This window comes from Phocoena phocoena, chromosome 15 (genome assembly GCF_963924675.1).
Source record: "Phocoena phocoena chromosome 15, mPhoPho1.1, whole genome shotgun sequence".
In the NCBI taxonomy this organism is placed as follows: Eukaryota; Metazoa; Chordata; class Mammalia; order Artiodactyla; family Phocoenidae; genus Phocoena; species Phocoena phocoena.
The window spans coordinates 66,324,254-66,467,918 of record NC_089233.1 but is presented as its reverse complement, the minus strand read 5'-3'; the positions used below and the strand labels follow the sequence as shown (position 1 = coordinate 66,467,918).

Below are 143,665 nucleotides of genomic sequence, written 5' to 3'. Positions count from 1 at the left end.
AGGAACTCAGCTTTCAAAACCCTGCTCCAGGGAGACCTGCTCTGTGAAGCCTTCCTGGACTGCAGCCAACTGCTTCAAGCTCTGTTCCCCTTGGGCATATGGTAGAGAGCCCTTTACAACACTCAGGTTAGCCTGGCTTAGGACCAGCTGCTGATGTGCCTGGCCCATGCTCTGGAGCACCCCAAGAGCAGAGTCAGGGCACACCTCACACAAGGGGGTCACCAAGTGGACGCGGTACTGCTGACTCTAGCTCCCAGGCCTGACTGCCTCGCCTCCTAAAGAGAGACAGGGCTGCCCCGGCCAGGTCTGCCAATGCTGGACAGATTGGGAGGCCCCTCCTGACCACCCCCTAGGCCTGCCCCACCCCTGAGAGCTCACTAGCCAGGAACCCAGGAAGGAGGAAGGTTTTGCTGGTCACGTGGGCCCATTAGAGACAGGGGAAAAGAGCCTGAGCTCCTTCTCCACAAACCAGAGGCAAGGGTTGAGTCTGGGGCCCTACACAACAGTGCTGGGCACAGCTCCGCGGCAGCTCAGAGCTACTGGGCCCATACCGAAAGCTCGGCTCATAGCCCGGGTGGCAGGGGCCTGGATTCTGGAGCCAAGCAGACCTGGGATCAAATCCTGGCTCTGCCACGGGTTCACAGTGTGGCTTAAGGCAGGTTCTCAACCTCTCTGTGCCTCTGCTTCCTCATCTGTCGAATGGGGATGATTTGGTGTCTACTTTCATGACTGGTTCTCAACCTCTCTGTGCCTCTGCTTCCTCGTCTGTCGAATGGGGATGATTTGGTGTCTACTTTCATGACTGGTATGTAAGTTCAATATAACAGTGTCCATAAAATATTCAGCTGGCTCCTGGCACATTCTAACCATAACAGCCCACTTTCCTCCAGGTCAGCAACATTTATATGCACTGAGTTCTTCACTTCTGAAACAATCCTATCCAGTTTTTCCCCCCATTTTACAGCTGGTAAGGTGCAGAGTGGGGAGACTTGAACCCAGGCAGCCTGCCTTCCCCAGGGCACGGCCTAGCCTAGAGGAGGCCCGATTTCTACTGGAACCCTCCCTTCCCACCAAGTGCTAGGATACACGGGGCACAGGCCTCCAAAAAAGCCCCTGTGGAATGGAGGTCTGATCAGGTCTATCTTTCCACCCCCAAGAGTCCCTCTCCTTTCCAGCTGCTCTTGTTTACCTGGGATGCCTGCCAGCTCCGCCCCTTGGCCTCAAGTCAAACCCAGAATAACAGAACTTTGACAGAGTCCAAGAGGAGAGGCTTAAGTGGGAGGGCCAGGTAGGGGCCTCCTAGAGGCACATGTGCCTTGGGGCCAGGACTAGGTCATCACATACACTTTCCCAGCCTCCCCACTTCCCTCCCTGACAGGCCTGAGAACACACACAGAGACGCACGCCCACGAGACCGTGAAGCCCTGTGTCTTGTTTCAAGATGCCAAGTCCAAAGTGTTCCATTAAAAGCAGAAGGAATGACAAAAAAGGTGGTGCATACAGCCTTGAGAATGCAGGAACTCTGACAACCTGAAGTTGAGCAAGAGAGGCAGACATGAAAGACCATGATCCACATAATTCCACTCGGACAAAGTTCATGAACTCATCTGTGGTGTTAGAAGTTGGGGTCGTGTTTTCCATGGCAGGGGAAAGACTGGACAGAAGCACGAGGGGACTTTTGGGGCACTGGGATGGCTTTGATTTTTTCCATCTGGGTGCTCGGTAAACAAGTACATTCAGCCTGTGAAAATGTCTCAAGTTCAGAAAACATAGTACTTGAAGTTTCTAAAATTAAGTCCAAAGTGGGGTGGAGACTTGATCCACAGACCCTGGCCACTGGGAGTGACAAGTCTCCCATCAGCAGCCCCCAAGGTCTGAGAAAGCCAGAGCTAAAAGGCTGGGCTCATAAACATATGACCCAGCACTTCCATTCCTAAGTATAAACCCAAGAGAACTGAGAACATATAACCACACAAAAAGTTGTATGTAAATGTTCATAGCAGCATTATTCATAATAGCCAAAAAGTGGAAACAAACCAAATGTCCATCAGTCAACCAATGGATAAATAAAATGTGGCATATCCATACAATGGAATATTATTTGGCAAGAAAAAGGAACGATGTACTGACACATGCTCCACCATAGATGGACCTTGAAAACATTATAATCAGTGAAAAGAAGCCCATCACAAAAGGCCACATTTGTATGAGTTCATTTATATGAAATGTCCGGAAGAGGCAAATGTATGGAGATTGAAAGTAGATTAGTGACTGTCTGGGGCTGGGGGGCTGGAGGGACTGGGAGGGGGTGACAGCTAAAAAGCATGGGGTTACTTTCTGGGTTAATGAAAATGTTCTAAAATTAATTGTAATGATAGATGCACAATTTTATACTAAAAGCCGTTGAATCGTACACTTTAAAAGGGTAAGTTGCAAGGTATATGTACTGTATCTCAATAAAGCTGTTTAAAAATAAATAATGAACAGGGGGAAAAAGGAGAAGGCTGAGCCCCAGAATCTGACTTGATTCAGATTCAGGAGGTCTGCCTGGGTGTGCTGGTGACCTTGGGTAAAGCTCTTCCCTTCTCTGGGCCTTAGTTGGCCCTGCAGCCACAGGGGAGAGGAGAGAGTAGCAGCAGAGGAGTGCTGAAACACCACTGATGTGGGCATCATATCCATGACCACATAGGCTCCTGGCCCAGCCTGTGGAGTCTGGGGGTCCCCCAGGGCTAGTAAACCCCTAATCGTTCATGAGATCTTTGCACTCTGGCCATAAGCGCAACGTTTCCTCAACAGCCTTTAAAAATGGGAGAAGAGATGCTTTTCCAAACATTGCTTTCAGCCGCTGCTCCATGTCAAGGATACCAGAGGCACAGTGGAAATCCCAGTTTCTCTCTAGGCCCTTAGTCAGTTCCCAACTCCACGTCAGTTCATTCCAAAGTCATCTGGAGTAAACATACAGAGAGACCAAGGAGAAATGCCAGCCAGACCTGGTGAGACGGGGATCCGCCTTCACTTGGTAAGTGAAGCCCATTTACAGATGGGGAAACAGGCACAGATGGGGCAGGGGCGGGTTCATGGTCCCAGATCCAAGGCTGAACCCAAGGACTTTCTCTTTCCACTTGTCTTGAACAAGCCTAAGAGCCTACTACGTGTTCAGCCTGAGGGGCTTTCCAGAAGGGTTGAGAGAGGGCCTCCGACCAAGTGTGGGCAGCCCCTCCCCAGGAGTCCTGGGCCTGTGTCCCATCTCCTCTCTCTCTCTTGCTGTGTGACTTTGAGGAAGCCACTTTCCCTCTCCAGGCCTTTGTCACACTGGAGCTCCCAATTACTGCCCTGTCACCCAACCCAGGGATGTGATTATGATGAGAACAGGCCTTATAAACTGTAAAGGCTGTAGAGATGGAAGCCAACAGGAACTCCAGCCATGAATGAGAAAGGCAAGATCAAGGCGAGCGACTGAGGCTCATTTATTTAACCAGTGGTAGCTATGGGGTCAGCAGAGGTGGCTGCTGCCTGAAGGGAAAGGATGAGGTGGCCTGGACTGGGGTGTGGCTGTCTTGGAGTCATCAGAATGGATTTGAGGTACACAGAGGAGACTCATTCATTCAACAACAACTTTTTTTGCCCCAGCTGTGGACCAGGTGCTGCATTAGGCCCTGGGGATACAGTGGTCACCATGGCAGGCCTGTCCTACAGAGTATTCAAGCAGATCACCAGTGTGAAGTGAGATGTGTCAGAAAAAGAGACTAAGGCTCAGGATAATGGGGCCGTCAGCACAATCGTAAGAGCAAGGGTGCCAAGCACCCTTTTAAATGCATCACATGCATGAACTTGCTGGGTCCTCATAACACCCTACGAGGCGGGAGCTAGTATTACCTTCTCCACTCTGTGGGCGAGGAAACTGAGGCCCAGAGAGGTTACGTGACATGTCCAAGGTCACACAGCTAGAAACAAGGAAGCTAGGATGCCAACCAGGCAGGCTGGGTTCACAGCAACTGCTCCTAACCTCCTGCTCTGCTGTCATCTGTCTTGTGATGTGGACTTACAAAACAAGAGGGTCTTCTTCAACAAGGAGGTCAGGGAAAGCCTTCTGAGAAGGTGATGTGGAAGCTGAAACCCTAGGGAGGAGGAACCAGCCCAGGGAAGGGTTGGGGGCAGGTTAGGGGTGGGAGACGTGGGGGCAGAGGCCATTTCCCAGAAAGCTGATGGTCTAGGTTCTGGGGCCCTCATTTGTGTGGGGCCTTGTTCACACAAAGATCACAGGCAGCTGTGGAGTACTGCAGGCAGGGAGGGGAGCCAGATTGCTATCAGGAAGAATTTCAATGTAAGCATTTCTGGGAAATAGCTTGAAAAACGCCCAGAAGAAGGGAATCTGAAACTAGCAAGTCTCCAGTAATTTATTATGATTTCTTTTCACATTCGTCATAAATAATCACTTTTGTACTCAATTTTATATTTGTAATTTAATCTTATATTCTTTTTATTAAAGATGGTCCCCCCGCCCCAAATTAAAACTAAATCCATGATGTGATAACACAGCCTTCTCACCAGAATGGTTAAAATGCAAAGCAAAAGAAAAAAAAATTCAAATTGTTGGTGAAAATATGGAACAATAAGAACTTTCCTATATGACTGTGAGGGGAATGTAAATAGCTATGACCACTTTGGAAAACTATTTGCCATATCTTCTAAATGTACAACCATTTATCTTTATGAGGCAGCAATTCCACTCATGGATGTTTACCCAACAGAAATGAGTCCATATATTCTCTGAAAGACATGTGCAAGAATGTTCCCAGCAGTCTTTTTTTTTTCTTCATAATACCCCAAAGCTGAAAACAGCCTAAAAGTCCTACACTAGCAGAATGGATATATAAATTGGTATAGTCATTCAAAGTGACACTACAAGAAAGAATGAGAAAAAAATAAATGACACCTACATGCAACAACTTAGTTGAACCTCACAAGCATGTTAAGGAAAGATGCCAGATGCACGGTACACTGAATGATTTTATTCACATGAAGTTCAACCCCAGGCAAACTCATCTATGATGTGAGAAGTCAGACAGTGGTTGCCTTTAGGGAATGGTTAGTAACTGGAAAGGGGCATCAGGGAGGCATCTGGGGTGTTGATGCTGGGCTGATTGTTGAGCTGGGGGCTGGTTTACATGGGTGTGTTCAATTTGGGGGAATTCATCCAGCCATATGCTTATGACGTATGTTTTTCTATATGCAGGTTGTACTTTAATGAATGCTTCCCTCTCCAATGGTATAAGCTTCAAGCCCCTTGAAACCTTGACTTGACCTTGAGACCAGAGAAGGGTTTGGAATTTATTACCATGCAGTGGTTCCCACTGGACGGTTGTGAGCAGGAGGTGATATGATCTCCTTGATGCTTTAGGAAGCTCCCTCCAGCCACCCCAGGGAGGGAGTGATAATGCCAGGGTAGCAGAGGGGAGGCTTGGGAGGGGCTGCAGAGATGCCCAGTGAGGGGGGAAGGGCAGAGAATTCTTCCTGGGCGGGACCTCAAAGGCAAGACAGGGGCGGAGGAGGTGGAGGTGGCTGGGGAGGATATTTTGGGCAAAGACAGGGAGACTGAAATAGAACAGGGGTAGCCAGTGTGGGGGGCTGAGGAGGAGAGGGAGGGCTGGTCTCTGATCATTCCAGAATGAGCTTCCTTGCCCCCTGCCCGGCCAGGCTCAAGCTCCAGCCCTGCCCAAGCCTGGTACACCCAGCTCCACATGGAAGCCAACTCTCTGTCAGCCAACTCCCCCTTCATTCCTTCCCAGGCCTGGTCAGCTCTGCTCATGGAAACTCTGAGCGGCCCACAGCCAGCTCTTGGCAGTCACCCAGACGCTCACAGCGCTGACAATTTGTCTCTCCTCAGTCATGACTGTTTTTTTTTCCCCTCTTCCCTGTTTTATTGACTCAAACCTTCGTGATGGTGTCCTTGGGGCAGATTTGAAGCTCGATGATGTTGTATCTTGTATCATTGAGGCACCTGGTGGTCCTGGTGAAGTGGGTAGTACTAACCCATTTCACAGATGAGGAAAGTGAGGTCTGACGCGGTGAAGTGACTTGGGGCCAAGATCACCCACTCAATCAGGGGCAGAGCTAGATTTTAACAACAAAAGAACAATAACAGTTGCTGTGTATTAGCACTGAGGGGAGCCAGATGCTGTGCCGAGCACTGTGCAGGCATTTGCCCATTCGGTCCCCACAATGACCCAGGGGATGAAGCTGCAATTATTTTATCACCCCTTAACAAAAAGCCTTAAGTACATGTGCAGAAAAGTCCACAAATCATAAACTGAACCCAGCCATGAAACCAGCATCCAGGTTAAAAAATAGAACAATTGACACACCACTAAAAGCACAAGTGATAAAAGAGAAGATTGATAAATTGGACTTTATAAACATTTAAAACTTTTGTTTCAAAGGATACCATCCAGAAGTGAAAAGGCAACACACAGGATGGGGAATATATTTGAAATCATCTATCTGATAAGAGTCTAGTACCCAGAATATATAGAGAACTCTTACAACTCATTAATAAAAAGTCAAATAACCACATTTTAAAATAGGCAAAGGACTTGGAGACATTTCTCCGAAAAAGATATACAGATGCTAATAAACAAATGAAAAGATTTTCAACATTATTAGACATTAAGAAATGAAGGTTAAAACCATAAAGAGATGCCACTTCAGAGCAACCGGATGGCTATAATCAGTAAACAGATAATAAGTGTGGGCGAGGATGTGGAGAAGTTGGCACACTCATACACGCTGCTGGAAACATAAGATGGTGCAGCTGCTTTGGAAAGCTGTTTGATGATTCCTCCAAAGGTTAAACACAGAGTTACCATTTCATTCATCAATTCCATTTCTAGTGGAATTAGAGAAAAAAACCATATGTCCACCCAAAAAGTTGAACATGAATACTCATAGCAGCATTATTCATAGTAGCTTAAAAGTAGAAGCAACCCCCACCCCCACACACACAAAGTAGAAACAACCTAAATGTCCACCAACTCATGAGTGGGTAAATAAAATGTGGTATATCCATACAATGGAATATTATCCAGCAATAAAAAGGAATAGAGTACTGATACATGCTACAACATGATGAAACCTGAAAACACTATCTTAAATGAAAAGACCATATATTCTATGATTCCATTCTATATGACACGTCCAGAATAGACAAATAGACAGAAAATAGATGAGTGGTTGCCTAGAGTCAGGGGATGGGGAAGGGTGGGGTCAAGAGGATAGGGAGTGACTGCTAATGAGTATTTTCTTCTGGGGATGATGAAAATTGTTATAAAATTATATTATGTTGGTTGCACAACTCAAATATACTTAAAACTACTGAATTGTACACTTTAAATAGATGAACTTTATGGTACGTAAATTATATCTCAATAAATTATATCTCAATAATTATATCTTTTTAAAAATAAAAAGATACTCCATGCCTTTTTTCATGCAATACCTGGATTGCCCCTACCTTCTCCTTGCTATCTGAATGCCCCCAAAATAGCTGATTGCTAAGGCCCAACTCAAATGTCATTACAAAGATTTCCTTGATCCATTCCCATCAGAAGTAATTTCTTTCTCCTCTGAATTGCCACATTAACTCACATCATTCACTCAGAGATAATTTACAAGGCATCCATCATGTGTCTGGCACTTATTACATTTCACATGATTATTTAAGTCCTCATTTCATCTCTGCTACTACACTGTAACCTTTTGGAGGGAGGAGATTGTATCTTGTTCCCTTCTGTGTACTCAGAACCTGCCAAGTGACTGGCACACAAAAGGCATTCAAGGAAGGTATACAGATTTCATTCTACATTTCCTTTTTCTCATATCAGCTTCCTCCCAGGACACAGCTTCTCAATGGCAGGTTCCAGGCCTGATGCATCATTGTATCCCCCATAGAAACTGCCTAGCACTTAGTAGGTTTTTTTTGTTGAGTAAACACAAAATGATTAAATGATGAATGTGGCTTTAATTTCCATCGTAACTGTCGGCCAAAGTTTTTGAAAGGAGGTGAGACTTCCATCCAGGTGTGGAGGATGGGTAGGGTTAAGTGAGGATTTGCAATCCAGATAGGGAACAGCAAGAAGGAAGGAGTACGATCTTGCAAATATCTGCATGGTACAGGAAAGCATAAATGGTGCCTAGAACAATTAAAAGAGAACCAAACAGAACTTCTAGAAATGAAAACTATTAATAACTGAAACTTAATACTCAATGATTGAGCTTGATAGCGGATTAGTCAGAACTGAAGAGAGAATTAGAGAAGCAGAAGATAAATGATCCAGAATATACCACAGAGAAATAGATAGATGTAAAACATGAAAGAGAATTGGGAAGGCATTGAAGACAGGGCGAGAAAGTCTAAAATACGTTTATTAAGAGTTTCAGAAGGATGTAAGAGAGAAGAAGAGGCAGACACGATAATTGAAGAGATAATGACTGAGAACTTTCCAAAACTGATGAGAGCTAATAATCCACAAATTCAAGAATTCCAACAAACCCCCAGCTAAATAATAAGAATAAATCCATGTCTAAATACATGATAGAAAAGCTGAAGAACATTAAAGACAAAGAGAAGAATCTAAGGAGCATCTAGAGAATACAATAAATTACCTTCAAAAGAATGACAGGTGATGCTGACTTCTAAATAGCAACAATGGAAGCCAGGTAATGGTGAAATGCTATCTTTGATGGGCCAAAAGAAAATAGCTACCCCAAAAAAATTCTATACCCACCAAAATGTACTTCAAGAACAAAGTTTAAATAAAGACATTTTCAGACAAACAAAATCAGAACTTTCTGCTCATAGAACCTCATTAAATTCTAAAGGATATACTCTGTGTAAAAGGAATATTAACCCTGATGGAAGGCTTGAGATAAAAGTAGAAATGAAGAGCAAAGAAACTGATAAATACATCTGCAGGTCTACTTGAACATTAACTATATATAAACAATAATATTAATGTCTGGTAGAATTTCTTTCTCTCTCTAGTATTTGATAGAATTATAATACATGAAAACTAGGCATATATGTCAAAGTAGCATTGCAGTGGCTGGGAAAAGATAAAAGGTACTGATTACATAAATTTAAATATTCATGTTGTAATTTCAAGGACAACATTTAAAAAATAGAAAAGATGTATAATCTCCAAGCTGGTCGAGAAGGGAAATAGAATTAAAAAATAATCAATTCAGAATAGCCAAAAAGAATAGAAAAATAACATAGAAAGGGTGAGATGAAAACACAAAATAAGCGAGTGGATTTATACCCATATACATCAATAATTATATTAAATATCAAAAGACTAAATGCTTCAGTTAAAATATAAAGATCGTTGTATAGCTTGGATTTGAAAAATACAACTATACGTGGTTTACAAGCAGCATACAGGAAACATAAGGATATATAAAGATTGAAAGTAAAAGGATGTAATAAAATATAGCTTACAAAAGAATGGTGGTGTGACTAAATTAACATAAAATAAAAAAAACTTTATCATTAAAAGTATTACTAGAGATAAGAAGGCTGCTGTATAATGGTAAATGTTTTAATTTACAAGAATATATAACTATCTTAATTTTATATACACCTAATGACATAGTTTCAAAACAAAAATTGATAGAATGATAACTCAATACATCTCTCTCAGTATTTGACAGAACATGGAGACAAGTCAGTATGGATATAAAAGATGTATTTATCAGATAGGGATAGGTTATGCCTCAGTAACAAAAAACTCCGAAGTCTCAGTGGCTTGGTTCAACGAAGGTTTATTTGTCAGTCACACAAAGTCCAGTGAAGTCAGGCAATTCTCAGGACAGTTCTCCTCCAAGGAGTGACCCAGAGATCCAGTCTGCTCTCATCACATGCCTCTGCCATCTCACTCTGTAGTTCCCACAGATGCTTCTAAAGAAGAGAAAGTGTGGAGGAAGCACACTGGCTCTTAATTGCCTTGGCTCAGAAGTTACACATATCATTTTCATTCACATCTCTTTAGCTAGAACTGATCACACATTCTCTCCCATCTCTAAGTATACTGAGAAGTGTAGTCTGCCTATGTCTCCAGAAAAGAGAGGAAAACCAGGCCGGAGTGGGAACCTATAGTCTCTACTCAGAGGATTTGAACAAAACAGTGAAAAAACTTGACCTAATAGACATACATAGATAACTCTGTGTCCAACACCTTATTTTCAGACACATAAGACAATTTACAAAACTTGACTATAACCTGGGCTATAAAGCCAGTCTCACCAAATTTCAAAGAACCAAAATCATATAGAGCATATTAGCTAACCAGCTATTTCTTATAACTAAGGTATAAATCAATAATAAGAGATAATTAGAAATTTCCATATGCTAGGAAAATTTTAAATACACTTCTAAATAATCTATGGGTTAAAGAAGAACTGATAAAGGAAGCTAAAAAATATTTTGAATGAACTGATAGCAAATTAATTCATATAAAGATTTGTGAGTGTAGGTAAATCAGTACATAGAGGGAAATTTATAGTCTTAGATACATATGTCAGAGAAGAAAAGAAGCTGAAAATTGATAAAGTAAACATCGACTCCAAGAAGTTCTAAAAAGAATGTCAAGGCATGGGACTTCCCTGGTGGTGCAATGGTTGGGAATCTGCCTGCCAATGCAGGGGACAAGGGTTCGATCCCTGGTCTGGGAAGAGCCCACGTGCCACAGAGCAACTAAGCCCATGCACCACAACTCCTAAGCCTGTGCTCTAGAGCCCACGAGGCACAACTACTAAAGCCCCCACAGCTAAAGCCCGTGCTCCACAATGGGCAAAGCCACCATAATGAGAAGCCCGCGAGCTGCAATGAAGAGTAGCCCCCCGCTTGCTCCAACTAGAGAAAAGCCTGCGCGCAGCAATTAAGACAGAACGCAGCCAAAAAACAAGGAATGTCAAGACAAATCCAATAAAAGTAGGAAGACGTAAATAATAAAGGCATGAACAGAAAACAATAAAATAAGAAAGCAAAATTAAAACAGAGCCAAAAGACAGTTCTTTGAAAAGGTAGTAAAATTGATAGACCCCTGAAGGAAATTGGTCTAGAGAGAAACAGAACTGGCACCAAGAAAACAATATTAGGAATAAAAAATGGGACATCACTACAGAGGCTGCCAGCATTAAAGAAAAACGAGGGTATTCTGAACAACTTTGAGTCAATACATTTGAAAGTTTAAATGAAACGGACAACCTGGAAAGGTGTAATATACCAATTTTGACTCAAGACAAAATAGAAAACCTAGAGAGTCCTCTAATAATTAAGAACACTGAAAATCCCTTTCATTAAGAAAACTTTAAGTCTAGATGGTTTCACTGGCCAGTTCTATCCAACATTCAAAGAAGAAACGATTTTAGTCTTCTAGAGAATAGAGAAATAGTAAATAATCTCCAATTCATTTATGAGAGTAACATAACCTGCCTACCAAAACAGCAAAAGGATACAGCAAGAAAAGAAAGTTACAGGCCAATTTTACTCAAAAATATAAATGAAAACTCCTTAATAAAGTGTTAGCCACATAAATCACTATATAAAAGGATACCACAAAAGTGGGCTAATCCCAGGAACACAAGGTTGATTTAACAATAGAAAATCTATTCATACAATTCAGCACATAAACTGATTAAAGGACAAAAACTACACGCAGAGAACCATTTGATAAAAAATTTATATTTAGTCATGATTTTAAAACTAAAATAAAATGATAATCTACAACATTATGAACAGAAGCGAATTACCATAACTTGATAAAGATTATGTCTGTGGCTACCATAATTAATGGTAAAATATTGCAAGCTTTTCCTTTTGAGATCAGGATGTCAAGGATGCCCACTGCACCCATTTTATTCAACATTTTACTGGCAGTCTTATCCAGTGCAGTGAGGCGAGAAAAAGAAATAAAAGATGTAAGAGTTGGAAAAGAAATAAAAGTCATCTTTCAAAGGTGCTATAATTAGTATATATAGAGAAACCCCAAATGATCTACAACTATGTTATCTAAATTAACAAGAAAATTTAGCATTTTTATTGGATTCAAAATAAACATATTAAAAATATGTTTCCATATAATCACCCACTGAATTATTGAAAGAAGCTACTGGGGGGAAGATCTGCACTTGGGGGACAAGAAGGTCTTCTGAACGTTCAGAGATAAACCTGTCGGAACAGGTTACCCTGTGTGTGAGTGAGCTTCCCGTCACTGGAGGGGTTCAAGCAGGGACAGGATGGGCTGCGTCCAGGGGTGCTGGAGAAAGAAACTGGGCTCAGAGTGAGAGGCTGGTTCTCCCCAGGCTGGACCTCAGCTCTTCTCACACTTGTCCCTGGGAGGCAGCCTCTCTCCTTTCTTCTGGTTCCTCTCAGAATCAACTTAATCCTTCTGGTAAAGTGGGTAAAATAAACCAGGATTTATGGCTCCAGAACATGTTGTAACAATCCCTAATCTTATCGCTGTCCACTTCCTTCTCCTAGGCTTTCCTTTCAGAGAAAACCCACAACGGCATTTCTCTTGCCCTGCCTCCTGCCCCCGCCCCCCCGCCCCACCAGACTTATCTACCAAGTTCAAGTTCTGTGGCAAACGGAACAGCTCCCCCCATGGCTGTAGGTGCCGGCCTAGGGGCTTCTCCACAAGCACAAACTTGAGTGGGTTCACCCTGTTCAAAGCCTTCAAAGTCTCCCCGCTGCCTAGAGTCATGGTTTTTTTCCAACAACAGACCCCTTTGATAAAGGCAAATCTTTCCTTGCAAATAGCACCCCACTGAGTATTTACTCGGTTCCCAGCACCATGCTAAGGCTTTATGGGCTTGATTCATGGAATCCCCCAGGAGTCCCCACGAGGTAGGACCTATTATTAGCTCCCCAGGTCACTAAGTGGGGACTTGGGACTGGGACTTTCTCAGTTCAGGCCACACACTCTGAAACACCATGCCATCTGGTTTGGTTTGGTTTTTGTAACTGTTTTTCAAGTGAAATTTAACATAGTCCCTTAAAGGCACAACACAAAGGCACAACACGGAACAGTGGAGCTGCTTTCACTGGAGCAGGGATGGAGGGCCTGGACTTCTCAGCTTTGCCACCTTATCCCCCAAAGCAGCTCCCCCATACCACCCAGCCACCATCCATAATCCTCACCAGAGGGTCCCAGGAGGTAGAGCACATAAGCATGCAGACCTGGGTCAGTCCTGTGCTCTCTAGCTACCTGACCTTGAGCCTTGGTTTTCTCACCTGCAAAATGGGGCTAATAGGCCTTCCTACTTTCGTAGGGTTATTGTGAGGATTAAACGAGATGGCGAATGTAAGGGCTCATCATCCAGAAGGTGCTGCATACATGTTGTCTGCGATTATTGGTGGTCTCTGTGGATTGGGGTAGCCCCTCGGCACCTCCCTCTGGACTCTCAACACGGCAAACCGGGGGCCATGAGCTCTGGAAGATGCCGCAACCCAGGTTCACGTCACCTGTTGAAAATTCATCCTCTGGTCATAGCACTTTGCCGGGCCCACTGTGCCTTTACCTGATTGGTCACTGTCTGTCTCCCCCCAAGACTCTAAGTGCCATGAGGACAGGGATTGTTTCTGGTTTTGCTAGCTGCATCCATAGTGCCTATCACCAGGGGGTGCTTAAGAAACACCTGTTGAATTAAAAAAAAATTAAAGTCCTTGGGAAGATGATAAAACTATAACTCTGAAACATAATTTGTTAGAATCACAGAACTCCAGGGCTCAAAGGGGGCTCAGAAACCAGCCAGACAATTTCCTCAGAGGAAACTGAAACACAGAGACAGAGAAGGACTTCCCGGGATGCAGAGTGAGTGAGAACAGGACAAGAAGCCAGGCCTCTGTGTGACCCCCTCACCTGCCATTTCCCATCTGTCATAAGCCCCACTTACCTTCACCATTGGCACTTGACGAATGCTAACTGATCACCTCCATCAGCCCTAAGATCTTGGCACAAAAACTCCAGAAGCTGCTGGCAAAGCCTCCTTTCTGGTAAATTCTTTTCTTAGCTCTGGAACTACTGGTTCCAAAGATGCACAACCGGTCCTGAAAATAGCCATTTCACCCCAAATTAAGAACAAGCCCTGTTTTTGAGGATTCTCAATTTGGGGTTCCTCTCAGGCGGAGTTCTAGACCATCTGAGTTGGCAGGGACCTGAGATATTCTGGGCCAATTCCAGAAGGGGAAACCGAGGCCAGAGAAGGACAGAGACTTTCCCAAGGTCACACAGGGAATCAGTGACAGGGCTGGGACAAGAACCCGGGCTCTCCACTCTCTGGCCAGTGCTCCTGTCTCTACAGCAGGTTGTAAGTAGTCGGACTGGATTAACTTGAAGGTACTTGCAGGCTCTGATCTGAGGCTAATAGATTCTTCTTCCAACAGGGGTGTGGTCTTCTTCAGACTGTGGTCAGCTGTGCAAACTCCTGTCACAGGTCCTCAGCACAGAGTAACTTTCTACGTGCAAAAATGACAATATGGCATTCCAAAACAAACTGGCATTCCAAGGACAAACTGATATTCCAAAAAAACAAAATTCCAAACTGGTATTCAAATTAGTTGCCAACATTAAAAAACTAAAGTATTTTTACATGCAAATCCAGGATTCCACATTCTCTTAGAAAAATCAGACAATCTGGTAATACTGATCTTCCCTTCCGGCGTGCGACACTTGGCTGAACTACACCGTGGTTGTCACACATTTGCCTGTCCACAGCTGGCCAAATTGCCTCCTTCCTATTGCCTCCCCAGGTCCTGAAGGCATTTGAGTTTGCAGCCCCTGTTCTATTGAGATTTGCGAATCCCCTCTGTAACTATTCCCCAGATAAGGGGTCACATAGGCACTGTTTGTTGCCTCCAGGGAGTTTGCTTCCAGTCTGTTCCATGGTTGGCCACGTAGATGGTGGTGGGGAGAGAGAGCTTGATTTGAACCATGGCCGATCTGAATTCATGTATAACAGGTCATGCTGTAATGTACTTCCAAAGCCTAATGAACTTTAATTACCTCAGAACCAGGACTGAACATGCTTGTTTTGGTTGAGGCAGATAAGAAGGCCCCTCTTGGAAATGACTTCATAGACTGTCAAGCCATCGAAATGAAATCCAGATGCCACTGCATTCTGGGCAAACTAGGGGTCAAGTCTGGATGGCCCTTTGGAAGTTCTGAAGGCAACCAGTGCCGATATCAAGAGGGTTTGGAGGTCTGTCTTCAGGTTCTTGAGCAATGACAGCACTCAGATAAATTGCCTTTCTATGACCTTGCCAGGAGCTGTCACCACCAACCCGTGTTTCATAATCCATGGAGGTGGGGGAGTTTTAGAGTAAAGACAGGCTGCTGAGCACCCCATCAGGAGGTGGCCCAGGAAATCTGGGCAGACACTCTTGGAGAGTTCTTGGCAAGCTTCAAATTTTGGAACTTTAAAAGCAATGGCTTCGTTCCTACCACACGTATCAGCAGTCAAATGTCAAAGCCAACAGAAATATTAGAGTCCAGGAGTATTCGATATGGGAGAGCCCTTGTATGTTTCATCTCGTCTAACTCTCTACCTTAATTGAGAAGTACCCTACAGCACCCCGGACAAGAAGGGTCAGCCAGCCTTGGTGGGGCAATGTCTTCCTGATAATGGGTCAGAAGCTGTCCCCACTGAAACGTCCAACTCCTGTCCCCACTTTTATCCTCAAAGTAAGAACCATTTTCATGCCTGCCTTTATCTATGTACATTGAGCACCACCATACTTGCCCTCTCATCTGCAGGCTAAACTGTTCCAAGTCATCCTTCCTGGGAGGCCTTGATTTTGAGGCCTAGCTACTGTCCTGCAATTGGCCAGTGCCCCTTTTCAGCATCTTTTCACAACAGCTGTGACCTTAAAAGGACACAGTTCTTGCTCTATGGCCTCCAGAGAAGAACGGCTGAGTCCAGCTGTACCACATCCCAGGCTCACATGCCCAGTTTGCACTGATTGTTCCACATCAGTAAACAGCTTTTATTTATTTAACAAATACTCATGTAGCTCAGCTTACTTTAGCAATATTCATTAAATCCCCATAACCCTCGGAGTTACGAGTCTATTATTGTCATCCCTGGTGTACAGATGATGAAACCAAGACACAGGGAAGTAAAGTCACTCGGCCAAAGTACCAGTTAAGTGGGGAGGCTGGGGGGCTTCCCTGGTGACGCAGTGGCTAAGAATCCACCTGCCAATGCAGGCGACACGGGTTCGAGCCCTGATCTAGGAAGATCCCACATGCTGAGGACCAACTAAGCCGGTGCACGCCACAACTACTGAGCCTGCGCTCTAGAGCCCGCGACCCACAACTACGGAGCCCGCACGCCTCGAGCCCGTGCTCCACAACGAGAAGCCACCGCAATGAGAAGCCCGTGCACCGCAACGAAGAGTGGCCCCCACTCGCCGCAACTAGAGAAAGCCCTCGCGCAGCAATGAAGACCCAACGCAGCCATAAATAAAATAAATTAAAATAAAATTTAAAAAGTGGGGAGATTGGGACTCAAACTCAGATCATTGGAGTCTGGAGCTGGTGCCCGTAACCTCCCTGTGCTGCCTCTCTGTGCAGTTGTTCATGTTAAGCACAGTGATGAAGATCTCTAGGGAGATCTGGAAATACTTTGTCTCCTGGGTAAGTCAGCCTCAACCTGAGATGTGAAGTGACTTGCCTTAAGTCACTCCATTCTGCAGTGATGGAGTTAGGACTTCACCTGGGTTCCAAGTTCAGGGCTCTTTGCTCTAGCCTAGAGCATGCCGAGTGGACTCATCAGATTTAATTGAAGGGGAATCCTCCAGGGGAGCAACATCACAAAGATCCTACCCAGGGAAGTGAAATGCATTCCAACCTGGCTTTGAGCCCACATGCATATCTAACAGTCCACAATTACCCAGTGGGTTCCTGGTCCAGGGAGACAAAAACTAATTAACCTAAGCGTCTGATATTTTGAAAGTGCACATGTTAGGAAATACATGGAGACCTCATTAATTCATACCCCAATAATTCAGCAGTCATCATGGTCTCTTGTTGGGCTGAAGTACATATTACATTAACCCAGAGATGGGCAGACTTTTGTAAAGGGTCAGATAGTATATATGTTGGGAAATGTGGTCATACACAGCCTGTTGACTCCTGCACAGCTGCATGAACGTGTTCCTGGGGCCTGAAACATTTCCTAACAGGAAGGTAAGGAGCCCTCACAGCTAGTGCTGGGCATATCACCTTGTTTGCAAATATCTTTCCCCTGCTAACAGGTTTGATGTATATGTCTTTGTTCTGCTTAAGTGGCATTTGGCCAACCCCACTGCTTATATCTGTTCCTGGGGAGAGGGAACAGGGTCCTCCTCCTGCAGCACAATGAGGGGCACATGCAGACCATCTTCCTGTGTCAGCTGCAGGACAGGACCCGCTGACCATGGGGAACCAGTGCTATTAAAGCAGGTCTTGCTTTCTTCTGTGAGTAAAGCATCATTCCATCCAGTGCCTATGTGAGCTGTGTCTTACTTGGTGACTCCGACACCTGAAACCACGCACCTTAAATTTCTTACTATCTCTGCCTTTTAATTGAGGTATTTAGACATTTAATGTGATTACTGATATGATCAGATTTTAGCATATCACCTTGCTATTTGTTTTCTACATGTCTCATCTATTCTTTGCTTCATTTTTTCCTTTTTCTGCCTTCTTCTGGAATATTTGAAAATAATTTTTATGATTTCATTGCATCTCCTCTGTTCACTTATTAGCTACAGCTGTTTGTTATTTTCATGGTTGTTTTAGACTTTTTAGTGTATATTTTTACCTTATCACATTCTACTCTCAAGTGACATTATAACACATAACGAATACTATAAGATCCTTATAATACTACTTCCATTTTTCCCCCTTCTGACTTTATGCTTTTGTTGTCATATATTTTGCTTTCTTGTACGTTATAAAACTCGAAGTACATTATTATTTTTGTTTAAACAATTACCTTTCTTTTAAGATTTTCTTTTTGATGTGGAACATTTTTAAAGACTTTATTGAAATTGTTACAATATTGCTTCTGTTTTATGTTTTGGTGTTTTGGCCGCAAGGCATGTGGGATCTTAGCTCCCTGACCAGGGATTGAACCCACACCCATGCATTGGAAGGCGAACTCTTAACCACTGGACCACCAGGGAAGTCCCTCGATTATCTTTTAAAGACATTTAAATTATAAGAAAAAAAATTATATACTTCCCCATGGAGTTATTTTCAGTGCTCTCCATTCCTTTGTGTAGATCCAGATTTCTATCTTGGTATCATTCTTCTTCAGATACCATTTCTTACTGTTTAGGTCTACTGGTGATGAATTATTTCAGCTTCTGTTGCTTTGAAAACATTTTTCTTTCGTTTCCATTTTTTTCTCTCTTTTTAAAAATTAAAGTAAAATTGACTTACAATATTAAATTAGTTTCAGGGATCAAAACAATATTAAATTAGTTTCAGGGGTACAATATAGTGATTCAATATTTTTATACATTACAAAATGATCACGAGAAGTCTAGTTAACATCTGTCACCATACAAAGTTATTCCAATATTATATTCCCTATGCTAAACATTACATCCCATGACTTAGTTATTTTATAATTGGAAGTTTATACCTCTTAATCTCCCTCACCTAGTTCATTCCAATATTATATTCCCTATGCTAAACATTACATCCCATGACTTAGTTATTTTATAATTCGAAGTTTATACCTCTTAATCTCCCTCACCTATTTCATTCCACACTATCCCCTCTGGCAACCACCAGTTTGACCTCTATATCAATGAGTCTGTTTCTGTTTTGTTTGTTCAGTTTGTTTTTTAGATTCCACATATAGTGAAATCGTATGGTATTTGTCTTTCTCTGACTTATTTCACTTAGCATAATACCCTCTAGGTCCACCCATGTTGTCACAAATGGCAAGATTTCATTCGTTTTTATAGCTGAGTAATATTCCATTGTGTATATATACACCACATCTTCTTTATCCATTCATCTGTTGATGGGCACTTCGGTTGCTTCCATATCTTGGCTATATTGTAAATAATGCTGCAATGAACATAGGGGCACATGTTTCTTTTAGAATTAGTGTTTTTGTTTTCTTCACAAAAATACCCAGAAGTGGAACTGCTGGATCATATGGCAGTTCTATTTTTAATTTTTTAAAGACTCTCCATACTGTTTTCCACAGCAGCTGTACCAATTTACATCCCCACCAACAGTGCACGAGGGTTCTCTTTTTCTCTACATCCTCACCAGTACTTGTTATTTCTTGTATTTTTGCTGATAGCCATTCTGACAGGTATGAGGTAATATCTCATCGTGGTTTGATTTGCATTTTCCTGATGATTAGTGATGTTGAGCATCTTTTCATGTGTCCGTTGGCCACCTGTGTGTCTTATTTGGAAAAAAAGGTCTATTCAGGTTCTCTGCTCTTTTTTTTTTCCTCTGCCCATTTAAAAAAAAAAATAGGGTTTTTTTTTGATGAGTTATATATTTTGGGTATTAACCTCTTTTTGCCAAATTGTTCACACACACCTTCTCCCACTCAGGTTTTTGAAAAATTTCCTGATTTAACAATCCATTGCTTGTTTAGTAGCATATTGTTTAGCCTCCATGTGTTTGTGTTTCATGTAGTTTTTTTTTTCCTTGTATTTTATTTCTCATCTCATACCATCATGGTCAACAAAGATGCTTGATATGATTTCAATCTTCTTAAATTTATTGAGACTTGTTTTGTGGTCCAGGATGTGATCTATCCTGAAGAATGTTCTATGTGCACTTGAAAAGAATGTGTACTTTGCTGCTTCTGGATAAAATGTTCTATAAGATATCTACTAAATTAATCTGGTCTAATGTGTTGGTCAACGCCAGTGTTTTCTTACTGATTTTCTATCTGGGTGATCTGTCCATTGATGTAAGTGGGGTGTTAAAAGTCCCCTACTATTATTGTGTTACTATACATTTCTCCCTTTATAGTCATTATTTGCCATATGTATTTAGGTGCTCCTCTGTTGGGTGAATATATATTTTAAATTGTTTTATCTTTTTGTTGGATTGATCCCTTTATCATTATGTAATGTCCTTCCTTGTCTCTTGTTACAGTCTTTGTTTTGAAGTCTATTTTATCTAATCATTGCTACCCCAGCTTTCTTTTAGTTTCCATTTGAATGGAATTCATTTTACCACCCCTTCACTTTCAGTCTGTGTGTGTCTTTAGATCTAAAGTGAGTCTTTGTAGGCAGCATATACATGGGTCTTGTTTTTTATCCATTCAGCCACTCTGTCTTTCATGGAGCATTTGGTCCATTTACATTTAAAGTAATTATTGATAGGTATGTACTTATTGCCATTTTGTTTGTTTTACGGTTGTTTTTGTAGTTCCTTTTTTCTTCTTTTGTTGTCTTCCCTTGTGATTTGATGACTATCTTTAGTGTTGTGTTTGAATTCCTTTCTCTTTTTTTGGTGTGTGTATTATAGATTTTTGGTTTGTGGTTACCATGAGACTCATATATAACTATGTAAATATGATTATTTTAAGTTGATGATCTCTTAAGTTCAACACATTCTAACAACCAAGCATTTTTATTCCTCCTATCCATATTTAATGTTTTTGACATCATATTTTACATCTTCATGTTTTCTTTATCTCTTACTTATTGTGGATATAGATGATTTTATTACTTTTGACTTTTAACCTTCCTGCTAGCTTTATAAGTGATTGATCTACTATCTTTACTATATGTTTGCCTTTACCAATAAGATTTTTCCTTTTATAATTTTCATATATCTAGTTGTAGTCTCTTCTGCCTAGAGAAGTCCCTTTAACATTTCTTGTAAAGCTAGTGCTGAACTATTTTAGCTTTTGCTTAACTGTGAAACTTTTAAAAAATATTTCTTTATTTTCTTTATTTTTTTGGCTGTGTCAGGTCTTAGTTGCAGCACGCAGGATCTTCGTTGAGGCATGCGGGATCTTTCATTTTGGCATGCAGTCTCTTCGCTGCAGCTCTCAGGCTTCTAATTGTGGCATGTGGGCTTCGCTCTAGTTGTGGCATGTGGTTTTCTCTCTCTAGTTGTGGCGTGCAGGCTCCAGGGCACATGGGCTCTGTAGTTGTAGCGCACGGGCTCCACAGAGTGTGGTCTCTGTAGTTTGCGGCACGTGGGCTCTCTCATTGAGGTGCGTGAGCTCAACAGTTGTGGTGCGCGGGCTTAGTTGCCCTGTGGCGTGTGGGATCTTAGTTCCCCAACCAGGGATCAAACCCACGTCCCCTGTATTGGAAGGCATATTCTTTACCACTGGACCACCAGGGAAGTCCCTGTGAAACTCCTGATCTCTCTTTCAAATCTAAATAATAGTCTTGCTGGGTAGAGTATTCTTGGTCATAGGTCTTTTCCTTTCATCACTTTAAATTTATCATGCTATTTATTCCCTTTAGACCTGCAAAGTTTCTGATGAAAAGTCAGCTGATAGTCTAATGGGAGTTCCCTTCTATGTAACTGGTTGCTTTTCTCTTGCTGCTTTTAAGATTCTCTATCTTTTCTTGCCAGTTTAATTATAATGTGTCTTGGTGTGGACCTTTTTGGGCTCATCTAGTTGGGACTTTCTGTGCTTCCTGGACCTAGATGTCTGTTACCTCTCCTAGGTTAAAAACATTTTCAGCTATTATCTCTTCAAATAGCAACCCCCCCTTCTCCTTCTGGGTCCCCTGTAACGGAAATGTTAATATGCTTGATGTTGACCCAGAGGTCTCTTAAACTACCTTCATTGTTTCAAATTATGTTTTTCTTTGCTCTGTTCAGCTTGGGTAATTTCACTGTGTCTTCCAGTTCACTGCTCTGTTCCTCTGTATCATCTAATCTACTGTTGCTTCCTTCTAGTGTATTTTAAAATTTCAGCTATTGTATTCTTCAGCCCTATTTAGTTCCTTGTATTTTCGCACTCTTCATTAATCTTCTCACATGTTCATTCATTCTTCTCCTGAGTTTGCTGAGTGTCGTTATGATCATCACTTTGAACTCTTTAGGGTGTAGGCTGATTATCTCCACTTCACTTAGTTCTTCTGGAGTTTTGTCTTGCTCCTTCGTCTGGAACATATTCCTATGTCTTCTCATTTTGCCTGTGTTTATTTCTGTATATTAGATAGGTTGGTTATGTTTCCTTATCTTGAAGAAGCGGCCTTATGTAGATGTCCTATGGGGCCCAGCATCACACTCCCCTCTGGCCATGAGAGCTGTATGCTCTAGGGGTGTCCCCTATGTGGGTGGCATGGGCCCTTTTGTTGTAACAGGGCCTACTACTATGGGTGTGCTAGTAAGGGGGTGCTGGGCCCTGGTCTGGTTGGCTGCCAGGCCTTGCCTTGTGCAGTGGTGGGCTGGGTTGGGTCCTGGGGCAGCTGACTGCTTGGTTTGGGGGGTCCTGGGACTGGTGCTGGTCTGCTGGCAGGTGGGTAAAACCCTGGCACTAATGGGTTAGAGAGAAGACTGCAAAGTGATGCTTACCACCACCAGTGTCCTCATGGTAGAACAAGCTCCCCCAGATGGCTGCCTCCAGTGTCTGTGTCCCCAAGGAGAAGCCCAATCGCCTCCTGCCTTTCCAGGAGGCTCTCTAAAGTTAGCATGAGGGTCTGATCCAGGATCCTTTCAAATTACTGCCTCTGCACAGGGACCTGGAATATGTCCGATTTTGTGAGGGGGGCAAACTCCCTATTTCCCACAGCTCTCCAGCTCTCCTGTATGCAAGCCTGCTGGCCTTCAAAGTCAATGTTCTAGGGCTTATCTTCTCAGTGCAGGACCCGTAGGCTGGGTGGCCTGATGTGGGGCTCAGATCTCTCACTCCTTGGGAAGAACCTCTACAATTGTGATTATGCTCTCAACTGTGTGTCACCTACCTGGGTGTGTGGGTCCTAGATTTACTGTATCTTCACCTCTCCTACGCACCTTGTTGTAGTTCTTTATGTCATTAGTTGTGGAAAATCTTTTCTGCTAGCCTCCAAGTTGTTCTCATAGATAGTTGCTCTCTAAACAGTTATAATTTTGGCATGCCTGTGGGAGGAGGTGAGTTCAAGGTCTTCCTACTCTGCCGTCTTGGCCACACCCCCACCCATTTTTTAAGGACATTTTTGCTAAATACAGAATTCTACATTTCCCCCCCCTTCAACACTTTAAAGGTGTCATGCCATTCCATTCTGGTTTGCATAGTTTATGATGAGAAGTCTGCTGCTAGTCTGATCTTTGTTCCTTGGTATATGTTTCTTCTTATTCATTATCAGTGGTTTAGCAATTTCACTATGATGTGTCTTAGGATGTAAGTTTTTTTCATGTTTGTTCTTCTTGAGGACTACTGAGTTTCTTGGACCTATGCCCCTTTAACATTTTTATATTTGGGGAATGGCCATTATTTCTTCAAATATGTTTTCTGTCTCTTTCTCTCTTTCCTCTCCTTCTGGTATGTATTTCTGACAGTTGGTATTGTTTCACAGGCTACTCTTTTCATTCCCTTTCCAGTATTTTCTCTTTGTGCTTCATTCTGAATAATATCTATTTCTGTGCCTTTAATTTCACTGATCTTTTCTTCTGCAGGGTCTAATTTCTTCTGCTGTTAATCCCATTCAGTTTATTTTAACTTCAGATAGTCTATGTATCATCTCCAAAAATTTGATTTGGATTTTTAAAAAATACATTCTATGTCTTTCCTCATTATGTTCATGTTTTCCTTTATATATCCTTGAGCATTTATAATGTTAATAATATCTGTTTAAAATCTTTGTCAGCTAATTCTATCATCTGTGTCGTTTTGGATCTGCTGAATTATTTTTCTCCTAGTTCTGATCATATTTTTCTGCTACTTTGGTGATTTTTTTTGTGTGCCAAATATAATAAACTTTACATTGTTGAGTGTTGGGTTTTGTTGTATTTCTTTAAACAGTGCTGGACTTCGTTCTGCCAAGCAGTTACTTGCAGATCAGTTTGAGGATTAATACTGAGCTTGTTTTATGGCAGGCTAAAAGCAACCTTTACTCTAGGACTACTTTAGCCCCACCACAAAGGCATGACCTTTTCAGGATTCTATCCAACACTGTGTATTACAATGTCTCTTCTCTGGCTAGCAGAAACTTCAACTATTCCCAGATCTCTGTGAGCCCTGGGAATTACTGCTTTCTGTTTTTTCTTTCTCTGGTGGCATGGAGTTTCGTCCCACATATGTCCTGATCAGGACTTACCTAAGGGTCAAGGGAGCCCTCTGCGGATCTTCTGAGCTCTGCCTCTATGAAGCTACCTTCTCTCTGTTATTTGTCCATGTAAATTTTAGCTGCCTCAGCTTTCCTGAACTCTGACCCCTGTCTCCCAGTTCAGTGATACAGTGGGTGTCTGTTTCCCCATCTCTGTGAAGACTGGAAAAATCCTAAATGAGTAAGATGGGCAATCCACCTCTTCCTGTGTGTTTTCCTTCTCTCAGGGAGTCACAGCCCTGAGATGTCCCAAATGCTTCCTGATGTCCAATGTCTGAAAACGTTTGTCTCGTATACTTTGTCTGCTTTTCTAGTTGTTTATGGCAGAAGGCAATTCCCACAGCACTTAATCCTTCATGGGTAGAACTGAAAATCTCTATCCTAGTTGTTTTCACCATTGGTTTATACTTTAAAGTATCATTTAACTAATGGATGATGACTTCATTAAAAGTTGTTAGAGACAGTTTAAGAAAATTGTGTTGGGAGTTAGTTCATGAATATTTTTGAGTTTCACAATTCTACCAGGAAGTTAGGCTCTGTCAAGATTTTATGAAAAGTTGAACTAGGAAAAGATCTTCAGGGTTAAGTCGAATTGATCAAGACACAACCCATTACTTAACCTTTAAATTCACTTTTTAAAGTGTTCAAGATTTTGACAAGGGTGCCAAGACCACTCAAGGGGAAAAAATAATCTCTTCAACAAATGGTACTGGGTGAGATAACTGAATATCCATAAGCAAGAATGAAGTTGAACTCTTACCTCACACTGTACACAAAAACTAACTAAAAAATGCACCAATGACCTAAATATAAGAGCTAAAAGTGTAAAATCCTAGAAGAAAACATAGGAGTAAACTTTCATGACCTTGGATCTGCAGTGTTTACTTAGATATAACACCAAAAGCACAAACAGCACAAGAAAAAATAGATCACAGACCTCATCAAAATTTAAAACTTATATACATCAAAGGACACTATCAAGAGTGAAAAGACACCTACAAGATAGGAGAAAATATCTGCAAACCATGTATCTGATAACAGTCTAGTATCCAAAATATATAAAGAACTCTTACAACTCAACAACAGAGACAACCCAATTCAAAAATGGGCAAAGGACCTGAACAGACATTTCTCCAAAGATATACAAAGAACATTAAGTACATGAAAAGAAGCACAATGTCATTAGTCATTAGGAAAATGCAAATCAAGCCCACAATGAGAGAGCACTTCATACCCACTAGGATAGCTATTGTTATGGGTTGAATTGTGTCCCCTCCCCTGCAAAATATGTTGAAGTACTAACCCCTGGTATCTGAGACTTTGACCTTATTGGGAAATAAGGACTTTATAGATGTAATCAAGTTAAGATGAGGTGATTAAGGTGGGCCTCAATCTAATATGACTGGTTTACTTATAAAAGGGGGAAATTCGGACAAAGGCACAGAGGGAAGATGGCCATGTGAAGATGGAGTCAGAGATTACAGTCATGCTACCACAAGCCAAGGAATGCCTGGGGCTACCAGAAACTGGAGGAGGCAAGGAAGGATCCTCCCCTAGTGACCTGGAGGGAACATGGCCCTGTGAACACCTTGATTTTGGATTTCTAGCCTACAGAACTATGAGACAATGAATTTGCTGTTTTAAGCTACCCAGTTTGTGGCACTTTCTTATGGAGCCCTAGGACACCAACACAGCTATAATTTTAGAAATGGAAAATAACAAGTGTTGGCAAATGTGACGGCTAATTTTATGTGGCTGGGCCACGGTGCCCCTATATTTGGTTGAACATTATTTTGGATGTTTCTGTGGTGTTTTTAGGATAAGATTAACATTTAAATGGATGGACTTTTGAGAAAATCAGATTACCTTCCACAATGTGAGTAACCCATCAAAGGTCTTAATAAAACAAAGACTGACATCTCCCCTTGAGCAAGAAGGAATTATGCCAGCAGACTGTCTTTGGACTAAAACTGCACCTATTTCTTGGGTCTCCAGGTGCTGGCCTACCCTGCAGATTTTGGACTTACTAAGCCTCCACAACTGTGTGAGCAAATTCCTTAAAATAAATCCCTATCTATCTACCTACCTATATCAATATCCTATTGATTCTATTTCTCTGGAAAACCCTAACACAGCAAGGATGTGGAGAAATTGGAACCCTCATCCATTGCTGATGGAAATGTAAATGGTGCAGCCATTGTGGAAAATCATTTGGTGGTTCCTCAATTAGTTAAACACAGAGTTATCAAATGATCCAGGATTTCCACTCCAAGGTATATATCTAAAAGAACTGAAAACAGGTGTTCAAACAAAAATTTGTACAAGAATATTCATAGCAACACTATTGACAACAGAAGATAAAAACAACTCAAATGTCCATCAACTGACTGATAAATATTGATGGATATCCATACAATGGAATATTGTTCAACCATTAAAAAAATAAAATTCTGATAAATGCTATAACATGAATGAATGTTGAAAACACTATGGTGAGTGGACAAAGTCAGACGCAAAGATCACACATTGTAAAATTCCATTTATATTAAATATCCAGAATAGGCAATTTCATAAAGACAAAAAGCAAATTAGTGGTTGCCAGGGGGTTGGGAGTAGGAGTGACTGCTTAATGGCTATGGGGTTGCCTTTTGAGGGGATGAAGATATTCTAAAACTAGGTTGTGATGGCTGCACAACATCGTGAATGTATTAAATACCAATGAATCATACACTTTTAAAATGGCTAAAATGGTTAATTTATATTGCGTATTTTACTACAATTTAAAAAAGTGTTCAAATACACAGAAGGATAATTCTTGAACTTACTAATTAAGAAACAAATTGAAGATGTGGAAATGGAACTTTTTAAGTTAACAAAAATAAAACAAATCAAGAATTAAAGGTCGGGCTTCCCTGGTGGTGCAGTGGTTAGGAATCCGCCTGCCAATGCAGGGGACATGGGTTCGAGCCCTGGTCCAGGAAGATCCCACATGCCACAGAGCAACTAAGCCTGTGTGCCACAACTACTGAGCCTGTGCTCTAGAGCCCACGAGCCACAACTACTGAGCCCGTGTGCCACAACTACTGAAGCCTGCGCGCCTAGAGCCCATGCACCACAAAAAGAGAAGCCATCGCAATGAGAAGCCTGAGCACCACAACGAAGAGTAGCGCCTGCTCACCGCAACTAGAGAAAGCCCGTGCGCAGCAATGAAGACCCAACGCAGCCAAAAATAAAATAAATAAAATTTAAAAATTAAAAAAAAAAAGAATTAAAGGTCATAAAATATGTGTAACCATTGCGATAAACAAGTAGTCTTGTGGAACTATAATCACAAAGCAAGTTTTGTCTCCTACCGTCTCCTGAAATCCAACTTGTGGGACTAGCGTATCCCTTAGTTCTAGAAGAAAATCAGGCCTCTACAACTTCTCTAGTCAATCTTACATCATCATCATAATATCATCCTGTAGTCACACTTAAGATGCAAAACAGTCTCAGTTCAGAAGTTTAAACGTCCAATTCCATTATAATAAAAATGGCTTATCATTTGAAGTTGAGGCCTTCTCTGGGCCTGCTGCAGACCAGAAGCCAGCATCAGGGAAGTGAGGCCTTCTTTGTGTATTAAGGCTTCTGACCCTCCTGGGGTAGGGCCGTGGGAGTGAGGAAATGAAGGCAAAGCAAGAAAACAGCCCTAGTTGACGCTTTGTGGTGACTGGGCACTGACTTGGCAAGAGTTTAACTGTCTTTCTCATGTGGGCTCCTCCAACGCTCCTCAGGGTGGCTCATCCGTCCTCTCCTCTCTCCCTGTCATGCCATCTTGATGCCCCAGGGAGCCCTCAGGGGTGACGACTTCCCCATGGCTCTGCTTTTTGGTCCTTCATAAGCACCGCGAGTTGGAAGTTCATCTCCTGGAGTAAACCCTCGGCTCTTGCTCAGGCTCTGAGATGACCGCGTGCCAGTTCTATTGCACGCAGCCCACATCTGGTCCTTGGGAGGCAGAGACACATCCATGGCCCAACAAGCTCTGGGAGTGGAGGCTGCACCCATCTCTGCCACCTCTCCTTTGCTCCATCATCAAAGCACCCAGCCAGCCACTGGTATCTCATCCTTTAGATTTTTCCAGGCCAGGGTCTGTACAGTCTATCAGATTGTCACCCTACAGGGGATGCACATATTAAGCTCCAATGAGGCCCTTTTCCCTAGCCTTGAGGTGAGCGCAACTGGCACCCATTACTCTTGCTGAGGAGACTCCAAACACACAAATGGCTCTCTTCAAAGAAATCCCCACCAAAAATTCTCCTTCAACTCTTTTTTTTTGTGGTATGCGGGCCTCTCACTGCTGTGGCCTCTCCCGTTGCGGAGCACAGGCTCCGGACGCGCAGACTCAGCGGCCATGGCTCACAGGCCTAGCCGCTCTGCGGCATGTGGGATCTTCCCAGACTGGGGCACGAACCCATGTCCCCTGCACCAGCAGGTGGACTCTCAACCACTGTGCCACCAGGGAAGCCCTCCTTCTTCAACTCTTAACTCTTCTTTTATATCCTTGATGTGGGTAAGGGAGTTTAAGATGGCTACAGGTTTTCGACCACCTCCATTATAAATACAGCATATGGTATACTTATGTGGTATCTATTGCTGCCTTGCAAAAAACATCTATTTTAACCTCTTGTTGCATGTGCATTTAAATAACTACAATCATCTGAATATAGTAACAGCTACTATTGAGCCCCTACTTTGTCCCAGACATGGTACTAGGTCCTTTTTACAAACATCTCATTTAAAGTTATTAATAGGTATGCTTATAACTACCTTATCGATTTCGCGAGTTCATACAGATAACTGGCATTTAAAAATCTACAGAGTGAGGTATTATTAAGAAGATTCTCAATAGGAAAAAATATTCTGAAAGCCTAGTCACAGAACTTTAGATCTGGAAAGGACTTCATAGGTTAGTCAACCACACTCATCTCCTTTAAGCAGCAGCTGAGGTCCTGAAAGGCTGAGGGACTTGCTGTCGAAGGTCATCACAGTGAGAGGAGATCAGAAGATGGGGGTTATCATTTGCTACAGCTGCCTCTTATCTGTAAAAAGTATTAGGTAAATTCTAATGCATACTGCTAATTTTAAGATTTATCAAACCAGGGGTAGAAGTGAATTCTTAATGTAAAATAACTGTCTCAGAGTCTTAAAAAATTGAACAAACTGGGCTTCCAACACTAGGTAAAGCTGTGCGAATCCTAATCTACTGTACAGGAGAATAAAGGATTCTTAATTGAATCTGTGCCTCAGAGTGGAAAAATGATTTTTAAATGGAAAATCCCACAGAGGTGGCGATGAGAAACGAGTTTAGCTAGATGAATGATCTTAAGAGAAAGCAAGAGAGCAAACCAGGCTGGAGGGTGGCTTTTTCTTAAAGATCTCAAATAAACTAAGCGCAGACTGTCCCCAGACAGTGAGCTACGGTGCTTACTCTCATCTTCCTAGTCTTGGCACTGACTCGTGTTTTGATCCTCACAGCCTCCAAGATTTCACGTAAACTTTAAAAAAAATAAGCGTTTACAGCACGATGATGATATTATTACTCTACCTATCAAATACTATTGAGAACCCAGAAAATGCCATCCAGCATTCTCAGACTTCAGTCCTGCATTCTTCTCCTGCAAGACAACAATCATATGCTTTAGGGCTGGCGGGTGTCCAGAAACAGTTTAGTCCAATACACTTCAAAGATAAGAAAACTGAGGCCCAGAGAGGAAAGCACCTTGCCTAGGAAGGTCACACTGTTAATGGCTCTAATCACAGAGGTTAAGCATTTTGACAGATTCATGAACTCTTGGGTAGTTAGTGCCACCCTCAGCTCTGAGGACCTCAGAGTCACATTTTGTAGCCTGAAGTGCTAATTAAACCAGAGGAATTATGGACTTACTATTTATAGGCAGGAGTGAAGACATTAACTAGGCCATGAAACCTGGGGACACAGAAGGAGATCTTGTCTCCTGAGATTCACATATTACATTCAACCTTTATATTTTAAGACAGAACTTGGTTAATGCATAGCCTCAACTTTCCAAATCTGATCTTCATCTTGGGTTGCATTTAGCCTTGAAGGACCAGGGCGACAGCAGTTTTTTTGCGTCATGAGATAAACGGGATAAACTGGTAACTGTACTACTTTTGGTAAATGCTGCCCTCACCCAGTAAGAAAGGTTAAAATCATCCTTCTAAACATATCAATTGCTTCAAAGGAAAGTATTTCAAACCATTTTTTGTTATTTTGAGTTTTAACCAGTAAAAGTCAATATGCTCTCACCGAATTTAAAAGTGAAAAGAAACCCACAAAAAATGTTTTTAAAAGACATATCACTTGGGTTTGCAATTATCTCATGTTTATTTTACTGTTCAGAGTGGTTTTCACTGTACTGCCAAAATCAAATCTCTCTTACGAGGCCTAGTGGTACGAACAGAAGTGCTGAAATCAAAGAACTTGCGAGTTTTAATCTGTCGGAGACCGTGTGGTACTAGGCAAAGAGTCATTTAACCTCTCTCCATCAATCCCACTTCCGTACAATGAAGATAAAACTATGAAGGTATCTCTCCTGTGTACTGTGTGAATTGGCTAATTAAAGCTAATTAACCCCCTGGAAAGAACCAAAAAAATACTCTAAGTGCTGAGTATTTATGGGCTACTAAACAGTCACAAAAACTCCTAAGAGACAAGACTGCAGAGACAGCACAATCTCTATTGATGATTACTAATTACCCACTGATTACAAACAAAGCTTTGGGTGCTCCCTAACAGGGGAGGGAAAAGAAACATTACACAATGTCATTCAACAACACCATCTTTATTCAAAAATATATATCTATGAGACATTTCAGAATATACTGCTACCGCCAATGGCAGCCTATACTTCTAAATAAAGTCCTAAATTAATATACAAATTTAAGCTTTAAAAATACTCTTTAAGAAAAAAAACAGAACAAAAAACAAGGGAAGATTGAAGACTTTCTGAGGATGAAGACCTGAAGGAAAGGTCCTGGAGGCCAATGGATGCCCTAAGTATAGGAGAACACAGAACAAAATCCACCCACCCCGCCCTGCCAGATCACCTCACACATACAAGGAGAAAGGTTCATTTAAATTAAACAAATGAAGTAGAGAATTAAGAGTTAAAAAACAAAACAGAACTAACTTCCTTACAGGAAGTCCACTAGTAACAGGTGTTAAGAGGCCGACACATTCATTTACATAACTGCTAAAGTTTCATTTCTTGCTCTTGCTGTAATAATTATACACCAATTTCTAGTCAAAGACTCAATCAGATAAAACAGAGCAGTGGGCAAAATCCATTATGTTATAACATTTTCATCTAGCTGATGACAGCAGATATCTACTACACCTTTGTGGCTGGTTTGTGGCTGGTAAGAGTTTGCTTCCTTGGTGAAAGCAAGCACAGAGTTTGTGCAAGATGGGTCTGTTCAGAAGCAAGCTCAATCTGCGGGACTAAAGCAGCACACCACGCGGCGGTGGGGGGGGGGGGCTTATATGCAGAAACAGCAAAGACTGGAATTATTCTGCAATTTTAGTAAAAGTCATTTACTGCCCTATGGCCTCTGGGAGAAAAGCTTTATATATAGACTCATTAATTTAATAATGACAGGACAACAGGCAGTGTCAATATGCAAACAACACAGACCGTATCCAATCTGAAAAATAGCTTAAATGCTACTAGGCTCTACACAGAGTTAAACTGCACACCTGCTATGACTTTTTAGCATCTTCACTTCACGGCAGGCAGGAAAGCTTCTTGAAGGGAAGCCTGTTACACTTTTAAAAACAGACGTTATGTTCTAACACGCTGAACATGTAAAATTACATGTAATTGGCTTTTTGGTAATCCTGAAAAGAGCAACTCAAAATAATGGAGATTCTGAAGCCCCCTCCACTGAATTCCTTTTTATATAGCTTTTGGATTTCAGCCTCTGGGCTATAATTCCTGTTACACTATTCGGGCAAATTGTTTTCTGCCCTTTCCAATGTCAAAAATAAGCCTGCCAAATTAGCATGATTTACAGTCAGCAGGCCTAACCTTTACTAAAAGCAAGGTAATAATCCTCTCTAACTACATTATATAGTCATAATGTCAGCTGGCATGATAATGGAATTAAGACTCCCAATTAATAACCCTCACTTTCCCCCTTCCCGAGATGAGCTATTCAGTAACATCTGACACAAAGTACTCCTCCTCCTAGGGGCACAAGGACACGTGCAGTGGTGTGAAGTGAAGGACAGACAAGCATGCACAGAGTGTCATATTTGCAGGGGAGATTTTCAAGTTTAGTCACCATGCTGTGGACACGTGCCCACGCAGTGAATTAAATGTTAGTGTGTGCCCGACTCCCCAAAAGAAAGGGCCAAAGCAACACCCATGCAGAGCCCGGACTCCCAGAATGCCTTTAGCTTTGGGGGCCCACAGTGCCATTTCTAAGAACCGCCTTCACAACCAACTGGGGCAAAGATCATGTTTCGAGGAACGCGCTCTCTTGACAGTGGGTGGCACCCTTGATAAGTGCAGCCTGGGAAGGTTGTTGGATAGGAACCTAAAGCAAATAACTTATGTTTAATTCATGCTTGTGATCTGTTAGTCGTTCTCTGAACTATGACTTGATGTCCCAGATCAGCTTTATTGCTAGATCCTCTAGTCTGCTCACACACGCACCTAACCTTTGACTACGCATTGTTGGAAGTCACAGTAAGGGAGGATCCGAGATTTGGCAAACTCTGTACGGCAGAGCTGCTCAACAGCCGTGCCTCCAACCTCTGGGGTGGATGATGGCCAGGAAAGCCAACTACTCCAGAGTTGAGTCCCTCAGCAGAAGTTCAAGTGAACTTGAACAAGCCCAACTCAGAAAGGAGAAGCTGCTTTCATGACGCAATGCTGTCGGGAGAGACAAGATTCTTCTACACATGATTTTCATAACTTCTTGGGTGTAAAGAGAGAGCTAAGAATGGAAAACCAACAGGGGCGTGGAAACATGAAGTGAGTTTGTATGCTTTCCAAATATAAATCTAAACTGGATTCCATTCGCCACTGTCCGCAATTGTGCTCAACAGGAGAGGCTGGAGAGGAGAATCAGACCCTGCGGTTCTTTCTTGAGGCTGGGGGGGCTGAGCAGAAAGAGGGATAGAACCAGGGGCTACTAGGTTATTTCCAACCATGACTTGCCCTCTTCTTTCTGCTGGTACAGATGGGAGTCTGGGGCATGACACCTGCCTTAGTCAGTTGAAAACAGGTCACCAGCAGAGGGCAGGGGGGCCAAGCCCCCTGTGACGTTGGGCAGCAACGAGAGGTCTGGCAAGCTCTGAATATGGGACTTGAGTTCCTTGCGGACCTGGGTTACCCGAGCAAGCTTCTGTTTATATTCCTAAGGAGACAAAGAGAACACGATGCAGTTAAGTCTGTGTGTGCTGATGGTCAGGTTTAAAGAGCAGATACAGATACTCTCACCTTCTTGCTCTGTGTGCTCCTCACCAGAGAGCCCCTCCCCCATTCAGCTAAACATTCATTCAAACTCTCAAAAGGCAAAACTTTAAATAAAAAAAGGAAAGCTCAAGAGCTCATACTGGCAACAGTGAATGAAATGGTATTCAGCTAAGCACTTGAGATTTGGAAGTAAAAAGTGATGTTCTGTATTTGCGGTGTCTTTGGTTCTTATCTATTTCAGAATACTTTATAAAATAAAATAAAGCCTAAGCTTTAAAATCATTTTGAAAACTCCACCTAGACATGGCTAGAAAAACCACTATAAAGCTATATTTTCTGTGTTAAACTTAGATTAACCCAGAGTTATTATCTTCATAGACAAGGACTACAGAAGCTTAAAATTCCCACTGCCACTGCCTGTGTCCAGGACTTCCTTGTTCCACACCTGAGAAGTGTGGCAAGGTCCAGCTGACGCCTTCTAGTAGACTCCCCTGAACAGACTTATCTTCCAGAAGCCCAGTTTTTCAAGTCACTCCTCTGAGAAAGGGAAGCACACTATCTCCATGACTGCTCCCAGCAGCAAGGTCTTCTTACAACTTCCCAACCCCCCATGCATATGCCAAAGCTTGCACAAGCCGTTTGTTCAGGATTCCCCTCAAGCCTGAAGGGATCTCTTTCTTCTCCTGGTCCTGACTCCTTCGCCTACTTGTTGAGTCCCACTCCTCTAGAAAAATCTTTCCTCCTTATCCAAGACGTTGGTCCCCATCTCCACTGGCCTTCCTGTGCACTGCGCCCCTAACAGACTGCTCTTAGGTACTCTCTCCATACATATAAGACTTCTATGTTCCCCTAAAATATGACTCCCCTGATGACAGGAACTGAATATACTATTTTCTTTCCTCAGCTCCCAGCTAAAAGGTCTTCTTGGTAAATCTGTATGGAGTAACAACTCTGGGCCATGTGAGATCTGTGGTTTACAACCCCTTTGGGGCTTGACTTTTTCCCTCTAACTGTGTCACCCTCCTTGGTGTTTCTGCAAAGATAAGGAGGTTCCTGAGGCTGGGCCCTTGGTGACTAAAGCGTCTCCTGCAGGAAGGTAACAGAAAGCACTGGGCTAAGACGCAAAGCCCTGGGTTTAGTTCTGGCTCTTTTCGTTTCTGTGTGACTGTGGATGTGTTCCCTCCTTTCCTTCATCCTTCTTTATCTGAAAACTGAAGGAACTGAACCACTCGTAAGGTATTTCTTCAAGTTCCAGATTCCTTCATGCCAGATACCTGAGAGGCAAAGGGTTTGAGGGCATAAGCTTAAGCACTCCTAGGAAGAGTGATAAGACAGGAAAAAGGTTAAATGAAGAACACTTACTTTGAGTTGTAAAGACAAATTCCAAGCAAGGAGTGGAAGAGGGGAATGGGGAAATGGGCAGGGAGGCTCCACCCCTACATGACTGGTGGCGGTCAGCCTTCCACCTGAAATGAGAGCTGCTCACACAAGCCATCAAACGAACAGACAAGTGACAGGTTAAGAAAGTAAGCTCTCCTGGCACCCCATGTTTTACCTTCGTAGACTTAATACAACTAAAATAATGACTTACGTTAATTATTGATAGTGACTCCTCCATCAAACTAGTAAGCGTCGGAAGGCTAGGACCAGACCTATATGCTTCACCCAGCATCCACCATGCCCAGCAGTGCCCTGTAAACAGTAGGTGTCTACACAGCTGCCCAATGAGTTAACAATATATAAAAGATAATATCATGCACAAGCACACCACATAAAGTAATCACCTTTCATTCTTGAAACTGAAAACTACTTTCAAATCTGAGGACCTAAAACGTGAAGGTTCTCTGTCCTTCCCTCCACAAATAGTTTTCTTCTTTGGTTTCACAGACTTCACAGGAAATTAACAGAGAAGACCAATTCTCTATTACTGGACATGGATTCATTTATTTAACTTCTCCTGAATTCTAGGTACAAAAAAGGTAAAATAGTTACTGAATAGTTACCCCTTGCTCCCTGCCCAAATCCTCTGACCAAAGCTGACAACTGAAAGCCACCTCAACTCAGAGCCATCCAGTCCTGGTAGCTACAGAGCACTTCAGTTGAAGGAATTCCTCAAGAACAGTTTGAAAATCACCGAGTCTCTAGTGAGCTGACCTGAGATCAGAATCCAAGGGTCCTCACTCTTGGGTAATCCTTAGACTAATTTAGCAAGTCCACCTGAAGTCAAAAGGAAAGGTGGCTGGGACTTCCCTGGTGGTCCAGTGGGAAGACTCTTGCACTCCCAATGCAGGAGGCCGGGGTTTGATCCCTGGTTGGGGAACTAGATCCCGTATGCATGCCGCAACTAAGAAGTCCACATGCTGCAACTAAGACCTGGTGCAGCCTAAATAAATAAATAATATATAAATAAATATTTTTTTAAAAAAGAAAGGTGATTGATCTGATAACATCCCCACACTACCTTAAGTTCAAATAACTCTCTTCAAAGGCAATCCTAAAAAAAAAATCCCATTTATTCCTGTTTAGGAGAGTGGAGAGGTATCTCATCATGCTTAGGCTGCTATTATATTCTAGATATCACCATAGAAACTTCATTTTAATAAAAGGAAATATGTTCCATATTAAAGTCCTCTCTTCAGGCCACTCTGAAAGTGGATGGATCATACCCATACCTCCTTGTGCCATGGCATTTCTTCTCATTCTCTTTCCATAGGGATTTCTATTTTAAGAGCAGTTGCATGAGCCTAGGAGGAGGGCATCACGAGAGAAAGGATGAAAGTGGGATTCACTGAAAAGGATTAAAAAACATAGAGTTGCAAAATACAAGGTTAATATATAAAAGTCAATTGCTTTCCTATATATACCAGCGATGAACTAGTGGAATTTGAAAGTAAAACCCAGTATCTTTACATTAGCCCCAAAACAATGAAATACTTAAGTATAAATCTAACAAAATATGTATAAGATCTATTGGAGGAAAATTACAAAATTCTGATGACTGAACACAGAAGTAAATAAATGGAGAGATATTCCATGTTCATGGATAGGATTCAATTCTATTAGGATGTCTGTTCTTCCCAACTTGATCTACAGATCCAAGGCAATCCCAACAAAACCACAGCAAGTTATTTTGTAGATACAGACAAACTAATTCTGAAGTTTATATGGCGAGGCAAAAGATTCTGAAGAGCCAACACAATGTTAAAAAAGAAGAACAAAGTTAGAAACTACCTGACTCTAACACTTACTTTAAGCTGTGGTAATCCAGACAACACCAATACTGGCAAAAGAATAAACAAACAGATCAGTGCAACAGAATAGAGAGCCCAGAAATAGACCCATATAATCAACTGATCTTTGACAAAGGAGCAAAGGCAATACAGTGGAGAAAAGATAGTATTTTCAACAACTGGACATCCACATGCAAAAAACCAGATCTAGACACAAATCTTACATCCTTTACAAAAATTAACTCAAAATGAATCAGAGACCTAAAGGTAAAACACAAAACCATAAAACTCTAGAAGATAACACAGAAGAAAATCTAAATGGTCTTTGGTTTGGTGATGACTTTTTACATACGACACAAATGGCATGATCCATGAAAGAACTGACAAGCTGGACTTCATTAAAATGAAAAATTTCAACTCTGCAATAGACTGTCAAGAGAATGAAAAGACAAGCCAGAGACTGGGAGAAAATGTCTGTGAAAGACATCACACGTCATCAGGGACATGCAAATTAAAACACTGTTGAGGGGCTTCCCTGGTGGTGCAGTGGTTGAGAGTCCGCTGACAATGCAGGGGACATGGGTTCGTGCCCCGGTCTGGGAGGATCCCACATGCCGCGGAGCGGCTGGGCCTGTGAGCCACGGCCACTGAGCCTGCGCGTCCGGAGCCTGTGCTCCACAACAGGAGAGGCCACAGCAGTGAGAGGCCCGTGTACCGCAAAAAACAAAAACAAAAACAAAACACTGTTGAGATACCACCCCACACCTATTAGAATAGCCAAAGCACAGAACACCGACAACACCACATGTTGGTTAGGATGTGGAGCAAGAGGAACTCTCAAATACATTGCTGGTGGGAATGCAAAATGGTACAGCCACTTTGGAAGACAATTTGGTGGCTTCTTACAAAACTAAACATACTCCTACCATATGATCCAGCAATCATGCTTGTTGGTATTTACCCAAAGGAGATGAATATCTATGCCCACACAAATACCTGCACGCGAATGTTCATAACAGCCTTATTCCTAACTTCCAAAAGCTGGAATCAACCAAGATGTCCTTAAGTAGGTGAACGGATAAATAAACTTTGGTACATCCAAACAACAGCATATTATTCAGCACTAAAAAGAAACGAGCTATCAAGCCATGAAAAGACATGGAGAAACCTTAAATGCATATCATTTAGTGAAAGAAGCCAATCTGAAAAGGCTAACTATGAATCCAACTATATGACATTCTGGAAAAGGCAAAATCATGGAGACAAAGGTTGGAGGGAAGTAGGGAGGGATGAACAGGTGGAGCAGAGATGATTTTTAGGGTAGTGAAAATACTGTAATGATAAATTATACATTTGTGCAAACCCACAGAATGTGCAACACCAATGTGAACTCTAATGTAAACTACTGACTTTAGGTGATTATAGTGTGTCAGTGTAGGTTCATCAACAGTAACAAATGTACCACACCTGGAGGATGTTGATAGTTGGGAGACTATACATATTTGGGGATAGGAAGTATGTGGGAAATCTTTGTACCTTCGTCTGAATTTTGCTGTGAACCTAAAACTGTTCTAAAAAATAGCCTTCAAAAAAAATGACCAATGGGACAAGAGGTTAAAATGTATCAGCAAGAGTGACTAGATATATATTCTAAATATCTAAATACAGGTAAAGACTGCTTTTAAAACTGTTAAAACAGGGACTTCCCCGGTGGTCCCTGTGAAGAATCTGCCAGTTAGGTCACGGCACTCCCTCGACAGCTAGCTGCCTTTCCAGTTATTCTCTTAGGTTCTGGACGGGCAAAGGAAACAGACCTCAGGAGAATCCAAGAAGCTTTTTTCTCAAACTACTAGCCTGCCTTCTGACAACTGTGGTCCACAAGCTCTGCTGCTACAAGGTTCCAAACCAGGCCCTCAGCAACTCCTGTGCTCAGCAGAAATCCAGGCTTCCTTTCATGATACCATGAAAACCAACTTCAAAGTGATGAGACCGATTCAAGTTCTTTTGACTCATTTAAGTGTGCTGCATCCCACAGCCTCTTTAGCACACCAAGTACCATTCAAACAAATGATGTGGCAAGGTGGTCACATGCTCCTTGCTTAAAATACCTTACACTTGTAACAGAGGACTTAGCCTTTAATCTAGGGCTCATGCTCCCCTGCCTGGTACAGGAATTCGCGAGATCAAGCCCTGTACCATTTACACCAGCAGATGACGCCGCTGCACCGCTCCTGCTCATCAGTCTTCTCTCCCTGCCAGCTAATTCACCTCACCCACACTTCACATGGCTCTTCTTCGTACTCTTGTCTTCAGACACTTGCCTCTTCCTCCACTACCTACCTTAAGCAGGAAAAGACAAGGCAAACCCGGGCAGCTGTTGCTTTTCCTTCCCTGCTCATGAATAATTTATACTGGGGTGGTGGCAGAGGTGATGGGTTGAGCTGAATCCTCCATTCTGCTACAGGCACCTACTGCAGCAAACCCCACGCCACCCTAGAGAGGCCATGGGGAGCCATGAAACAGGCAGGAGTTCCACCAGATTTGCTGCTACGGCTGCCCTGTTTCAGGATCCTTGAGGAGAGGAGGTGGAGGGGAAAGCAGGCCCCTGTGAGGAATTGCCTGGGTTTATTTGACTGCCAAGAAATGTTCAAAACATAGAAGGTAAAGGCCCAACATGTAGTTCTAAGATAATGCCGAGGATTTATGGTCCTGACAAAGCTCTGGAATCTTGCCTCACAGACTCTTCAAACCAGAGGGAGAAAATGTGTCCAACATCCCCCTGCTTCATATGGATGCAGCTGACTTTGTGGGAACACAGTCCAGCATGGAGTACCAAGACAACTGGCTGAAGGAAGCAAGGCTGACGCATTCCTTGCCTTTCTTGGTTACAGCGGTAAGCCAAATCTGACATGCTGCAGATGCGCTTGGGGATAAGATGGTTAGAAACGACAGGGTCCGACATCACAGTGACCTTTCGACAGGAATTTCACTTTCAAAACAAACAAAATTAGAAGCATATCCTCTAGCAACTCATGTAAGAAATAACGATCAAAATGTAAACACTGTCAAACCTACTTTTTTCTTGCTAAGAAGTATTTACGTAAGAAATATTATGTTAGAAATAACACCACAGGCAGGGGCTTGATTTGATAAGATTTCCAGTAACAAGACTCATGTGTTCCTTTATCTTGCCCTGTTGTGCTATAGGACATACGGTATATAAAAATCACCCACTGCTTGGCTACTCCCAATTAAGAATCATAAAGGGTTATTATGCATGAAGAAGTTTATGAAGGGCCCTGTTCAGAGAACGGCTTCAGAGTCAAAGAACAGCTTCATTGCATGAAGGGTAAAGAGAGCCAGGCAGAAAGGGGAAGCTGATCCTCGCCCTAAGATTACTTAATGTGCCCACTCAGCCCCCTCGTCCTGCCAGGAGGCTCACCTCTTGCCACTAAGGCTCACAGGATCTACAGGTAGAAGTCACAGCTTCTACTTAAACCCCAATTAGTTAATTAATTTCTCTTTCTTTCATTCATTTTTCTTAAGGGAAAATACAACCTATAGATCTTTGGACTGAAAATCAGAATGCTGTTTTTAATTTTTCTTCAAGGATCTACGTGGGAACGTTGAAAACCCATCACTGACTTGCACCTCTCTCTCACCCAGCTCCATGCTCCATATGACTTAGTGGCAGCGGAGACATCTCAAAATGACACATTCTGGGATGTCACAGCAGGGCTGGAGCTGCTGAGTAAGATGCAAGATACAGGGAAAAGAGGAAGTCGTGGCTCCGATCCCAGTATTCAGGGCCTTGCGGCTCCATTACTAAAATAAGTAATAAAGGTATTGTTGGGGCTCAGAGTGGGCTGCCCCAAAATATGCCACCGTGGCATATTGATTATTTTGAATTAAAGCTGCTTAAGAAGCCGCTGATATAAGGAAAAAAAAAAGACTCCGACCCTCCTCTGTCTCCCTGAAAAGCAGGAAATAAATCTCTCATGTGAAAGGTTCACTCTGCATCTGGAGGTAGAAGGAAACACTTACTGTCAGAGACAAGGAGTTCAGAGCCAAGAAGCCTGTATAAACAAACCTTGTTACTTTACTTCTTTAATTTACTACCCCAAGCTTAAACCCTGTTTAGAGTCTTTTCTAATTCAGCACCCAAAGCCTAAGTTTTTTTGTGCTGTCAATTCCTCACAAATTTATTGTTTGTCTAAAAAGTATAAAAGCTGCCTTCTCTGGCTACTTCTTAGGTCCCATTTTTATGAGATTTCCATGCACCTGATTAAAATTTGTTTCTTTTTCTCCTCTTAATCTGCCTTCTGTCAATTTTATTCTTAGTCCAGCCACAAAAGCTCAAGAGGGGCAGAGGAGGAAATCCATCACCCCCACCCACTTCCAACAGAACACACAAAGTACTTCCCAGAAGGGAAAATGACAAAATGACCACAATTAGGAGTATTCTCAGAGCAATCCAACCAGCCACTGGAGGGATCAACTGGGAACAGCCTTCTTAAACCTGAAATTGTACCACTAAGTGTTTTCAGGGTATCGCCTTCTCCCCAGAGGACCCTCTACACAAAAGGTTTAAGGGAGCTTCTACTATCACAACAAAAACCCCCTTCTGATAGGGAATTGCAAAAGCAAGGGAAGAAGAATGAAAAGTCACTGTATACACATAACTAAACTAATAAAAATGAAACTAACAAAAATAAAATCAATTTTAGGACTGGGCAAATTTTCAAACCTTAACGTAATCATAAAGCTAAAATTTACAATTTAACAGATGTCCATAAAAGTGCTTTAAAAAGAGACATTTAAAAATGACCCGGGTCCTTCAAAAATGCTTACACCATTTATGCAATGGACCCCTCATACAAAACCAGATAAAACCAAAATACTAATGTACAGGAAGAATTATTTATAATTAATTCTTTTTAAAAAAGTTAACCTTCAAAGATGCAAGTTTTATGCAAATAAAGCCCCCACAAACTGACTTCCTTAATGACTATTTTAATAAAGAACCAGGTTATTGCTGTGTAAGCATCGAAGGTGCCAACTTTTCACCTGTTTCTCCTTTTAAGCCTAATACTGGTGGAGTCAAGCATTCCTAGAAGGCAGATGAGAAGCAAAGGGTAGAAAGGAAAAGGACATTTTTCACAAAAAATAATTTTAAGCAACGTTTACTATAATTTTAAGCGCTATATGGTCTGCCTGAAGCAGGCTAGCCTGTAGGTTACTGCACAGTATTTGGATACAGCTCTCTCTATAAGCAATAAAAAAACATCAATTCCTTCCCATTAACAAAAAAAGGAAGAAAATGCATTTCCTAGCTCCTCCAAAAGACTGAAGGTGTATCACCCTCCCACTGGAGGGAGGTAGGTCTCTGTGGTAGAACAGAAAAAACTCAGAGTCAGAAAATCCAAGGTTCAGATCCTACTCTACCTCTTGTCTGTGGTATGACATGTGACTTTACCTTGCTGGGCTTAGCATCCTCCTAAGATGGGAATGGAAATAATGCCTATATCCTGGGGTGATGCTGAGCTCTGAATGAGACCAAGCACTTGTTAAACTGTTCAATGTCAATGAGCAGATCTGAGAGGGGAAAAGAACAATCACCCTTCCCATGTTTATTATTTTATAATATTTAATCTTCCTGATTTATATGTTAAAGATGTACAAAATTGAAGAAAAAGAGAATTATTAATGGGATACGAAATCCTTCCTCCCACAAACCATTTGAGTATGACATGAAAATTTAGCACACTTACTAGAAGCTGGCTTGAGAAAATGAAAAGGCCCATGACCTCCAAGACGAGGGGAAAAAAGTCACAGAATTTTTAATTAGGTGGCACCATAGTCCAACGCTATCAATCTAAAAGCTGAGCGAGAAAAAGAATTTGTCTCAGGAGTAAAGCCTAGATCTCGCAGGAACGTCCTCAACCAGAAGGAGTCCCTGTTGAAGATATCCTCTGACCGCACCTGGAGATAAACCGAACTGCAACCGTATGTGCCACCTGAGGTCAGACGCTGAGCCAAGCATCAGGATTAGGGTTGGGGATGAAAGAATGACAATATAGCCAGGATTTTATGATCTGGTCAGAGAATCACCAAATAATCCCTAAAGAAAATGACAAACTATGTGGTGCTCTCAAGGAAAATGATAGGAAGCTATGAAGTATATATGGGGGGTGGCAGCGGGGAGAGACGTGGCTTTATGGGGTGGAGATGGGGTTTCTGGGAAATACTGTTTGACTTAGGATATAAACGATGAATGGGGATCAACCAGCTAAGGGTAACCAGTGGGAAGTAAAGGAGGGAGAGAGTGTTCTACACAGAGGGAACAGCACATATGAAGCCAGAGACAAAAGAAGGCCAGCACAGACAAAATGCAATGGAACACGGCAAGAGATATGGCTGATGAGGTCAGCAGGGGCCAAGTCCCGGGGTGGGGTAGGGGGACGGCCATATGCGAGGATTTGGGCCTATATTCTAGGAGCAATGGGAAGCCATTTAAATTTTTGAGCAGAGAATGACATGCCCAGAGCTGCATGCTGAAAACATCACAGGGTGCCATGCAAAGAATGGATCACAGGGCATAAGAACAAACGCAGACGGATCAGTAACCAGGCTACTGCAGGTGACCAGGTGAGACACAGTGACAGCCTGAACTAAGGTGGTGGAGGTGGAGACAGAGATGAAGAGAAGGGGGACAAATTCAAGAAAACCTGAGGAGACAAAGATCACAATGGCTTGATGCCTACTCCAATGTGGAAGACAGGCGACGGGAGGTTGTCTGGCAGGGGTGCAGCAGAGGAGCTGAGGGGGAGACTGGGACATGAGGAGGGGAAATGCTTGCTGTGGGAGCTGGGAAAAATAGGGGGAGAAACACTGGATGAGGTCCAGTGTCTGGTTATGATGAATGGCAATGCTCTGCTCCAAGAGAGGGGAAGGGCAGGAAAGGAAAGGTTGGAAGGGAAGAGATGGTGTGTTTTGACCATATTAAGTAAGAAGTATCTGTGGAAATAAGATAAATGGGTCTTAAGTACAAGGAAGTGTCTAGGTAAAGATTTAGATTTAAGCCATCAGCACAAAGGTGGTAGCTGAAGCCACTTTATGTCACTCAAGGAAAAGGTCTGGAATAAGAAAAACGCTAAAGGAAAGCCCATATTTACAGGGCAAGGATGGAGAAAAGCTGATTAAAGGACAAAAGTCCTAGAACCAGCAGAAGGTGGGATACAGAAACCAGAGAAGGAGAACACATAAAAATTATTAAACAGTATAAAATGCTATAGAGAGGGCCAAAAAGAGAAAAGGAGATGAGAGACAGAGACTGAAAAGTATCTTTTGGCTTTTGAGATTAGACTACTGGTGGAAGATTCTAAAGACAGGAATGGAGATACGCCTGCTAAACTGCAATGGGGTAAGCAGAGGCAGCAGGAGAAACACGACGTTACAAAGGGATAGTGGCAGTGGTGCAGGGGTGTGCTTGTGTGAATGTGATTTTAAGAAATATTAGAGAGGCAAAGTATGCTACCCGTGCTGAGAAGGATGCTTTCAGCCAGCCTACTGGAGAGTTCTTCCACAGAAAGGAAAATAACTTGGCCCTAAAGATCCTGTGAGATAAAGAAAGGCAAACACTAACAACTTAGGTTAGACAAGTATTGGAACCTGTTTGCCCCAGGTGAGGGTAAAATTATTATTTTATAAATGAAAAACCACACCAAAGACAAGAGGCTGCAAAGACCACTGGCCTCAGTAGAGAAAGTCAGAAAGAGCCTGGAATGGGCACTTTAGGTCCTCATCACTAAATCCTAACTGGGGCAAACGGTGTCTTTCTGGGAATAACTCCTAGTGAGTTTATGTCCCAAGGAGCAGAAACACTATGGGCAAAATAAAAGGACTCGGAAAAGCACCAAATACATCACACCAGACATTATGAAGAAAAAGTGGGCTGTGTCTATATATAATCACTATCCAAACCCCAAGAATGCTTAGAAGGCTGCTGGCAAATTTTTGCTGAGTTGAAATTTGCAAAGTTCTCTGCTTAAAATTCTCAAAGTACCTAACGACTGGAAGAAGCAAGAGAGTGGTCCACACTTTTTCCTAAAGATGCTGAAAGAAGCTGAATAAGGAAGAGAACAAATAAGGAGGCTGGCAGAGTCATAATGACATTTGGCTGGTACCATCACTTCTTTACACGAAGCAGGCTGTATGTACCTCAGGGACTTTGTAAAGGTTTCAGGTTGACTCATTATAAGCATGCACATTTTTGCCCTGATCATGGAAAAAGACTGTTTCTGACCTTATTTCAGGCCCTACATTTTATAAGGAAAAACAAAGTCAGAGATATAACTTAGAAGATTGCAGAGTATGCCACAATCCAATTTTACTTTCTTCAAAAATCACAACTTGAAGTGGGAGTAGAAGGCCCACCTTAACAGGAGTAGGAACATTCATAAAGACTAAAATAGATCTTTGCTCAAAATAACATGTACCCATTGGGTCAAATAGACACCTAGACACAAGAGCTCAAATTTCTGTAATCTGAACTCTGCTCTCAAAGTTATGATCACTCGGGCTTCCCTGGTGGCACAGTGGTTGAGAGTCCGCCTGCCGATGCAGGGGACACGGATTCGTGCCCCGGTCCGGGAAGATCCCACATGCCGTGGAGCGGCTGGGCCCGTGAGCCATGGCCGCTGAGCCTGCGCGTCCGGAGCCTGTGCTCCGCAACGGGAGAGGCCACAACAGTGAGAGGCCCGCGTACGGCAAAAAAAAAAAAAAGCTATGCTCACTCAAGTCAATACTATAATAAGAATTGCTATTTTCCCACATCTGTTTCAAATGTAACAGATAAAACCTAGAAGAGACCCCTATTTGTCTGATTAAACTATTCAATGTTCATTCCTTCATAAAACGAAGATTAATCCTTAACTTGTGGATATATATACACATATTATACATATATATCTTCTATCTGTCTGTCTATAAAGCTCAATAAAGTTCTAGACTGCCTAAGATGCTTTGAAAAAGATCAAGAACGCTTAAGACAGATATGCCTACTGGTGGCAAAGACTTTGAAATGCATATGACCTGCAGGGTACTTAGAGACAAGCAGACATCTGCACACATACAGAATCAATTTTTAGAAATTTATAGGAAGGAATAATCCAGACTAAAAGTCCAAAGTGGGGGGTGGGGGGAGAAAAAAGAAACAGTACAATAAAAATAATCATTGAATATTCAACCACAGATATTTAAGCATCCATTTAAAACGTTTATAAAGTTTTTGTTAATAAGGGAAAATGATCACATAAAAGTTTTAAAAAGCATGACACTATGATTATTTTAATTTTAAAATAGGAGGAAAAAAATAAAAGAAATATACTAAAAGTAGTTATCCCTGGGTCGTGAGATTACGATTTTTTTCTTTATACTTAATTTTTCTATGTTTCCTATGATGTGCTTCTTTTATAATCAGAAAAAAAGAAAAGAGAAAGAACTGAATATAAGTTGAATAAGAATGAATGTTTTCACAGACAAGCAGTGACATGGGGCCCGGATGCTGTTTTGACTCAATATGTATATGCACTTTATAAATAAATATGAAAAATTAGTGCCACATACACCAGCTAAAACTCAGTGGAGCTGTTTCAGGAAGGAGGAGGATTAATCAAAAGTTGAACTATAAATACAAAAACAACACTGTGGCTAAAAGTATGGAATTCCAGGGACTTCCCTGGTGGTTCAATGGTTAAAACTTCCCCTTCCAATGCAGGGGGTGCAGGTTTGATCCCTGGTCAGGGAGCTAAGATCCCACATGCCTCGCGGCAAAAAAACCCAAAACATAAAACAGAAGCAATATTGTAACAAATTCAATAAAGACTTTAAAATTGGTCCACACCAAAAGAAATTCTTTAAAAAAACAAAAAGTATGGAATTCCAGCTGGGAGAGCTTTGAAATCACATCACTTTTTTTCAGTGTAAAGTCTCAAATGTCAGTGAACCATGCCCTTAGGTCACCAAGTAAGTAAAGTACATTATATGGGGCATCTTCCCCCCTGGAGTGACAAGAGATTAATATAGAAAGAACACACACACACACCTAAGCACACACACCGATAGATAAAAGTTCCAGCTGCAAATCTGGCCTGAGCTATAATAAGCACCTAAAATGAATGGAAGGAATCCAAGGACTAAACACTGCCTCCAAACTCCAAATTACTCACAGAACCACACAACTCAAGGAAAGTCCCCACCTACTGGAGGGAAACCTATTAAAAAAAAAAAAAAAAAGGGTCCCACATCAAAGGGATGAAAAAGCAGTAAGCAAGCCAAGGCCTGCTGTGTGGGGAAGGATACGAGTACAAACCCCCATCACTTGACCCATGTGAGCAGACTGACCTGCCTCAACGACTATTCTACAGTCCGTGGTGCTGACAGCACTGCTGGTCGAGGGAGGAAAGAATGACATGCTGAGGAAGGGCAGCGAGTACTGCTTAGCAGGGGACCAGGCAGGGCCTCTCAGTTCCCAGGGGAACACAGCAGATGATCAGTGGAGTCAGGTTTCAGGAGACTGGGCTTCTGGTCCTCACTGACTTCCTCTGTGACCTTGAACTGCTCATATAAATGCTGATCTTTGTCTTCTCATCTAAAGTGAGGATTAGGGAATTCCCTGGTGGTTCAGTGGTTAGGACTGCGAGCTTCCACTGCAGGGGGCATAGGTTCAATCCCTGGTCAGGGAACTAAGATTCTGCATGCCACACAGTGTGGCCAAAATTTTTTTAAAAACCCAAAAATCAAACAAAAACCCCCTCCGATTATAAAATGAGGATTAGATCACCTGCTCCCATCTGCCCTCACTATAATGGACGATGAGATACTGGCTTTCATCACCACGGGGAAAGGGGAGAATTTACTCCAAAGCTGACAAAAAAGGAGCTCTCTATCTCCACCTACTGCCTATCCCATTACAGGAATGAACACTTCTAACCACCTGCTCCCTGCAGGGAGGTGGGGGATGCTGCCAAAAACAACAGACGGCCAGCAGTTTGGTTTAGCGCCCCTCAGCTACAGTCAAAGACTTGCTCAAGTCTGTTATAACCAAATTACAAACAGATACATGAAGAATCACAAGACAGCGCTGATTCCGGGCTGTCTCCCCCTTCCCAGCCGTGTTGCCTGAAGTAGAAAGCTGTGCTCCCAAGTATTCATCACAGCTGAGGGGGAGGAGCCACGCTGGGGAAAGAGCAGCAGGCCCAAGTTCCATGGACTAGTTCTCCCTTCCTCGCAGAGCAAGAGCACGCAGTTATAGCAGGAGGGTACTCGGAACGTTTGTGGCAAAATGGGCTCTCTCAAATTCAGAAAGGCTTTTTCGAGGGCCATTTTAGAATGCTTTCATGCAACCATTTTAATCCCCCTACATAAGATGTCATGTCTCTGAAACAAGATTCTTGGGATTGCTGAAATGACCAACTCTGGCTACTCTTCTGTGTAGAGTGTCTTTCTGCTGTGACCTGACCTTATGAAATAAATAAACTAATTTTAAAAACCCACAATAAACAAACAAAAACACAAACTCAATAAAAATCACAAGATGTCTGCTTTGAATTGTATTCCTGGTCTGGGCTAACTCTGGGTCTGAGTTTCTTTACTAATTCAGAAGCTGGACTATACAATCTCTAAGGTTCTGTCCAGCTCAGTAATCCTGTTAACGACCTTACCTAGACATCCAGGCCTTTACTTTGCAGAGTGAAGCTGGCTGTCACTGACCATGCCCTGGTGACTTTGTTGAGCGCACACGCATACATATGCATGCCTTCTAGAGGCGTGTAAGACACTGCCTACTGAAAGGAGGTGCATGCTGTCTTCTACTGTGGTCCCTGATACCGAGGGCACCTAAACAGGGCCTTTGTAATATCAAATGCATCAGTAAGTGATATTCTAGCATCTCTTTTAAAATCCTGCAGCAGAAATTAAAGCACACCTAAATAATCGGGAAGACATCTCATGTTCATGGATTAGAAGGCTTAAGATTGTTAAAATGGCAATAGTGCCGAAAGCAATCTCCAGATTCAATACAATTCCTATTAAAACTCCAACAGCCTTTCTTGCAGAAATGGAAAAGCTGATCCTCAAATTCACACAGAATTGCAACAGGCCCCAAATAGCCAAACAATATTGAAAAACAACAACAAAGTTGAGGACTCACATTTTCTGATCTTAAAACTTACTATGAAGCTACAGTGATCAAAATAGTTGTGATACCAGCATAGGACAGACACACAGATTAGTGGAATAGAACAGACAGTCCAGAAATAAACCCATACATCTATGGCCAACCGATTTTTTACAAAAGTGCCAAGTATTCAGTGGGGGACAACAAATGGTGCTGGGGCAACTAGATATCTATATGCAGACAATGAAGTTGCACGCACGTCCCCCTGCCCCACCACACGTCATATACCAAAATTAACTCAATGACCCAAATGTAAAAGCTAAAACTACAAAACTCCTAGAAGAAAACACAGGAGTAAATCTTCATGATCCGGGATTTGCCAATGGATTCTTAAATGTGATACCAAAACACAAGTAACACAAGAAAAAACACAGTAGAACTCACCAAAATTAAAAACTTACTACATCCAAGGGCATTATGAAGAAATGAAAAGACAACTTATAAAATGGGAGAAAATATCTGCAAAGCATTTATCTGGTAAGAGTTTAATATCCAGAACATACAAAGAACTCTTACAATTCAAGAACAACCAACCAACCCAATTCAAAAATGGGCACAGGCCTTGAATAAACACTGCTCAAAAAAATGATGCACAGGGCTTCCCTGGTGGTGCAGTGGTTGAGAGTCCGCCTGCTGATGCAGGGGACGCGGGTTCGTGCCTCGGTTTGGGAAGGTCCCACATGCCGTGGAGCAGCTGGGCCCGTGAGCCATGGCCGCTAAGCCTGCGCGTCCGGAGCCCGTGCTCCGCAATGGGAGAGGCCACAACAGTGAGAGGCCCGCGTACCGCAAAAAAAAAAAAAAAAGATACACAAATGGTCAACAAGCACATGCTAAGATGCTCATCCCCGTTAGTCGTCAGGGAAATGCAAGTCAAAACCACAAGATATCGCTTCACATCCACTAGGATGGCTAGAATTTAAAAAGACAGACAGTTATCACGTGCTGACGAGGATGTGGAGAAACTGAAACCCTCATACACTGCTAATGGGAATGTAAAGTGGTACAGCTGCTATGGGAAACAGTTTTGGTGGTTCCTCAAAAAGTTAAACATAGCATTCACCTTATGACCCAGCAATTCTATTCCTAGTTATACATATACCCAAGAGAAATAAAACATATATCCCCACAAACACTTGTACACAACTGTTTACAGCACCATTATTCATAATGGCCAAAATGCAGAAACAATCCAACTGTCCATCAACAAATTAATGGGTAGACATTTTTTCATATCTAGACAATGGACAATTCAGCCATAAAAAGAAATGAAGTACTGATACATGCTACAACGTGGATGAACCTAAAAAACATGTTAAGTGAAAGAAGCCAGACACAATTATATCAACTATCCAGCCCTGGCAAATCCACGGGGATAGAAAGCAGGCTGGCAGTTGCCAGGGGCTGGGAGGAGGGGGCGCATAGGGAATGATTCGTTAACGGGTACAGGGTTTTCTTTTGGTATGACGGAATGTGAAATGTTTTGGAACTTGATATAGGTGGCGGTTGCATAATACTATGAATGTACTGAACGCCACTGAAATGCATACACTTTAAAATGGTTATTACTTTTATGTTCTATACATTTCACCTCAATTAAAAAAAAATCTGCAGATAGGAACACGTCTCCCCAGAGCTCTTCCCTGTGTGGCATATAGTCTGTGTGTGTACCAAGTGGCACGTATATCACAGAACTGTCTCCTTTCAGTTCTAGAGCACTGCTAGTCAAACACCACGATGTAAAAGAAACCAACTGATGTGTTAAGGTGGTAAAATTTTGGGTACCTTCCCCCTTTTGATTTTTTTTCTTCAATGCTTGTACAAATAGATTTCCTTCTCTCTCTCTGCTTTTCACATGCCCTGATCAGTCAGACGGAACATACCACATCATACTTTCTCCAAACAAGACGGACACTTTGTCTGTCCTACTCTATGGCTTGTAAGCTTCTAGCAGTCACTTGGGTTAATGGTCACCTCTGTCACCCAGAAACAAACCTTCCTTTTGCTCCAAGAACTGAAGTTTAGAGGCTTTTCTGGTACCTTTGGCCTTTTCCTTTTTGAATTCACCTTCTTCTGTATCCTCCACATTCCTTATCCTCACTTCGGGGCTGCTGTTTGTGCTTCCTTCTACATGCCTTCTTTCCCATTTCTGTGTTTCCTCATGTTCATGACAAATATTAAGCAACTCTCCTTCTAACCCTGCCTGGAGTTTAAGGCCAATGTCTACCATAACACCCAAAAGGAAAAGCAGAAATAAAAGAAAAGGTAAAAAAAAAATCATCTCAAAATGAATCATGATTCTACTTCAAGGAAAAAAAAGAAAAGCAACACAAAGGAGGAAACCCCCAGTTTCCATCAAATACCTTTCTTTACTGATATATTCTTTACAGCCAAGAATTAATTTTTTAATTCAACCTAGAAAATCCTCTTCTTTATGAAATAAGGTTTCATCAGGTGATGAATTTCACTCACAGAACAAATATTTACTGAGGAACAATTATGTTCCTGACACTGTAAGAGCAGCCAAAGAGCACATACTCTAATGAACTTTGGAAGACCTGCTGAAGGCAGTATGTTGTTCAAAAACTGCCCGTGCATTTTATAAATCTCTTATATTTTAAATAAACTTCGGATCAAATTAATGTTAAACATTAACATATTCATTTTTCCTTGGTCTATTTTAACTTAGACACAGTGAGTTAGGACAGTCCCCTTACTTAGAACATGTCTCACATTCTACTTTAACTCCTTTTTCGCTGTTTTTCTCACACTAGAGTGGAAGCTCACTGATGGGAGAGCGTACATCACACTCCTCTCCGATTATCTCTTGCCTGGCATGGGCTTTGTTGACTTCATGGCTGAGTAAGCAGCCCTTGAAAGAGTATGGAGCCTAATTCCCACAGGAGGGCTCCGGCACACCGCTCCCATACCTTCTGTCTTTGCCTCCTTTCATAAATCTGTCTGCTCCAGCCTGGCTGTTCTCCATTTATAAATATATTTCCCTTCTTCAACTGCTACTTCCTTTTAAGAAAAGGCTTTAGTGCCTGCGAGGAAGTTTGGACTTAACCTTAAACCACAATCACAATTGCCAACTGTCTCCTTGATCTATATTATATACAATCCCTCAGTTTGGTTTTATGTTCACCGATGCTGTTTACTCAAGAATATGATTTCCTTGAGGGCAGAAACACAATCTCTCTGTGAGCCATAACTCTGTCTTCTACATCCCAGGGTCTGAATCATCCTAGGCTCTGAATCATTATATTCCCTATCCCAAACTTTAGAAGCCACTGAGAAATCTAACATAAAATTCTCAAGTGAAAGAATAAAAAGGTATGATTATTACGTAAGGAAGATATAAACTTGAAGGAAAAAAAAAGACCTTACGTGTTTACAAATTAGAACTTTGGGAAGAAAAGACCCCAGAGCAAATAATTACATTTCTAGAGTTCTAAGAATTCCATATTCTACACCAACAGCAATGAAAAGATTAAAAAATAAAAGCAGGGCTTCTCTGGTGGTGCAGTGGTTGAGAGTCTGCCTGCCGATGCAGGGGACACGGGTTCGTGCCCCGGTCCGGGAAGATCCCACATGTTGCGGAGCGGCTGGGCCCATGAGCCATGGCTGCTGAGCCTGCGCGCCCGGAGCCTGTGCTCCGCAATGGGAGAGGCCACAACAGTGAGACGCCCGCGTACCGCAAAAACAAAACAAAACAAAAGAAAAAAATAAAAGCAGACTTCATGATGTGGCAGTTTTAAAACAAGTATTGGCAGTATTAAAAAAAAAAATGTTAAAAAGGTAGGTAACTTTATTTACTGTCCTCATCAGTAAGAGACTTTTGGAAGATTTATAAGAATTCATAGTAATAATGCATCTTTCAAGTGGCACATACTTAGCAAGTTTTATCATCACTGTGAGGATATAATGGAATTAAGACCAGTCTATTATGGGATATGAGAGAAAAATCTCAGATTCTAGGGAGCAAACCGTTCATATTTTTAGCAAACATGGATAAAGAACTAAAACCATCTTTCAATATCTTATGTTATACCTAGTAGTTTGTTTTTTTAAATGTAGCAAATTTAGCTCCACTTTTATGATGAATAGTTTTGCTCATGTGGCTGAGAGACATGGTTTGGAATAAGAACTGGCAGTTCAGAATCTGTACTTTCCAGTGGTGGGACATACCTGTTCTGATTCTTAAAGCAATGGAATTCCAGTGCCCAGATGAGTAAAGAAATTTGGGCTGGAAAGCAACAAAACACACTCAAATCTCTGATCTGTCTCTCTGCCTTAATGACCTCTTGTGGCATCTAGCAAACCACTGGTTCTACAGAAACCAGGATGATCCCCCAAGAAATATAGGGAGGAAAGTGCAACTATGAGGAAGGCAGACGTACAAAGAGTTAATTCACGCTACCAACCCAATCTCCTTCTCAAAGACTCTGTCCTCTATGGTAGCGTGCCACGTTCCACCCAACAGCAGCTGCTCATGATAATCAATGTCTGACAGATCAGAGAAAGCCCTTAATGTGTTGCCAAGGGGCAGTTCAACAGATGGCATGGTGACTTACAACCAGAATCATTAATTATACTCTCTTATTAGTCCCAGGACACAGTGCTGAAAATGCTTCCTCAGCGAAAGATGAGCATTTCAGATAAATGACCGTCTGGTACTGCCTGTCAAACTCCCTTTAGGATTTCTGGTCAGTGTTGATTTCTAAATCTAAGCCATACTATTTTTATAGCCGTTTCCCATCTTCCACTTTCAAGCTGGCTAGGAATATGAAATTTCCACCACTACTACCCATCACAGCTCCTGTAGTCATTGCAGGTAACAACATGGTAAAGAGAGTTCATCCTTCATTTCCCCCCACAAGTCAGGTGACTGTGTTGAAAGGCAAACACAACCATGTCAGCCACAGGGCCTAGCTCACTTTTCCCTCCCTCTGTGCCAGAGAATGTGTTTCTTTGAGTACAGGGCTGGGGGAGGGGGACTATCCCCTCCCTCCCCAATCTACTCTGTTTCTTGTAGTAAGTGACTGATTCTCCAACTCAAAACTTCCCTTCCCAAACCACTGGCTGCAACTCTTCTCCACGTCTCTTTGAGAAAAAGAAGGGCAGACACTTCTGAAAAGGAAGCGTAGCAGCTGGAAGCAAGCAAAAGTTCCCAAATATCCACATTGCCGGTTCAGTTATCTCAAAGGACTGAGGATAAGCCACCATGTATTTAATTAAGAAGCCAGACAAACGCAAACTAGAGAAACTAGTTCTGAAGGCCTTCTCCAAGGGCACTCAGACAATGTCAGCTCAGGGTAGAAATTAGTTCCTTCTCAACAGTACGAGAACTGGGCTCCATAAACATCACTATGTTTACGTGGAATTTTAGAACAGACTGCAGACAGAGCTTAGAGGCACACTACTTATTGGCCTTAGCAAGGATACAAGTTGGAAATAAATCTCAGTATAACCCAAAAGTAAGAAAAGTTCAAGCATTTCCCAAATATTACCAAACAAACATTCTTTGGTTTTGCTGAATGCCTATTCTTCCTGCACCTCAATATACGTTTTGAGTTTTTTTTGGCTGCGTTGGATCTTTGTTGCTGAGTACGGGCTTTCTCTAGTTGTGGCGAGCGGGGGCTACTCTTCATTGCGGTGCGTGGGCTTCTCATTGCGGTGGCTTCCCTTGTTGCGGAGCACCTGCTCTTAGGTGCGCAGGCTGCGGCAGTTGTGGCTCGCGGGCTCTAGAGTAGAGGCTCAGTAGTTTTGGAGCACAGGCTTAGTTGCTCTGCGGCATGTGGGATCTTTCCGGACCAGGGCTCGAACCCGTGTGCCCTGCACTGGCAGGCGGATTCTTAACCACTGCGCCACCGGGGAAGCCCTACAGTTGTGTTTTTTAATATGAGTTCAAACTAAAGCAACAGTAGTACCCTAAATGCTGTTATTTAAGGCTTCATTGTTTGTTTTCTGCATTTCCATTTGTTCTTTCCTGGACATATAAAAACATGACTTTGATTTTTAACTAGGTTCAGATAATTACAATATCTGATAGGGAGCAGCTAAGCCCGTGCGCCACAACTACTGAGCCTGCGCTCTAGAGCCCGCAAGCCACAACTACTGAAGCCCGCGTGCCTAAAGCCTGTGCTCCACAACAAGAGAAGCCACCGCAATGAGAAGTCCGCGCACTACAATGAAGAGTGGCCCCCGCTCACCGCCAACTAGAGAAAGCCAGCACGCAGCAACGAAGATGCAACGCAGCCAAAAATAAATAAGTTAATTAATTAAAAAAAAAAATCTGATGGATGTTCTCATCTCATGAATTTTTTTAAAAAGAAAAAAAAAACGTGTTATTTAAGGCATAATAAAAACCTCCTAATGTGGGTTGCAGGAAGGGAAACTTGGAAAGTTTGGGTCTCCCTTGCAATGTACTCACTTCTAGTTTTTTCTCCTTTTCTGACAAAACATCTTTCTGGTTCTGGGTGTACTCCACCAACATCCGAGCCAGCTGGCGTCGGTCTTCCAGTTCTGCCGCCAGGCGCCCGTTATATTCGGCTAGTAACAGACATGCTTCATCTACTGTTTTTGAAAGACGTTCAGCTGCCTCTTTGTCTAAATACAAATGAGACCAAAAAAAAAGAGAGAATGACACAGGCATAATTGCAAACATTTCTGGGGGAGGTTAGTTTCTCCCCTAACATTCAAGTCCAAGAACAGGCCAGAACTTGTAGACCAACAATGGACTGGCTGACAGAGAAATCCAAAGGTATTCACTCCTGTCAACAAGACGGGACATTTCTGAATTACCTGAAGTGAGGCAATTGTACAAAGAGGGGAATCTGGTAAATGATTTCTAAATGCTTCTACCAAAAAATGAATAAATATAAATAAATAAATATCTATAGCGACAAAAGCTCTACAAATAAACAGAAAGAGATATTTAAGGTCATTTGTGAAATAATATTTCCCTGCCTCTGAGAATTTCAAAGGTGCTTTCATTCATATTATTTCATTAAATATTCTTTGCATATCCCTCTGAAATACAAACGCAAGCACTCATTTCTTGGGTGTGGAAACTAAGACTTAACAAAAGTGACAGGTTCAGTAGCAGGTTCTTTGCTGAGGAGCTGAGACTCAAAACCACATCTATAAAATGGACCTATAGGATTCTACTTCTTAAACTATGTAAGCCTTAAACCTCTTCTTCTATTTAACAAAATATAGGGTCTGATAAAAGCTTTCAAATGCTTTTGAATGTAACCCACGCTGAGAAATACTTTATATAAATACACAAAAATACAAGAAACAGAAGTTTCATAAAACAATACTTTCCTTAGTATGTGCAGGGTGTTCTATCTTCTAATCCATAAAAAAAAAAAAAAAATGTTGGTCATTATCTACCAGACTGATTTCAGGTCCAATTAATGGGTTGCAACTCATTGTTTGGGGAAAAAACTGTGCGGAAGAATCAAAGAAAGGGTACCCTTGGAAAGAAGGGGTGAGCAAGGCTCAACATTAGGAAATAAGACAAAGGACTATTTGTATTTCAAAGAAGTGATGTAATTAATTACGTGTGGGTATGGTGAGATTAAAATTTTTAAGCAGGTATACCTCATTTTAAAAAGGCCTTAAAGGATCGAGAGAGATCGGTGCTTTGAAACAAAGCACTAGAGACTCCAGTAGTTCCATGGGACAAACTCAAAGTGAGTTACACAGTGATACAGATCCGGTGCTTCCTATGAATACAGGTCGACAAGGTGAGAGACCTCAGCACTATCATACGTTAACCGGGATTTAAGAATTCCAACACAGTTTCTCTGGCAAACAGTCTGCCTGACTTTTAGATGCCTTCTCTACGCGAATACTGGAAGATGGACTGTTGAGGGATTCCAAATTAGGCCTGATGTCAAAGATCAGGTACTTCTATGCTCCTCGGGGGCAGGGAAACAACAGGATGTTCTTGGTGGAGGAGCACTGAGCCAAAGAGAACACAAAGGAAAGAGACATCAGTCTGCCGCGGAGGGTGGAGCAGACGGGACACTTACTCTTCTAGACTGGTGGTGCGGCCTGGGACTGAGCTGCTGGGGCGGGTGGGCTGCTTTAGCTTTGTCACTGCTTAGCTATTGTTTGTAACGGTTAATTCATTAAAATGTTTATGTAAGTGCCTGTGGCAGAAAATGGCAAGGAAAACACTAATTTTTGAGATTAAAATAAATAAACAAAACCAATTCTTTTACACTCCAAGAAGTGTACAAAGGAAATAATTCATTCACACAAATAATTACAAACCAGAAAAAGAAGCTGCAATAGTTTTATGAGCTATAGAAGAATATGCAGCCAAAACGTAGCAGCGAGATGCTCACTTCGAAGAACTTACCTGTGGCTGTCCTCACATGCTCTGTCTACCCTCCCAGCCACACAGACGAGGGCTGTGTGCCTCTTTTGGCCAGCCCTTCACTTGCGCATGGGCATCCCACCCCCTCCTGCTTACTCCAAGACAAGTTTCTGGGTCTGTCCCCTGCGTTTCCCCATGCCTCATCAACTTCTCTCCCTCCGGAAGCACCCCGCCAGCACACACACACGCTGCTCTATCTTCTGTGTGTCACTCTCTAGCTATTGCTCCACATCCCTGATCCTCTTAAAGCAGAACTTCTCAAGAGAGCTGTCTATCCTCCTGGTACCCACCTCCTCCCCTACTGTTGTCACTAAACTCACTCCAATCAAATTTTACACTCCAAATCTTCCAATTAGCCTCACGAATATGTGGGCTCCTATTGTGTGTCCAACACTGTTCTAGGCTCTGAGTCAAAAGGTAACACAAAGGACAAAAACTCTCTGACTGCAAGTTTACAATCTCAGGGAGGAGGAGAAATAAGTAATACACTATATTTTAGTTATTTACCAGCTGAAGATAAGAACTCTACAGAAAAATAAGGCAAAGGAGGGAAAATGGGGCATTCAGAGGGAGGAAGGCAATTTTAAATAAGGTAGCCAGGGACTTCCCTGGTGGCGCAGTGGTTAAGAATCCACCTGCCACGTGGGTTCGTGCCCTGGTCTGGGAAGATCCCACATGCTGCGGAGCGGCTGGGCCCGTGAGCCATGGCCGCTGAGCCTGCGCGTCCAGAGCCTGTGCTCCGCGGCGGGAGAGGCCACAACGGTGAGAGGCCCATGTACCACCAAAAAAAAAAAAAAAAAAAAAAAAGAATCCGCCTGCCAATGCAGGGGACACGCGTTCAATCCCTGGTCCGGGACGATCCCACATGCCACGGAGCAACTAAGCCCGGGCATGGCAACTACTGAGCCTGAGCTCTAGAGCCTGTGAGCCACAACTACTGAGCCTGCACACCACAACTACTGAAGCCCGTGCACTGCAACTACTGAACCCACCCACTGCAACTACTGAAGCCCGTGTGCTCTAGGGCTCACATGCCACAACTACTGAGCCCACATGCTGCAACTACTGAAGCCCACACGCCTAGAGCCTGAGCTCTGCAACAAGAGAAGCCACCGCAACGGAAGCCCGCACACCACAACGAAGGGTAGCCCCCACTCGCTGCAACTAGAGAAAGCCTGTGCACAGCAACAAAGACCCAATGCAGCCAAAGGAAAAAAAAAGAAAAAAGGTAGGCCGGGTAGGCTTCACTGAGGTGATACAGAAACCAAGGGCTGGAGGTAGTGAGAGAACAAGCCACGTGACTATCTGGGGAAGATCATTCCAGGCAGAGGAAACAGCCAAGTACAAAGGCCTTTGGAGGGGAAAGTGCCTAGCAAGGAACCCATATGACTCAAGTGTTCTGAGCAGAGGGGGGACACGATCCAACTTCCATTTTAGCAGATCACTCTGGTTACTATGTTGACGACAGAAAGATGACTGGGGGACAAGCAGGCAGCAGGGAGAGCAGATAGGAGGCTACTGTGATAATTCAAGTGAAGGTGGTGACTCGCACCAGGTGGCAGCAGCGGAGGTGGTAACAAGGTGTCAGATACAAGTTGTAGCCCAGATCAACAGGAATTATGAGGGGGTCATCTACTGAGATGGAAAAGACCGTGAGAGAAATTTTGGAGGGAAGATGAGAAGTTTGGTTTCGGACAGGTCAAATCTGAAATGTCTTTCGAGCTATCCAAATAGTAACACTGAGCAGGAGGCTGGATATATGGGTCTCAAGTTCAAGGGACAGGTTAACACTAGAGATATAAATAAGGGGATGATTAGCATAAAAATTGTTATTTAAAGTCATCGAACAGAATGAGAGGAACTGTCAGTGAAACTAACTAGGAAAGAGGGCTAATTACTCAAAATTAAGAGGTGAAGGAGAAGGGAAGAAACCAGCAAAGGAGACTGAAAAGACACAATCAAAGAGAGGGGAGGAATGCTAGGAGAATATGCGGTCCCAGCTTCCTCCTGCTGCTCTAACATATCACCACAAACCTGGTGGCTTAAAACAACATAAATGGATTGTCTTAATATTCATTATCATGGCCCCTTCCTCCATCTTCAAAATGCATCTCTCTAACTTCTGCTTCCACAGTCACAGCTCCTCTGGCTCTTGCCCTCCTACCTCCCTCTTATAAGGACCGGGCCCACTTGACTAAGCCAGGATAATCTCCCCACCTCAAGATCCTTAACTCAATCACATCCACAAAGTCCCTTTTCCTATGTAAGATAATATATTCACAGGTTCTGAGGATTAGGACATGGACATTTTGGCGGATCATTATTCTGTCTACCACACCAAGTGAGAAAGTATTTTCAGGAAGAAATGATCAACTGGGCCAAATGTTACTGAGATCAAGTTAAGATTGGGCAAAAAATTCACCACTGAATTTCAGCAATATGGAAGTCACCAGCAACACTAATAAGAGCAGAGTCAGTGACGTGGAACCAAAAGAAAACGGGCAGGCGTGCGGGGTATGGGGCACGGATGGAGACAGATGAGCATTGGCGATCTATATTAGAATGTTTTGCTATAAAGAACAGAGAAATGAGATGGTAGCTGAAGGAAGATATGGGTCAAGAAAAAAATTTTTCCCAAATGGGTAAAAAAATACATGTTTTTATGCTATGGAGAATGATCCAGTAAAGGGGAAAAAAAAACTGGAGATGCAGGAGAAAAGGGGAGAATTGTTGGAGCAGTGTTCTTGAGTAGGTGAGAAGGAACAGGCCTCACAGGCAGAGGGGCTGCTTTAGAAAACAGCATGCTCATCCCCAGAAATAGGAAGAGAAGTGAGCCAGCGCTTATTTGTTTTGCCCAGCCACATGCAGCTGTGAACGGTGACCGCCAGGAGCTGGGGTGGGGGAAATGAGCTGTTATTTAATGGTACAGAGCTTCAGCTCTGCAAGGTGAAGAGAGTTCTTGAAATTGGTTGCACAGCGTGAATGTACTTAACACTTCTGAGTGGCGCACTTAAGAATGGTTAAGACGGTGAATTTTGTTAGATGTATTTCACCGTAATTAAAAATCAAAATAAATAAATAATTTTTAAAAGCCATATAAATCCTTTAGGTCAGTGAAAACAAATGAAATTATATACACCGCTAGTTTTATATTAATTTGCTTCCAATTTTGCACATCGTGATTCTGACAGTAAGAATAAACGAGGTGGTCCTTATAACAACAACAAAGTTGGATTTAACCAGGAGAAAAGTTGGGTTTTTGCCACGAGACTAGAGTGAAGGGAAAAAAGAGCAAAAGGGACTGAGGGTGTGTGTGAGAGAGTGATTATAAAGACTCTAAGTGTAACAACTCCAAGCTGAGTAATGAAGAAAACGAGGCCGTAAGGGGAGTAAAGGCTGGGAAAAGGTGGAAGGATTGACAGACTGTGGGATCAACAGGCTGTTAAATCCAGTGGGTTTAATTGTTGGGGTGAGGGATGGTGGCAGTAGAGAGAGCGAGCCCAAGAGGCCTCCGTGTTGTCTTCTCCAACTAAGCACACTCCTGCCTGAAGGTCTTGCCGGGTACCGCTCCCTCCACCTGGGGGGCACTGCCTTCCCTTAGGTCTCCTCACAGCTTGCTTCTTCATGGGGCTGGGGGGCGTGCTCTGATCAAAGCCCATCCCATCAGGAAGACCTCCCTGGGCACTTTTGGAACAGCGCCTCCACCCCCACACCTCTGGCTTTCCTTTCCTTTGGGGCACTTAACCTGTGATGGGATGTGGGTGCGGCCCCTAGAGCAGATGCCACATGGGGTGCCTCAAATGTCTGTTGAGTGAAGGAAGTATTTCATGAGTAACCTTGATTTCCTTTAAATGGATATGGAGGAAGTGAGTGAAGCAGCCAAGGTAAGGGACTGGAAGGAGAAAATGGTGGCCCTCGGACGAGTGTGGAACAAAAGGTCCGAGCTTTTGTAATGGGGAGAACACAGGCTCTGCAGCCTAGGCTGGCAGAAGCACCTGGCGCAGAGCATACTCTACATGAGTTCGCACTTCACTCCTTCCTCTCAACTGCCCGCGCATAAAGCGGGAGGAATGCCAACTGCCCCTCCCTGTTTAATTGGGGGTGATCATCAAGAGGGCAAAATGACATGACTAACCATACAAACCTGGGGTTCTTGGCACTGAAGGCACTATCACCTATGGGGTATGTCAGTGGACAATGTAGAAGTCACAGCACTGAATCACAATTTTTTTTTTTGGAAAGGGTCATGAGTTTAATGCCTTCCCCCCGTCTGCCCCTCGCACACATAATTTGCACTGTGGTTTCAAAAGACCTTACTTGTACTGAGTACCACAGGCTGTGGCATGCTAGCATTTCTGAAATAATTCCTAGAGTCACTATTCAAGCTCGGACTACTCCAGCAGCTTCTTTGTTCAGCATGTGAGTTATGTTTGCAAACCCCAAGATGACAGAGAACCAACACCATGTGGAAGGTCTGTATTTGCAGACATAAGCATGTCCTGGGGTTTGATGCATTGGAGATATGTCTCCCTCCCCTCATCTTTCACCCAAACTACCTTCTCACCTGTTATTTTTTCCAAAAGCGAAACATCTTGCACTTCCTGGGGTAAAGAAGCAATTTTCTGTCGGACAGTAGCATCCCCTGATGCAGCATTTTCCAGGTCCTGCAAAGCTTTGATTAGTTCCTCAGTCTGTACAATGAAAACACAAACAACACTATCCATTAAGACATATGGGGATATGGAGTCTAAAGAAACTTAGCTGGAGTTAAACAAGGTGGAGGCAAATTCTAAATATGATCATCCCTGACATTTAAAAAAATCATTGTTCTTATCCCAGAGTGTATACTGAAGTCAATGATACAAATTCTAAGAGAATGTACATAATTTTTCTAAGTCCATGGTAGAACACAAATGAAATTCTACATAACTGTGAAAAAGAATCTTTTTAAAGAACATGTTTTTGGCAACTTAAGAAAATGGAGTCTGGTTCATACTGTTTAGTTTCAAAGGATGCATGATCGCTGGTACAGAATGGCCTCCAGTTTAGAATAAAAGTATACATGTCAAATGCTTAGCAATTTGGTGCTGACTGATTAAATGAAATGACACCACCTACTTCAATTCTTTCTTGAATTTGCTCTACAAAATGAATATCACAGAGATGACATTTTTGATTTGGGCAGTCACTCCCAAAATTAACTGTGTCAAGCTCATTAGTTACAAACAAAGAGGGAAGAAAAGCAAGAAGAGCAAACCAAGAATGCATCTTCTATATATACCAGAAAGGGTTTTTTTTAATTGTCAGGAAACACACGGTGCTGACAGGTTAGTCCATAATGACCCTAAGGCTACCATGTAGATGGTAGTCAGGTTATCCTGAAAGTTGGTAATTCAGGCTGTTCTCTTGAAAGTTTTTAAATGCAAAGATATATGGCCTAACACTGCTTTCATGTGACCCCCGGACTAATTCAACATTTTAACGTAACACAGATCAGACATGCTTCCTATCTACACAAGCCTTAAACACTCCCATGTGTAATAAAATAAAGCTGTTTTAGGCAAAATGAGAGGCAGTGCAACTCAGTGAAAAGAGCATGGGCTCTGCAGTCAGTCAGACCCAGATTCAATTAGAACACTGGGCAAGTTACTTAATCTGTCTCCTTGAGCCTCACTTCCTTTGACTGTAAATGAATAACTACATAAACAAACAGCTAAAACCAACCACACAGAGTTCATGAACTAACTTACACAAAGGGTCAAACAATGCAGATACACGGCTAAAAACTCAATAAGTGCTAGCTCCCTGTTTCAATATTTAAATAGGTTATAGTGTAGTAAATTTGCTACTGCTACAAAGACTGTCCTTAGAAACTAATATGTTGTTTACTTATAAGAAACAGCCATGCTATTGGAGACAAGCGATGGTAGAGGACTTTTGAATGCCTTTGTAACATTACCCCTTTACAAAAGTCTATTTTTTTAAAGAATAGTTTCAATTTCTAGGAGTGAAAAAACCCAAATCCAAGCACTCTTACAAATCCATCCCAGATTGAGGGCATGCCAAGACAAAATCAAGCCTGCTGTCTGGCAAGCTTCACTAGGTGGATCTTGCACCCAGTGCCAAGAGCTGCCCTCTGGTGATTCCATACTATTGGTCACTGGCGCCACCCTGTGGCCAGAATCTTCAACTAGCGGTCACTTCAAGCCACTCTGCCCTACTCTCTGGGGGTCAAGACATACCAAGAGGGGTCCTGCAGAAGGATCTTGGGGAGAGTAGCTTCCAGGGTAGTCGTCATCCTCCTCCTCTTGTATTTGCTGAAAAGTTCGCTTTAGAGATTTCTTCTCCTCTGTTGCTAGAGGAAAGAAAAAAGTGACAAATTTGCATCGCCACAGCCTGTACAGGTAAGAGTCAAATGCTATGCACAATGGGTTGCAAGTAAGAAAGGGTAGAAGGGGTGTACATTTCCAGAGATGGCTTAACATTAACCTTTAAGCCACTTATTTTCAATTGGTGGTCATTCCCTACATTACTGAAAAGAGTCAAAATGGCCTCAGTCTGTCATCTCAGATTGACTCACTGGAAAACTACTACTGAAAAAAAGCATCTAAAAGTGAAATTTACCAAACTAACACATTTCATTAAAAACGTCATTATCTTAAAAAAAAAAAAGAAAGTTAATAGAAGTAAAAAGGTAAGAAACCTCATCAGAAAATGTAACATGTAATGAAGCAAGCTGTTGTATGCAAGGGTTTGTAGGGAATATACCGTGTACAAAATGAGATACTTTACGCTTTCCAGGGTCACTTCAGAAAATTAATAGAGAGACCCATCAATAAAATTGTGTCAAAAGCTCTAAAAACAAACATCTTTTAAACTATCACTTTAAGAACAAAACAAACCTAGTTATACCTTAAAATTTAAAATAACCATTACTGAGCATTATGACATATTACTGAGAGAAATTACGTAAGTCACCATTTTAAAATTAACCACTTCTGAGGCTAACAGGTTACATTTTTTTATTATCCGTACCACGTGCTTTTAAATTGTTACGACAGATGTGTTAACTCCAAAATCATTCCTTTTGCATTAAATTGGACAATACAAAATAAATGCCAAACAACTGAGGGACATAAATCTAAATGAGAAATTCAGGTTTGGAAAGTAAAGAAACTATTGGATGCCTAACATGTGCCAGGCACTGCAATAGCTTCTTTACATTTGATCCTTCCAACAATTCTAAGATGTACAATAGTATCTCCACTTTAGAGGTGAGAAAATGAAGACCCAGAGAGGCTAAATAACTCACGTAATGGTATGATTTCAAAATCTGCGCTCTTTCCACTGAATTCAACTTACTTAGCATCACACAATTTCCACCTCATCTGTCAAATGAGGGTCACCGTGCACCTGCCTCAGAACTCTGTGAGATATAAACAGAACCATGTACACTTCCTGCTTGATTCAACATTTTCTTCTGGAACCCAGGATGTAGTTCCTGTTCTCTACCTTACATATTAACTGACCAGGCTATCTTTGATGTGAAAGCCAAGTCAATATTGTGGATTTTATTTTTTCTTAATGTTTTTGTTTGTTCTACTAACGAAGAGAAACAGCAGCATTTGCATTACCGGCAGTCCTGTCTTTGCACTGTTCTATTATGCACAGATTTATTACCACAGTTTGGTTAAATGACACTATTCCCCCAACAACAGAGTTCAAATTTCAGTTACCATGGCATATTTACTCTGTGTAATTGCATTAACAACAAACCCTCGCTGCTAACTTTAGTCCACAAATCGTCACATAAATAATAGAAATGCATCATGATTAGTGACTGCATCATTTCTCCCAAGGTCAGTAATTGGTTACTGCACCTCCGTTATTCAGTTCACACACAGACAACAAAGTGTTTAGTTGTGCTGTTAGTCTCCCAGTGACAAAATCCACGTGACATTTTATCAAAATAAATAATCAAAACAGGGAACTGACTGACAAAGATGAAAGAGCAGCAAAGAAACTAAGACGAAAGTTAACGCTGGAAATGAAGTTCGCGTGGAACACAAATGGGGCTGTAGAAGAAACAGCTGGCTGTGGGGATGCCGGCACTGCCATGCTCTTCTAGAGACGCTGGATTCGCAGCCAGAGGAATTAGTGAAGGTCAACTCATCAACATAAATGAAGAATGTGGCTGTGATGAAAAGGATGACAATGTCCCAGAGGAAGTGATGCTGACAAAAAACTTCACTTTAAAGGAACTCTGAGATACTTCACAACACTGAGAGCACGAAGGATAGAATGTTGGAAGCTGATCCAAATTTAGGAAGGAGTATGACAAAGATGGAAAAGATGCAACAAGCTTTGTTCAAACTGCTATTAGTAAGTCTGTTACAGAGAAATAAACACTTTAACTCACAGTGTTTCTAATTAATGTTACAGTGTGCTGAATAAGTCTTAATTTTACTATTTTTTTGTTTTCCTATTCAATTGTAATCAACAGTGAGTTTTTAATTCTTTGATAAAAAATTTTAAGTCACAGAATAATTGTAATTTTTCCCATTGATTATTAAGATCACTCTGTACGGTTTCAGCTTGAATGGTCATTTTTACAGTCCTGCACTCCTATGCAAAGCAAGGATGGCTGTTATTTTTCAAACAGAAAATCTATAAGGATATAATCTGCATATGAAATATCTAACAGTACTTTGCACACAGTGGCTGCCTAATTAATGTGTAGTGTGTGGTATGACTTGTGTAAACATTTAGCCATTACAGCATCAAAGTGGCCATGTTTGATGAGTAGCTACTAGAGAATGTAAGCATAAGAGCAAAAAAAAAAATTTACAGTATTGTTCTGTTCACTTCCAAACACCTAGAAGAATGCTCAATAAATAATTGTTAAACACTAAAGAAGGTAGAAAAAAATATAAAACTTGAATCCTTCAGTTTTCCAACTCTCATACAGAAATTATTATATATAAAAACCACACATCACCGAACATCTCAGGACACTCAGAATCACTGAATTTTGGCACTGGAAGGCCTTAGGCAGACCTATGTATTTGCTTTCCCCACTGCTCCCCACCTCATTTTTCATGAGAATGTCAAGGTCCACCGGCTGTGGTGTGTCCAAAGTCAGAGAGCTCATTAGCCTAAGTCTGGGTCCTACAGCGAAAAGCTTCTGTCTCCTAATCTGGAGTTCTTTTTACCACTTCATGCTGCCACCCACTTCTAGCAATGCAAAACCGAAATCAAACTGATGACAATTTTAGGGCCATTTCTGTCCTTTGCCATCCTGATGGAAGAGGGTATAACAGGAGGTAACCGTTATCATCCTACTTTTCCAGTTCTCTCGTATCTCCACTAGAGGACCTACTGGAAATAAATTATTCATCATTTCCCCCACAAGGCTCCTTTCCTGAGCTAACTATTACCATTATGAACACTGCCACTGGCCCCATCTTCCAGGTACAATGCCTTGGAGAACAGTGGAATCTTTCCCAAAGTCCCAACTTCTGGCAGATTCCACAATTGTGAGGAATTCTTCCTTACATCCTCTTTCTGCTCCTTCCCAAAGCCTCTTATCAGCCACCTGTCCTTTCTCAAGCCTTGCCCAGACTGCTGTCCTATCTGGGCTCTCTGCCTCTTCTAGTCACTCTTGCAACTTAGACTACACCATCTTCCTAGAGCTGAGCTCTCACCCCATCAGGCCTCTACTCAAAACCCTGAAAAGGCCACCTAAGTTCAAAGTCTCCTTGGTGATGGTAATGGCAGAACCACCTTGAGCACTCCCTTCAGACTGTCATCCTCTCCCTCCAGCCCCCACAGCATCGGGGCCTCTCTTTGAAAGCGCTGGGCCCTTGCCACTTTCGTGGCAACTGGCAGGCACAGGCCTTACCTCTCCGATCGAAACAGCAAATGTCTTATGCCTTTACATCGCTATTATACCCAGGAAAGTGTCAACACACCTGAGTCTGAAACTTCTTGAAGGCAGAGGAAGCATAGCGACTGCAAGGCCCTAGTGCTGTGCCAGAAATGACTATCCCTGCTTCCCTTTACACAAACCAGACTCTCCCCTGCTCATGTGTACAGAATTAGCAGCGAGAAGGCCCAGAATTCTCAATCAAGTCGGACAACCACTAAAATGACCCGGGAAATCTGCCAGTCCTGTTCCTGTGTCTGAACTTCAGATCAGATACCTTCCACTATCAATTCGGCTCTGACCACAGGTGTTACACTCACTCCTTTTTTCACTTCCTCAACCACTCTGTTTATAGGCAGGGCAAACACTACAGGGACCGAAAACCTGTCCTTATTGCACACCTTCTGTTCTATCCTTCAACACATCCCTGTGTCTTCACTGGGCCTTGTACTAGCTAACCTTCAAGTAATCTGGTTACCTAAGGGTTTATGGTATGCCTCTTAGAGACCTGTGATAGAATTTCAGACACTATGGCAGACTGTGAAACTAATTTTAAGGCAAAAAGTTAGTCTGAAGCATCCCAAATCACATTACAAAATGCAGCCATCTACCCATAAAGCTGGATCTTCTAAATAATCCACTTGAAATTTCTAGGATTGAAAAAAGAAAATAAGGAAACTCCCCCCACAGATTTTATATTACTTTTTTAAAATAACACCTTTATTGGAGTATAATTGCTTTACAATGGTGTGTTAGTTTCTGCTTTATAACAAAATGAATCAGCCATACATATACATATATCCTCATATCCCCTCCCTCTTGTGTCTCCCTCCCACCCTCCCTATCCCACCCCTCTAGGTGGTCACAAAGCACCGAGCTGATCTCCCTGTGCTGTGCAGCTGCTTCCCACTAGCTATCTATTTTACATTTGGTAGTATATATAAGTCCATGCCACTCTCTCACTTCGTCCTAGCTTACCCTCCCCCTTCCCTGTGTCCTCAAGTCCATTCTCTATGTCTGCATCTTTATTCCTGTCCTGCCCCTAGGTTCTTCAGAAACTTTTTTTTTTTAAGATTCCATACATATGTGTTAGCATACAGTATTTGTTTTTCTCCTTCTGACTTATTTCACTCTGTATAAGTCTCTAGGTCTATCCACCTCACTACAAATAACTCAGTTTCAGGCTTCCCTGGTGGCGCAGTGGTTGAGAGTCTGCCTGCCAATGCAGGGGACACGGGTTCGAGCCCTGGTCTGGGAAGATCCCACATGCCGCGGAGAAACTAGGCCCGTGAGCCACAATTACTGAGCCTGCGCGTCTGGAGCCTGTGCTCTGCAACGAGAGGCCGAGACAGTGAGAGGCCCGCGCACCGCGATGAAGAATGGCCCCTGCTTGCTGCAGCTAGAGAAAGCCTTAGCACAGAAACGAAGACACAACACAGTCAAAAATAAATAATTTAAAAAAAAAAGAGAGAATCTTAAAAAAAAAACTCAGTTTCATTTCTTTTTGTGGCTGAGTAATATTCCATTGTATATATGTGCCACATCTTCGTTTATCCATTCATCTGTTGATGGACACTTAGGTGCTTCCATGTCCTGGCTATTGTCAACAGAGCTGCAAGGAACATTGTGGTACATGACTCTTTGAATTATGGTTTTCTCAGGGTATATGCCCAGCAGTGGGATTGCTGGGTCACATGGTAGTTCTATTTTTAGTTTTTTAAGGAACCTCCACACTGTTCTCCATAGTGGATGTATCAATTTACATTCCCACCAACAGTGCAAGAGGGTTCCCTTTTCTCCACACCCTCTCCAGTATTTATTGTTTGTAGATTTTTTTGATGATGGCCATTCTGACTGGTGTGAGGTGATACCTCATTGTAGTTTTGATCTGCATTTCTCCAATGATTAGTGATGTTGAGCATCTTTTCATGTGTTTGTTGGCAGTCTGTATATCTTCTTTGGAGAAATGTCTGTTTAGGTCTTCTGCCCATTTTTGGATTGGATTGTTTGTTTTTTTGATATTGAGCTGCTTGTAAATTTTGGAGATTAATCCTTTATCAGTTGCTTCATTTGCAAATATTTTCTCCCATTCTGAGGGTTGTCTTTTCATCTTGTTTATGGTTTCCCTTGCTGTGCAAAAGCTTTTAAGTTTCATTAGGTCCCATTTGTTTACTTTTGTTTTTATTTCCATTTCTATATTACTTTTATAATGAAAAAAGAATCAGGAAATACTGTTTCCAAGAGCTCCCTCATTCTTTGTCCCCTCCCTGCAAAATAAGGAAGTTTTCTTTAAAAAGCACATTTACCTTTACTTGTAGAGAGAAAAAGATATGCAACAAAGGGCTGACACTTGAGGCACAGTTCTGAAAGCACTCTACCCATATCATCTCACTGAACTGAACAGCCAGGTCCAGACCTGAACCTGGGAAGCTGAGCCTAGAGCTTGTGCTCTTAACCACCATGCTCGCCAGCCTTGCACAAAATCTGGGGGACTGAACATACTAACATGACTCCTCCTACTTTTGCTATTGGTTTGTATTTAGAAACTCAGAATATTAGATATTAGAACTGGGAGGGGGTACCAAATAGAAGTCATATGATCACATTAATAACATCTTACCTTCATTATCTCAAGTAATCCTCACACAACCCTATGAGGTATTATTACTAGCCATAATTATAGCCATACTGTACAGTGAGAACCTGAGGCTCAGAGAGGTCAAATGCCATGCCCAAGGTCACACAGCTTGGAAGTGACAGAGCTGGGGTTCATACTCTGGAAGTCTGATTTCAAACCCTTGCTCTGAATAGCTAAACTAACTATACTAAGGTCCAGGAAAGTTGTGTGACCTACTCATGAATTCATACCCTCATTCAAGTCTACTGAATCCATGTGCTTTCAAGGAAAAATTATGGTGTGAAGAACATAGGCTTTTAAGTTATATAGACCTGGGTTTGAATTCTCTACTTATCAATTATATCTACTTGGACAAAATTACTGTACCCTTGCGAGTCTTAGTATCTTCATCCGAAATACGAAAATAATACCTAGTACATAGAGTAGCTGTAAGGATCTAAAATAAATTAACATGAAAAGCAGCCAGCAGAGGGGCTGGTGCTGAATAGGTGCTCAATAAATGCTATTTCCTTTGTATCTACCTTTCCTTTCTAAAGCCTACAACTATAGGATACTGTGTGATTTACGTGGGACTGAAGTAAATAATGAAGTTCCACTCAGTCAAGCAACAGCATGAGTATTCCCAAGAATACAGAGACAACTTTAGAATCACTGGGTCTTGTACCTGGGATTGAAAAAACAAAGAAAAAACCCCACAGATTTTAAATTACAGGTACACAAACTCAAGAAAACTCCAGTTCTAAAACAAAATTCCTAAACTCACACATTCTCCAACATTAGAAATGTCAGCTCCACAGGAAAATTTTTATTCCAAAAGTAAACTCTGTAAAGTTGTCTGAAGACAAAGAATTAGCCTTGAATTAAGGTTGTAATATAAAAGGACTATTTAAATTTGGAAATAAGCTTCTGGAAAACTCATCAATATTTTGAAAGGATTGTGTAAAATATTCTGATAACTCAGGTCCAAAAAAGACAGTGAGAAGACAGAGTGAGTTAGTTGAGACAAACACATTGGAACCTTTTGATATGTGTTTTCATCTTTACAAATTAGAGAAAGAGAAATTATCTTTATATCAGCATTATCCTCTACATAAGAGGAATACTGCCTCTCTTGCTGTTAATGTCTAGACACTCAAAAAAAGAAAAATCAGAAACCCAATGGAGCTATTTTCAAATCTAGCACTGCCACAAATTCCCCAATTTGTCTGACTGCTCCCTGAGTGCAAACCTATTTCTCACTCCTCTCCTGCTCTTTCCTATACTGTCTAGCATAGCTGTTTACTCAAAGCATACGTTTGGCAAATGCTTGTTTAATTGAAATTCAACACTTAGCTTCAAACATCATCTTTCAGAGCTCTCCTACTTGCCCAAAGGTGTTTTTAAAAAATCAGCACTGTTTACCAATGGACTGCAAGTCAGAGGAGAGAAAAGAATGCTGGATAATTCCCCAACACTGTGTAGAATACTTCCAAAGGACACAACACAAACACTGCCAGAATCCAATCCAATCCCATCCCAAAATTGTTTTCTATCAATTCCAAGTTAAACAGCAATGACCTGCAGACTGAAAGCACTTAAGTCATTCTTAGAAAGCCTCTAACCTCTAGTTTCACAGGAAAGTTACTCCACCTTAAAACGCATAGAAACTCAGACCTGGAAGAGATCATGAAAGGTATACAATAAAAAGAGTTGCTGAATGAATGATATTATCACATATGCTAATTGTGATTAAGTTCTATTGCAGAGGCATGTACAAAGTCCCAGAGGAAGATGGAGGGAATTGGTTACATGTGCCCAGACAAGCTAGCAAAGATGTCAGAATGTGAGTAGCATTCTTAAAGAATAAGTTCACCACACAAAAGGGGCAGAAGGACATTTTAGGCAGAGGTAACAGCAGATGCAAAGGAAGGGGTACCAACAGAGCATCCAGAGGGGAAATTGCTAGGTATGGCCAAAGAATATGGTATATGTGAGAAAATGGGAGAAGAATCTGGAAAAGTAGAGTAGTTCACATTATAAAGGGTCCTAAATACTATGTTAGTATTTGGACTTGATCCTCCAGGCAATGAGCATGTGTACAGTCAGATCAGATCTGTAGCTTAGAAACATGTCATGCCAGCCAGAATTAAGCCGCAACTAACTGGAAGCCAAAGAACCAGATAACGTTTGATCTTACTCCTCTTTTAAAAGAAAAAATAACAGCTTTTAAGAAGGACTTGGTAAAATTCACACACATACATGAACACACTACCTCAGAATATTCTGGGTTCAATAAGGACCAAAACCAATTTTAGACAGCAGCTGACAACCATCAAAAGTATGTCCCCAAACCACATCAATATTTAATGAAACCAAGTTCCATAAAGGCTGAAGGACTTATCCAAGATCCTGTAACAGTTAGCGGCAAGGCTCGGACAAAATCTTAGCCCAGGGTACTTCCTAGTTCGCTATAACTCTGAACAATTTTGTTGTTCCTTTCCCTTGTGCAAGCAAAGTCTCTGAAAGGCATAAGCGTGCCAAGGAGAATACAGATCAAAAGGTAGGATATGAGATGATGAATAGCATGAATACTAGAACCAGGCTTACACACTGCAAGCACTACATAAATTCTCACCATCGTTCATGATCATCTCTCTCTGAAGAATCATATAATCGCTGGTGGTTCACAGCAACCCCCACTGCAGCTTTTCATATGTGATTCGAAAGTAGGCAAAGACCAAGAGCTGTAAACATGTGGTGATGTTTCTACCTTTGGGGGGAGGGCTCTTGGAGTCCTCCATAGACAGCTTCAGCTGCTGTATGAACTCGCCGCCATACACACTTCTTTCTTGCCAGATGTTCAGCAATCTTTCTAAAGGTTTTTTACAGCCTTCATCTGCCTCTCTGCCCAGAAAAGATGAAAAGATATATATAAGCTTAAGATTTTTTGCTTTTAATTAGGACAGATTTACTTTAAAAAAAAAAAAAAAAAAAAAAACCAACAACTGACTAAATGATTTACATATTTAAAAACAGAAGGAAGAGTAAGGTACATATTGTACTTAATGGATATTCAAAACTTGACCAGAAACTACATTCTTCCTGTGGTGTGTAGGGAAGAGAGAGGGATTATGTTACAGAATTAATCTGTGTCTTTTATCCTCTTTGAAAGATGGGGTAAATAGGGCAAAAAGCCAAAGGCTGATATTTACTGACAGAGAATTATCAAAAATCAATCATATCAATTGTGATGGCTTGCTTTTCACAAGGCGTTAACTGAAATCTAGTGCCAGATATGCTGCTGGAAATTAAAGCAGGCCAAAATGTTTAAGGACAGGAAAAAAATGATTAAAACCAAATGTTTAAAGTGGGGAAGAAATTCATAATAACTCATCAATGCTAACACACCAACACCTCTAATATGTATAAATACAATTGTACACACATACATGTCAAGACTCTCAACTTTAAACTCACTACTTCATAATTATTTTAATTCCAGGCTAGGTCTGTATTCCAGATTCACACAAAAGTGTCTAGCAGATAATCTTAGAACACACCGAGCATAGTACAGTCCTTTGTAATTTATATCTGAATGAAAGAAGCTAGTTTTTTTCCTGACATATTACTCTCTTAAAACATATCACTCTCTTATTTTTCAGTGAGATGACCATTAACTCGCACTCAGGGTGAAGCAGTTCTTTACCATAAAGCGTCAGACGGCAAGTGGAAGCATGCGGGAAGACTTTCCGAAAGGAAAACAAATTCCCTCACCATGTACTGTGTTACTATGAATTGTTCTGTTCTGTGAGGCTGTCTAGATGTCAATGACCTTACACTGAGGAACTATAAACAAGAAGGGTTACCCTGACATCTTAGTATCTAAGTCAATATCTTTAGTAGGAACCTCAAGAAGAAACCATATAAAATTCAACTCAGATGGGAATTTCACCCACCCCCAACCCTAACAGCACTTTTCTAAAACTTATGCTAACACTCAAGATGAGCTGAGTTTTCGGCCTAAGCTGGTCAGATTGTATTACTTATGAATTATTAGCGGCAAATTTCACTAAATTGGGGGTTAAAGTACTAACTAAATCAGGATACATACAAACTAATTATTAATTATTGGTAAAGCTTTTTTTTTAAGTCAGAGGTCAGGGTGAGGGGGAAAGGGGGAAAATATTTCCACTGATATTTATAAAACTTAAAGATATGACCTTGATATTTCTAATAAAACATCTCTACTCCAGCTTCAGAATATATCTAGAAACAAATTACTTCTCACCTCTTTCTCTGCTCTCAGCCTGATCCAAGCCACTATCATCTCTTGTCTGATTACTGCAACAGCCTCATTACTAGTCTCCCTGCTTCCACCCTGTCCTCCAACCATCTATTCTCAAGTTTTAAAAATCCAATCCTAACTGTTGTGTTAAGGTAGATCATGTTGCTCCTTTGTTCAAAACCTCCAATGGTTCTTCCTGGTCTCCTTCAGAATAAAAGTGAAAGTCCTAATGAAGCCTACAACAAAGCCCTTCTCAGCCCAGCCCATTATTTCTCTGACCTCACCTATCCTCACTCTCCCCTCCCTCCTCAACAGCTCCCTGGCCCTCCTGCCATTAAAGTGTAGGACCTTTGCACTTAGCTTGGAACCAAGGCTCAGGCCAGGCAAGGCTCCTTTGCTCTCCTCCTTCAGGTGTGTATATTCACACAGCACCTTTTCAGTGAATCCTCTCATCTCCCTACTTAAAATTATACTCCCTACTCCTACTTAATTTTTCTCCACACAATTTATCTTCTCATGTGCTATATATACGGTTTCCCTGTTGTTTATACTCTCTTTCCATTTGTATGGGATTTCCACAAGGGCAGGGATTTGTCTTTTCCCCCCACTGCTATATGCCCCAGAACAAGCACAGTAAATATTTAATTGCAATGTTTTTTCCAAAAAATGTTAGAAAGGTTTCAGTAGGCCATACAATTAGTTAACTTTCAACGACCATTTTACCACATCAAGGTCATTCATGTCAGACATCAATTAAGCATTCATCTGCGCATTAAGATTTCTGAAATACTGTGCTTGGAATACAAAGAACAAGGCCTAGGTCCTGACCTCTAGGTTCTTGACCCAGCAGCCCCTCACCTCTCCACACCCTACCCGAGGCTTCATGTTCTAGCAACACTCAACGGTAAGGATTTTCTACTCAGCACTTGCTGCCACTGTTACGTGTGCCTATGCTCATGCTTCCTCCTCTCGCTTGAATGGAATCCCCAAAAGAGAACAAGGTGAAGAGCAAAAGGTTCTGAGTAATTCTGGTGGCTGAAGTACTATATGGGGTGGGGTGGGGTGGGGTGGGGGGGTGGAAACAGCAGAAGAATCTGGAGGGATACAGTGGAATTAGATTACAGAGGACCTTAAATTCCATACTAAACATGTGGCCTTTATCCTGAAGGCAATGGGAAGTCCCTAATGTGATGAAATGCAGGCTTTAGAAAAATAAAGTCATTATAACTACTGTAACAAAATCACAACTAATCAGAACTTAACTGGTCGGTACTTTTAACATAAAATCTGTTCTCTGCAAATTCTCTTAGAAGAGAAACCAATCATGAAAACAAATTCTTATCAAGGATTTAGTTAAAAGGGTTGGGAGGGGCACAACACCCATCCAACCACCATCCACCATTCCTGGGGCTATTTGGGGCTTGATTAAGACTGATAGTCTTAATCAGTTGCAGTCACACTACTGTATAGTGGATAATGGATGCTCAAACCTGTTGTAACCAAAAGATTTTCAAAAGGCTTTCACCACTAAAGGCTACAGCCAAAAGGGTGCTCTACTTTAATTAGTGAACATAATTAACCATGATAGGTTAATTCTTTGAGCACTACAGTAAATCAAATTTTGCCAACTAAGGTCTAAAGATATAGAAACAACAGTCAAGAAATCTTTTTACTGATGTGGTTTTGCCCTAAGTAGCTCCAATGAAGTGGAAGTCACTTTAGCACCTGAAATTGGATACAACCAAAGCAAAAGTCATTTTATGACACAAGGAGCTATCTTTTCAAGTTGTATTAACTCCATTCTAACTTGAGAAATCTTTAAGTGAAAAAACACAAAAAATCTTTGCCACTTATCAATGAATAAACTGAAAGATGATAAATAAGTACATATGTAACTTATTTTGCAGAACACAACTTAGTATCTTAATTCTAAATATTTATAAATTCAACCACTGAAAATGTGATCTAAAAAGTGAAAAGTATGTGTTATACACACGTAGGACTACTGCTTGAAGTGTCAGCTGGATACCAAAGGGCTTGCCAAGCCAGCGTGGGGGCCTTTTCTTCCTCTGCAGCTCTAATGGCACTGCCTTGGTACACCCGCTATAATTTGTGAACTTCTCTCTTATCCCATGCACAGTAGGCCTATGGCAGGCCTACTCAGGGCATAAATTCTTTCTAAGTATCCTCAGCACTTCCAACAGCACCTCATGTAAAGGCAGAGCAGAAACAGTCCTTTGCAATTGTGTAGAAAAGAGTTAACATAGAGGCCTGAGACTGCTGCCCTTAGCAGGCCTGCTCACGAGGTTGGCCCTTGACTGGCATCTCGGAACCTGGATTTCAGAAGTGCGCCTATCATTTCCTAACTGATAAGGGTGGTTTACTGTGCTTAAACTGTTTATACAAACAGTATGGTTTATGCTGAACACCTGCTTTCCTTCAGGAGCCTAGAATTTTGGCAGAGTGCCTGTGACCAACCCTAACAAAATCCCTAGGTACTACATCTCTAATGGGCTTCTCAGGTAGAAAACTTCACATTTGTTGCCACAGTTCAAAGGGGGAGGAATTAAGTATGTCTTATGTGACTCCACTATGAAAGGACTCTTGGAAGCTTATGCCTCGTCTCCTCTGGACTTCATCCCTTGCACCTTTTCCCTTCTGCTAATTTTGCTTTATATCCTTTCACTGTAATAAATCATAGCCAGGAACACAACTATACCCAAGTCCTGTGAGTCCTCCTAGCAAGTCACCGGACCTGGAAGTGGTCTTGGGGACCCACGACTGTTATAACAGGAAATAAATATGTATATGGTGATAATTCCAAATTTATGTCTCCAGAAATCAATTTCCTACTGAGCTTCAAGACTGTTTCATCCATCCGCCTATATGGCATCACCCTTTGGAATATCTCTATTAGCCATCTCAAACTTAACATGGCCAAAACAAAACTCTTGATTCCCTCTACCATATCTTTACCTCAAACTCCACCTCGGTAAACAGCACCATCAGCCATCCACATACTCATGTCAAAAACCTAGAAATAATCTTTGATTTCTCTTTCCCCTCACTACCAAGCTCCCACTAATCCTATCAGTTTTACATGGGGGGGGGGCACAAATCTACCCATGAAGTAAACAAAGTAAACATTCAACAAGTGGAAGCTATTATTTCCTCAATGTTCCTGAATCCTAGCCAATGTCATCTCTAGCCTACACTAGAGCAACACCCTCTACCTCATGTCCCTGCCTCTCCCTTGGCCTTTATAAGCCATTCTCCACCCCAAGCTGGAAGGATTTTTGAACAAGGCATTTGGAATATATCATTCTCCTGCTTAAAACTCCTCACTGACATCCCATCGGAACAAAATCCTAACTCTCTCCCAAGGCTTACAAGGCATGTGTGACTGTTACCTGCCTGCCTCTCTGATCTCACCTGGATATGACTTCCCCTTTGTTCCTTGTGTTCTAACCACAATGGACTTCATTCTGATCCTCTTAGCATGCCAAGATTATTTGTACCTTAGGTTCTTTTTAATAGCTGTTCCTATTTTGCATGATTACCTCAAATGTCACTTCCTTAGAGAGGCCTTCCTTCACCACACTAGAAGAGATCCCACTCAAGAACGTCATTCTATTTTATTATGTCCATATTATCACTCTCAAAGAAGTATCTTATTCATTTTGTCCTTGTCTGCCTTGTTCACTGCTTGCCCCCCTAGTGTCTGGATCAGTACTTTGCACAAAGGCACTTAAATACATCTTGAAGGAAAGATTAAGTGCACAACTATCTCCAAACTGAGAAGAAAACAAGAAGGCATTTGTATGGAAAATAAGTTTAAAGTCTGGTTACTTAAACTGCCATTCAAATTAAAACTACCTCATGAGCTTGGCAGCTTTCTCTGACTTGAGAGGTTTGTTGTTTCCTTCCTAGGGGGTAGGGGGTTTGAGGGAGGAGGCAGGAAATTATCATAAAGAGATTCCTAATCTATTTTAGTCAATATTAATGGGTCCACACTATCTTTGTTCATCAATTGGCCACAGAAAAACTGTACAGAGAGCACTTTTTACTGTTGATAAGGTGCATCAGGACTGAAGTGGTGTGGCTGGACTTTCTATTCTAATAATGCGGGTGGGGTGGGGAGGGAGCTTAGAGACATGGGGACCTTGAATATAATATCTGAACGGGACCTTAAAAGAACTAGAAGAATGCAAAAAAGAAAGGTAATAGAGCTATCTATTTTTATTTAAAAGGATCAGGTCTATTTTCCCCATAAAGCCACAGAATTTGCCAAGACATTTTTACAATGTCTCCTAGATAGGTTTTAAGATGATAACCAAGTAGAAAAATTTTTAATCCTGGTATTGCTCATCCCCCCTCTCCCACCCGCTTTTCTACTTACACTTTTCTGATTTGGGAGCAGCTTATGATTACTGTTAAATTTTTAAGGAAAAATGTTATGTTTACTATCCCTATAGGGAATTACTTTAGTCAATTTCTTATACCCTAAATTTATTAACTTATTCAACAACTACTTACTGAATCCCTACTCTGTGCCAGGACAGACCACAATGTTGCTCAGCTCCTGGGACACCATTCACGTCAAGACTATCTAAATGGTGTTCCCAAAGGTACAAAACCCAGTAGCTCTGTGCCAGATACTCTACTGGGTGTCTGGAATACAGGAAAGAACAAAAAAGAAACAGTTTTTCTCTTCACATAGTTTATAATATAGTATACTCCCATGAATGGGCAAAGACTGTGGATTGAGCACTGTTGTTTTACTTTAGCCTCACAACTCTAATGAGACAGGTGGTGACATTCCCTTTTAACTAACATGGAAATGTGGGCTCAAAAAACTACGTAACACATCCAAGGCCACTCAGTGTTGGAGGCAGAGCTACAGTCAATGTCTAGGAAACTGAACTGACTCTCCTCAAAACAGGAAAATGCCTGTCTCCAATTTCAGAGGGCTACTCTAGTAGTCTGTTCTAAGCTTATTCTCTGTTATGACAACTCAATATTTTTTCAAGTCCCCAAACATTCTGCTTTTTCAGTATACATGTTCAAAAAAAAAAAAAAAAAAAAAAAAAGAAAGCCAGTTGACTAACAAAAATCTTTCATCCATCTCTACAAAGCTAGATGGAGTTCTCATTTCACTCCTTCAAACTTTCCAAATCTTTCACAGAATGCCAGACTTACTTTCACACTTAAGGTCTTTCACATACACTCTAGACCTTAGAACAATTTTCGTTTAACCCACTAGTCTCCTTCTCACCCGTCCCAGTTTCCTTTGGCAAAGATGTTTTGTTTGATTTGCTTATTAATATTCTAGTGAAAAATAGTTTTTCTTTGCTCCTCCTAGGCAACTAACATATCTACAAAAAAGTTTGTTTTTAAATAAATAAAATTGATTTGTAAAACTTTTAATTAAATGTATAGTTTCCGTGATATCAGCTATAAGTATGCTCTACCCACCCCCGTCCTCTGTCACAAAACACAATAGTGGCACACACTTAATATGACAGAGCCAGAGCAAATATCTACTTTCCACACTAATAATTACTATCTTTGCAGGTACAGTAATGACTACTATTTTTACTAAGTTAGACATGTAGACATCCAGAAGTAAGTAAAAACAAAGGCACAGCAACTAATTTCTTGCTATTAAGGCTTTGTTACTGGAAAGTTCCCTTGTACTATTTAGCTTTGTTTTTTGACCATAAGCTAATGAGACAACTCAGCCAAACCAAGGAAAGTACCACATTCAAGAAGTGAATTCAACAGTGAATACATCTAGGAGAAAAGATGTGCTTCAAGTGCTAGACTGAGTCCCTTCAATGCATCAAAATATTTACTTGTCTGAGATAGTTCTCAAGGGTTCAGGCAAAATATAAAACCACAATTTGGCCTCTGCAACTCTCTATAAAGTACCTCTCTTTAAAGTATGAAGTTGTCAAGTTACAAACGCTATCACACACAAAAAAGAAAGAACAAAAAGGAAAAGGTAATGCATTCAAAAACAAAACATAACAAAAAACCCGAAAACATACCTGGCAACGTGAGAAAAAGCATCCACAAGGACAGATTCAAATTCTCTAGTGAATTCAGGTCCTTTCCTTTTACTGTTTTGAATGACATCATTGGCTAAGTACAGAAAAGTAAGCTTTCTATTTGATTTGGCTGGAAAAAAAGAAAAGAAGATAATTTAGCTTACACCAAGGAAATTCTCAATCCACCATTCTTCTGCCCTAAGCTACTCCTAAAGAACACTAAGACAAGCATTATCTACTTGAGGTCAAGACTGCTATGTTTAAAAAAACAATTTAAGGGATTCCTGGAGGTGTCTAGTAAAACAGGATTGAGAATACAATTTTGAAAAAACTAAAAAACAAGAATACGCCATTTTAATTGATTGTGGTGATAGTTGCATAACTGCGAACATACTAAAAACCATTGAATTGTATATTCTAAAAGAGTGATTTGTGTGGAATGTGAATTATAGTTCAATAAAATTGTTTTTCAAAAAAAAAAGAATACGCCGTCTTAATTTCTGTGTTATTTTAGTCAGGGTAATTAATTGGCAGTAAAAATTAAGATAATCCAAAGAAAATTCCTAAAGGATAAGCAGTCAGTATTCTCCAGTCAATTCCTAAAGGATAAGCTGTCAATACATCTCCAGAAGACATGTTAAAACCAAGATTTTCATTTATTATATTGCAAAAATGAGCATTTCTTACTCACTGTTAATTATCAAATACCATAGAATGAAAGACTGAGTTAAGTTTCAGTTTTAAAAGATACTTGTAATTTATGCTCCTAGACCAAGAATTTCTTTCAACATTCCAATAACCATAATCAGTCAATGTTATCAACTCCACAATCCAGAGGAATCTCTAGATGCACCAATGGATATTTATCTCAAAATACAAATATACATTATTGCTACATGATCCCTGAAAGTTTACACATGTCTGAAATCTGGATATGCAAAATTATGGCTCCCACAAAAAATATAATTCTTCTTTCTTATACCTACTAAATGTAGTATTTCCTATTACTCTATATGGTAGCATGCATTAAACCATAAAAACCTCATGCAATATGTCTGAGTTACAGTTGCTTGGGGGAATATTACTGAATTTCCTGGCTTCTATGCACATAACTTTTCAACCGTAAAGTTACATCACTATCATTTTTGGTCCCAGTTTTCTTTTAAAAGAAATAAATAATAACACAATCAGATAGTTCAAAACATTAAGTTTTCTCCAATGTCAAAGTGCCCAAAAGACTCAAGCAAGCCCTATGTCAATCTTTACACCTGAATTACTAGTCCTTACTCCACTGCTCTCAGAAACCATTCCTGTTTCTTTTGAAATGCACACAGCATGTCTAAATTCTGACACAGCAAGCTCAAGATCTGACATTTTAAAATGTGGCTACAGGAGAATAACAAGTTAAAAACAAGATTTTTAAAGCATGTTATAGTTGAAACTGATGACTTAAAGTGCCCATAAAATTAAATATGGATATCCTGAAATGCATTAACCTGATAATAACCTAGTTTAGATGGCCAACTGATGAGAATATTGAAAACCTGGAGCTATCTTTAACTGTTCTAATTATTATTCGAAAACAGAACAAAAGTGTCAATAGCTTCAATATCCCACTGTTGCTACAAAGGTATGATTACAGCAAAAAGCTTTTTTTTTTTTTTTTTAAAGCAAACCCTGTTCTAGGATGTTGCAGCAAGTTAAACTACCAAGTTTATAACGCCATGAAAGTTAGATTTAAAAGTAAAAGAGGGCTTCCCTGGTGACGCAGTGGTTAAGAATCTGTCTGCCAATGCAGGGGACACAGGTTGGAAGCCTGGTCCAGGAAGATTCCACATGCCGCGGAGCAACTAAGCCCGTGCACCACGACTACTGAGCATGCGCTCTAGAGCCCGCGAGCCACAACTACTGAAGCCCCCACACCTAGAGCCTGCGCTCTGCAACAAGGGAAGCCACCACAGTAAGAAGCACGTGCACCGCAACGAAGAGTAGTCCCCACTCACCACAACTAGAGAAAAGCCCGCACCAGCAACAAAGACCCAAAGCAGCCAAAGATAAATAAATAAATATTAAAAAAAAAAAAAAAAGTAAAACAGAACTTCTACAAAGCAAATCGGACTAATATACTTTATGTTAAAAAACCCAGAATCCATATTGTAAAATGTCAATTTGGCCATTCAAGACCTGAAACGTTTTGCAGTATTACAAATGTGATAGCTAAGATAGCCAAGGTTTTCACTATCTACAATGCCAATTAATTCTCATCACCCTCAAACTTAGCAATGGGAATTCAGGATAAAACTTTTCCCCTCCACATCCAGCATCCTGAATAATCAACATGAGCACCATGTGTGTAAAGGTAACAAAACAAAACCCTAAAGGGAATTCCCTGGAGGTCCAGTGGTTAGGACTCCTCGCTCTCACTTCTGAGGGGCCGGGGTTCGATCCCTGGTCAGGGAACTAAGATCCCACAAGCCTCGCAGTGCGGCCAAAACAAACAAACAACAACAAAAACCCACAAAGCCCTAGAGCACTTGAACACACAAGGTCATAATACACACAACACACACACCCTCTACTCCAGCCCTGGGTGGTAACTCACTTGTTCAAATGTCTTTCCAATATGTCAGTATGGATTCTTTCACTCCCTACCGAGGCCCATTCCAAACTGGTTGAAATAGTTATTGAGCAAAGTTTAAATTACTGGCTGACCAAAATTTTTCACTTGTTTGGCTGGTTTTGACATCTAGAGAAAGCAATTTTTTTTTTAAAAAAAGGCCTATTTACCTGCACTACTAAAGGTAGTAGTAGTACAAACGTAAGGTACAAAAGCACTACTAAAAAATGTTCATCTTAGGGTATTTTACACCAAACTGCTGCAAAAAGAAAGGGAGAAGTTCTACCTAGAACAGAGCCCAAAGGGATAAATTAAGAATTATTCCTAGGGAATGGAAAGAAAATAACACATCATGAATAGAAGTAGTACTTAAGCAGGAAAAAGAAAACTTTTAAAGTCTCATAAATATTTGGTGGCAAAACAGAGACGGTTTGTGAAATGTCTTAAGGAAATGACTTGGCTATAGATAGAAATGTCCATTTTTAAAGATTCAGGGTGGGCTAGAACCTAAAGGGCTAGTCAATTCTAACATTAGGGCACAAAATCTTTTTCCACTTCAGTGCGGGGGCATTTTCAATTCATGAAGGAAGGCTGGGTATTAGGAAACTGTACACTGATGCTTGGAAGAGCATCCTCTAGTTCTGCACTGTTCAGTATGATAGCCACTAGCCACATGTGGCTACTGAACATCTGATTTGTAGCTAACAAAACTCAGGAACTAAATTTTCAATTGTATTTATTTGAAAGTTTACTTCCTTAGTCACACATTTCAAGTGCTCATGGCAAGAGGCTACCTTGTTGCACAGCAGATATAAAACATTTCTCTCATCACAGAAAGCTCTATTAGACAGTGCCGCTTGGATCCTTTACTCAGCCATGAAAATGATGTCAAGAGACCACAATTTAACACCTGAACTATTTTTTAACTCTGTTAACAGGCACCATGCTAAATGTTATGTACATTACGGACAACTAGAAGAGCTAGTTTCTCCCTCAAAACATAATGCAGTGAAAGAGACATAACTAGTAAGAATGAAATAAATGCAGATTAATTCTAATAAATAAAAGCACTGGGCTTCCCTGGTGGCGCAGTGGTTGAGAGTCCGCCTGCCGATGCAGGGGACACGGGTTCGTGCCCCGGTCCGGGAAAATCCCACATGCCGCGGAGCGGCTGGGCCCGTGAGCCATGGCCGCTGAGCCTGCGCATCCCGAGCCTGTGCTCTGCAATGGGAGAGGCCACAGCGGTGAAAGGCCCGCGTACCACAAAAAAAAAAAAAAAAAAAAGCACTACGGGTTTGGTTGGAGTAAGATGATCACCTTCACTTATTAAGTGCACTGATGCACCGGGTACCTGAAAACAAGTTTCGGTGTCTCGGAGCTCTGGGCTAATGTCCCAACTATACACTCATTAACAAAGCACTTCATCTCTTCATATCTGTATCTTCTCATCTATAAAATGGGGATAATAATGCTGACCTACTTACAACTTAAGGTTTCATCATATGAGATTAGGGTTAAAGGAGCTTCATAAACGAAAGTACTCTTTATTTTCTGTATCTCAAATAGGGTGAGGTGGGGAATCAAGATGGCTTCACAAAAGTGACACCTGAGGTGGATTTTGACGTGCCTCTGAGATCCTACCAGATAGGATCCTGTAGAAAGCAATTCGAATTTTTCCGCCACATCTCAGATGACAGAAATGATATCTGGATGGCACAGTGGGGTACATGAATGGGGCTCTGGGAGGCCCAGGATCTATCCCCCAACTACCCTGAGGGCTGAGGGGACCCCCATCTCAGTACAGCACACGATATTTGGGGGGCGGGGGGTCTCTGCCAGAGGACTAGAACTGGGTCTCCTGAAAGAATCCTGGATTTTGGTGTCTGCCAGTCTGATGTAGTCTGAGCCTCACTAGTTCTAAGGCCTTGAAAATACCCCTTAGCCACTTCAGTCTCCTCATCTGTAAAACAGAGTGACATCCTGACCTCACAGATAGCAGAGAACACATGTAGAGTTACTTCCTATGCTATAAAGGGCCTACCACATACAGGCTGTCCAAAACAGCGTTAAGCTTCATTTGCTCAGCTTTCTGCTATGAAGCTCACTGGGGTATCAGATAGCTGTGTAGGTGCCCATCTTTCCCCAGCAGACTGTAAGCAATTTGAGGCAAAGAACATGCCCCACACTGAGTAATCAGTATCCCACCTCACCATTATTTATCCAGTGCCTACACTCTGCCTGACACCATGCTAGATGTTCATGTGGATTATCCTGTTTACTCTTCACCCCAAGTTGTTTGAGCCTCCGTTTTTTTCTCATCTGCTGAGCTCCTACTGCACAGAACTCTGAGACCGTAAAAAATGACAATGTATGTAATGATATCAGTACTGCACTTGGCACAGAACAAAGGCACAGTATCAGTTATCATTATCTCTATTTTACAGATCAGGAAACTGAGGCAAAGAGAGGTGAAGCTGCGGGGGGCTCAGTAAATGGCAAAGTCAGGCTCCAGAGGCACTTGGCCTCTGGAGCCAACATGCTATCAAGCTCCCAAGCCAGTGCCTGGCACACAACAGGCTGAGCTCAATCAGTGGCTGCCAGATGCTGAGCAGGGTCTAGAACCAAGGAGAGCTGCATGAGAAGAGGAACCTGAGAGGCAAGGTCTAGGTGGGGTGGCCCCTTGACTTCTCTGCAAGGGCAGTGACTGTACCCACTTCCCAGGGCAGTGCTCAGGACTAAGTGCGAGGATATACATAAGGTCCTAGCACAGTGACTGCACAGAATAAAGGCTCTGGAAGCGGCAGTTACCCTTGTCCTCTTGACAGATGAGAAAACAGAGGCTTAGAGAGAAGAAACTTGCCCGATATCACTCAGCTAGCAAGTGGCTGAGCCAAGGGCTCGATCTAGGTAATCTTACTCCGAATGCCCAGCAACTGCCTGGCACACAACAGGCTAAGGCCTGCACCCTCCACCAGGCGCTCAACGCTGCCGAGAGAATAATGGTCACAAGTGTCAGGAGGAGCCGGAGAGGAAAGCGGCTGGATTAACTGGGAGTCCTGAGCCCCGGTCGGTGGAACCTCAGACAAGTACCTTAAACCTTCCCAGGCCTCGGTTTCCTTCTCCGAGAAATGGGGATAACACTGTCTCCAACCTCAGAAGCGCAATCAATCAGAGGCCCAGGCCTGGAAAGCCAGGCTCAGCTAAGAAGCTAGAGGGGCCTCGGGACGGGGTGCGGGAGAGGGCTACCCGGGAGGAGGACCCATGGGGGTAGAGAGAGTGTTTACCTTTGCGGAGCTCGCGGTGCCACACCGAGACGATGGGTCCCGCGTGCTTGCGGTGGTGGATGAGCCACAGGGAGAGGGTCTGCACGCTCTGCTGAGAGTTGCTCAGCTCTGAGAGCTTCTTCTCCAGCGCCGACTCGGAGAAGGAGGACATGGTGGCGGCGGTGAGGCCCGGCAGGGATCGGCCTGGGCCGCCCAGTGCGGCGGGGAGAGCGACGGCACGAGGCCGGAACCTCACCTGGCGGCCTGCGGGACTCTTTATGACTGACAGACGGCCGGGGAGCCAGGAGGGGGAGGGGATGGGTCTCCGCAGTAACAGCCGCCCGCGCCGCCGCCACAAGATGGCCACCGACCTCTCACCCCGCCGCGAGAGCAGGGTCAAAGGGCAAGGGCCGGAGTGGCGGGGCACCGGGGGGAGTCAGAGTGTAGTAAAACACCCCTCCCGTGGCGAATGCCTCTTTGAATCTCGCTCGGAGCACTCCGAAAGCGACAGACAGGGAAAAGGTCGCACTTCGGCGGCCTCCGGAAGGCGCTTTGACCGCTCGCGCCTGCACGCCGGCGCAGTGAGTGTCACCGGAACCCTTTCTCCCGCTCCCGCAGAACCTTTCTGGCGTGGTGCGGCGCGCGAGTTATGCGTCATTTCCGGCGCGGCAGAGGAGGTGCGAGAGTGAGGGAAAGGCTGGAAGACGAGGTAAGGGAGAGTGGCGCGAACGAGAGGGAGATAGCAACCGCGAGCCCTTAGAGGGGGATCCTGAGGGTATGCTGAGGCAGAGAGATCATGACCTGGGAATGGAACGGGACCTTTCTCCCTCACCTGCCAGGCCCCAGCAGCACTCTTCCTCTGTACGTGTCCTGCTCTCTGGCCGCCCCCCACAAAAAGCCTTTTTTGGTTCTGCCAAGCCACCCACGTGCCCTTTTCACGCCTCCACGCCTTGGCTCTTGCTGTTCTTTTTCCAAAGGTGACTTCTCACGCGGTGGGCTCCCACTAGGCCTCCAGGACCACCTTTAGTGGCCAGTTCCGATGTTTAGTCTGTGACAGGACCGCCGTCAAACACACCCTTGTGCTCCCGGCTCTCAGTTGGTTGTTGTATTCAGGGAGTTACAGGCTGCCTTCTGGGGGTTCATTTGACTATTGCTCAAACTTAAGTAATACATGTTAACTTTGTGAGGGAGTGGGGTAAGGAAGTCAGTGGGTTCGTTGACCTCCTTGAAGAAACACTATTTGAGACTCTATCCTTTAACTGTTTTTAAAAAGTTTTAAATTCCAGTTATCACATCAGCAGAGAAATTTGTTCTAACTGCTGTGGGGTGGTGGTAGGGAGTTAGGTTATTGTAGACATAGTAGAATTTTTTTTTTTTTTTTTGACATAGTAGAATTTTTAAATGTCCTGATCATAGTGGAACTGACCGGTTGTGGGCAGATTCCAGTTAGGAGGCGCTGTACTAGTTGATGCCTGTTTTTGCTCATACTGCACTGTTCTTCGCTTAGGTGCTTTTACTCCTCCTTCAGAATGGAATCATCATAATCATAGCCAACATAACGAGCTGCTGCTATGGGCTAGACACTGTGTTTTCACATAGTGACTCATTTAATACAACAAAGCTATGCAATAGGTATTATGCTATTCCCATTTGGCAAATGAGGCTGAGGGAGCTTGGGTGACCTACCCAAGATCACATAACTAAGGTTAGAGGGAAGGGACTCTACTTTATCTATCTTTTTTACCCCAGCACCTTATTCGTAGCTGACTGAGTGAATTAATATAAAATAAGTGAATAGCTTAAAATCACTCTCAATATCTAGTCATAATTATAACCTAGGGCCTTTGAGTCCAAATCTAGGCCATCTTTCTGTATTAAGTAACAGTGTCATATACTGAGCACTTTTATACCAAGTCACTGTGTATTAAGCACATTATGAACATTCTTTTATTTAATCCTTACAACAGTCCTGTGGGGTATGGGTTATTATCAGTATTTGACAAATGAGAAAACATTAAACATGGGTGAGTAATCAGTGTCACTTGGACACAAGAAATGACAGAACCAGGAATCAAATCAAGGTTATCTTATCCCCAATTCTTCACTCCCAAGCCAGTGGTTGATTTATTCATTCAGCCGATAATTTTTGAGAACCTATGTCTGAATCACTATTCTAGGCAAACAGACAGAATCCATGTCCTGGGAAGCTTACCTTCTGCAGGGGAAGATAAACGTGTGTAAAATGAGCCTGAAAGTTATAAATGCCTTGAATAAAAATAAAGGAAGGTAAGAGGTATGAGGAATGCACATATGGGCGGATAGGCGTGTATTATATATACTGGTCAGAGAAGGCCTCACTGATATGGTGACATTTGATCACAGCCTTCAAAGTAATGAGAGAACAAGCCCTATGCTATGTGGTGAATGTTCCAGGCAGAGGGAAAACCAAGTGCAGAGTCCTGAGGTCAGACCATTATTGGCATTTTCAAGGACCAGCAAGGAGGACAGCTCAAGTGATGTGAACCAGAAGGCTAGAAATGAGCTTAGAAAAGTTGCCAGGGACCATATCATGTGGGGGACTATAGGCAATAGTAAGGACTTTGGATATTACTCGGAATGAAACAAGAGTCCATTGGACCATTTTGAGCAAAAGAGGAGCATGTGGCTATTAAGTAGAAAATAGACAGTAAGGGTGCAAAGGTAGGAGCAGGAGGACCAGTTCTGCTGTTGTGATAACTCAGGTGAAAGGAAGACTCAGACCAGGGTGGAGGTTGTGAGAAAGGGTCAGATTCTGGGGCTATTTTAGAGGAAGAGATCACAGGATTAACTGACAGCATAGGTATGAGGTATAAAAGAAGCAAGAGCTTATATGGCCCTAAGGGTTTTAGCCTAAGCAACCATAAGAATGGAGTTTGCATGTATGTACTGAACTGTGGGAAGAGCTGGTTTGGGTAGTAAGAGCAGGAGTTTAGATTTGTATGTGTCTAATTGGAAATGCCTGTCCAAGTAGAGGTATCTCATAGGCAATTGGGTTTATGGGTCTGGAGTTCAAGGGAGAGATCTTAGGTAGAGCTATAAATGTGGGAGTCATAAGGGGGAATAGGTATAGAAAGAAAAGAGGCCCAGTGACTAAGTCCTAGGACACTTCAACATTTAGAGGTCAGAAAGATGAGGATGATATAATTATGTGATTTATCTTCTTTAGCCTGTTAATATTGATAACAGTGATTGATTTTCAAATATTGAGCCAACCTTACATCCCTGGAATTTAGTCCTACTTTGTCATGGTGTGTAATTCTTTTTACATACTGCTGAATTATATTTCCTCATATTTTGTTTGGGATTTTGGCATCTATATTCATGAGGGAAATTGGTCTGCCGTTTAAAAATTTTTTTATATTATCTTTATTGAGTTTTGGTATCAGGGTAATACTAGCTTCAAAAAATGGATTGAAAAGTGTTTCTTCTTCTTCCATTTCTAGAAGATTGTGTAGAACTGGTGTTAATTTTCTTTAAATGCTTGGTAGAAATCTGCAGTGAAACCATCTTGGCCTGAAGGTTTCTTCTTTCTTTTTTCTTTGATTTTGGGAGTCTTTAAACAATAAATTCAGTTTCCTTATAAGGCTGTTCAGTAATCTATTTCAGCTTGTGTGAATTGTGGTAGTTTGTATTTTTTGAGAAATTTGCCATTTCATCTGTCAAATTTATGTGTATAAAATTATTTGTGGTATTCCTGTATTATCCTTTGATATCTGCAGTCTGTAGGACTGGTATTGGAAATTCCTCTCTCTCTCCCTCCTTCCCTCCCTCCCTCCCTCCTTCCCTCCCTCCCTCCCTCCTTCCCTCTCTCCCTCTCTCTCCCTCTCCCTCCCCCCACCCCCATCAGTCTAGTTAGAAGTCAATTTTATTGATCTCTCTAAACCATTTCTTTGGTTCATTGATTTTCTCTATTTTTTGTTTTAAACTTCAATTCCTGCTCTGATTTTTATTATTTCTTCCTTCTGCTTGCTTTGGATTTATTTTGCTTTATTTTATTTTATTTTCTTTGTCTTTTTCTAGGTTCTTGCTGTGGGAGTTTAGATTATTGATATTCATTTAAGAGCTTTCCTCTTTTCTAATATATATATTTAGTACTATAAATTTCCCTTTCAGCACGGCTGTACCTACATCTTACAAATTTTGATTTGTTGAACTTTTATTTTCACTCATTTCCATGTATTTTGTAAAATTTTCCCATGACATTTCCTCCTTGATCCATGAATTATTTAGAAATGTGTTGCTTAATTTCCAGGTGTGTGAAGATTTTCCTGTTCTCTCTCTATTAGTAATTTCTAGTTTGATTCCATCGTGGTTAGGGAACACACTGTATGATTTTAGTTCTTTTAAATTTGTTGAGGTTTATTCTGTGGTCCAGGATATGGTCTATCTTGGTGTGTGTTCTGTGGACACTTGAAAAGAATGTATATCCTACTGTCAATAGTATTCTGTAAATGTCAATTATGTAAATGTTGGTTGGTGTAGTTGAGCTCTTGTGTTATAATTGCTATTCTATCAGTTGTTGAGAGAGGAATGTTGAAGTCACCACCTATACTTGTGGTGACCACCTATACTTTTCCTTTCAGTTTTATCCATTTTTGCTTCACACATTTTGCATCTCTGTTTTGTGCATACACACTTAAGATTACTATGTCTTCTTCATAGATTTACCCTTTAATCATTGTATAATGTCCTTCTTTGTCTCTGGTAATTTTTTTGCTCTGAAGTCCACTTTATCTGGTATTAATATAGCTAGTCTTGCTTTCCTTTGATTAATGTTTATATGATAATATCTTTTTCCATCTTTTTACTTTCAACCTGACTGTATCATTATGTTTGAAGTGAGTTTCTTGTAAACAGCATGTAGTTAAGTTATATTTTTTAACCAACTCTGACAGTCATTTTTTATTGGTGTATTTAGACATTTTATATTTAATATAATTATTGATATGTTAGAGGTTAAGTCTGAAATTTAATTCTTTTGTTTTCTGTTTGTTCTGTTTTTTTGTTTCTCCATTTTCTTTTTTTCTCCAGCCTTCCTTTACTTGAACATTTTTTAGAATTCCATTCAATTTATCTATAGTGTTTCTGAGTGTATCTCTTTGTATAACCATTTTAGTGGTTCTTCTAGGTATCATATTATGTGTATATAACTTATTTTTGACAGGTCTAGTGAAGTATATGTACCTTACTTCCTTTTTTTTTTTTTTCGTATGTGGGCCTCTCACTGTTGTGGCCTCTCCCGTTGCGGAGCACAGGCTCCGGACGCACAGGCTCAGCGGCCATGGCTCACGGGGCCAGCCGCTCCACGGCATGTGGGATCCTCCCGGATCAGGGCACAAACCCGCATCCCCTGCATCAGCAGGCGGACTCTCAACCACTGCGCCACCAGGGAAACCCTGTACCTTACTTCCTTTATGTCTCTTTACCCTTTCCTGTTTATATTTGTCTGAAATATTTCCTCTAGATACATTTAGAACCACATCAGTCAGTGTTATAATTTTTGCTTTAACTATCAGACACAATTTAGAAAATTTAAAAGAATAAAAAAAACCTATTGTATTTATACATATTTTTATTTACCATGTTCTTTCTTCCTCTTTGATGTTCCAAGATTCTTTTTTTTTTTTTTTTTTTTTTTTTTGCGGTACGCGGGCCTCTTACTGCTGTGGTCTCTCCAGACGCACAGGCTCAGCAGCCATGGCTCACGGGCCCAGCCGCTCCGCAGCATGTGGGATCTTCCCGGACCGGGGCACGAACCCATGTCCCCTGCATTAGCAGGCAGACTCTCAATCACTGCGCCACCAGGGAAGCCCCAAGATTCTTTTTTTTAACGTTTCCTTTCTGTTTAGAGAATTTCCTTTAGCCATTCTTGTAGAGTAGGCCTGCTGGTGACAAATTCTCTTAGTTTTCCTTCATCTGAGGATATCTTTCCAGTTCATTCCAATTTTTTTTTTTTTTTTCCTGATGGACATTTTTGCTGGGTATAGGATTCTGTGTTGACAGTTCTTTTTTTTTCTTTTGAGCACCTGAAAATTATTGTGTTGCTTCCTTCTGGCCTACATGGCTTCTGAGGAAAAATCCAGTGTCATTCAAATAGTTTTTCCCGTATAGGCAAGGTATCATTTTTCTCTGGCTGCTTTCAAGATTTTTTGTCATTTGTTTTCACAACTTTTAATTTTAATTATAATTGGTGCAAATTTCTTTGGGGTAATCCTGTTTAGAGTTCACTCAGCTTCTTGAGTATATAGATTTATGTCTCTTGCCAAATTTGGGGAGCTTTCAGTGTTTTGAGTACTTTTTCAACCCTGCCCTTTTTCTTTTCTCATGCTGGGATGCTTAAATCATTTGTTATAGTCCCATAGGTCCCTGAGCCTCTTTTCAGTCTGTTTTCTCTTTGTTGTTCAGATTGAGTAATTTCTCTTATTCTGTCTTCCATGTTACAGATTCTTTCCTTTGTCCCCTCCATTCTCCTGTTGAGCCCATCCGCTGAGCTTTTTGTTATTGAATTTTTCAGTTCTAAAATTTCTGTTTGTTTCTTCTTTGTATCTTCTATTTCTTTCCTGAGGTTTTCTGTTCTTTTGTTTTAAACAAGTTCATAATCGCTTATTGAAGCATTTTCATCACAGCTGCTTTAATAACTTTGTCAGATAATTCTAATGTCTCTGTCATCTTAGTGTTAACGTATATTGATTGATTTTTCTTTTTTTATTCATTTGGAGATCTTCCTGGTTCTTGGGTATGGTGAATGATTTTTGACTGGACATTTTTGTATTATGTTCTAAGATTCTGGACCTTATAGAAGTTTTCTTTTTAGTTGGCTTCCTCTGAAACCACTCTGGCAGGATAAGGCAGGGGTGGGGGGACCAACCTTGTTACTTCCAAGTGTAGGTAGAAGTCCAGATTCCTCACTCAGCCTCCTTTGACACCCATGAGGGAGGGCTCCTAATTACTGTTAGGTAGAAGTGGGAGTCCTGTCTCCCCACTCCTACTTAGCCTTCTTTTTCTTTGTTCCCCCATCTTTATTGAGATACAACATTGTAAAATTTAAGATGTACAATGTAATGATTTGATACACATATCAGTGTATATATATATTGAGAATGATTACCACAATAAGGTTAGTTAACACCTCCATCACCTCACAAAATTACCCTTTTGTGTGTGTGGTAAGAACATTTAAGATCTACTCTACTCTCTTAGCAACTTCATGGATCATCAGACTGACCTTGCAAGCTTTTATATAATAGATTCCCAAAACATACCTGTTCCACCCCACCCCCAACATAGATTCTGATTCAGTAGATCTGGTGTGAGGCCCAGGAATCTGTACTTACATTGTTTCCCCTTGGTTCTGATAAACAGTTGGGTTGGAAACCTCTGGTGTAGTGAAAAGAATGCATACAGCCTTTGGAGTCACACAGGCTTGACGTGAATCCCACTGCTTGCTGTGTAACCTTGGGCATCACTTAATCTGTCTGAACCTTGTGTTACTCAGCTTGTGGACAAGGAATTTATTTATGTACATTGCCTAGCATATGGTGGGTTTTTTCAACAAATATTAATTCTCTTCTTTCTAGTCAAGAACTTGTGTTGGCAATTCTTTTATTTAAACTCTTTTTTCTGGGATCTAAACCCAGTCTTTCTACCATGTGCTAGTTAATTCAAAGTTAGAAGTTTTAGAGATCATCTTATCCACCAAGTTTATTTTATGTTGAAGAAACTAAAATTCATGGAAACCACAGATCAGGTACTGTCAGAGCCAGGACTATCACCCAGATTGTCAGATTCCTGTTCTCATACTCATTCTGTCTGGAAACACCCTAAAAATGGGCTGGCATACAGTCAAAATCTAGAACTATGATTGCCTCCTGAGAGTGAATCTAGTAAGATCCTCCTGTAATGGATGAGATCAACTACCTGTAGGAATAACTCACCCCAGGAGAAGAAGAGGATGGTGGGTTTTTCCCAGACTCCAGTTCACACATATCTGATATCAAAGATCCACCAAAGAGAGCCAGACCTTGGTCTATGGTGATTGATTCAACAAGCATTTATTGAATGCCTGCTCTTTGCTGGAAGCAATAAACAAAACTGTCAACTATTACTGCCCTCATAGAGCTTATATTTTAGTGGGAAGAGAGAGACAATAAACAAATAAATAGGTGGATAACTTGGTTTGACAGATGGTACTAAATGCTATGGAGGAAAATTTCAAAGACAGGGGAAGGAGATTGGGAGTGCAGGGCAGGAGAGGAGTGAGGATGGGTTGCAGTTTTAAATTGGGGTGATCAGAGAAGGCCTCCCTCAGAATTCACATTTGAGTAAAGCCCTGAAAGATGAGAGAGCAAGCTGTGAGGATATATCGTGGAACAGCAAGTTACAAAGGCCCCGAGCAGGTGGTTTCATCAGAACATCACCCCTGTGTGAGGCATGGCTCACTTGCCATGATGGTGTCTCCCTCTCGTCTCTGCCTTTATTAGGGGCTACAACTTTTCTGCTTTCTGGCCTTTGCTTGTGAGGAATTGTTCCTTGAACAGCCTTCCCATGCAGCCCCAAGTGTGTAGTCCCCCCACCCCAACATAAATCCTCCTCCCTCCATGAAGCCTTCCCTTTTGGTGTTCATTCTTTTTCTAAGTTCCTTTTGTACTTCTCGGGTTTTTCCTCCCTTTTTCACTTTTTAACTATATGATACAATAAGTACCTTGTGGTCTAGCGTCTTATCTTTTAAGTGTCTGTAAAGTATAGCACCTACAGATTGTCCCGTTTGTCTGCACCACCTGGATGCCATGGCCCAGGGATCTTACACAGCCCATTCCTGTGAAAAGGCAGAAAGAGATGGGAAGGAGGGGAAGAAGCTGCCAGGGGAATGGGTTCACTCAAGCACTCCGATTGCAGCTGTCTCCTCCCACCTCCCCAGTGACTGCTTTCTATGACCGCGGAAGGGGTTCACTGAACTCAGAAAGGGTTAGAGTCAAGAACTGGTTTATATAGTCACTGTCTGTCACAGTTGAACTCTGGGTTGTTTTCTCTGCTCACCCGGAGAATCAGCTTGTTCTGAATGCCTCATCCCAGTATCACTTTCTGGGCCAGAATACGCCAGTTGCTGTCAGTTATATAAACATCGAACTTTGCAGTGCCACTTTAATCAGTGTTGCATTTTATCGGAATAGAATCTAGGACTCCTAAGCTTCTAAATCTCTGAGCAGTTCCTTCTGTAATCGACATATTGTCACACAGGTGTGATTTCATGACCATTCCATAAAGGTATATGATTGCCTTTTATAGTCATGCCATACTAGCAATTTGTTATACGCTCTTCCTTACAGAAAGCTGGTTTATGTATTTCTGAGCCCGTAACCCATTCTTTTGAAGATCTCCAATTGTGGTAAGTCTTCATCTGTATCCCATTGGGAGAATATACTACAGTTTATCCATTCTACTATAGATGTGCATTTGGGTAGTTTCTTTGTGGGGACAGTTGTGGATAGTGTATTCCAGAACACATCTATTGGTAAATTTATGTATGCATTTCTGTTAGGTATATACCAAAGAATGTGATTACTAGATCATACAGCATATGTATGTTTACCTTTAGAATAATAGATATTGCCTAAGGATTTTCCAAAGTAGTTGTATCAATTACACTCTTACCAGCATTGAATGAGAGTTTTGGTTGTTTTATATCCTTGCCAACGCCTAGCATTTTCTTTTTTTCCCCTTTTTTTCAGCTTAGCCCTTCTGGTGGGTGTGTAATGGTATTTTGTTGTGGTTTTATATTGCATTTTCCGGAGCAGTGATGTTAATGTCTTTTCATATGTTTATTGGCCATTTGGATATCCTCTATTGTGGTATGCTTGTTCAACTTCTTTTCCATGTTTCTGTTGGATTGTCTTTTTCTTAATGATTTATAGAAAATCTTTTATATTAACTTCAGTGTAGTCCAATTTATCATTTTTTTTATGGTTAGCTCTTTTCTGTGTCCTGTTTAAGAAATCTTTGGCTACTCCAAGATTACAAAGACGTTCTTTGTTTTCTTCAGAAAGCTTTGTTATTTGACATTTCATGTTTAAATCTAGTATGAGATGTAATCAAGACCTACATATTTTTTCATATGGATAGCCAGGTGGCACAGTACCTTTAATTGAAAAGACCACTCTTTCCCAGTTGATTTCAGTGTCAACTTTGTCAGTTATGTGAGTCTATATATGGAGTCTCTGTTGTATATGTGGGGGCTATTTCTGGACTCTATATTCAGTTCCACTAATCTGTTTTCTTTCTTTTTGCCCTTTAATTATTGTATCTTTACAGTAAATCTTGAAATCAGATAGTGTAAAACTTATACCACCAAAATTTACCAATTTAATTCCTCTTCTTCAAGATTGTCTTTGCTATTCTAGGTTGTTTGCATTCCCATATCAATTTTAGAGTCGTCTTATAACTTTCTATAAAAATACTGCTGGGGTTTTGATTGGGATTATGTTGATTCTATACCAGCGGTTCTTATCCAGGGCGATTTTTGCCCTACACAGGACATTTGGCAGTATCTGGAGACGTTTTTGGTTGGTACTCTTTGGGGAGTGCTACTGGCATGTTGGGGACAGAGGCCAAAGATGCTGCTAAATATCTAACAATGCACAAAACAGCTCTCCACCAACAAATTATCCAGCCCAAAATGTCAGTAGTGCCACTGTTGAGAAACTCTGAATTCATGTAATCAGTGTTTCAATTGGGCTTCTGTCCACCATCTTATTAAGTATTTGTTTTCTGTTTGACCCACCAGTTTTGCTTCCTTTTTTCTCATTTTTCACCTTTTGGATCAATCAGAAGTACTAATTATCCCATTTTTACTACTGTCTGAACTTTTATAGCTCTTTTGGAGTTTACCCTATAGATTTCAACATGCATTCTTGACAGTCTAATACAGATTTTTTTTATCACTTCCTGATACTGCTAGACTCTTAATATACTTAACTCCTTTTATACTATCCATAAACCTTTTGTGCATTATTGTCTTGCATTTTACCTTCAGTTGTGAAAGAGTTTTATAGGGTGTAAAATTCAAGGTTGGCAGTTACTTTCTTTTCACACTTTAAAGATGTCATTCTGTTGTTTTCTGGATTTCATCATTTCTTTAGAGAAGTTGCCTGTCACTTCTGTTGTGCATTACTTTTAAGATTTTTCTCCATACTTTTGGTTTTTCAGCAGTTTGACTATGATGTGTCTGTGTGTGTTTCTCTTTGTATTGTCAACTTGGGCTTTGCTGAGCTACTTGAATCTGTGGGTTGATCTCTTTCATTTGTTTGGACATTTCTCAGCCATTTGTCCCCCAGCAGCGGCCTTCTATCAGAAGTCATGTATTTTGCGATCCCTGAAGACTACGGTTTTGCATATAGGACTCCAGTCCTATATGACCACATTAAAAGCATCGTGGTTTCTTTTTCCTCAGTGACAGCCCTCAGCCTGGGCCTCTTCGTAATCCTGAGCCATGTCCAGGATCAGCAAATGGAAAACAAACAAACAAACAAAAAAACGCAACTATTGATTGTTGACTCACTGTGAACTTTCATCCTTCACTAGGGTATTAGTTCATCTGGTCTTTGTTGCTTCTGCAACTATTTGATGCTTTAAGAAAAGCTTTTTATAATTTATCTGGTTTCTCTAGTTGTCACCAGGAGTATTGGCCTGCCATACCCTACTATATCCTACTTGAAAGGAGAATCTGTACAGATGTTTCTGAGTGCTTACCATATACCAGATGCCCTTGTAGGTTCTAGGTGTAGGATTGCCCAGTCTAAAGTAGGTAAAACAGGCATATACAAAATAATTCAGTATGCTAAATACTGTAATAGCAGTGTGTACAGTGGTAGGAGAAAGGAGGAGAATATGAAATAGCACGACCTGTTTAGGAAATTGCAAGTTTTATAATTTCACATGGTTGCAGTTTCAAGTTCAAGGGGTGAAGCAGTGCGAAATGAGGTTGATGAGACAGGCAGGGGCCTGATGGTGCAGGGCCCTGTATGCCATGGTAGAAAGGTGTCTGTACTTTAGGCAGGCTACAAAGAGCAGGTGAAGGATTTTAAACATGGAGAAGAGTGATCCAGATTTTTGTTTTAAAAAAATTACTTACATGTCAGTGTGAAATATGGATTCAAGAAGGGCAAGCACACAAGGCAAGGGTGGCCAGAGAAGAAACCATTACGGTCAGTCCAATATCAAATAGATGATTTTCATCCTCAACAGCTTTGAAAGATGTTGAAGGGGTAGAACTGATGAAATTTAAGGGAACAGTGGAATTAAGAGGGAGGTAAAAGAAAGCAGAGAGGCTAAGGCGTCTAGCCCAGGTGAGGACCATAAATCACAAAGGGAATACAGAAGAAAGCAGATAAGTTCAGTTTGGGACAGGTTGTGTTCTCACCTCACTTGCTGTATTACAGTTTTTGTCATATAATCTGAGAACATAGTTCAGGGAACCCCAGGTTATTGTCTTGAAACTCCTGAGATAAATAAGAGAGATGCAGAGCTCCCGGCCATCGCCTTCACCCCAGCTTTAACCAGACCCTCTGATTTTATCTGTTTTACGTGCTGGGCTTCCACTTAAACGTTTTATTTGAAGAAAGTTTTCCATGTTAAAAGAAAAAAAAAGTTACTCAGCAACATTTCCTTCTTCATTCATCTTCCCATTTTAGGTCTGTTTCGAGTCACTTCTTGTTTGAATGGAGTCCTCTGGTAGGGCATGTGGTGCTACCCTCTCTGAATCCTCGCATACGGCTCTTTCACCCTGACAGCTGAATATCTTTGCTGTAAGTAGGGTTTGGGGGCCACAATCCTTTATTTGCAGTCAGTAGATGCTCTTCCACTGTCTTCCATTGCAAATGAGAAGTCCAAAGCCGGTCTTTTTCCTTTGTAAGTTATTTGTTGTTTCTTCCTGAAGACATATGTGATTTTCTTTTCCGTTTATCTTTTAGTGTACAGGAATTTTACCACAATTTGACTAGGTGTGTATCCTTCAGTCTTTTCAATCTCCAGATAAATACTTTTGCAGCTCAGAGAAATGTTTCAGTTATTTATTTATTTTAGCTCCTCCATCTGTTCCTTTTTTTCCTTCCAGAATTCCCAGCTATTTATATGTGGGTTCTCCCAGATCTGTGCTCCAAGTCTCACATTTTCCATCTCTTTGTATTTTTGCTCAGAGTTTTAAGATAGCTCTCCTTGATCTTCCCAGCCACTAATTAGATCTCAGCAATTAACCGCCTTTTTTTTTTTTTAATCAATTGAGCTTTTTTAGTGTGGAAAGACATGTTTTTAAATTCTAAGAAATATCTTTTGTCTTATAATTGAATTTCCTTATTGGTCTTAATTATTTTTCATATTCTTGTCTGTCTCCTTTAGCATTTCTGTTAAACTAAGGTTCACCACCTCAAGGGTGCTATATTTGCATTTCCTGCTCCTGACTGTTGGGTCCCATTAAGTGGTTACTTCCTTTGCTTCTGTTGTTCTAAATACTAGTACCTTGGGCAAGGGGTGGCACAGTAGCCTCGGGGTCATCAGTGTGTGAGCTGGTGCTGATGGGGTGTCAGTAGTCCCTGGCCCAGCTTTCTGGCCTCCACACCTGGCATTTTGCTAGTCTGGAATAGGGAAGATTTGAGCTTCTTCCCTTCCCTGGCTTCTTGAGGGTCACAGACCAGGAGATATCCCCCCAAGGAACCTCACAGACCAGCATTGCCTTTCCTCTCATGGAGTTCTGTGGACCAGACTCTGTCCAGGGTATGAGAGCCTGATTGTTGCCCTGGAGCCCTCTCCTGACCCATGGAGGAGATCCAGCACCAGCTCTCTCTGGGCTGAGCAGGTCTTGCCCACACCCACCAGGCACCACTTGCCTGCCAGCACTACTGGGGACAGCGAGAAGCAGCGGACACTTTCTTGTCATCATCTGTTCAGAAGCCCCCAGCAAGTAGAGCTGAGACAGAGAGAGAGAGGAGACACCACCAGACCAGGTGATCTCTAAGCCTCCGTCCGGCACCAGCGTTTTACAGTTGCACATGTTTAGTGGTCTCCAGCTTCAACTCGGTCCTCAGTACCCTTGGGCCACACTTTTGTGTCTTCCCAGCATGCTCTGCTTCCCCAAAGGGAATATTTGAGAATTTTATTTCTCTCCTCAAGCCCTCTGTTTACCCGCCTTCTTATTCGCTATCAGTCCATGACTTTGCATTTCCCCTCACAGAGAAAAGAGCCTCTTCTCTGTGAGGGGAAATGCAAAGTCATGGGCTGATAGCCCATGTGTAAAGTCGCACAGCTCCTTCACTTACCTATAAACCTGTCTCCTTTCACTGCCTGCCTGCCATCCACCTCTCCATCCTGCTCAAATCTCTCTTCTCCCGTGGTCTCTGTGATAGTGTGCGCTCCTGGTTTTCCTGTTTCTCTGGCCACTCCCTTTCATTTTGTTTTGCTTTCAGTCTCACCCAGCTCTGAGTCTTCTCCTGTATTACTGGCTGCCAGGGGGTCTTTTCAATGCATAAAGTTGTTCCTATCACCCTCTGCTTGAAATCTCTCCATGACAAGAACAGGCAAAATTAGTCCAGGCTGATAAAAGTCAGAGTAATGGTTACCCCTGGGCAGGGGAAATAGGAATTGATTGCAAAGGGGCATGAGGGAGCCCTCCAGGGTGCTGGAAATATTATATATCTTATTTTGGGTAGTGGTTCTATGAGTCTCTGCGTACATTAAAATTCACTGAGCTGTTATGTTAAGACTAGTGCCTTTCGCTCTATGTATATTATACCTCAAGTTAAAAAAGACAGAACCTTCAGTGGCTCTCCATCACTACCACAGGTTAAAATCCATACTCCTTAGAATAGCCCACAGGTTCCAGTTCACTCCTCCCTTGAGTCTTGGCTCAAGCATCTTCCTCCTGTGAAACCCACCCTGGCTTTCTGAGTGTTATGACGCATACGTCTTCTATACTCATGTAGGACCACAAGCACAGGCCTAGCCTAATTCTTAAGAGACTGTGTTGTAACTGTACATCTCCTTCCCTCCCTGGACTGGGAGCTCCCTAAGACTAGGAACCGGCTCTTTTCCGTTCCATTGTTCCCCTAGCACCGTGTGGAGTGACTGGTACATAAGCCCCCACTGAATGTCTGTTGAATGAATGAGTGCAAGTTCACTTTGTATTTTCTTTGAGCTTGGCCCTCTTTACTGAAAAGTCTCCTCCCTCCAGCCTGCAGGGTGTTTGCTCAGTGCGAGGAAGCCTGTTGCACAATGGCGGTTTTTGATACTCCAGAGGAGGCCTTTGGCGTCTTGCGTCCCATCTGTGTTCAGCTCACAAAGACCCAGACAGTGGAGAATGTGGAGCGTCTGCAGGCACAGTTACAAGTCGTGAGTGACTCTGCCCTTCAGGAACTTCAGCAGTACATCCTCTTCCCTTTGCGATTTACCCTGAAGACCCCGGGCCCCAAAAGAGAGCACTTGATCCAGAGTGTGGTGGAATGCATCACCGTTGTCCTCTCTTCAACATGTGTGAAGGAACAAGAACTTCTCCAGGAACTCTTTTCAGAACTCTCTGCTTGCCTGTATTCACCCAACTCTCAGAAACCTGCAGCTGTGTCAGAGGAGTTGAAATTGGCTGTGGTCCAGGGCCTCAGTGCATTAATGCACTCGGCTTATGGGGACATCATTCTGACTATTTATGAGCCCTCCATTCTGCCTCGTTTAGGATTTGCTGTGTCTTTATTGTTAGGCCTAGCAGAACAGGAGAAATCAAAACAAATTAAAATGGCTGCCTTAAAATGTTTACAGGTTCTACTCTTTCAGTGTGAGTGTCAAGACCATCCAAGGTCCTTGGATGAACTTGAGCAAAAGCAGCTGGGGGATTTGTTTGCTTCTTTTTTACCTGGCCTCTCAACTACACTGACCAGGATCATCACAGGAGACTTTAAACAAGGGCACAGCATTGTCGTGTCTTCCCTAAAGGTCTTTTACAAGACAGTGAGCTTCATTATGGCTGATGAACAGCTCAGAAGAGTCTCAGAGGTCCGAGAAAAGCCTGCCGTGGAGCACAGAGTAGCGGAGCTGTTGGTTCACAGGGAAGCCAATTGGGTAAAAAATACCGGCGACAGGTTGACTGTCCTTATTAAAAAGATAATCGAGTGCGTTTCAGTTCACCCACACTGGAAGGTGAGGCTGGAAGTGATAGACTTTGTTGAGGCCCTTCTCTTGAAGTGCAGTCAGTCACTGGTCGAATCGGCTGGTCCCCTTCTGAAGGCTCTGGTGAGTCTGGTAAATGATGAGAGTCCTGACGTCCAAGCCCAATGCAATAAAATTCTGAGACGTTTTGCAGATGAGAAAGTCGTGGTGGGCAGCAGAGCCTTTGCTGACATCTTGTCAGAAAACCTGCACTCCCTTGCCACGTCCCTTCCCCGCCTGATGAACTCCCAAGACGATCAGGGCAGATTGTCTACTCTCTCCTTGTTACTCGGGTACCTGAAACTCTTGGGCCCCAAAGTGAACTTTGTCCTCAACTCTGTGGCCCATCTCCAGCGCCTTTCCAAAGCGCTTATCCAAGTTCTGGAATTAGACATGGCCGATGTCAAAATCGTTGAAGAGCGGCATTGGAACTCTGAGCATCTGAGCACTTCTCCAGAGACTTCAGCCTCCCGGCCGTGGGCTCAAATGCAGAGGAGATATTTTCGCTTCTTCACTGACGAGAGGGTTTTCCTGCTCTTGAGGCAGGTTTGTCAGCTTCTTGGTTTCTATGGGAACCTCTACTTGCTCGTGGATCCCTTTATGGAACTGTACCACGAGTCTGTGGTTTACCGGAAGCAGGCCGCCATGATCCTCAATGAACTGGTTGTAGGGGCTGCTGGGTTAGGGGTAGAGAATGTTCATGAAAAACACATTAAAACAAACCCAGAGGAACTGAGGGAGATCGTGACATCAATACTTGAAGAATACACAAGCCAAGAAAACTGGTATTTGGTCACTTGCCTGGAAGCTGAAGAGGTGGGAGAGGAGCTGACGATGATGCAGTCAGGCATTCAGGCCCTCACATCTGGTGCACACACCTGCCAGGCTACCTCTTCTCCCACCTTCTCAAAGCCAAGTCCCACGATCTGCTCCATGAACAGCAACATCTGGCAAATATGCATCCAGTTGGAAGGGATTGGCCACTTTGCACACGCACTAGGGAAAGACTTCCGTTTGCTCTTGATGTCAGCCCTCTATCCAGTCCTGGAGAAAGCTGGAGACCAAACCCTGCTTATCAGTCAGGCGGCCATCAGTACCATGATGGACATTTGCCAGGCTTGTGGCTACGACTCCCTGCAGCAGCTGATCAATCAGAATTCAGACTATTTGGTAAATGGGATCTCTTTAAATCTGCGTCATCTATCTCTCCACCCGCATACCCCAAAGGTCTTGGAAGTCATGCTACAGAACTCAGATGCTAGCCTGCTCCCTTTGGTGGCAGATGTGGTTCAAGATGTCTTGGCTACCCTGGACCAATTTTATGATAAGAGAACAGCTTCCTTTGTCAGTGTACTGCATGCCCTGCTGGCAGCATTAGGTACATTGAGAGCCCTTTTTTAATGCTGATTGGAGGGAAGGACTAGTATCCTTGTTCATCTAACTTTTTTTCTTTGTTTGGGGTTATGCTATGGAGGACGTTGTTTGAATAGGTGTCTGTCTGGTCCCACATGTTACGGTAGAGTTCCATTGCTTATGTTTTTATACTTTTAATAATCTCTACCATCTGTTGAACCCCTGCTCTGTCCCAGGGACATAAACCCTGTAGACTAAATGTAAACATTATTTTGCAGGTAAGGAAAACTAAGGCTCAGTGAGCTCCTCCTTAGTCAAGGTCACACAATAAGGAGGAAAGTCAGGATTTATGACAATTTTTTTTCTTTTCAATATACCAGACTGCTTCTGACAATATTTAGAGTTAGCAGTATCTATGCTAATGGAGAACAGGGCTAACTTAACTTATTCAGTCCACAGATAATCTAGAACAGTACTGTCCAATAGACCTTCCTGTGATGATGGAACTGTTCTATATCTGTTCTGTCCAATATAATAACTACATGTGGCTAGTGCAGCTGAGGAACTGAATTTTTTATTTTTATTTAAATAGCCACATGTAGCTAGCTAGTGACTACCATGTTGGACAGAGCAGGTCTAGAAACTTTCTTTTAACCTTTTAATTGTATGAGGTGGTTTGAATTTCTCTACTTCCCTTTCACCCTGTTGGGTGTCTGTTGGAGGTGTTACCCACCATTAAAATGGCAAAGTTTTGGACTATAAGAAAGAGAATCCCTTCACTGGATAGTCAATCTTTGAATGAAAAAAAATATATATATATATATATGTGTGTGTATATATATATATATATATATATATGAGCTATATACATGAGTTCCTTTTATCCAAAGAGCATACCTCCAGTATTTATTTCAGTACTTCTAATAGCCGCCAAAGTAGGTGGAAAGGTCACTAACCTCATTTTGTCAGCTGAAAAAGCTAAGACCATGTAAGAAAGTTTCTCAAGGAAGGTGACTGAACAGGGACAGTTCTCTGCCCTGTAGCTGATACCACTTCCAGTGTTCATTCATTCATTCATGAACGTTCACATGCAGTGTACGTATTCTTTTATTCATTCAGTAAAGATTACCTGCAGTATGTTAGACACTGTGCTAAGTAATCAGGATTCAGCAGTGAAGAAGATGAGTAAACTCAAGGAGCTTTCCTGCTACTGCAAGAGAGTAACAGGACAGTAGCAGAGTGGTCAGGGGACTTGATCATGGCACTTCCTTTCTGAGGAAGCGGCATTAGAACTGAGACCTGAAGGCTGAGAAGGGCCCATCAGTACATATGGAGCTGTCACATCATTTTTATGTTCTTTAAGAACATTCAGGCAAAGGGAACAGCAGGTGCAAAGGCCTGGAGGGAAGAAAGGGCTTGGGGTCTTTGGAGAATGGAGAAGAGATCATTGTGGAGACAGTGACACAAGATGAAATTGGAAGGCTGGGTGAGGATGAATCCCACGGGGCCTTGTAGACCAAGGGAAGGAGTGGGGGTTGTGTTTTGCAACCACTCGGAAGCCTGTGTGCTGGACTAGTCACTGGGATGGCAGTGGTGGCCAAGAAGAACATGGAAACACTCCTAAGACTGGCTTACTGCTTATAGATTTTAGACTATGAGTGGCTTCCATGGCCCAAATATACCCCAGGCTTCCATCCTTAGTGTTTTGAGGAACTCTACTACATGTCAGTTTGAGTTTTAAAAAATATATTAACAAAAGGCCTATTAAATATATCCTCTCAGGAGATATCTCCATTTGGGCCATGAAAATTGAATTGCCTTGGATTGCCAGTGTCTTTGGTCATCTCTAAAGAGGACTCCTGTGTAGCACCTTTTCTCTAAATTGCAGAGAGGAGAATGAGGATGGTTAAGCTTGACTTGAGAGCATCCTAGGAAAACCAGCAAAAGTGGGGATAGCTTTTCAGAAAGTTTTGAAATAACCCAGACCACACTTGCCTTTTGAATGGTAAGCAGTCCTGGGGAGTGGATCAGTCTCACACAAATCAAAGTAGCACTGCCTGCTGGCGTTTCCTCTTGTCATTCGAATTGTCTCACTGATGGTCACTCTTTTAAGATGGGAGTGGAAGTGTGGTCTCAGAGAACTTCCAAAAGGTTTTAAAAGAACCCAGTATGTCTTTTAGGAAATTGAGTTACCACATACACAGTGTTTCACAGGCATTGACTAAAAAAGCGTTAGGTTCCACAGTGAAGGCAAGAACCATCAGTCAAGTTACTGCTTAGCACCACCTGCTGATCCAGTGATTATTCATAACAACAAAAAAATTGGGTAGCTTTGAAAATGAGAAAACATACCTCAGCACTCGGAGATTGTGCCACATCCACACATGCAAGGCCGTGTTCTTCTGGACACATAATGTTCTATTGTGTGGCTGCACCATGATTTAAGCAGCCCTTTCTTGGTGGACATTTTGGTTGTTTCCAGTCTTTTGCCCCCTCCACCCCCAAAATGCTGTAGTGTACTCTCTGTAGGTCATTTTGGACATGTCTGAGTATACCAGTAGAGTATATTCCTAAGACAGTTGCTGGCTTAGAGGGTATTACATTTAAATCTGTGATAGATAAAGAGTTTCAAATTGCTCCGTGAAGAGATTGCACCAATTTAAACTCCCATCAGCAATGTAAGAGAGCGCCAATTTTGCCACCCCGTCACCCACACTGTATATTACCTAGCTTTTTGATCTTTGCTAATCCAATAGGAGAAAAAGTGCACCTTATTATAGTTTAATTTGCATTAAGAGTGAGGTTGAGCTGCTTTGCCTTAAATCTAGAAAATAATCTTTGCAGCATGTCTACTTTTAGCAGTGTAAATGCTGGGCCCTGGCTTTAACCCATTGGGAATGCAGTCCCTCCGAGTACATTAAGGACAGATTTATGTCTGGGCACTGAAGAAATGGCTTAATCGATCCCTTCACGTAGGAATCTCCAGGTACTGGACCAAACGCTCTCATATCCAGCATTTGCTCTCTGCTGCTCCCAGTGGCCTGGCCCTGGCATAGCCCATCTGCTGTTGCTGTGGCTCTGTGCAGATGCTCCTTGATAGAAAAGAGATTAGCAGGTGCTAAAGGTCATCAGAGACTTCTCCCCTGCTGTCTGCAAAAGGAGGGCAAAAATTCAGGCCATAGGGTTTTCTTGTTGATTCATTCTTTAAGTATTAACAGCCTTTTTTGAAATGAAGCCCTGGGGGACCCCAGTACACAAAAAGAGTTCAAATTAGAGCAGGGCTGGTAAGAGAAGGCATAGAAACTCTGTTCCCACCCTTTAACCTGCTGTCTCTGGGTGCCCTCCCTGTTGTGGCCCTGAGACATTTCTGCAGAGCCCTAGGGCTCCTCAAGACACAGTTTGAAAACCACTGGTTCTGTAATGTTTAAGGCTTATTCTGCGGTGACACATCAGAAGTATTGGAGCATCACTAAAAAAGGAAAAGCTTTGGAGAGAAAGTGCCAGCCTTCTGAAGCATTTTATATCAGATATCTATGTGAGACTGTGTCCGTTCTCAAGGCTCTGCAGAGCCTCTCTTCCGCTAATGAGCAGTGTATCCTGCACTCAGAATTTTGTCACTGGTAGCTTTCCTCCAGTCTAGTATGTTTATTCATTCAGCATATATTTTGAGCACCCACTCCATGCTGGGCATATTGGCTTTCCAGTGGTGATCAATGGAACGCAGTGTCTAATGGGAGATTCAGACACTAAACAATACATACAAAGTAAATATACTAATTACAAATTGTGATGAGTTGAAAGAAAAGAACATGGTGCTGTATAAGACAGCGTATAAAAGACCTAAGTTAGATTGGCAGGGCTGTGGGGGGACGGGGGTCAAGGAATGGCTTTACTAGGTAACGTATATTTGTATTGAAACATGAAAAGTGAGTTGGAATTAACCAGATGTTACATAGGAGGTTAAAGTATTCCAGATAGTAAGAACAGCATGTGCAAAGGTTCTAAGGCAGGAGGATACCTGGCGCATTGGGCAGCCGGGAGTGGTTAGAAGAGGAGGCTGGAGAGACAGGTAGGGACTGGATCCTGTGGGCAACGTGCAGGCCATGGCAGAGAGCTTATTCTACTTAGAAAGTACTAATGCCTGTTGTCAATGACCGAGGTGATCATTATAACACTTTATTTATAGCCCAGTGGTTTCCAGACGCAGGTCATCTTGGGCAACTCCAAGAGCAAAGTGTAGGGGAAGAGGGAAGTCATTTGAGCCAAAGACCAGCAAGTCTTGAGAAAGGACTTGAGAATACCACAACAGCCGAAGACATTGAACAGTTTGTGCTGAACTACCTCAAGGAAAAGGATGTAGCAGATGGAAATGTCTCGGATTTTGATAATGAAGAAGGTAACTATTATTTATTTTGGCCTCAGCTGTTTTTTACTTTTGGAAGCAGATTATTGTAAAAACAATGAAACATCATGATAGAAAGTTTGGAAATAAGAAAGGTCACAAATAACCCCCGCCATGCTAACGTAAGCATTCTCACTTTGTGTGTAGTCGTTTCCCATCCTTTTCTTCTGCAAACCTGTTTTTGTTTGGTTGCAGCCACAGTTTAAATGCATTATACCCTTTTTGCATTTAGTTATATAATAAGGAACTCTTCATGTTGCTATGGAGTTCTCATAATTAATGTTTTAATAGCTGCCACTAAGTATACATTCCCCTGTGGGAAGTTTAGGTTGCTTCTAGCTTTTCACTCTAATAAACAGTGCTGCAGTGCATGATTCTATGCACGTGACCTTTTTCTTCTTTTTGCATATTTCTGTATAAATCTCAGAAGTGGGATTTCTAGGTCAGGGATATGAACATCGTGTTATGCTTGCCAAATTGTCTTTCAGAAAGGTTGTGGCAATTTACACCTCTTCTGCAGTTCAGGATTAATACTGGTTTCACCACAAGCTTGCCAACATTGACTATTACCAATTTTACTTCTTGCTAAATTAAAATGGTTCTCGTTATTTTATTTTGCATTTCTTTGATTGCTAGAAAGGTTGAACATCTTTCTATATGCATCTTTCCTAACAATTTCTTCTTATGTCCATTATATTTTCAAATGCTTTGTCCATTTATTTTATTTATTGGTAGGAGTAGATTCCAGTGTTTTCCTTACCAATTTATATGATAAAGGAGAAGGGAGTTCAGGCTAGTTGAAGCTCTGGCCTATTGTTTTATTCACAAGCTCAATCTGGAGCTTCAGGTCACGGAAGGATTAATAAATTATTAGAATCTCCTCTGCAAATATAAAATGCCAAGTCATAATGAGCTTGGTGGTCTCAGAACTGTCCTAAATCAAACTGAGTCCCAAATTAGTTTGTTAGGTTGGAATAGAGCAGATTTCTTTTTTTTTTTTTTTGGCACTCTACTCTGAGACTCTGATGAACTGAAGCCAATACCTCCAGGATAACAGGAAATACCTCCAGGATAACAGGAAATAGTAGTTCAATGCAACTAAATAGCAGGGAAGCGTCACAAGGCCCAAATAATGATTTATGCAGAGTTGAGTTGTTATTCTCCCCAAGAACAGAATTTTCTAATCAGAAATCTGTCGGGCTTTTTCTTCTCAGTTTTGTCTCTTGAGCCAACCCAATCCTTCTTATAAACTGCACCCCTTGCTCAAGCCTAGAAACCGTGAAGAAGAGGCATTTTGATCCCTCATAATCCAGATTTGCCATTCTTGTTTGAAATTCTAGCATTGTCACTGAATCAATTCTTTCATGATTAGAATCTTCTGGTTCTAGTTGATGTTGGCTAGGAGCAGACTGAATGAATCAAATCTTTCTTCCGGTAGCAAAATCCACATCCCTCAGATAACATTTCGCAGTAGGTGAATTTCAAACAACAAATCCTCCTCTAGAAAGAAAAGCACAGCCTTATCATTCTTATAATTATCGTTCTTCAAGTACACACCACACACTTGGCATTACAAGGAATGTTTGGATTGATGTTGGTTTGACATGGGGTTTTTGTTTTAACCACAGTAAGAACACCTTATATATCTGACGTCCCTTCCTCCAAGAAATCCAAGCATTCTACAAATGCATTTTCATTTATCTTTTCAGCATCTGTTAGAGACAGGTGTGGACTCTACTGTAAGGTTCTGTTTTTCCAGCAGAGGAAACTGAAATGGCAGAAAGTTAGGGGAGCAATGCTTAGCTCAGTGTAAATGAGCACAGCTGGTATTGAGGGTGTGGGGAGACTGGAGGCTATAAGCAGATAGAGGATAACCTTCAGGGGAGGAATTTTGGCCAGGGTTTCATGCAACTCTCAAGTCTTTTTGTTTTAATTTACAAACTTACACCTATCTCATGCAATGCAACACTCCAGGCAATGAGAAAAATGATAATAGCTGGTGACATGCATCTCATTTAACTCTCTCAGCAAGCAGATGAGGTATACATGCTTTATCCCTTTTTTTCAAATGAGGTGACATGGGATGAGAGGAGTTGCTAATAGGATGTGGAGGCAAGACTTTAGTCCTCTGACCAAACCCCATCCCTGTATATTGCACCAGGCTGCCCTGGTGTTGTCCCTCATACCAAGATGTGTAAGGCTTCATCTTGGCCCTCAGAAGATCTTACAGGCTGGTAGAGAAGACAGACATGTACCCCCTTTAGTCAAAAGATGAACCAAAAGGAAAGGAAAGAGTAAAGGGCCAGAGGCCAGCCAGGGAACTGCCAGCCTCGGGGCTCCAAATTAGAATCTTGCCCTCTTATGTTTTTATTTTAAATATTTATTAATGGCAACTTAGAAAAGACTAAGGCTATAGGGAAAAAATAAAAATCATCCATTAACTCATGACCCCGTCTCTGTTAATATTTTGAACTTCCTCCTATCTTTATATAAAACTTTATGTAATAGTGCTCACATTGTGTATGCAATTTCGTATCCTGCTTTTCTCTTTTTAACACAATGTTATAAGCATTTCCCCTTGTCATTAAAGCCCTTGGTAAATGCAAAATTTCAGGCCCTCATAATATGCCATTCATTGTATGGATATACCATGGTTTATATAACCGTACCCCCTTGAGTGGACATGGAAGGTTTTCCCCCAGTTTTTAGCTGTTACAGGTAATGCTTTGGTGAATATCTTGACTCGTAGCTTGACCCAAATTTTACATGGTTTCCTTGGGATCAGTTCCTAGACATTTTCCCTTGTAAGTCTTACTCCTGATCTGAAGTTGGGAGATCAAGTTGGGGTGGGGCATCTCTCGTAAAACACTGCCGCCAGTTATGCTCTTTTTCCAGAGGAGCAGTCAGACCCTCCCGAAGTGGATGAGAATGACACTGATCCCAGTGTGCAGCCACCACTGCCAGTGCAGATCCAAATAGCCACGGATGTGATGGAGCGCTGCATCCACTTGATGTCAGACAAAAATCTGAAAATCCGCTTGAAGGTCAGTGTGCGGCCCTTTCCCTGCATTCACAGAGCTGCGGGACTGAGGTTTGGTCTATTGGCAATGACTACATGGTTGAGCAAGGAGCCCCCCTTATCTCCCAGTGCATGTGCAGTGGCCAAGAGAAGGCATCAGGAGGAATTTATCTGTGGGATGCCAGTCTTACGTCTTTCTGTATCAGCCCAGAGGCCAAAAGGGATCTGAGTCCCCTTGGTAGAATTAAAAACCACAAAGTTGGGCTTCCCTGGTGGCGCAGTGGTTGAGAGTCCGCCTGCCGATGCAGGGGACGCGGGTTTGTGCCCCGGAGATCCCACATGCCGCGGAGCGGCTGGGTCCGTGAGCCATGTACCGCTGAGCCTGCGCGTCCTGCAAAAAAAAAAAAAAAAACCCACAGAGTTTTGGAGCATTATTGCATCTCCAAGGGGAAAAAAGTCATAATTTGGAAAGGATATCACTTTCTGAGCTGACTTAATGTGGGACACAGGTTTAAATATTTTGAAGTGGTCATTCGTCCAAGCCTGACGCTAGCCCTTGTCTCTGTTTCTGTTTCCATTTTCATCCTAGGCCTGGCACCAACACTTTTCTTAATCTTACATCCTTGTTTGCTAGCAGTTTCCCAAGCAGCCTCCCCATCAGCAAAGACTTAAACTATACAGTAGTGACTCCGATAACAGGACAGTGGGGCGGGGTGGGCATGGGGGACACAGCTTTCAGAATCACCTGGGGGCAGATCTTACACCCAAAGGAAAGCACAGCCTGACCCATTCCTCCCTAGCCCCAAACAGGAGTGAGAAACAGCCACCTCCGTGCATTACTGATAGTGATGAGAGCACTTTGCCCTGGTCGTGGGTGGGGGCTGGGAAACGCTGACCCACAGATTACCTCACTCAGCATCTGGGTTTTGCGGAATTTGTTTAGTCTTCCCAGAGATACTTCTTAGCATTGTCGGGTTTTCCACTCAGGAGGCACTCTTCAGGAGCCTTTTGTTGGTGGTGTCTGGTTGACACATCAGTAAAGTGTCTTCCCTCTTCTGGAGGCTTTGTAGCAGCGTATATACACTGTAGCTATTGAGAGCATCAGCACTGGAGTCAGATCTGCATGCCCGGTTCCAGCCCTGGCTCGGCCCTTCACTAGCCGTGCCACCTGGAGTAAGTCAGTTCACCTTTTTGAGCATCAACTTCTTTATCTGTAAAATGAAAATGATGGTACCTACCTCACTGGGTCATTGACTATAAATATAAAACAGTTAGCCTCAGACATGGCACATACACTCATTCACTTATTCGCTTATTCGCTAAATGCTTATTGAGGACTGCTATAGGTCAGGCAGAGGGTATATAGAAGGAAACGAAGCAGACATGATCCCTGTCTTCATGGAACTTCCTGTCTCTCAAGGGGAAAGGGGTAATACACAAATACATATACGTGGAGGAAATGCTATGAAGGTAATAAGAAGGTTCTATGATAGAAAATTCACCCATGTAGTAAACACATTTTGGGAACCTACTCTACCAAACCCTGTTGAATAAGAGGGAGCTACGTTCTGATTTAGACCAGTTGTCGGGTGATAATGTTTAAGTTGAGACTTAAAGGCTGAGCAGGAGCCAGCCCTGCAGGGACAAAGGGAGGGGGAAGAACATTCCAGGCAGAAGGGGAATGATTCACTGAAGTATGATGTAACTTACCCAGTTAGTGACAGAACTCAAATCCAAAGCCAGTCAGTGATACCAAAGCCATTTCCACTGTACTGCTCTGCTCTCCTGAGGCTTCTCTTTTTTTTTTTTTCTGAGGTTTCTCTTATTTCCCTGCCTAACTATTCAGCCCTCAAGGGCAGGGCCTGTTTTGTTCTTTGTTTCTGTTCCAGTCTCCGTGTGACCAGCACACAGTAGTCATCCAGTAAGGGTTTACTGCAGACCTTACTCTGTCTTCCTGACTCAGACATGTACCTTCCCCTGCTCTGGGAAGGCTGGCCCATATGTGCAGGAGGGAAGCGTGCACTTGGTTATCGTGGCGACCACTGCCCGTGACACTGAGCAGGTCGTCTGTCTTCAGTGAGCTTTGAGACATGAGAGATCAGGAAACATATTCTCAGGGAAGATAAAAACCCCAATTTACATCTAGTCTACCCCAGACCTTTCTTCTGAGATTGACCTGTGTCCCAGCTGCCTACTTGACCTCTCCATTTAGAGGTAACAGAACTTGATCTCACCCACCCTCCCGGTTTCCTCCTTCTCCTTTGTTCCTTAGTTCCTATCTCATTAAGCTGCATCTGCATCTATTCAGTTGCTAAGCCTGAACCCAAGCAGCTCTTTTTGATACCTCTCTTCATCTCCCCAAGAGTGAGTCCTTCAGCAATTTAAGCCATATCATCTCCAAAACAGATCTCAAACCCTTCACTTCTCTGCCTCGGCCACGAACATGTAGCCGCGTAACTCCCCGCCTCCCATGTGGACGTGTGCCGTGGCTCCCTCAAGGGCCTCCTCACTTCTTCTCACTCCCACTTCAAGTCCCTTCTCCACTCAGCAGCCAGAGTGACTTTTTAAAAACATGAATTGTATCATAGCACGTGCCTGAACATTTCCACGGCTCCCCACCACATTTAGTACAGAATTAAAGTCTTAATGTGACGTCGTCGAGGTCCAGTCCCATCCTACCCCTCCTCTGTCACGCTTCACGCTGCCCTGCTTTAGTCTTCTAAGCACTGCAAGCTCTCCCTCCTCTGGGTCTTCCTCGTTACTGTTTCCAGTATGCCTCCTTATAGAAGTTACTTCCTCAGATAAGCCCTCCCAACAGTTTGTATGGTATAGATCCCTCCCTTTAATGTCTTGCATTTCCCCCTTGACTTTCCTTCCTTGTACTTGTCACAATTAGTAATCATTCATCCCGTTATTTCGGTGTTATCTGAAGTCTTTCCCCAGTTGACCATAAGCCAAGGAAAGGAAATGTAAGTATTTTGTCCCTGTGTGCCCCCCACCCAGTACCTAGCCAGTGCTTGGCATGTAGTCAGGACTCGTAAATATTTCCTTGACTCATGAGTTTCTAAGTTTTACTCTTTTAAAATGGTGACTTGATCCCAGGTATTTGGTTTCAAGCCTTTACTATCTGCCGAAATACTGTCCTCTTTTCTTGCAGGTTTTAGATGTGCTGGATCTGTGTGTGGTTGTTCTGCAGTCCCACAAGAACCAGCTCCTTCCCTTGGCTCATCGGGCGTGGCCCTCGCTCGTGCACCGACTCACAAATGATGACCCCCTGGCAGTGCTCAGAGCCTTCAAGGTACTGCACTATTGCCCCACCGCCATCAGTCATGGGGATGGAGGGAAGTGAGCACAGAGCTCAGTGGTGTCTTTTGGGGGTAGTTCTCTTTTTATCCAGTTGTGACCTACTATACCTTGAAGAAAGTATAGGCAAATAAGAAAAGCACAAAGAAGAAAATAAAGTCAGTTTCCTTTTGAATTTGAAGCAGAGAGAACTAGTAGATGAAAAGGGCCACCGGTATTCATTGAGCACCTCCTCTGTGCCAGGCAACATGCTTGGCACTTCACACATGAGCTCATCTCCGTACAACAACCTTATAAGGAAGATACTGGTATCCCCATTTTTGACAGAGGGGGAAACAAGCCCAGAAAGTTAAGGAACTTTCTCAAGATCACACAGCTAGGAAGTGATAGTACCTGAATCTGAGTTCATGCCCATGTTCTGTGCACGGCACAAGAGTCAAGATGAAGACTGACTAGGTTCTAGCAATGGGCATCCTCTGTCCAGCTGAGTGACTCTGGACAAAGCCCATGACCTCCTACCCCACCTTTCTCATAGTTGTTGTTGTCAAGGATAAAGTGGGACTATTTGGTGAAATGCTTTGAAAAGTTAAAAGCCCTCTGTGTATGTAAGGTATTATTCTCCCTGACTTAGTTTGGCTTATATTAGCACACATATTTTGGTTTATTTATGTATATCCTTCCTTGTTCTGAAAAGCACTTAAGGCAAGTTACAGAGATACATTTACCGTAGCAAGCTAACATCAATTAGAAGTGGGTGAGCAAGGTGAGGCAAAGAAAAAAGATGCGTAGGATATAGAATGAAGCCAGGAATGCAGCTAATATACTTGGCTAAAGTATTTTGTTTCTGTAAGATTCTTCAGCATATACTGGACCAAAATGTAAGCTTACATTTAAACATATAAAAAAATCATTAATATTTTTTTCCAAAGCAAAATACACAGAATGACACATACACGCACACGCACATGTGGGTGGTGGGGGGAGAGGGAAGGAGGGAGGTTGGGGAGAGGAGAAGGAGGGAGGTCTTGCTAAGTCACTCAGATGTGCCGTTTTCCTTTATGAAAATTAATAGTTTATCTGAAATGACAGCAAGTATAGAAAAATGAAAAAATATAAAGATACGTGCACTGTAACTGAGGCTGCTTTTCCACTCCCAGACCCATTAGTGACCCTTGAGGTCCGTAAGGCCTTGTGCAGTCTTGCTGAGGGCCCTGAAATAAGTGCCTTGTACTCTACAAAGTCGGTAAATGTTCTCTGTCCTGGATATGCCTTGCTTACCAATTTTTTTGGTTTATTTATTTAACTTATTTATTTTTGGCTGTGTTGGGTCTTCATTGCTGTGTGCGGGCTTTCTCTAGTTGCAGCGAGCGGGAGCTACTCACTGCGGTGGCTTCTATTGTTGAGCAGCACAGGCTCTAGGCACGTGGGCTTCAGTAGTTGTAGCACACGGACTCAGTAGTTGTGGCTCACAGGCTCTAGAGCGCCAGCTCGGTAGTTGTGGCACACGGGCTTAGTCACTCTGTGGCATGTGGGATCTTCCCGGACCAGGAATTGAAGCCGTGTCCCCTGCATTGGCAGGCGGATTCTTAACCACCACGCCACCAGTGAAGTCCCTTGCTTACCAATTTTTAAAGAAATTCTTATTATCCTGTATACTCAGTCTTGTGCAGTGGGGCAAAACGTTTCAATATGTTCTGCTTGAGAAGGTTTAAAACAAGCCATGCAAAGAGACTGCCTGTCGTGAAAGATGGAATTAGGTTGATGTTCATAAGAGATTGTGCCATGGAACAGAAGGAACTCTGACTCGGCTCGGCCCACTGGGGACCCTGCCCTGACCCAGCCAAGGACCTCAGCCAGCCACTGCCCTTTTCGATGCCTGTACGTGGCAGCAGCTGAGCTGGGCCTCAGCTACTGGGCCTGTTTATGTTTGTTCAGCTAGCTAGAGTTAAAAGCACAAGTCTTTCCTCAAGGGATGTTAGGAAGATTCAAGAGATGATCTATGTGAACTGCTTTAAGCTCTTTTTTTTTTTTTTAACAAAAAAGGAAGGGATATCCAGGTATTAACCATACTATTCATCCAACCCAAGATTCCTTTGAATTATTCTCCATGTAATCTGTATTTATGGATAGAAGCAGCCATGCCTCGGGAGCAGAGGCCTCCAAATTCATAACTGTCAGAATCACAAACCGTAGGCAAGGAATTAACAGCAATAATTCTATTTTTCTTTTTCAAGCAGAGGCCTAGATGAAATTGAATTAGCAAACATTCTTTTAGTGCTCTCGCTGCCTTGGCAACGTTCAGTCACTGGGTTGGGGTCTGTTTCCACAGGTTTTGCGTACCCTGGGAGGCAAGTGTGGCGATTTTCTAAGGAACCGGTTCTGCAAAGATGTCCTGCCAAAGCTGGCTGGCTCTTTAGTCAGCCAGGCTCCCATCAGTGCCAGGGCTGGACCAGTTTACTTCCACACGCTGGCCTTCAAGTTGCAGCTGGCCGTCTTGCAGGGCCTGGGCCCCCTCTGTGAGAGACTGGACCTAGGTAGGTACCAGCCAGTCTCACCTGGGCACACACACTGTACACTGTCTCACCCGCATCCTTGCCCTCCTCACTCAGCCATTCTCCTGTCATCTCCTGTCCTGTGCACATCCTTCCATCTCACTTTGGCCTCATTTATCCATTTACCTTGCTGTGTTTTTTGACTTAGGGATGGAGTACGGAGCCCACAGCATCTTGCCTAGCTGTTCCCGTTTCATCAGACAGCAGTTGGTGCCTGCTCGTCCCCACTGAAGCCTGAGGGCCAACGCTTGTTTTGTTTTTCCTCTCTGCAGGTGAGGGTGACCTGAATAAAGTGGCTGATGCCTGCTTGATTTACCTCAGTGCCAAACAGCCCGTGAAATTACAAGAGGCTGCCAGGAGGTACGTCTGCTTGATCACCCGCATCTCTTTGCGTTTGTCCTAAATTATAGATGATTTGCTAATGGGGAGCAGAGTTGAGGCATCTCTGTTCTTTTCTCGTCTCTCTCTTCTTGCCAGGTTAAGATGATTTCTTTAACTGTGCCAACATCTAGAGGTGGTATTTTTACTGGACACATTTCCCTTTGAAAGTAACCTTTTCAGCTGCTGCAGCGTCAGCAACAATTCCAAAGGGGCGAAAAGCAGAAAGGTGGTGTCTCGTAGGGGACAAAGCACTCTCCTGGCCAGAGGGTGATCGGCTTCTAGGCCCTGCTCTTCTGGTGACCAGGGGACCCTGGCACCTCTCTCTCAGCTTCCTCATCCGCAAGGTGAAAGCATTGGGTTATTGATCTAGCAAACTTTGGCTCCACAGAGCGTCTTAATGGGTGTCAGGTGCCGTGAACCCTCACAAATTGTATGCAGAATTGTGTGTGTGCAAGCAGACATGTACGTATCTGTTTCTAGGCAGATTCCACATCATTCATCCGATTATAATAGGAGTCTGTGAACCAAGAAACGTTCAAAACCACTGGACTAATGATTTAAAGGGCCTTTTCAACTCTGAAATTATGTGATTCTAATTTCTAAGAGTTTTGCTTATTAGAGAGTAGCTGTACCACCTCTAACAGGAGAAGCTATGTCTGGTTCCTAGAGTCCTAAAGGCTATTTATCAAAAGCTAAGACTCTGAGCACAGGAGCATTCCCCAGACTTGAGACCCAAAATGTACCCTGACCCCCTTTCCCCAGCTCTCCTTCTAGCCAGGATCAGCCTGTGCCCTGGAACTGCCATCCCTGGACATCTGCAGCTGGGGTGAAAGCCGGTCTGTCTGGCCTGGCACTGCCTGCCGCTCTGGGCACTGCAGCTCCACCTCCCTGGGCAAAGAAACAGTCCTTCCCACTTCATCAGATTCTGGAAATGTGTCCCTGATCTTCCTTGGTGGGGTAGGCGTCATCTTACTCCCTGAAGGGCTGAAAGGCTGCTCTGTCTGTGAAATGAGGAAAGCCAACTTGCTCCCTTATAAGCCTTGCACTCTCTTGGAGCGATGGAAATATCTCTTTGAATTGACTTATTATCCTTTGCAGTTTTCTGCTCTTGATTTCCCCAGTTCCGTTTTTTCTTTCTGTCCCTTTCCTGTCACATCCCCTAGGCCCAGAATCCATCATGGTTTCTCAAGCACAGGGGTGCATCCCAAAGAGCTTCTTGTCCCCGGACATTCTTATTCCTTAAAGAACCAACTTAGGATGAAAATAGTCCTCCTCCAGGCAGTGTTCCTGAAGCTAATTGTGCTATGACTTAAAGTACTACTCACAAACATGATGAATCCATCTTGAAGCAAATTCTTCTGGGTGCCTGTTACAGCCAAGAGTCCCAAAGATCTGGTTTTCTCATTCCCTGTCCCATTCTACTCTTCCAACACCCGCCCCATACCCATCCTTCAAGTTTAGACCCATCAAACAAGCTAACATTCACAATTCATTATCTTTTCATTTCTAATTTTCCTTATTTGCTACTGAAAGCAGTTAAACCCGAATTGGACCTTACTGACTCTTGAGTTGGAATTCCAGGTGCCTTGCGGGGAGGAGATTGCAGCCAGAAGCCTGACTGCAGCACCTCTTTGTTCCACTTGAGGTTGAGTCAGATGACCTCCCTCTGACGGGCGGGGCAGGGAGGAAGTGCAAGGTTGACTGCTTTACGTACATATCATCTGCAAACTTATTTTGAAGTCAGGGAAAAAAATATCTGTGTTGTCCTTGATCAAGAGCTGACTTGGCATCTTGATTCAGAAATTAATAAGCTCTCTAAATGGGAGAAGCCGTCTGGGACAATAGGAAATCTGGTCTCTTTGTGAGTCTCGTTACAGAGCAAAGAGAGGGAGATGGGTGGGCCAATTAGTATGAAAACAGTCAGACCTCCGGGAACTAATGAACGAGGTCCCCTGAGTGAGACAGAGTTCCCAGCTCAGCAAGTGGCCGCACATCCATCCGGTTGTTTGTCCTGAATTCTTCTCTTTCCATCACACCCCACATCCATTCCAGAAGTGAAGCCTGTCTACCTAACTTGCGAAATCTCTCTTAAAACTGCTTCTCTTCACCTCCAAGCTGCCAGGGCAGGCCAGGTCACCCTCATCTCTTACCTGATCCCCTGCAGGAGCCTCCACCCCAGCCCCCCGCTTCCACACGTGCCCTTCAGTGTTCCCCACACAGCTGTCAGTGACACCTCCACCCACTCAGGGGAGAAGAGAAGGCTGTGTGTTCTTTGCCAGGGCCCAAGGGGGAGATCTGTAGCCAGAGGGTTACAAAAACTCAAGCTTCAGCTCCATATTCAAAAGAACTAGTGAAAGCCAGAGCCACCCAGAGATGCCCCAGCTCCCTCAGAAGTAGTGACTTTCCGACACTGGGCAGGGGCTGGTGAGGAAACCTGTGAGGGCAGGTGGCTGCTCTGAGGCCTCCTGCATTCTCAGAGAGGTGGATGAGCAGCTGTGTCTGTAGGTCTGGCAGGTGGCGGTGGGGACCTCTGCAGAGCAGCCTCCCTCACGTTGGAATGGAGGTGAACTCGGCAGCTCCGTGAAAGTTCCTCTTTGTGTGCATTACAGTTGGATTTTTCCTTCCTCCTGTTTGCTTCTCCTGGCTCCAAAGAATGACCAAGCCTGTGTTTGCTTTTTTAATTTGTCGTATTAAATAGAGCCTTTGTGGCAGGCTTTTACATCCAGGCTGTAAACTCTAGAAATGGAAATTGATCAGGGGGTGGTTGATACAACCGAGGCTGTAAATGCTAAGAACGGAGAAGCCATTCCAGTTTAATGCTTTTATCTAGCAAATGTGCCTTGTAAGGAGGGACATAAATCTTGCAGCTTGGTTGGGTGGGGGGCGGTTGGGGGGCGGGGGTAAGAGCAGGGTGTAACCTTGCCATTTGTTACCACCAGGTGTCACTGTGAACTGGCCATGCAAGAAAAAATACCGACTCCCCCAGAGTCCACCTAGTTAAATGACTTCAGTGGATAACGAATGAGAAAACCATATTTGGGGTACGGGAAGAGGGGTCAGCATATCATGAGCTGTAAATAAGGCCAAGTCCCTGAGAATAAGCACTGGATTACAAAATAACAGGTTATATCAGCCACACCCGCATCTCAACCTTGGCAGACTTAACTGATATAAATTCTCCAGCGGCCCCAGAAGCCTCTGAGATACCTCCCAGCATGCAGTGGGCCTCCACAGTTCTGTGCCTTCCTGGCCACGGAGCTCTTCCTTCCTGCATATGAAAGGAATTTGCGATGAGAGCACATTCCCCAAATTTCTGTTTTTTTCCTTCCAACCAGTACATACTCTCAGCCTGGTTCAACTCAACTCCATTAAAACCACACTCCTTGGGCCTCTCTCTGAGCAGCCTCTGAGGCTCCCTCTCTTGTGCATAAATCAGTCAGTCTTCCACCCTGGGGCTAAACGGAACAAAACTAGGAAATATCTATTTTTTAAAAGTTGAAGTCCATGCCCAACAATGCTCTTAGGCCACGTGGTTTCCACCCCCTAGTCCTACCTCCACCTGTCAACCCCAGAACCCAGGTGGGGACGCAGGGTGCCAGCAAGTAGTGACCAGCCTGTTGCACCTCCTGGTTGTACAGGTGCTGGGTGCTGTGGTCCCTGATGTGTGTGGTGGGGAAGGGAGAGGGCCCTCCCATCTTCCTCGCTTAGCCATTGTATGTACGGGCAAAGGGCACCAGTCTTGGAGGTGGACAAACCTAGGTTCACATCTTACTGGCTCTGTGACCTTGAGCAAATGACTTCATTTCCTTGCACCTCATTTCCTTCCTCTGTAAACTGGGTTTGGTGATGACACCTTCCTCCAGAACCATCATGCGGATGAATAGCATTAATATGTAAGAGAGTACGCTTGGCGTTCATTCATTCTGCTGATTGGCTGAGGAGCTGCTGTGTGCCCGGCACTGTTGTAGGCACTGAAAATAGAAGGGAGCAGGAGAGAGGAGGCCTCTGCCCTCGTGGTGCTTACGTTCTGGAGTTTTATTTATGTGTGTATACACACCCTTATGGGAGATATATAAATTTGCCAAATATATAATGTGTTGTGTATATGTTACATGTACACATACACACTTGGGCATGGAATTTCTTGTTGGAAGCCTGCTTCATCTTGACTGAAATCTAAACTGGGGTTTTCATCTCAGAAGGATCTTTTTCATGTTAATTGTTCTACCTCCCCCTACTGCCTTTTGCATGAGAAGCCAGGACCAAGAGTTTGAAGGTTCATTTACTGACTGACTTCCCCGCTTTCTTTCTAGCAGTAGGATCCCAGCCCATCAAAAATGCAGCCGCTGCCTTCAAACCCTGGAGGAACTCAGACTGGCAGAGGCTCTTTCATTTCATCCCCGTCAGAGCCCCAACTCCTCTCACACATGGGCCTATTATATTTGAATGGATCAGGAGCCACAGAGGTGATCCAGTAGTTCAGCTGAGCTTGAAATTAGTAGCTCATCCCCTTAAATGGTGTGGGCAGTTTGTTTGAGCTTGGGCTGCAAAGCCGTTTCCTATGGAAATGAGGGCACTCCTAATGTTTTCCCTTTTGACATTCTATTAATAGTTGACAAATCCAGACCCAAGTAGTTAGCTTTCCCATTATCCATCTTTTGACAGGCATTGCTGCTTTTCTCTTCAAGGCTCATGGTTCTAAAAATACACTCAGATCTGAAGCTGTTCACTGTGCATATATAGGCATGATTTCCTGGTGTCAAAGATAAGAGACATCTGCCATGCAGATTACAAACAAAGTGGGTTGCTGAGTTTCAGATCTGAAGGCAGGGACCTCTGTGCTACTAAAATCAAATGCAGCCAGCCCTTCCCCTGCTTCCTTGGTGTTGTCACGTGATTGATAATCTGCCAGGGTCATCCATTTCACCACCCAGTTGGAAAGCCGAGTGTGGGGCGTACATGCACTTGTATATGCCATACTGGGTCAGGAACCACAATGCTCTTGGCGGGAGATCGAGCCTGGTAGGTGGACCACGTGCACAAAGTAGATTTCAAATATCAGAAGCCTTGGCCGACCACAGGGTGGTCATTTCATCCCTTTGCAGGGGAGGCAGGAGTGAATGTTGATGATCTCAGTACCAGTAAAGTAGCCAAGGACATGGCCTCAATTGTCTTATTATATGTGTATTTATTTAAAAGATGCTTTAGAGTCTCTTATTAGCCACGTACTGTGTTGAGAGTTCTAAGCTGAAGATCAAGGTAGAGTTGGCCTCACATCGCTGTTCAGTAGTGGTATACCCTTGGGCAAATTAATTTCCTTCTTGAAATCTCAATTTCCTCATCTACAAGACTAGATTAAGCATATCTGTTTTTTCCACCTAATAAAATTATCACAAAGATTCAGTAAAGTAAAGTCATGTATATTAGTCTTTAGCACAAAATGTCAGCCCAGAGTTAAAAAGTCAATCAATAATACTTGTTATCAGTATTTAAACTTCCTCCTTATTCCAAAAATGACCTAAAGCATCTTATAAACTTAAGTGTATGCAGCAAGGTAAATAAGAAGTGAAGACATTTTTTAAGGGAAAAATAATAAGAGGGGGAACAAGGTGAAGCCAGGGTTGAGGTTAATATATAAAATGCAGGCTTTGAACTCTTCACCTCCGCTAGAGATGAGCCTGCAGCGTGGCTCTGGGCCTCCTAACAGACAAGGCAAAGAGGGAAACGCATCTGCTGCACAAATTCCAGTCATTACTGAAATAAGAAAGGAAAGCTTTTAGAAGGAAGCACAGCTCCGGAATTCCCTTGGTGCTGAACCCTGAGAAAATTTCCCCATGGGCCATGTTAGAAGAACGCTAGGTACCATTGTGACTGATTATTCCTAATTTCCTTGCAGTAAATACAGAAGTACATTTCCTAGAGCTGTTTCTGATGGCTCCATCAGTGGAGGCTGCTGGCTTAGTGCCAGAGCGTGGGTTACAGGAAAACAGTTCGGGGGTGGCGGGCAAGGGGGCGCAAAACAGGTAGGTTGCCACGAAGATGTCTTTATCTGCAAGGGTGTGACTCTTCCAGGGAGGACCAGGAAACGCTGCATGCGGCCTGAGAGTGCAGACGGCCGGGGCCACTTTGAAACCTGTGCCCAGCAGCGTTGTCATCATGGGATCTAGGCCGAAGGTGGGGCCTGGAGCGGGGAGAGCTGGCCAGATGGAAAGGGCTGCTTTTAGATTCTGCCCCAGTGGGATTTAAACCCTTCTTGGTTCTGGCTTATTTTTGAATTGTCAGTAACAGATTGGGCCTCTCAGTGCCATATCTTTTTAAATATGCACAAAGCAATGGAGTCATTCCACAGCATCTATGGTACTTTGTCTTGTGGTACTTTAGGGACTTGATTATCATTGTAAGCCTCCACTGGTGTTTATGATTTTAAATCCTGTCCCCGTTGCATTTAAATATTTTTAATATCGGCCTCTGTGTGAGTGTGTGGGTTGGCGATCGATAGATGAATGACTGTGAACAGGTAAATAGAGTTAAGTCGAATGAGTATGTATAGCTGCAGAGGTAATTGGTAGTATTTATTTGGAGAGTAAATTGTTGCTTCAAGTCGTAATCCTCCATCTCCAACATTTAGAAACAAAAAACGACCCGCGTGCAGGGGAAGATAGCTAAATTGAATAGCAAGAAAGGACAGGCTTGAAATACTGGTTAACCGATGAACCGAGACCCATTAGAGTAAATTACTGAGTATGGAAGCATTGCCCCATTGCTTGCTGGCTCGGACACGTCGACACCCTGAGCATCCGTTTATTTAAAAGGAAACACACAACCTCATTTGTAGCATCATCGCGTACGGAGTCACGGGAGAAGAGATGGCCACAGACAAAAAGAGTGCGAAGGCTGTTCTGCCAGAAAGGGAATAACAGGGAAGCCAAAATAACTTTGCAGGTGTGCCTGCTTTCCAACAAGTGAGTTTACCCTCCGATTGCGTTTAGTCGTGCCCACGTAGAGATAGCCTGTATCGTGTCCCTAAGGAGACACCCTGAGTAACTTCTTTAGATGCCCCGAAATAAATAAATAAATAAATAAATATACATCACAAAGCCGCAAGTCCTTTACCACCGGCATTTACGCAGACAGCTCATGAGAGCATTTTATAAACCCAGAAAGAGACAAGGAGCAGCAGATCCCTCAAGCAAGTAATTGACAGAGAAAGAATAGCCTGTCACCCAGGAGAGCTGGGAGCTCTGAATTTCAGTTAAGTTTATTTAGCTTTGCTGGACCTCGATTGGCTAGCGGTTTTCTAGAGCTCCCCTTGAGCAGGTGTTGTCTAACCCAAGATGGTGAGGACGTACTCTGTAATATTTGCATCTTCAACAGAGGGGTGTCTTTTTGCTGCATTTGGGGTGAAAGGGCCCATGATCCAGCCCCTATGCTTGAGAACTGCTGGGAGTGTTGGAGCTGGAAGGGGGTTGGAACTGATCTGATTGATGTACAGAGAAGTGACTTGCCATGTCCCCACCTCAGGAATCCTTCCCCGGCTCCGGCCCACCTGTGACTTGAGCCTGGCCCTCTTCACATTGTATCATGGGCTTCTGTGGTCAGTCTGTCCTCCCCACCAGACAGGGAGCCCTGAGGCCAGAGCCTTTGTCCATCCGTCTTTGTGTCCCACACACCTGACGCAGTGCCTGAGCTGGACCAGGTGCTAGTAAACATTGGGTGAACCACGCAGAGAGGGAACCAGACCCGGCCAGCCAGATTCTAGCAGCACATTTCCCAACTCCCCAGGTGACGTCACCCCCAGCTTTGTCACTCGGAGCACCTGATATTGATCATAAAGGAATGAGTCCCTTCTATTGGTTTGGTGTCTGGAGTTTGTTAGGTACTTACTGATACCCGTCAATTGTAGATAGGGCTGAAGTGCAGGGAAATGGCTGCCTGCATGAAGTGAAATTCAATAAAACCGCATTTTAAGTGAAAAATCAGTATAAACACCAGGCTTCTTTGCCATGGAAACAGAGGTTGCTTAGAAACTGCCTAACAGCGAGTTGTAAATTTTTTAAAGTCAAGTTATCATTTAAGCTACAGGGCCCTACAGGTTGAGAGATAATCACTCGCCTCAGGACACGGAGGCAGGAGGCACAGCTGAGCGCCTCCCGGAACTCTGGGGACCAGATAATCTCTTGATAACTGGGCTCCCTGGAGCCACTGATTCGGGCCTGGGGGAAAGAGAAAGAAATTTTTGTTCAGGAGTTAAATGGTGTACATATATTTTTTTAAAGTGTTTCTCTTTGGGTTTGAAAAAAGATGGAGTCGGCCACTTGGCATGTTCAACAGCCATCTCGGCCATGTCTCAAGATGTGTTAGGAACATTTTCCAGGCAGTTACTCCTGTCACTTCAAAGCAGAGGTCTCCTCTTTGTCTTTTGTCTTTTGATTATGCAAAAGGATGCTTTCGAGGTCTTCAGCCTTCTTCCCTTCATTGTCTGGGAGCTCCTCTCCCCAGCTCAGAAAGGGCAGGAACTGGTCCCAGGACAAAGCAATACTGGAGTTTGGGGGAAAACTGGGCCGCTGAGTACTCAGACAAGACCTCCTGGGTCTCAGGCTCAGCTTCCAGGGCCTCAAAGTGAACAGGGGTCCAGGTTCAGAATTTGTCAGTGTTTAGAGTTCAGCGGGTTGCATGCCTTTTGCCAAGCAAGAGCACAGCTATGCCTGCCAGCCACCTGGTTGCATGGCACGGCATTTGCTCCCGACCTCAGGCATGCAGAGGGCAAAGAATATTACATTCGTTTCTTCCTGAAAGTAATGGACAAAATTACAACCCCAGTGGCTGAGAATTGGGACCCCTATCAAGTCAGTATGAAGGAAATTATGACTGAAACAAAAGACAAATGTTCTGCCCTTTTCAGAGCATCTGAGAATTTTCCATGGTATGGCAGTGCTGCCAGGGTTGGTAGTGATAATTATTCCTTAGACACACACACACTCTCTGGAAGGAACAGTGTTTTCATTATACATTTCAGAGTGTTTTCCTGCACCTCATCTCCTTAGAGCCTCAGAACAAACCTTTGAGGAGGGTCGGGTAGGTGTGATTATTTTCCTTTGGAGAAGGAGGAAACAGGTTCACAAAGGCAAAATAATTTGCTCCCGGCCGCAGAGGTGGAGAAGAAACTTGCGTTGCCACCTGCCATTCTGGGGATTCTACCTCTTTAAGAGCTCAGAAGTGAGACCCAAAATAATTCTTCCAAGAGTATGGCTCTAGCTTACTAAAAGAAGATGAACGTTGCACACGATTTTTCCTTTGCCTCCCTGTTGGCATTTTATTTAGGGATCTCGAAGGGCAAAGAGAGTGGCTTCCTTCCTTTTCCTTTCCTGCCAACGAGTACAACACCCGCATTTAGTAAGTTAAAAAGGAGACCAAAAATGAACACTGCGACGTTTCCATGCCGTGTAAGTCAGAGCAGAGCTGTGACTGAACTGGGCCACGGCACCACTTTGCTGGGTGTCGCCCAGATCAAAATACTCCTTGAAGCTGAGAGTGCGCCCATGCTCTAGCTTGTTCCAGTTCTTGAAGGGGGAAAAAAAAAAATCAAATGAAACCATTTGCATTCTAACAGTCTTTGGCACCAGGGAAAACTGTCAACTGTGTCACGTGTAAATAGAAATCTGCTTCCCATTTTTGGTGCATTTTTTTCATAATTTCCCTTGCCACTCTAATTATCAAAGATATTTTTGTTTTTAAACAAAAATTGTCTCCCACGCAGGCCCCATCTCCTTTCTGTGGTGAAGTGGAAACGATGAATTAGAATATTCTAATCACTTCTCCAGCAACCACCGCTGAGGTTATAAACTCAAGATTATCCTAAGTAGAGAAAACTTAAATTGTTTGGGCACAAAACAGGCCAGAAAGTGTATCAAAGTGCCCCGTCCACCTGTCTCCCTTGCCTCCTTAGCATATGTCTGTTAAACCCAAGGAAGAAAGCAAAAGTGGCTTCACCGGGGCTTCCCTGGTGGCACAGTGGTTGAGAGTCCGCCTGCCGATGCAGGGGACACGGGTTCGTGCCCCGGTCCGGGAAGATCCCACATGCCACGGAGCGGCTGGGCCCGTGAGCCATGGCCGCTGAGCCTGCGTGTCCGGAGCCTGTGCTCCGCAACGGGAGAGGCCACAACAGTGAGAGGCCCGCGTACCGGGAAAAAAAAAAAAAAAAAAAAAAGTGGTTTCACCGAAGTAAAACCCAAATCCCCTGACGGCATAGGCTTTTTAGATTAACGAAATTAAAAACCAGAATTTAGCTCTGTTTAGCAAGCATTTACATTCCTGTCTGATGCCCAGCAGTACAGGAGAGGCTCCTAGGAATGGTCATCAAAAATAAAATGTGATCCATCAAACAGGTTCTATCCGCTGTTAGTTGGTAGACAGGGATCACATGTGGGAGGCCCTGTGTAGGGCTGGATCTGTGTTTTCTCGTTTAAACCCCAGCAGAACCCTGGGTGAAGTACATCCCCAGTTTTAGAAATGAGGAAACTGAGACGGAAGCAAGCCATACAGCTAGTGACACCTGCGGTAACGTGACTCCTGTTACTAACATCCTTGGTTCTTCCGTGGTAGTGAGCAGTTGACCTCTCCTTTAGATCATTGTACAGAATATAACTTATTTCAAAGAGGGATGCCACCTGAAATCATTAGTGTGCAAACATGAAACCTGTTCGATCAAGTATTGGTTGAATGCTAACCACGTGCCGTGCTAAGTGCCTGAGATACAGCAGTGTACCAAACAGACATGGTCCCTGCCCTCAGGGGCTTGTGCTGTGAGGAAGGGAGATGGGAGATGGTCAATAAACAGGCAATTGATAAATGCTGGGGAGGGTGTCCTGAGAGAGAAAAATAAGGGGCAACCACCTAGGCGACATGGTCAGGAAGGCCACCCTCTCTGCACGGGTGATACGTGAGCTGAGATGGGCAGGGTGGCTGAGAGAGAGCCGCCCAGCTAGGGGAGGGCCTCATCCTTCCTGAGATTGAAAAGCCAGACTCCGAATCGCTGAGTCAGCCAGGCATAGGAAGTCTACACTTGGATTACCCGGCACAGTGGCCTGGGCATCGTTCAGAAATGGGATGTGAGCAGATACGAGGCAAAGGGTTGTGACCCCATGGTTCAGACCAAGATAAAGAACCTCACCCGTGGTGGGTGTCTGGTGCTGCGTGGCCCCGGCCCTTCAGCTGTGTTCATGTCGTGTATAGGGCACCAGTGCTCTGCCTCTGCTAAAGGTCCCAGAGCCAGGCTCAGCCGATCCTGCCATGGGAGAATAACTGCATCTGATCCCTCTATGGGATCCAGACCACCGAGAATCCGTGGCTCTCAGGGGCCAGAAATGGGTCAACTACTGAGTTCAGCAGCGTGCTGAGGGTTTGCCCAGGCTCCCCAGGCAGGAGAGGGAGTCCCTACACTGGGGCTGGTCCTGTAAGCGAAGTGGACTCTGTAATAAGGGGGGGGCCCTATCCATTTCATTCCTTCTGAGGACTGTTTCATAGCCCAGCATTTAACCGGTTTCTTTGCCAAGAGCTTGTTTGATGTCAATATTGTTCTGCTCAGACTACTTTCCTTTTCTCTATGTCAACGGATATGAAGCTCTTTACCTCTCTTTCTGTTAGGCTTTGGCACCGTCCTAATGGCCCTGTATTAGGCACGAAAGTGGGCTTTGTTCTGCTGTGCAGAGTGCTGCGATTATCATTGTTTTCTCCAAGAGCCCGCTAAGCAGCCCCTGGGGTGGAGGACCAGCAGCCCTCCCTCGTGCCCTCACTCCCTTCTCCACCTCTCCACAGCCTTTTCCTCCACCTGATGAAGGCAGACCCCGACTCCACCTGGCTCCTCCTGAACGAGCTTTACTGCCCACAGGAGTTCACACCTCCCCACCCCAGCCTGCACCCGGTGCAGCTACGGGGGGCCACTGGGCAGCAGAACCCGTACACAGCCAACGTTCTCCGCCTGCTCCAGGAGCTGCAGTGACCCCGCCCCGCCCCCGAGTCAGGCAGGCGCCCGAGGAGGTCCCCAGCGGAGCTTGCCGAGGATGTGGGGCCCACCCCACCCTGGCCGAGGGCGGTGGCGTCGGCCTCAGAGAAGACTGCCAAGGTGGATTAGACAGCCAATCGATTTATAAATTGATTGATCACACTGCTTAGAAATTGGATTGAAGGAAAGCAGCTGACTGTTACTTCTCTTTCATACCTGGTGTTTTCAAATGACATTGTCTGGCAGCTCTTAGGGCTTAACTCCTTAGCTTACCATCTCTGCGGCCCTAGCTGCCTCTCAAGCCGCCCCACGCACCCACCCACACCCAAGAGCTTGAGGATACATGGGGCGGAGGCCTGTACTACCCATCATGTATGACCTCGGCCGCCTGAGGACCACGTGGAAGTATCACACATTGGAGAGTTTTCAGATCACCGGCCTGCAGCATGGACTCACACACCTCCGCCTCTTCAAGGAAGGAGATAAGAACCTAACCTGTTCTTTGGAAGAAAATGAAATAAAGGCACTTCTTAGATGAAAAGTACGATCAAGAACTCACTTTGAAGTTTGTTATTTAAATTGGGTGATTTTTTAAAAATGAGTTTATGGGGAATTCCCTGGTGGTCCAGTGGTTAAGACTGTGCGCTGTCACTGCTGAGAGCCTGGGTCTGATCCCCGGTCAGGGAACTAAGATGCCGCAAGGGAAGGCCAAAAAAAAAAAAAAAAAAAGAAAAAAACTGAGTTTATGTTCATGAATGGGTAATACAAAGTCATGGTATAAAATCCAAGCAGTACAAAATAATGAAAACTCAGTCTCCCCATCCTCGTTCCCCAGACATCTAGTTTCCCTCTCCAAAGGCAAATAGTCATGCCAGTTTTTTTGGATACCTTTTAAGTATTTTTTAACTTTCCTTCAGGGATAACGGTACTCTGAAGCCCCATGTGCCCATAACCCAGCTGCACCCAGTCACCAGCATGTGGCCAGCCCTGCTTCATCCTGCGCCTTCCCAGTTACCTCCACACCACACCCGGCCCCTGGATTATTTTTAAGCAGACTCCAGATGTCATATCCAGACTTCTTTTTTTTTAAAACAAATGTACAACCAGCATAGCATTATCACACATAAAACATTTAACAAGGGTCCTGTGTGTTTGAATCAGGATGCAGATAAGGTGTGTACATTGCCATTATCGGTATGTCCCTTAATAAATCTCTTTTAATTTATAGATTCTCCCTCTACCTCTCTTTTCTTTTCCTGGGAAGTTTTTTGTTGAGGAAACAAGGTCATTTATTCTGCAGCATTTCCCACAGTCTGGCTTTACTGATTGCATCCCCGTGGGGGGTCATTTCACGGGCTGCTCCTGTCACCTGTGTTTCCTATAAATGAGGAAGCAGAACAAGAGGCTTGATCGGGTTTGATTTTTTTGTTTTTGCTTTTTGGCTGCACTCCGCCATGGGTGGTATTATTTACTTCCATCAGGAGGTACATGATGTCTGATCTCTTCCTGTGAAGTTGGCAGCCATTGGTGAGCCTCACCTGGACCCTCTCGTTCATTAGGGATTACAGAGCAGCGCTGTTCCAGCCCCGCCATGCCGGCTTGCTTGTAGCTAGAGCCTTGGTCCCTTCATCAACCACGTGGTAACCTCGAGGGAGTTTGTGTAGAAAAGGCAGGATAAACACTTGATTTTTCTAGCTGGGAGATTTAAAAGCCACAGATTATGTAAATTCAGGTACTCAGCTACATGCACACACTCACTCACCCATGCTGAAAGATGCACATTCGAGAATGATGAATGCTTCCTTCCCAGATGCATGGTGAGGCACTATGTACATAATTCCTCCAGTGACATAGATAATCCCCAAGCTCTAAAAAAGCAAAACAAAACAAGATGGTTGGCATGGGGACTTATTGGAGCAAGGGTCCCCAGCCAGTTCCAGAGAGGCCCCACTCCTTTCCTTTTAGGACCTTCCGTGCAAGGGCAATGAGATGTCCAGCTGGCTTTGGTCTGGCTCTGTCAGTGAGTCATCACCACCCACCTTTGGCCTTCAGTTCTCCCACCTGTAAAGTGGAGGGAATGGGCCACAGAGAGAGTCCTTAAGCTTTGAGGATTCTGCGCTCTTCCAGGATTCAGATGAGATCTGAGGACCCAGTCCCCCGAAACATTTCTCCTCCCCTGTCACGCCCAGGAGGGCGCTGCGTCCTCCAAGCCTACAGTTGCGCACCATCTCCACCTCCCGCTGGGTCTGCTTAGCTGACCTCCCAAAATTCTGGGTACAATTTCAGAGACTTCACCTCTGACCCCAGAGGAACTCCAAGTTAAGGAGTCCTGAGAGAGAATCACTTAACTCTCTTCCGGTTTTAAAATTCTGGGATGATTTCCTTTGGGAAAGGCAGGAAATGCCCTCTAATTGAGGGGATTGTAGAAGGATTCACAGAGCATTGTTCCTAATTCCACTGGGGACACAAAGTGATAGACTAATTCAATCTCTAGGTCCTGACAAATGAAAAAAACAGGTCAGAGAGGTGGCGTGACTTGTCGAACATGACCTAGCTCCCAGGGAGATTAAAGCAGCCTGCCTTCCTTCCCCAGGTGCCTAGGTGTGGCAGGCCGTGATGGTGTGCTGAGAAGTAGGGGGGGACCATGCACACCCACCCTGTGTTGTAACAAAACTCTCGCTCTGGGGAAGCCCTCCAGGAGATCATCTGCATGGGAGGACTTGCCGTGATGTTCCAAAAACCCACCTCTTCCTCAAAGAGTTAAGACATCCCGAGTCGCTCTCAGATTACTGCAGGCAGATTGTTGCACTTGATTAAAAAACAAAAAACAAAAACTGATTAGAGTGCCTCTCCGGTTATTATTATATTCAGGCAACTTTAATTTTGAAGCTGTCCAGCTGACTCAATCTAGACTTTGTTAACGAAGGCTTTGCAAAGTGATCGTTTCCCCTGTTAAAACTTGCTGGTGCAGTGAGGGTTTCTTCTCTCATTCCGGGTGCACCCTGAGTACTCTGAGTATCAGTGTGGCTGGAGATGGGTGGGGAAGGGATTAATCGGCATATACTGAAAGGCTTTGCATTTCAGGTTGAGATGTTTGAGGTCTGATCTGCAGGCAGTGGAGGCTCCTGGAGGATTCAGGGAGGTGTAGAGCTGGATCCAAGGGATCCTGAGAAGAGCTGGATGTGGCCCTCAGGGGGCACCATACTGTGGAGAGAACATGGATGTAGAGTTCATCAGAGCTGGGGTTGATTTCTGACTCTGCCTCTTAGTAACCGCGTGACCTCGGTGAGTCACTTCACTTCATTTTCCCATCTCTAAAATGGAGCTGCTGCCGCCCCTTCTTTTGATGACTGCTTCAGGGGGAATAAGTGCTGTAGTGTTTATGGTGTTTAGCTAGTGCCCAGGGCTCGACAACATGCTTTCCTTCCCCCTGTCCCCACCCCATTGCTCGTGGCTTTGTTAGGGATGCAATACCTACTCTTCCAAGACAATTATAGCTGAGGAAATAGATGGTTATGTCTCAGAATGAGCTACCCAGGAACTACAGAGGACCACAGCGGGGGGGGGGGGGGGGGCAGGGTGGAGGGGGCGCCGGTGGGTGGATAAAATTATGGCAAGAGGGCTTCCCTGGTGGCGCCTGCCAATGCAGGGGACATGGGTTTGAGCCCTGGTCCGGGAAGATCCCACATGCCCCGGAGCAACTAAGCCCATGTGCCACAGCTACTGAGCCTGCGCTCTAGAACCTGTGAGCCACAACTACTGAAACCCGCGCGCCTAGAGTCTGTGCTCCACAACAAGAGAACCCACCGCAATGAGAAGCCCGTGCACGGCAACGAGAGTAGCCCGCGCTCACTGCAACCAGAGAAAAGCCTGCGCGCAGCAATGAAGACTCAACGCAGCCAAAAATAAAATAAAATAAATAAACTAAAAAAAAAAAAGATCCTGGCAAGACAAGCAGACTCTTTGGCAGGCAGAGAGGATAAAGGGCATTCCAGACAAGGTAATAAGATGCCCAAATGCATCGGCCATACCTGCCAGTATCTGTACTCATCATAACTCCTACCCTTGCAGCTGACAGGAGACCCAACTCAAACTGGCTTGAGTTGAAAGAAATGTCTGGGCTCGCATGACCAACCAGCCCAGCTGGCTCCAGGTCCCACAGCCAGTCTGTCTTTTGATTCTGCTTCCCCCAGTGTTGCCTTTCTTCTCCAGCAGCCTCTTTCTGTAAAGTGTCAAAGATGGCCACCAGTAGTTCCAGACTTATGTTCTTTCTGCTGAACAAAGTTAGGAGAGTGTGCACGTCCCTCTGACGGCTCCAGCTCAAGTCCTGGGACTTGCTCTCCTGAGCTCAGCCCCTCCGTCGCCCCGCCCCAAACCAAACCAAGCATTGTGCATTTAAGCAGGTGTCAGCAAACTTTCTCTGTAAAGGGCCAGATAGCAAATATTTTAGGTTTTGTGGACATAGGTTCTCTATGGCATCTTCTTTGATTTTTTTTTACAGCCTTTTACAGACATAAAAATTATTAGCTCAGGAGTCTTTCAAAGGAGGCTGGGGAGGGCTTCCCTGGTGGCGCAGTGGTTGAGAGTCTGCCTGCTGATGCAGGGGACACGGGTTCGTGCCCCGGTCCAGGAAGATCCCACATGCCTCAGAGCGACTGGGCCTGTGAGCCATGGTCACTGTCTGCAACGGGAGAGGCCACAACAGTGAGAGGCCCACGTACCGCAAAAGAAAAAAAAAAAAAGAGGTTGGGGGCCTTTTTCTTTTGGCCCTGGGACCTTAGTTTGCCAAGCCCAGTTCTACATTCTCATGAGCAGGCCTGGAGGCAGGTGTCAGGTCAGCTCACCCAAACCATATGGAGAGGGAACTGGGGTGCGGTGCTTTCCCCCAAAAGGAAGCCCTGCATTCGTTTACCAGGAGAAGTGTCGCAAGGTGCAGAGGGGCCAAAATGACAGGCATTCACCACCCCATGTTTGTGGCGAGTGACAAGGGTGGCTTAGTAGTCTAGGGATGGTGGGTGTGAGAACATTGTGGTCACGGAGGCCACATGTACGAAGGGCCTTGACTGTCAACCTGGGGTTCCCAGACTTAAGAGATCAAGAGGGGAGGTCTTGGACGGTTCTTGAACGGGTGAGTAATGCACTGAAAGCGTTTTCAGAATATGCATCTCGTGGCAGCATACAGGAGAAATTGGAAGGGAGAGAGCCTGGTGATGAAATTGTGTTTCTGAAAGTCCCAGGACGAGAAAATGTACCTCTTCCATCAACCCCAAACTGTTTGACACGCCGTAGTTCATGGGCAACTTGAGGCACATAAATATGTGCTTTAAAGTTTAAAAGTAAGAAGTGAGATGAATGGAACCTCTCATGAGGCTTCCTCCAGCTCATGCAGAAGAGTTGAGAAGCCCAGCAATGATTTTCCGCAGCTCCAGCTCTGATGAACAGGGCAGGGTTCCTTTCCCTTTGTGTGACTTACCCCAGGCTCTGTGTCGGGCTTGACTGGAAGCAAAGTGCCTGTGTTGCCTTTCCTCCAGAGTAAGGAAGAGAGGCCAAATTTCAGAATATAATTCTGAGTGATGGCTGCCTCTGTCGAAGCACTGATTGCTTTATAAATGGCATTCTTCCCGCTGCCCCCCTGCCTCCCCCACCCCCAATGAAGTTTGGAGGCAGCGACTTTTCAAATTACACTTGAAAAGCAGCCTGATTTCCCAGAGGAATCACCTCCTAGATTAGGAGCTGTTCTACCTTTTCTGACACTTCTACCCAGAGTGCAAAGCCCGCCTGCAAAGGGCGAGGAGGGAGTGGTGCCCACCACCCTTCAAAGCCTTAGGCACAAGCCATTTATGAAAACGTCTCTCACTGCAGCCATCTCCCAGCATCTGGGGCTGCCCGCTTTTGCAGCAGGAAAGGGTTAAAAAGCACTGATGAATGGCTGCCTCCACCACCTGCTTCCGTTTTCCCTCCTTATATAATTTTCCATTCTTTTCGCACAACGGCTCCTGGGTCTCAACCTGCTCTCTCAGTCAGTACCCTCACGTCCTCAGCTTCCTCCCACACAGGCAGGCTCTGAAGTAAGGAAAACTCCTTTCAGAATCTCTGAGGCTGTTTCCAAGGGAAAAGATGCTGGGGGGTAGGGTGGGGGTGGAGATAAGGAGAAGTAACGGAGAAGAGTCAGAAGTTTCTTCAAGAAATAAAACATGGGACTTCCCTGGCGGTCCAGTGGTTAAGACTCCACACTTCCACCGCAGGGGGCACGGGTTCCATCCGGGGTCAGGGAACTAAGATCCCGCATGCCTCACGGCACAGCCAAAAAATAATAATAATAAAATAACAAGAAATAAAACATGTTACATTCCCCAAGGCAGAGGTGTGCAATGGACCCAGACCTTGGTGCACCCCACCTCCCCTCCACCCCATTTTCACATCCTTTCTTACCTCATGGACCCCACCTGGTGCTCTCACACATTCCACCCTGGACACTGCTCCATTCCCTAGAAGAGGACGGAGAGGCCAGAAATGGGAATCTAACTGTGCCACAGTTCACAGGTGACCTTGGGCAGTCCCTCCTCCTCCCCAGGGTCTCAGTTTCCCTGTCTGCTAGGGTTTGAAACTGTTGGTCTCCAAAATTGCACCATCTCCTAAACTGTGATTGGATAATAAAGTGTTGGCAAGTATTGGGGGAAACAGGTATGTAAGTTGGTACAAGCTCCCTGGAGGTCAGTTTGGCCATATCTCCTAAATTTAAATGTACACACCTTTTGACCAGCAATTCTGCCTCTAATAATTTAATACTCACACGTGCACAAAGGAGTACATGCACAGGCAAGTCACTGTGAGGTTGTTCCTGATTTATAGAAACTCACAAATACTAAATGCCCAGTATGAATCAGGCTTTATGCCTAATGCTTTACATGAATATCTCAAGAGACTGGAAGCAAAAGATAGGAAGTAACCTAATCATAGGACTTAAACATCCATCCAGAGGAGACTGAAACACCCCCTTGCTCCCCCCCAAAAGAGAAATTCTAGTGAACAATACTGAACAAATGGTACATCAAAAGTCATGAAATGTTAACTATTTCCTAAAAGTAAATATGGAATTAAAAAGAAAGCAGGAGTATGGGTTGGGGAGGGAGGGAGGGATGGACCGGTTAAATGAACTATGGTCCATCCATATAATAAAATGAATAAACCAACAATGGCTATCAGAATTTTAAATGCACGTACTCTTTGACTCGGCAGTCCCACTTTTAGGAATTTCCTTGTCCACATGCAAAGATGAGGAACAAAGAGTTCATCGAAGCAGTGTTTGCATTAATCAAAGTTTGGAAACAACCTAGAAGTCCATCCAGAGAGTCTTGGCTAAATAAGTGTCTTACTAACGTGTAATGTGCCAAGTAGCCTTTAAAAAGAAAGAGCTGGTTCTCTGTGTGTATCTCCAAGATATGTTATTAAAGAAGGCAGCAAGCAGAACACTGATACTATTTATGAGGGACAGGGGTACTTTATGTGTGGAATTTTCTTAAAGAACACTCAAGTGGCAGCCTCTAGGAAGGGTAGCAGGATTAGTGATGAGAAATCTTTTCACATTGTACCCTTTATACTCTTCACTTTTTTTTTGGCCATGCCACATGGCTTGTGGGATCTTAGCTCCCCAACCAGGGATCAAACCCGGGCCCTCAGCAGTGAAAGCGCTGAGTCCCATCCACTGGACCACCAGGGAATTCCCTTTACTCTTCACATTTTTAAATCATATATATGTGTAACTTATTCACTCACAAAGAAGTTATTAAAATATAAGACGTTTGTGAGTCTATAATTCTATAGTAAACTCACATTTTGGTGATAGGAGTCTAACATCATCTGGGCTCCCTCTCCTGTGCTGTGCATTTCTCAAGGGGAACCAGGCTGGGGGGAGAGGAGGTATTGCTTAAGCCAAATAAGAAAAGGGATCTTAGAGAGGATCCCTTCAGGGGATGGGTTGTGTGCTGTACAGACAGCCACCCCACAGCCCCTGTGTGAATGCAGAAAAAACATCTCCCATTCGTGCCCCGGCTCACCTGAGCCCTCAGAACCCCAAGAGAAGCAGGTCGAGCCTCAGAGGCTCTCCTGACTGCCCAAACAGAATTTAGGACTCACACTCATTGCTCTCAGGGCATTGCACAGTGCCCTCTGCCCCAGCCCCCAGTGAGGCTCTGTCCAGCTTGCAGCCTTTTCCCTCGTGGAGGGGTTGCATTCAAGACTGCACCTTCAGCACCTTGGACAGGGCTGTGGCTTGTGCCTTCCTCTCGTTGTTAGGATGACAGCTGCCCAGTGACGGGCCCAAAGGCACCAAATAAAGGGCAAAGATAGGATTCAAACCTGAGGCTGCCAACATCAAATGATGAGTTACATGATCAGTTACACCAGGTTTATGCAACAGAATTCAAAATCTTCAGGTTGGAAACTTCAATTCCGTTCAACAAGCATTTTCCGAGGCTTTTTATGTGCCGGGCCCAGAGACAAAAAGACATAAATTCTGTCTCCTAGGAGCCAGGCTCAGAGGAGAGCTAAACAAAACCATCATCATGAGAAGGCAGCAATAAAGTTTGGATTGGGAGGAGGTTGGGAGCAGCAGTTAAGAGCATGGCCTCTGGACACAGACAGCCTGGGTTTGACTTCTGACCCTGCTGCCTTAGGCAAGTCTCTTCATTGCTCCGAGCTTTGACAAAATGGGAATAAAAATAATACCTCCCTGAGAGCATGGTGAGAATAAAGTGCTAGACTCAGGGCCTAGCCCCTGGGCGGTGCTCTGTAGGAGTGGGTCATGATGATGACGATGATACCTTAGAGGTATGAGTGGCAGCCCAGAGGTAGAACTGAAAGGAAACTGGGAGGCTTCATGGAAGAGAGGCTGTCCAAACTGGCTTTGCAGTATTTGCCCCCCAGACGCAGAGGGAAAGATCCCCTCTGGGAAGAGGGAACAGCACGTATGGTGTTTGGCTCATGTGAATGGGAGGTGGGAACAGTAAACAATAAGGCTGAACAAAAGGATGAAACTTCGGGAAGGGAGGCTGATCTGTTCGATACCCAAAGGCAGACACAACTCTACTACCAGTGGGCACTCAGTAGGCGCCTAAGGAATGAGTTGGTAGCATTGCACCAGGGAAGTTGTTCTCTGGGGCTTTTCTGCAGGGCTCTGACTGGATGGAGGGCTGAGCTCGCCCTTGCCAGGCTACCCCCAAGCCCTCCTCTCCACTGTTCCTGAGGACTGTTGTGAAGGCAGAACAGTCCTCTGTGGGGTGAAGTGCAGGAGCTCTGAAGGCAGCCTGCCTTGGCCATTGATGCACTTTCCAGCCCTCTGACACGTCAGTTTCCTCATCTGTAAGATGGGGATAATAATAGTAGCTCAGCCTGTAGAATTTTGGTGAAGACTCAGTGATTTAATGCAGGAAAAGCAGCACTGAAGCTAGTATGTAGTTAATGCCCAGACCCAGGTAGATGTTCCATTTCTGCAGAGCATCAGGTCCTTGGGAACAGGAGGATGAGTAAGACCCAGGACCAGCAGACACACCTGATGAAGAACAGACTGGAGAGAGCCCAGTCTGCCTCGAGGCAGAGGCGTCTTCCTGGAGGAGACAGCCCAGCATGGGGAGGAGAAAAGTCCATGTGCCAGCGCCTCTGCTCTGCAAGCCTCAGTTTTCACATCTGCCAAATGCAGCTAATAATGGATTTGCTGTGCGAACTAAATTAGCTAATGCAAGGCCAGGGTGAGCACATCATGGCTTGTGAGCCTCTAAGCTGGGCTGCTTAGGAGGAGAGAGGAGCCTGGTTGTTAACTAGAAGGAAAGAGTTCAGGACAGTCGGGTAGCTATGTTCTCAAAATAGACCCTCTACCGGCCATCAGGGAGGATAACACCAAGGTGTGAGCTGACACTCCTGGCGCCACAGCTCCCTCTAATCTTCACAATTAGCCATGAGATACAATGTGTCTGTTGTACAGGGGCAGAAACTGAGCTCAGAGGGCTGAAGAAGCAGGTTCCTAAGGTCCCACTGTGAAGGAGGACTGAAGTCCTCTCCCAGGGTAATTACAGCTTGCTAGCACCTGCTTTACTGACTTTTGTGAAGTCTGTACAAAGTCGGGGGGGGGGTGGGGGTGGGGGTGGGGTGCGGCCTTAGAATTTCCATTCCAGTGTGGGAGGCCAGACTTCCCTGAGAAACGTTTTCATTTACTAATGGATTTAATGAGTGCAGAACTTCCTGTTTTAAACAAACAAGTGATTAGCATTGACTATGAAGTGAGAACAGATACTAATGAATTGCTAATTAGCCTCTTCCTCTTCCTGGGGTCTTAAGCTAGTAAATTCTCTCTGGATACTGGGAGTCCTAGTCATTCGGACTGGAATTCAATCATTCATTCACTCATTTTTCATTCATTCACCCCACATATATTTCTTGAGGACCTACTGTGTGTCACTGTGAATAAGACAAACAAGATCCCTTCATTACAGTCTGACTGGAAGACAGTGGTAATCAACTAACCTCGCGAATATATAATGACACACTTACAGGACAGGGAGCTGGGATGGTGTGCAACAGGACTTGTTCTTGTCCTGGGGTGGGGGTGGGGTGTCCCTCAGAGAAGGCTACCTAGAGAAAGGGACATTTGAGCCAACATCTGAAGAATAATTAGGACTTGACTAGATTAAAAGGGATGGGAAAGAGTAGAAGAGTGCTTCAGACATTCCCAGAACAGCATATGCAAAGGTCCTGTGGTGGGAGGGAGCAGGGTGAGTCTGAGGAAAAGGAAGAGGCCAGCATGATGAGAGATACGCAAGCAGTGTGTGTGTGTGTGTGTGTGTGTGTGTGTGTGTGTGTGTGTGAGAGAGAGAGAGAGAGAGAGAGAGAGAGAGAGAGAGAGAGAGAGAGATGAGGCTGGGGGTTAAGGATGTTGGTCTTCTCCAGGTGCCCAGCCCATATCCTTCAAGTCTTACCGCCTCAGTCTGCTCCAGCCAACTTCCAGCTGCCCCATGTTTGCATCTCTTTGCCTGAGGACTTTCCACAGGTAAGGAAGGCCTTCTGTCTCCATACTTAGCAGATCAGAAGTCTTAGCAAATTAACACCCTGGGAGCAGCCTTCAGCCAATGACTAGTAGAAGTTAATGTATCAAAACCACAGCTCCCCAAGCCCTTGGGATGACTTTGAGGTACGTGCTGTACACTGGCTCCCAGAGCTCCCTGGTAGGACGGAGCCCCACTTGCTCACAGTGGATGCTTGCCTGAGCACTCACACTTTCCCTGTCTCATTTCCTCACTCCCCTTCTGGTACTTTCTGGAATCACCTCCCCAGAAAACTACTTGCCATTAAACCTTTGTTCCAGCCTCTGCTTCTGGAGGAACCCATACTAAAACATCCTTTAAACAAGACACAGATACATTTCCAGCCCCCACTGCACCCTTGCCTGGACACCTTCCTCTCTCTCATTTGCTTCCCTCACAGAGTGTGGGGCCCATGGACCATGGTGGCCCAGCTTGGGTCTGCCTGGCACAGTGCAGATCAGACCCCTCACCTGCCTCTTTCTTAGTACTCTGCCTCTATAATTCAACCTGAGATGTCTCTCCTCTGGGGCAGCACTGTCCAATAGAACTTTCTTCAGGGATGGGAGTGTGTTATGTCTGCGCTATCCATTATGGTGGCCACTAGCCACAGGTGTCTACTAAGCACTTGAAATGTGGCTGGTACAACTAGGGAACTGAATATTTTATTTTATTAGTTTAGATTGAGATAAATGCATGGGGCTAATGGCTACTGTATTGGACACACAGCTCTGGGATATACCCTACCCTCTGTAGGCTGCTAAGTTTCCCGGACACCCAGCCTGATGGACCGTGGGAAGGGCAGCTGAGTGGACCCAGCTCTCTGCATGCAACTCAGCCATTGGGCCCATCAGAGCTTCCTCAGGTAGGTCACCAGAAGGCAGACACTTGGGTCCCAGGGTGGTCAACAATGTGGGCTTGTCTACAGATTCCATTATTAACTCCCCCTTCTCTGAATGCGCCATCCTTCAACTGCTCCCTACCCCCTGTAGCTGGATCAGAAAACCTTGAGGGAGAAGCCACGGTGGCTGGTCTGGTGTCAGGGGGTGAGGCCTGGAATTGCTGACTGAGACACCTCCTTACCCACTAGCGTGCCATCCTTTTGTGTAGTGAATCAAAAAGTTCTCCCTGGGGCTTCCCTGGTGACGCAGTGGTTGAGAGTCCGCCTGCCAATGCAGGGGACACGGGTTCGTGCCCTGGTCCGGGAAGATCCCACATGCCGCAGAGCGGCTGGGCCCGTGAGCCATGGCCGCTGAGCCTGCGCATCCGGAGCCTGTGCTCCACAATGGGAGAGGCCACAACAGTGAGAGGCCCACGTTCCGCAAAAAAAAAAAAAAGTTCTCCCTGGAGTTGAGGAATAAACATATTTTTCAACTAATACTGTATATTGAACTAGTGCCTAGCATTCAGGACAAAGGCAGGCTCAGGGTAGGCCCTGCTAGAAGTCATCAGTACATAACCTCCTCTTCTAAGTAAAAGAACCGCTATTTATCTAGGCACACAGCTGGTCAGAGTAAAGGTCACACTTTCCCATCTCCCTTGCCATGTGGCCATGTGGCTTAAGTTCTGGCTCATGATAGATAAGCAGAAATGATCTTCAACTTCAAGCAAGTATCCTTAAAGAGAGGGTGTGTGCCCTTCTCTCTTCTCTCCCTTTTCCTCCTTCCTCCTGGCTGCAATGCAGACGCAGCACTGGGGGTACAGTGATCATCTTGGGCTTTGAAGAGAAGCCTGGCTAAAGGGATGGTAGATCTCATAGAAATGGGGTAGAAATGCCAACTAGTTCAAAACAACGGTCTTGTGAAATTTAGGGAAGGAGAAAACAGGGCTCCAAAAAACTTCCTTTGCTCAAATAGGATGCAGTAGGTCCAAACTTTGACCCAAACTTTAAAAGCTGTTAATGTCTGTCAGGGACAAATCTTTATTCATTGATTCATTTATTGAGTGCATGCCATGAGCCAAGACCTGTGCGAGGCATTGTGGACTCAGCAGTACACAGGACACTAAAAGTTAGTACCCTCACAGAGCCTTCATTACCATTTCTGACTTTATAGCTCAGTGTACCTTCTAAGTGTTTTTACAGTCACCCTCAGTGAATATGGCATTGAGCTCATTCTTTTAAAATAACCTGCTCCTCAACCAGAATCTCATACATTGCAGATGGGAATGCAAAATGGTGTAGCCACTTTGAAAAACAGTTTGGAAGTTTCTTATAAAGTTAAACATACATTTACCATACTGCCCAGAAATCCCACTCTTAGATATTTACCCAAGAGAAATGAAAACATGTCCACACAAAGATTTGTGTATGAATGTTCATGGCAGAGTTATACATAATAGCCCCAACTAGAAACAACCCCAATGTCCATCAATAGAAGGATGGATAAACAAATTGTGATATACCCATACAACAGAATACTACTCAATCGTAAAAATGAATGAAGAACTGGTATACACAACATGGATAAATCTCGAAATCACCACACTTGGTGAGAGAAGCCAACCACAAAAGAGTATATACTGTCTGATTCAATTTATATGAAATTCTAGGAAAGGCAAAACTAATCTATAAACGTAGATCACTGGTTACCTGGGGCTGGGGTTTGGGGAAGGGGATTGATAGCAAACGGGTACAGAGGAAGTTTGGGGGTTGATGAAAGTGTTCTTTTCTTGATTGTAATGTGATTACATGACTGTATATGTTTATCACATAATGGTGATTGTATGACTATATCAAGTTATACACTTTAAATGGATGCTTTTATTGTGTATTAATCATATATACCTCAATAAAAATGATGTAAGAAAATTTAACCACACCATCCATGAATTAGTGAGGAAAAATAACCTTTGTTTATACACTGCAACAATAGATAAATTTTTTTTCCATCAAAAAAGTTTAATACATCTTTATTGAAGTATAATTACTTCACAACACTGTGTTAGTTTCTGTTGGACAAG

The 143,665-nt window shown here is 43.2% G+C and overlaps 2 protein-coding genes across 3 annotated transcripts; one reads left to right on the top strand and one right to left on the bottom strand.

Annotated features, from left to right (window-relative positions):
- Positions 1-33,567: 33,567 nt before the first annotated feature.
- On the bottom strand, positions 33,568-86,574 carry RPRD1B (regulation of nuclear pre-mRNA domain containing 1B). Its single transcript, XM_065892754.1, has 7 exons — positions 86,422-86,574; positions 80,521-80,650; positions 72,956-73,089; positions 63,886-63,998; positions 62,208-62,334; positions 55,685-55,860; positions 33,568-33,727 (listed from the first exon to the last, which is right to left on the bottom strand). The coding sequence occupies exons 1-7, from the start codon at positions 86,570-86,572 to the stop codon at positions 33,578-33,580; spliced, it is 981 nt and encodes a 326-aa protein (XP_065748826.1). The 5' UTR covers positions 86,573-86,574; the 3' UTR covers positions 33,568-33,577.
- A 521-nt stretch (positions 86,575-87,095) lies between these two features.
- Positions 87,096-130,176, top strand: TTI1 (TELO2 interacting protein 1). Of its 2 annotated transcripts, XM_065892699.1 has the most exons (9): positions 87,096-87,109; positions 101,657-103,999; positions 108,161-108,370; positions 111,272-111,424; positions 113,761-113,763; positions 114,560-114,693; positions 117,028-117,232; positions 117,523-117,610; positions 129,446-130,176. In XM_065892699.1, the coding sequence occupies exons 2-9, from the start codon at positions 101,698-101,700 to the stop codon at positions 129,627-129,629; spliced, it is 3,279 nt and encodes a 1,092-aa protein (XP_065748771.1). In that variant the 5' UTR covers positions 87,096-87,109; positions 101,657-101,697; the 3' UTR covers positions 129,630-130,176. The 2 variants fall into 2 exon arrangements, with proteins under 2 accessions (XP_065748771.1, XP_065748770.1); XM_065892698.1 differs by lacking the exons at positions 87,096-87,109; positions 113,761-113,763 and having other exon boundaries at positions 101,698-103,999; positions 111,272-111,420; positions 114,553-114,693; positions 129,446-129,629.
- Positions 130,177-143,665: the final 13,489 nt, after the last annotated feature.

Bases quoted from the DNA above. Each gene is read 5' to 3' on its own strand.
- RPRD1B (XM_065892754.1), bottom strand. From the start codon at position 86,572: ATGTCCTCCTTCTCCGAGTCGGCGCTGGAGAAGAAGCTCTCAGAGCTG. The intron at 80,651-86,421 runs GTAAACACTCTC...CTTTTTTTCCAG, and splicing joins GCACCGCGAGCTCCGCAAAG to CCAAATCAAATAGAAAGCTT. The intron at 55,861-62,207 runs GTGAGAAGGTAG...ATTTGTATTTAG, and splicing joins GCTTTTGGAAAAAATAACAG to ACAAAGAGGCAGCTGAACGT.
- TTI1 (XM_065892699.1), top strand. From the start codon at position 101,698: ATGGCGGTTTTTGATACTCCAGAGGAGGCCTTTGGCGTCTTGCGTCCC. The intron at 114,694-117,027 runs GTACTGCACTAT...CTGTTTCCACAG, and splicing joins CAGTGCTCAGAGCCTTCAAG to GTTTTGCGTACCCTGGGAGG. The intron at 117,611-129,445 runs GTACGTCTGCTT...ACCTCTCCACAG, and splicing joins TTACAAGAGGCTGCCAGGAG to CCTTTTCCTCCACCTGATGA.